The sequence below is a fragment of the Paramormyrops kingsleyae genome, chromosome 25, assembly GCF_048594095.1.
Source record: "Paramormyrops kingsleyae isolate MSU_618 chromosome 25, PKINGS_0.4, whole genome shotgun sequence".
Taxonomy (NCBI): domain Eukaryota; kingdom Metazoa; phylum Chordata; class Actinopteri; order Osteoglossiformes; family Mormyridae; genus Paramormyrops; species Paramormyrops kingsleyae.
Genome location: NC_132821.1, coordinates 2,637,714 through 2,772,556, shown reverse-complemented (window position 1 = coordinate 2,772,556; position 134,843 = coordinate 2,637,714). Strand labels below are relative to the sequence as shown.

The 134,843-nt window shown below is 46.6% G+C and overlaps 35 non-coding genes across 35 annotated transcripts; all 35 read right to left on the bottom strand.

Annotated features, from left to right (window-relative positions):
- Positions 1–68,932: 68,932 nt before the first annotated feature.
- Positions 68,933–69,003, bottom strand: trnag-gcc (transfer RNA glycine (anticodon GCC)). The gene has a single exon. It is a non-coding gene; the product is annotated as a tRNA-Gly (tRNA).
- Positions 69,004–69,881: 878 nt separating this feature from the next.
- Positions 69,882–69,952, bottom strand: trnag-gcc (transfer RNA glycine (anticodon GCC)). The gene has a single exon. It is a non-coding gene; the product is annotated as a tRNA-Gly (tRNA).
- An 878-nt stretch (positions 69,953–70,830) lies between these two features.
- On the bottom strand, positions 70,831–70,901 carry trnag-gcc (transfer RNA glycine (anticodon GCC)). Its single transcript has one exon. It is a non-coding gene; the product is annotated as a tRNA-Gly (tRNA).
- Positions 70,902–71,779: 878 nt separating this feature from the next.
- trnag-gcc (transfer RNA glycine (anticodon GCC)) lies at positions 71,780–71,850 on the bottom strand. Its single transcript has one exon. It is a non-coding gene; the product is annotated as a tRNA-Gly (tRNA).
- An 878-nt stretch (positions 71,851–72,728) lies between these two features.
- On the bottom strand, positions 72,729–72,799 carry trnag-gcc (transfer RNA glycine (anticodon GCC)). The gene has a single exon. It is a non-coding gene; the product is annotated as a tRNA-Gly (tRNA).
- Positions 72,800–73,677: 878 nt separating this feature from the next.
- trnag-gcc (transfer RNA glycine (anticodon GCC)) lies at positions 73,678–73,748 on the bottom strand. The gene has a single exon. It is a non-coding gene; the product is annotated as a tRNA-Gly (tRNA).
- An 878-nt stretch (positions 73,749–74,626) lies between these two features.
- On the bottom strand, positions 74,627–74,697 carry trnag-gcc (transfer RNA glycine (anticodon GCC)). The gene has a single exon. It is a non-coding gene; the product is annotated as a tRNA-Gly (tRNA).
- An 888-nt stretch (positions 74,698–75,585) lies between these two features.
- trnag-gcc (transfer RNA glycine (anticodon GCC)) lies at positions 75,586–75,656 on the bottom strand. The gene has a single exon. It is a non-coding gene; the product is annotated as a tRNA-Gly (tRNA).
- Positions 75,657–76,534: 878 nt separating this feature from the next.
- On the bottom strand, positions 76,535–76,605 carry trnag-gcc (transfer RNA glycine (anticodon GCC)). The gene has a single exon. It is a non-coding gene; the product is annotated as a tRNA-Gly (tRNA).
- Positions 76,606–77,483: 878 nt separating this feature from the next.
- trnag-gcc (transfer RNA glycine (anticodon GCC)) lies at positions 77,484–77,554 on the bottom strand. Its single transcript has one exon. It is a non-coding gene; the product is annotated as a tRNA-Gly (tRNA).
- An 878-nt stretch (positions 77,555–78,432) lies between these two features.
- trnag-gcc (transfer RNA glycine (anticodon GCC)) lies at positions 78,433–78,503 on the bottom strand. The gene has a single exon. It is a non-coding gene; the product is annotated as a tRNA-Gly (tRNA).
- Positions 78,504–81,278: 2,775 nt separating this feature from the next.
- trnag-gcc (transfer RNA glycine (anticodon GCC)) lies at positions 81,279–81,349 on the bottom strand. The gene has a single exon. It is a non-coding gene; the product is annotated as a tRNA-Gly (tRNA).
- An 878-nt stretch (positions 81,350–82,227) lies between these two features.
- Positions 82,228–82,298, bottom strand: trnag-gcc (transfer RNA glycine (anticodon GCC)). Its single transcript has one exon. It is a non-coding gene; the product is annotated as a tRNA-Gly (tRNA).
- An 878-nt stretch (positions 82,299–83,176) lies between these two features.
- Positions 83,177–83,247, bottom strand: trnag-gcc (transfer RNA glycine (anticodon GCC)). Its single transcript has one exon. It is a non-coding gene; the product is annotated as a tRNA-Gly (tRNA).
- Positions 83,248–86,022: 2,775 nt separating this feature from the next.
- trnag-gcc (transfer RNA glycine (anticodon GCC)) lies at positions 86,023–86,093 on the bottom strand. The gene has a single exon. It is a non-coding gene; the product is annotated as a tRNA-Gly (tRNA).
- An 878-nt stretch (positions 86,094–86,971) lies between these two features.
- On the bottom strand, positions 86,972–87,042 carry trnag-gcc (transfer RNA glycine (anticodon GCC)). Its single transcript has one exon. It is a non-coding gene; the product is annotated as a tRNA-Gly (tRNA).
- An 878-nt stretch (positions 87,043–87,920) lies between these two features.
- On the bottom strand, positions 87,921–87,991 carry trnag-gcc (transfer RNA glycine (anticodon GCC)). The gene has a single exon. It is a non-coding gene; the product is annotated as a tRNA-Gly (tRNA).
- Positions 87,992–88,869: 878 nt separating this feature from the next.
- On the bottom strand, positions 88,870–88,940 carry trnag-gcc (transfer RNA glycine (anticodon GCC)). Its single transcript has one exon. It is a non-coding gene; the product is annotated as a tRNA-Gly (tRNA).
- An 878-nt stretch (positions 88,941–89,818) lies between these two features.
- Positions 89,819–89,889, bottom strand: trnag-gcc (transfer RNA glycine (anticodon GCC)). The gene has a single exon. It is a non-coding gene; the product is annotated as a tRNA-Gly (tRNA).
- An 878-nt stretch (positions 89,890–90,767) lies between these two features.
- Positions 90,768–90,838, bottom strand: trnag-gcc (transfer RNA glycine (anticodon GCC)). Its single transcript has one exon. It is a non-coding gene; the product is annotated as a tRNA-Gly (tRNA).
- An 878-nt stretch (positions 90,839–91,716) lies between these two features.
- Positions 91,717–91,787, bottom strand: trnag-gcc (transfer RNA glycine (anticodon GCC)). Its single transcript has one exon. It is a non-coding gene; the product is annotated as a tRNA-Gly (tRNA).
- An 878-nt stretch (positions 91,788–92,665) lies between these two features.
- Positions 92,666–92,736, bottom strand: trnag-gcc (transfer RNA glycine (anticodon GCC)). The gene has a single exon. It is a non-coding gene; the product is annotated as a tRNA-Gly (tRNA).
- An 878-nt stretch (positions 92,737–93,614) lies between these two features.
- Positions 93,615–93,685, bottom strand: trnag-gcc (transfer RNA glycine (anticodon GCC)). The gene has a single exon. It is a non-coding gene; the product is annotated as a tRNA-Gly (tRNA).
- Positions 93,686–94,563: 878 nt separating this feature from the next.
- On the bottom strand, positions 94,564–94,634 carry trnag-gcc (transfer RNA glycine (anticodon GCC)). The gene has a single exon. It is a non-coding gene; the product is annotated as a tRNA-Gly (tRNA).
- An 878-nt stretch (positions 94,635–95,512) lies between these two features.
- Positions 95,513–95,583, bottom strand: trnag-gcc (transfer RNA glycine (anticodon GCC)). The gene has a single exon. It is a non-coding gene; the product is annotated as a tRNA-Gly (tRNA).
- An 878-nt stretch (positions 95,584–96,461) lies between these two features.
- On the bottom strand, positions 96,462–96,532 carry trnag-gcc (transfer RNA glycine (anticodon GCC)). Its single transcript has one exon. It is a non-coding gene; the product is annotated as a tRNA-Gly (tRNA).
- Positions 96,533–97,410: 878 nt separating this feature from the next.
- Positions 97,411–97,481, bottom strand: trnag-gcc (transfer RNA glycine (anticodon GCC)). Its single transcript has one exon. It is a non-coding gene; the product is annotated as a tRNA-Gly (tRNA).
- Positions 97,482–98,359: 878 nt separating this feature from the next.
- trnag-gcc (transfer RNA glycine (anticodon GCC)) lies at positions 98,360–98,430 on the bottom strand. Its single transcript has one exon. It is a non-coding gene; the product is annotated as a tRNA-Gly (tRNA).
- An 878-nt stretch (positions 98,431–99,308) lies between these two features.
- Positions 99,309–99,379, bottom strand: trnag-gcc (transfer RNA glycine (anticodon GCC)). Its single transcript has one exon. It is a non-coding gene; the product is annotated as a tRNA-Gly (tRNA).
- An 878-nt stretch (positions 99,380–100,257) lies between these two features.
- Positions 100,258–100,328, bottom strand: trnag-gcc (transfer RNA glycine (anticodon GCC)). Its single transcript has one exon. It is a non-coding gene; the product is annotated as a tRNA-Gly (tRNA).
- Positions 100,329–102,155: 1,827 nt separating this feature from the next.
- Positions 102,156–102,226, bottom strand: trnag-gcc (transfer RNA glycine (anticodon GCC)). The gene has a single exon. It is a non-coding gene; the product is annotated as a tRNA-Gly (tRNA).
- An 878-nt stretch (positions 102,227–103,104) lies between these two features.
- On the bottom strand, positions 103,105–103,175 carry trnag-gcc (transfer RNA glycine (anticodon GCC)). The gene has a single exon. It is a non-coding gene; the product is annotated as a tRNA-Gly (tRNA).
- An 878-nt stretch (positions 103,176–104,053) lies between these two features.
- On the bottom strand, positions 104,054–104,124 carry trnag-gcc (transfer RNA glycine (anticodon GCC)). Its single transcript has one exon. It is a non-coding gene; the product is annotated as a tRNA-Gly (tRNA).
- A 1,827-nt stretch (positions 104,125–105,951) lies between these two features.
- On the bottom strand, positions 105,952–106,022 carry trnag-gcc (transfer RNA glycine (anticodon GCC)). The gene has a single exon. It is a non-coding gene; the product is annotated as a tRNA-Gly (tRNA).
- Positions 106,023–106,900: 878 nt separating this feature from the next.
- On the bottom strand, positions 106,901–106,971 carry trnag-gcc (transfer RNA glycine (anticodon GCC)). The gene has a single exon. It is a non-coding gene; the product is annotated as a tRNA-Gly (tRNA).
- Between the last annotated feature and the right edge of the window lie 27,872 nt (positions 106,972–134,843).

Genomic DNA, 134,843 nt, shown 5'->3' with positions numbered 1-134,843 from the left:
CAAGCTGCATCAGAATTGTCAGCTAAGAGAAATGCATGCATCCTCCATGTCTTTTGCTCACCATGACACAGAAGAATGTGGCACAACTGTATTCTTATAATCATGTCTGACACTTTCATTTTGTTTGCCTCTAATCTGCAAGCACTCGCACCATCGCTGCCTTTCAGTGTCTACGCCGGACGCAAATGCTACGGTCCCAACAAGTCTGCTGATGGTCCTGGCAGACAAGCATTATAGGAGCCAAATGAGGGAGCCACTGCTGATGGCTTGAAATGATGTCAGGTTCACAATGCCATGCATTGTTGCTTGCACCCATGCTTGGATAATGTGAGAAAGTGCACAGACACAAGGATGGGCAACAAGATGGTCAGACATGTTAAGCCAAGATGCCTCTGTGTAGTTTTTACGGAGGGGCTCTGAAACGACCCAGCCCGAGGGCTCTGCTTGCCAGGAGTTGAGGGGAAATATCGAGACATAAGGCTGAATTAGGTGGAGTTTGGCGCTGAGTGTACGTACAGGTTTTAAAACACCACTAGTGCATTGGCCGGGAATCGAACCCGGGCCTCCCGCGTGGCAGGCGAGAATTCTACCACTGAACCACCAATGCAAGTACTCCGGGAAGGTTTTTCATCGAAAGCTCGAAAATATTCCTTAAGCAAACACGCAGCGATGACAGGTCATTTCACACAACTCTCAAGATCAGCTGAACTGAAAAATTGAAATGCTTTGAGCGCAAGAACTGTGGGCTCTTCTAATGGAAGTACTGCTTCAGGGAACTTGACTCCTTCATGAACTTTTCCAATATCTCCCCCGCAAAAAGCTCATTCCATCAGAAAGTGGTAAATAACACCAAAAGCCAGCATGTCTTTGCAAATGCGGGTTGGATTTATTTTCAGGAACTTCTATACTCTTTGAGCCAATTCTATATGAAAACGTATACTCTGCCAGTCAAGCTGCATCAGAATTGTCAGCTAAGAGAAATGCATGCATCCTCCATGTCTTTTGCTCACCATGACACAGAAGAATGTGGCACAACTGTATTCTTATAATCATGTCTGACACTTTCATTTTGTTTGCCTCTAATCTGCAAGCACTCGCACCATCGCTGCCTTTCAGTGTCTACGCCGGACGCAAATGCTACGGTCCCAACAAGTCTGCTGATGGTCCTGGCAGACAAGCATTATAGGAGCCAAATGAGGGAGCCACTGCTGATGGCTTGAAATGATGTCAGGTTCACAATGCCATGCATTGTTGCTTGCACCCATGCTTGGATAATGTGAGAAAGTGCACAGACACAAGGATGGGCAACAAGATGGTCAGACATGTTAAGCCAAGATGCCTCTGTGTAGTTTTTACGGAGGGGCTGTGAAACGACCCAGCCCGAGGGCTCTGCTTGCCAGGAGTTGAGGGGAAATATCGAGACATAAGGCTGAATTAGGTGGAGTTTGGCGCTGAGTGTACGTACAGGTTTTAAAACACCACTAGTGCATTGGCCGGGAATCGAACCCGGGCCTCCCGCGTGGCAGGCGAGAATTCTACCACTGAACCACCAATGCAAGTACTCCGGGAAGGTTTTTCATCGAAAGCTCGAAAATATTCCTTAAGCAAACACGCAGCGATGACAGGTCATTTCACACAACTCTCAAGATCAGCTGAACTGAAAAATTGAAATGCTTTGAGCGCAAGAACTGTGGGCTCTTCTAATGGAAGTACTGCTTCAGGGAACTTGACTCCTTCATGAACTTTTCCAATATCTCCCCCGCAAAAAGCTCATTCCATCAGAAAGTGGTAAATAACACCAAAAGCCAGCATGTCTTTGCAAATGCGGGTTGGATTTATTTTCAGGAACTTCTATGCTCTTTGAGCCAATTCTATATGAAAACGTATACTCTGCCAGTCAAGCTGCATCAGAATTGTCAGCTAAGAGAAATGCATGCATCCTCCATGTCTTTTGCTCACCATGACACAGAAGAATGTGGCACAACTGTATTCTTATAATCATGTCTGACACTTTCATTTTGTTTGCCTCTAATCTGCAAGCACTCGCACCATCGCTGCCTTTCAGTGTCTACGCCGGACGCAAATGCTACGGTCCCAACAAGTCTGCTGATGGTCCTGGCAGACAAGCATTATAGGAGCCAAATGAGGGAGCCACTGCTGATGGCTTGAAATGATGTCAGGTTCACAATGCCATGCATTGTTGCTTGCACCCATGCTTGGATAATGTGAGAAAGTGCACAGACACAAGGATGGGCAACAAGATGGTCAGACATGTTAAGCCAAGATGCCTCTGTGTAGTTTTTACGGAGGGGCTGTGAATCGACCCAGCCCGAGGGCTCTGCTTGCCAGGAGTTGAGGGGAAATATCGAGACATAAGGCTGAATTAGGTGGAGTTTGGCGCTGAGTGTACGTACAGGTTTTAAAACACCACTAGTGCATTGGCCGGGAATCGAACCCGGGCCTCCCGCGTGGCAGGCGAGAATTCTACCACTGAACCACCAATGCAAGTACTCCGGGAAGGTTTTTCATCGAAAGCTCGAAAATATTCCTTAAGCAAACACGCAGCGATGACAGGTCATTTCACACAACTCTCAAGATCAGCTGAACTGAAAAATTGAAATGCTTTGAGCGCAAGAACTGTGGGCTCTTCTAATGGAAGTACTGCTTCAGGGAACTTGACTCCTTCATGAACTTTTCCAATATCTCCCCCGCAAAAAGCTCATTCCATCAGAAAGTGGTAAATAACACCAAAAGCCAGCATGTCTTTGCAAATGCGGGTTGGATTTATTTTCAGGAACTTCTATGCTCTTTGAGCCAATTCTATATGAAAACGTATACTCTGCCAGTCAAGCTGCATCAGAATTGTCAGCTAAGAGAAATGCATGCATCCTCCATGTCTTTTGCTCACCATGACACAGAAGAATGTGGCACAACTGTATTCTTATAATCATGTCTGACACTTTCATTTTGTTTGCCTCTAATCTGCAAGCACTCGCACCATCGCTGCCTTTCAGTGTCTACGCCGGACGCAAATGCTACGGTCCCAACAAGTCTGCTGATGGTCCTGGCAGACAAGCATTATAGGAGCCAAATGAGGGAGCCACTGCTGATGGCTTGAAATGATGTCAGGTTCACAATGCCATGCATTGTTGCTTGCACCCATGCTTGGATAATGTGAGAAAGTGCACAGACACAAGGATGGGCAACAAGATGGTCAGACATGTTAAGCCAAGATGCCTCTGTGTAGTTTTTACGGAGGGGCTGTGAATCGACCCAGCCCGAGGGCTCTGCTTGCCAGGAGTTGAGGGGAAATATCGAGACATAAGGCTGAATTAGGGGGAGTTTGGCGCTGAGTGTACGTACAGGTTTTAAAACACCACTAGTGCATTGGCCGGGAATCGAACCCGGGCCTCCCGCGTGGCAGGCGAGAATTCTACCACTGAACCACCAATGCAAGTACTCCGGGAAGGTTTTTCATCGAAAGCTCGAAAATATTCCTTAAGCAAACACGCAGCGATGACAGGTCATTTCACACAACTCTCAAGATCAGCTGAACTGAAAAATTGAAATGCTTTGAGCGCAAGAACTGTGGGCTCTTCTAATGGAAGTACTGCTTCAGGGAACTTGACTCCTTCATGAACTTTTCCAATATCTCCCCCGCAAAAAGCTCATTCCATCAGAAAGTGGTAAATAACACCAAAAGCCAGCATGTCTTTGCAAATGCGGGTTGGATTTATTTTCAGGAACTTCTATGCTCTTTGAGCCAATTCTATATGAAAACGTATACTCTGCCAGTCAAGCTGCATCAGAATTGTCAGCTAAGAGAAATGCATGCATCCTCCATGTCTTTTGCTCACCATGACACAGAAGAATGTGGCACAACTGTATTCTTATAATCATGTCTGACACTTTCATTTTGTTTGCCTCTAATCTGCAAGCACTCGCACCATCGCTGCCTTTCAGTGTCTACGCCGGACGCAAATGCTACGGTCCCAACAAGTCTGCTGATGGTCCTGGCAGACAAGCATTATAGGAGCCAAATGAGGGAGCCACTGCTGATGGCTTGAAATGATGTCAGGTTCACAATGCCATGCATTGTTGCTTGCACCCATGCTTGGATAATGTGAGAAAGTGCACAGACACAAGGATGGGCAACAAGATGGTCAGACATGTTAAGCCAAGATGCCTCTGTGTAGTTTTTACGGAGGGGCTGTGAATCGACCCAGCCCGAGGGCTCTGCTTGCCAGGAGTTGAGGGGAAATATCGAGTTGAGAGCCTCAATAAGGCTGAATTAGGGGGAGTTTGGCGCTGAGTGTACGTACAGGTTTTAAAACACCACTAGTGCATTGGCCGGGAATCGAACCCGGGCCTCCCGCGTGGCAGGCGAGAATTCTACCACTGAACCACCAATGCAAGTACTCCGGGAAGGTTTTTCATCGAAAGCTCGAAAATATTCCTTAAGCAAACACGCAGCGATGACAGGTCATTTCACACAACTCTCAAGATCAGCTGAACTGAAAAATTGAAATGCTTTGAGCGCAAGAACTGTGGGCTCTTCTAATGGAAGTACTGCTTCAGGGAACTTGACTCCTTCATGAACTTTTCCAATATCTCCCCCGCAAAAAGCTCATTCCATCAGAAAGTGGTAAATAACACCAAAAGCCAGCATGTCTTTGCAAATGCGGGTTGGATTTATTTTCAGGAACTTCTATGCTCTTTGAGCCAATTCTATATGAAAACGTATACTCTGCCAGTCAAGCTGCATCAGAATTGTCAGCTAAGAGAAATGCATGCATCCTCCATGTCTTTTGCTCACCATGACACAGAAGAATGTGGCACAACTGTATTCTTATAATCATGTCTGACACTTTCATTTTGTTTGCCTCTAATCTGCAAGCACTCGCACCATCGCTGCCTTTCAGTGTCTACGCCGGACGCAAATGCTACGGTCCCAACAAGTCTGCTGATGGTCCTGGCAGACAAGCATTATAGGAGCCAAATGAGGGAGCCACTGCTGATGGCTTGAAATGATGTCAGGTTCACAATGCCATGCATTGTTGCTTGCACCCATGCTTGGATAATGTGAGAAAGTGCACAGACACAAGGATGGGCAACAAGATGGTCAGACATGTTAAGCCAAGATGCCTCTGTGTAGTTTTTATGGAGGGGCTGTGAATCGACCCAGCCCGAGGGCTCTGCTTGCCAGGAGTTGAGGGGAAATATCGAGTTGAGAGCCTCAATAAGGCTGAATTAGGGGGAGTTTGGCGCTGAGTGTACGTACAGGTTTTAAAACACCACTAGTGCATTGGCCGGGAATCGAACCCGGGCCTCCCGCGTGGCAGGCGAGAATTCTACCACTGAACCACCAATGCAAGTACTCCGGGAAGGTTTTTCATCGAAAGCTCGAAAATATTCCTTAAGCAAACACGCAGCGATGACAGGTCATTTCACACAGCTCTCAAGATCAGCTGAACTGAAAAATTGAAATGCTTTGAGCGCAAGAACTGTGGGCTCTTCTAATGGAAGTACTGCTTCAGGGAACTTGACTCCTTCATGAACTTTTCCAATATCTCCCCCGCAAAAAGCTCATTCCATCAGAAAGTGGTAAATAACACCAAAAGCCAGCATGTCTTTGCAAATGCGGGATGGATTTATTTTCAGGAACTTCTATGCTCTTTGAGCCAATTCTATATGAAAACGTATACTCTGCCAGTCAAGCTGCATCAGAATTGTCAGCTAAGAGAAATGCATGCATCCTCCATGTCTTTTGCTCACCATGACACAGAAGAATGTGGCACAACTGTATTCTTATAAGCATGTCTGACACTTTCATTTTGTTTGCCTCTAATCTGCAAGCACTCGCACCATCGCTGCCTTTCAGTGTCTACGCCGGACGCAAATGCTACGGTCCCAACAAGTCTGCTGATGGTCCTGGCAGACAAGCATTATAGGAGCCAAATGAGGGAGCCACTGCTGATGGCTTGAAATGATGTCAGGTTCACAATGCCATGCATTGTTGCTTGCACCCATGCTTGGATAATGTGAGAAAGTGCACAGACACAAGGATGGGCAACAAGATGGTCAGACATGTTAAGCCAAGATGCCTCTGTGTAGTTTTTACGGAGGGGCTGTGAATCGACCCAGCCCGAGGGCTCTGCTTGCCAGGAGTTGAGGGGAAATATCGAGACATAAGGCTGAATTAGGGGGAGTTTGGCGCTGAGTGTACGTACAGGTTTTAAAACACCACTAGTGCATTGGCCGGGAATCGAACCCGGGCCTCCCGCGTGGCAGGCGAGAATTCTACCACTGAACCACCAATGCAAGTACTCCGGGAAGGTTTTTCATCGAAAGCTCGAAAATATTCCTTAAGCAAACACGCAGCGATGACAGGTCATTTCACACAACTCTCAAGATCAGCTGAACTGAAAAATTGAAATGCTTTGAGCGCAAGAACTGTGGGCTCTTCTAATGGAAGTACTGCTTCAGGGAACTTGACTCCTTCATGAACTTTTCCAATATCTCCCCCGCAAAAAGCTCATTCCATCAGAAAGTGGTAAATAACACCAAAAGCCAGCATGTCTTTGCAAATGCGGGTTGGATTTATTTTCAGGAACTTCTATGCTCTTTGAGCCAATTCTATATGAAAACGTATACTCTGCCAGTCAAGCTGCATCAGAATTGTCAGCTAAGAGAAATGCATGCATCCTCCATGTCTTTTGCTCACCATGACACAGAAGAATGTGGCACATCTGTATTCTTATAATCATGTCTGACACTTTCATTTTGTTTGCCTCTAATCTGCAAGCACTCGCACCATCGCTGCCTTTCAGTGTCTACGCCGGACGCAAATGCTACGGTCCCAACAAGTCTGCTGATGGTCCTGGCAGACAAGCATTATAGGAGCCAAATGAGGGAGCCACTGCTGATGGCTTGAAATGATGTCAGGTTCACAATGCCATGCATTGTTGCTTGCACCCATGCTTGGATAATGTGAGAAAGTGCACAGACACAAGGATGGGCAACAAGATGGTCAGACATGTTAAGCCAAGATGCCTCTGTGTAGTTTTTACGGAGGGGCTGTGAATCGACCCAGCCCGAGGGCTCTGCTTGCCAGGAGTTGAGGGGAAATATCGAGACATAAGGCTGAATTAGGGGGAGTTTGGCGCTGAGTGTACGTACAGGTTTTAAAACACCACTAGTGCATTGGCCGGGAATCGAACCCGGGCCTCCCGCGTGGCAGGCGAGAATTCTACCACTGAACCACCAATGCAAGTACTCCGGGAAGGTTTTTCATCGAAAGCTCGAAAATATTCCTTAAGCAAACACGCAGCGATGACAGGTCATTTCACACAACTCTCAAGATCAGCTGAACTGAAAAATTGAAATGCTTTGAGCGCAAGAACTGTGGGCTCTTCTAATGGAAGTACTGCTTCAGGGAACTTGACTCCTTCATGAACTTTTCCAATATCTCCCCCGCAAAAAGCTCATTCCATCAGAAAGTGGTAAATAACACCAAAAGCCAGCATGTCTTTGCAAATGCGGGTTGGATTTATTTTCAGGAACTTCTATGCTCTTTGAGCCAATTCTATATGAAAACGTATACTCTGCCAGTCAAGCTGCATCAGAATTGTCAGCTAAGAGAAATGCATGCATCCTCCATGTCTTTTGCTCACCATGACACAGAAGAATGTGGCACAACTGTATTCTTATAATCATGTCTGACACTTTCATTTTGTTTGCCTCTAATCTGCAAGCACTCGCACCATCGCTGCCTTTCAGTGTCTACGCCGGACGCAAATGCTACGGTCCCAACAAGTCTGCTGATGGTCCTGGCAGACAAGCATTATAGGAGCCAAATGAGGGAGCCACTGCTGATGGCTTGAAATGATGTCAGGTTCACAATGCCATGCATTGTTGCTTGCACCCATGCTTGGATAATGTGAGAAAGTGCACAGACACAAGGATGGGCAACAAGATGGTCAGACATGTTAAGCCAAGATGCCTCTGTGTAGTTTTTACGGAGGGGCTGTGAATCGACCCAGCCCGAGGGCTCTGCTTGCCAGGAGTTGAGGGGAAATATCGAGACATAAGGCTGAATTAGGGGGAGTTTGGCGCTGAGTGTACGTACAGGTTTTAAAACACCACTAGTGCATTGGCCGGGAATCGAACCCGGGCCTCCCGCGTGGCAGGCGAGAATTCTACCACTGAACCACCAATGCAAGTACTCCGGGAAGGTTTTTCATCGAAAGCTCGAAAATATTCCTTAAGCAAACACGCAGCGATGACAGGTCATTTCACACAACTCTCAAGATCAGCTGAACTGAAAAATTGAAATGCTTTGAGCGCAAGAACTGTGGGCTCTTCTAATGGAAGTACTGCTTCAGGGAACTTGACTCCTTCATGAACTTTTCCAATATCTCCCCCGCAAAAAGCTCATTCCATCAGAAAGTGGTAAATAACACCAAAAGCCAGCATGTCTTTGCAAATGCGGGTTGGATTTATTTTCAGGAACTTCTATGCTCTTTGAGCCAATTCTATATGAAAACGTATACTCTGCCAGTCAAGCTGCATCAGAATTGTCAGCTAAGAGAAATGCATGCATCCTCCATGTCTTTTGCTCACCATGACACAGAAGAATGTGGCACAACTGTATTCTTATAATCATGTCTGACACTTTCATTTTGTTTGCCTCTAATCTGCAAGCACTCGCACCATCGCTGCCTTTCAGTGTCTACGCCGGACGCAAATGCTACGGTCCCAACAAGTCTGCTGATGGTCCTGGCAGACAAGCATTATAGGAGCCAAATGAGGGAGCCACTGCTGATGGCTTGAAATGATGTCAGGTTCACAATGCCATGCATTGTTGCTTGCACCCATGCTTGGATAATGTGAGAAAGTGCACAGACACAAGGATGGGCAACAAGATGGTCAGACATGTTAAGCCAAGATGCCTCTGTGTAGTTTTTACGGAGGGGCTGTGAATCGACCCAGCCCGAGGGCTCTGCTTGCCAGGAGTTGAGGGGAAATATCGAGACATAAGGCTGAATTAGGTGGAGTTTGGCGCTGAGTGTACGTACAGGTTTTAAAACACCACTAGTGCATTGGCCGGGAATCGAACCCGGGCCTCCCGCGTGGCAGGCGAGAATTCTACCACTGAACCACCAATGCAAGTACTCCGGGAAGGTTTTTCATCGAAAGCTCGAAAATATTCCTTAAGCAAACACGCAGCGATGACAGGTCATTTCACACAACTCTCAAGATCAGCTGAACTGAAAAATTGAAATGCTTTGAGCGCAAGAACTGTGGGCTCTTCTAATGGAAGTACTGCTTCAGGGAACTTGACTCCTTCATGAACTTTTCCAATATCTCCCCCGCAAAAAGCTCATTCCATCAGAAAGTGGTAAATAACACCAAAAGCCAGCATGTCTTTGCAAATGCGGGTTGGATTTATTTTCAGGAACTTCTATGCTCTTTGAGCCAATTCTATATGAAAACGTATACTCTGCCAGTCAAGCTGCATCAGAATTGTCAGCTAAGAGAAATGCATGCATCCTCCATGTCTTTTGCTCACCATGACACAGAAGAATGTGGCACAACTGTATTCTTATAATCATGTCTGACACTTTCATTTTGTTTGCCTCTAATCTGCAAGCACTCGCACCATCGCTGCCTTTCAGTGTCTACGCCGGACGCAAATGCTACGGTCCCAACAAGTCTGCTGATGGTCCTGGCAGACAAGCATTATAGGAGCCAAATGAGGGAGCCACTGCTGATGGCTTGAAATGATGTCAGGTTCACAATGCCATGCATTGTTGCTTGCACCCATGCTTGGATAATGTGAGAAAGTGCACAGACACAAGGATGGGCAACAAGATGGTCAGACATGTTAAGCCAAGATGCCTCTGTGTAGTTTTTACGGAGGGGCTGTGAATCGACCCAGCCCGAGGGCTCTGCTTGCCAGGAGTTGAGGGGAAATATCGAGACATAAGGCTGAATTAGGGGGAGTTTGGCGCTGAGTGTACGTACAGGTTTTAAAACACCACTAGTGCATTGGCCGGGAATCGAACCCGGGCCTCCCGCGTGGCAGGCGAGAATTCTACCACTGAACCACCAATGCAAGTACTCCGGGAAGGTTTTTCATCGAAAGCTCGAAAATATTCCTTAAGCAAACACGCAGCGATGACAGGTCATTTCACACAACTCTCAAGATCAGCTGAACTGAAAAATTGAAATGCTTTGAGCGCAAGAACTGTGGGCTCTTCTAATGGAAGTACTGCTTCAGGGAACTTGACTCCTTCATGAACTTTTCCAATATCTCCCCCGCAAAAAGCTCATTCCATCAGAAAGTGGTAAATAACACCAAAAGCCAGCATGTCTTTGCAAATGCGGGTTGGATTTATTTTCAGGAACTTCTATGCTCTTTGAGCCAATTCTATATGAAAACGTATACTCTGCCAGTCAAGCTGCATCAGAATTGTCAGCTAAGAGAAATGCATGCATCCTCCATGTCTTTTGCTCACCATGACACAGAAGAATGTGGCACAACTGTATTCTTATAATCATGTCTGACACTTTCATTTTGTTTGCCTCTAATCTGCAAGCACTCGCACCATCGCTGCCTTTCAGTGTCTACGCCGGACGCAAATGCTACGGTCCCAACAAGTCTGCTGATGGTCCTGGCAGACAAGCATTATAGGAGCCAAATGAGGGAGCCACTGCTGATGGCTTGAAATGATGTCAGGTTCACAATGCCATGCATTGTTGCTTGCACCCATGCTTGGATAATGTGAGAAAGTGCACAGACACAAGGATGGGCAACAAGATGGTCAGACATGTTAAGCCAAGATGCCTCTGTGTAGTTTTTACGGAGGGGCTGTGAATCGACCCAGCCCGAGGGCTCTGCTTGCCAGGAGTTGAGGGGAAATATCGAGTTGAGAGCCTCAATAAGGCTGAATTAGGGGGAGTTTGGCGCTGAGTGTACGTACAGGTTTTAAAACACCACTAGTGCATTGGCCGGGAATCGAACCCGGGCCTCCCGCGTGGCAGGCGAGAATTCTACCACTGAACCACCAATGCAAGTACTCCGGGAAGGTTTTTCATCGAAAGCTCGAAAATATTCCTTAAGCAAACACGCAGCGATGACAGGTCATTTCACACAACTCTCAAGATCAGCTGAACTGAAAAATTGAAATGCTTTGAGCGCAAGAACTGTGGGCTCTTCTAATGGAAGTACTGCTTCAGGGAACTTGACTCCTTCATGAACTTTTCCAATATCTCCCCCGCAAAAAGCTCATTCCATCAGAAAGTGGTAAATAACACCAAAAGCCAGCATGTCTTTGCAAATGCGGGTTGGATTTATTTTCAGGAACTTCTATGCTCTTTGAGCCAATTCTATATGAAAACGTATACTCTGCCAGTCAAGCTGCATCAGAATTGTCAGCTAAGAGAAATGCATGCATCCTCCATGTCTTTTGCTCACCATGACACAGAAGAATGTGGCACAACTGTATTCTTATAATCATGTCTGACACTTTCATTTTGTTTGCCTCTAATCTGCAAGCACTCGCACCATCGCTGCCTTTCAGTGTCTACGCCGGACGCAAATGCTACGGTCCCAACAAGTCTGCTGATGGTCCTGGCAGACAAGCATTATAGGAGCCAAATGAGGGAGCCACTGCTGATGGCTTGAAATGATGTCAGGTTCACAATGCCATGCATTGTTGCTTGCACCCATGCTTGGATAATGTGAGAAAGTGCACAGACACAAGGATGGGCAACAAGATGGTCAGACATGTTAAGCCAAGATGCCTCTGTGTAGTTTTTACGGAGGGGCTGTGAATCGACCCAGCCCGAGGGCTCTGCTTGCCAGGAGTTGAGGGGAAATATCGAGACATAAGGCTGAATTAGGTGGAGTTTGGCGCTGAGTGTACGTACAGGTTTTAAAACACCACTAGTGCATTGGCCGGGAATCGAACCCGGGCCTCCCGCGTGGCAGGCGAGAATTCTACCACTGAACCACCAATGCAAGTACTCCGGGAAGGTTTTTCATCGAAAGCTCGAAAATATTCGTTAAGCAAACACGCAGCGATGACAGGTCATTTCACACAACTCTCAAGATCAGCTGAACTGAAAAATTGAAATGCTTTGAGCGCAAGAACTGTGGGCTCTTCTAATGGAAGTACTGCTTCAGGGAACTTGACTCCTTCATGAACTTTTCCAATATCTCCCCCGCAAAAAGCTCATTCCATCAGAAAGTGGTAAATAACACCAAAAGCCAGCATGTCTTTGCAAATGCGGGTTGGATTTATTTTCAGGAACTTCTATGCTCTTTGAGCCAATTCTATATGAAAACGTATACTCTGCCAGTCAAGCTGCATCAGAATTGTCAGCTAAGAGAAATGCATGCATCCTCCATGTCTTTTGCTCACCATGACACAGAAGAATGTGGCACAACTGTATTCTTATAATCATGTCTGACACTTTCATTTTGTTTGCCTCTAATCTGCAAGCACTCGCACCATCGCTGCCTTTCAGTGTCTACGCCGGACGCAAATGCTACGGTCCCAACAAGTCTGCTGATGGTCCTGGCAGACAAGCATTATAGGAGCCAAATGAGGGAGCCACTGCTGATGGCTTGAAATGATGTCAGGTTCACAATGCCATGCATTGTTGCTTGCACCCATGCTTGGATAATGTGAGAAAGTGCACAGACACAAGGATGGGCAACAAGATGGTCAGACATGTTAAGCCAAGATGCCTCTGTGTAGTTTTTACGGAGGGGCTGTGAATCGACCCAGCCCGAGGGCTCTGCTTGCCAGGAGTTGAGGGGAAATATCGAGACATAAGGCTGAATTAGCTGGAGTTTGGCGCTGAGTGTACGTACAGGTTTTAAAACACCACTAGTGCATTGGCCGGGAATCGAACCCGGGCCTCCCGCGTGGCAGGCGAGAATTCTACCACTGAACCACCAATGCAAGTACTCCGGGAAGGTTTTTCATCGAAAGCTCGAAAATATTCCTTAAGCAAACACGCAGCGATGACAGGTCATTTCACACAACTCTCAAGATCAGCTGAACTGAAAAATTGAAATGCTTTGAGCGCAAGAACTGTGGGCTCTTCTAATGGAAGTACTGCTTCAGGGAACTTGACTCCTTCATGAACTTTTCCAATATCTCCCCCGCAAAAAGCTCATTCCATCAGAAAGTGGTAAATAACACCAAAAGCCAGCATGTCTTTGCAAATGCGGGTTGGATTTATTTTCAGGAACTTCTATGCTCTTTGAGCCAATTCTATATGAAAACGTATACTCTGCCAGTCAAGCTGCATCAGAATTGTCAGCTAAGAGAAATGCATGCATCCTCCATGTCTTTTGCTCACCATGACACAGAAGAATGTGGCACAACTGTATTCTTATAATCATGTCTGACACTTTCATTTTGTTTGCCTCTAATCTGCAAGCACTCGCACCATCGCTGCCTTTCAGTGTCTACGCCGGACGCAAATGCTACGGTCCCAACAAGTCTGCTGATGGTCCTGGCAGACAAGCATTATAGGAGCCAAATGAGGGAGCCACTGCTGATGGCTTGAAATGATGTCAGGTTCACAATGCCATGCATTGTTGCTTGCACCCATGCTTGGATAATGTGAGAAAGTGCACAGACACAAGGATGGGCAACAAGATGGTCAGACATGTTAAGCCAAGATGCCTCTGTGTAGTTTTTACGGAGGGGCTGTGAATCGACCCAGCCCGAGGGCTCTGCTTGCCAGGACTTGAGGGGAAATATCGAGACATAAGGCTGAATTAGGTGGAGTTTGGCGCTGAGTGTACGTACAGGTTTTAAAACACCACTAGTGCATTGGCCGGGAATCGAACCCGGGCCTCCCGCGTGGCAGGCGAGAATTCTACCACTGAACCACCAATGCAAGTACTCCGGGAACGTTTTTCATCGAAAGCTCGAAAATATTCCTTAAGCAAACACGCAGCGATGACAGGTCATTTCACACAACTCTCAAGATCAGCTGAACTGAAAAATTGAAATGCTTTGAGCGCAAGAACTGTGGGCTCTTCTAATGGAAGTACTGCTTCAGGGAACTTGACTCCTTCATGAACTTTTCCAATATCTCCCCCGCAAAAAGCTCATTCCATCAGAAAGTGGTAAATAACACCAAAAGCCAGCATGTCTTTGCAAATGCGGGTTGGATTTATTTTCAGGAACTTCTATGCTCTTTGAGCCAATTCTATATGAAAACGTATACTCTGCCAGTCAAGCTGCATCAGAATTGTCAGCTAAGAGAAATGCATGCATCCTCCATGTCTTTTGCTCACCATGACACAGAAGAATGTGGCACAACTGTATTCTTATAATCATGTCTGACACTTTCATTTTGTTTGCCTCTAATCTGCAAGCACTCGCACCATCGCTGCCTTTCAGTGTCTACGCCGGACGCAAATGCTACGGTCCCAACAAGTCTGCTGATGGTCCTGGCAGACAAGCATTATAGGAGCCAAATGAGGGAGCCACTGCTGATGGCTTGAAATGATGTCAGGTTCACAATGCCATGCATTGTTGCTTGCACCCATGCTTGGATAATGTGAGAAAGTGCACAGACACAAGGATGGGCAACAAGATGGTCAGACATGTTAAGCCAAGATGCCTCTGTGTAGTTTTTACGGAGGGGCTGTGAATCGACCCAGCCCGAGGGCTCTGCTTGCCAGGAGTTGATGGGAAATATCGAGACATAAGGCTGAATTAGCTGGAGTTCGGCGCTGAGTGTACGTACAGGTTTTAAAACACCACTAGTGCATTGGCCGGGAATCGAACCCGGGCCTCCCGCGTGGCAGGCGAGAATTCTACCACTGAACCACCAATGCAAGTACTCCGGGAAGGTTTTTCATCGAAAGCTCGAAAATATTCCTTAAGCAAACACGCAGCGATGACAGGTCATTTCACACAACTCTCAAGATCAGCTGAACTGAAAAATTGAAATGCTTTGAGCGCAAGAACTGTGGGCTCTTCTAATGGAAGTACTGCTTCAGGGAACTTGACTCCTTCATGAACTTTTCCAATATCTCCCCCGCAAAAAGCTCATTCCATCAGAAAGTGGTAAATAACACCAAAAGCCAGCATGTCTTTGCAAATGTGGGTTGGATTTATTTTCAGGAACTTCTATGCTCTTTGAGCCAATTCTATATGAAAACGTATACTCTGCCAGTCAAGCTGCATCAGAATTGTCAGCTAAGAGAAATGCATGCATCCTCCATGTCTTTTGCTCACCATGACACAGAAGAATGTGGCACAACTGTATTCTTATAATCATGTCTGACACTTTCATTTTGTTTGCCTCTAATCTGCAAGCACTCGCACCATCGCTGCCTTTCAGTGTCTACGCCGGACGCAAATGCTACGGTCCCAACAAGTCTGCTGATGGTCCTGGCAGACAAGCATTATAGGAGCCAAATGAGGGAGCCACTGCTGATGGCTTGAAATGATGTCAGGTTCACAATGCCATGCATTGTTGCTTGCACCCATGCTTGGATAATGTGAGAAAGTGCACAGACACAAGGATGGGCAACAAGATGGTCAGACATGTTAAGCCAAGATGCCTCTGTGTAGTTTTTACGGAGGGGCTGTGAATCGACCCAGCCCGAGGGCTCTGCTTGCCAGGAGTTGAGGGGAAATATCGAGACATAAGGCTGAATTAGGTGGAGTTTGGCGCTGAGTGTACGTACAGGTTTTAAAACACCACTAGTGCATTGGCCGGGAATCGAACCCGGGCCTCCCGCGTGGCAGGCGAGAATTCTACCACTGAACCACCAATGCAAGTACTCCGGGAAGGTTTTTCATCGAAAGCTCGAAAATATTCGTTAAGCAAACACGCAGCGATGACAGGTCATTTCACACAACTCTCAAGATCAGCTGAACTGAAAAATTGAAATGCTTTGAGCGCAAGAACTGTGGGCTCTTCTAATGGAAGTACTGCTTCAGGGAACTTGACTCCTTCATGAACTTTTCCAATATCTCCCCCGCAAAAAGCTCATTCCATCAGAAAGTGGTAAATAACACCAAAAGCCAGCATGTCTTTGCAAATGCGGGTTGGATTTATTTTCAGGAACTTCTATACTCTTTGAGCCAATTCTATATGAAAACGTATACTCTGCCAGTCAAGCTGCATCAGAATTGTCAGCTAAGAGAAATGCATGCATCCTCCATGTCTTTTGCTCACCATGACACAGAAGAATGTGGCACAACTGTATTCTTATAATCATGTCTGACACTTTCATTTTGTTTGCCTCTAATCTGCAAGCACTCGCACCATCGCTGCCTTTCAGTGTCTACGCCGGACGCAAATGCTACGGTCCCAACAAGTCTGCTGATGGTCCTGGCAGACAAGCATTATAGGAGCCAAATGAGGGAGCCACTGCTGATGGCTTGAAATGATGTCAGGTTCACAATGCCATGCATTGTTGCTTGCACCCATGCTTGGATAATGTGAGAAAGTGCACAGACACAAGGATGGGCAACAAGATGGTCAGACATGTTAAGCCAAGATGCCTCTGTGTAGTTTTTACGGAGGGGCTGTGAAACGACCCAGCCCGAGGGCTCTGCTTGCCAGGAGTTGAGGGGAAATATCGAGACATAAGGCTGAATTAGGTGGAGTTTGGCGCTGAGTGTACGTACAGGTTTTAAAACACCACTAGTGCATTGGCCGGGAATCGAACCCGGGCCTCCCGCGTGGCAGGCGAGAATTCTACCACTGAACCACCAATGCAAGTACTCCGGGAAGGTTTTTCATCGAAAGCTCGAAAATATTCCTTAAGCAAACACGCAGCGATGACAGGTCATTTCACACAACTCTCAAGATCAGCTGAACTGAAAAATTGAAATGCTTTGAGCGCAAGAACTGTGGGCTCTTCTAATGGAAGTACTGCTTCAGGGAACTTGACTCCTTCATGAACTTTTCCAATATCTCCCCCGCAAAAAGCTCATTCCATCAGAAAGTGGTAAATAACACCAAAAGCCAGCATGTCTTTGCAAATGCGGGTTGGATTTATTTTCAGGAACTTCTATGCTCTTTGAGCCAATTCTATATGAAAACGTATACTCTGCCAGTCAAGCTGCATCAGAATTGTCAGCTAAGAGAAATGCATGCATCCTCCATGTCTTTTGCTCACCATGACACAGAAGAATGTGGCACAACTGTATTCTTATAATCATGTCTGACACTTTCATTTTGTTTGCCTCTAATCTGCAAGCACTCGCACCATCGCTGCCTTTCAGTGTCTACGCCGGACGCAAATGCTACGGTCCCAACAAGTCTGCTGATGGTCCTGGCAGACAAGCATTATAGGAGCCAAATGAGGGAGCCACTGCTGATGGCTTGAAATGATGTCAGGTTCACAATGCCATGCATTGTTGCTTGCACCCATGCTTGGATAATGTGAGAAAGTGCACAGACACAAGGATGGGCAACAAGATGGTCAGACATGTTAAGCCAAGATGCCTCTGTGTAGTTTTTACGGAGGGGCTGTGAAACGACCCAGCCCGAGGGCTCTGCTTGCCAGGAGTTGAGGGGAAATATCGAGACATAAGGCTGAATTAGGTGGAGTTTGGCGCTGAGTGTACGTACAGGTTTTAAAACACCACTAGTGCATTGGCCGGGAATCGAACCCGGGCCTCCCGCGTGGCAGGCGAGAATTCTACCACTGAACCACCAATGCAAGTACTCCGGGAAGGTTTTTCATCGAAAGCTCGAAAATATTCCTTAAGCAAACACGCAGCGATGACAGGTCATTTCACACAACTCTCAAGATCAGCTGAACTGAAAAATTGAAATGCTTTGAGCGCAAGAACTGTGGGCTCTTCTAATGGAAGTACTGCTTCAGGGAACTTGACTCCTTCATGAACTTTTCCAATATCTCCCCCGCAAAAAGCTCATTCCATCAGAAAGTGGTAAATAACACCAAAAGCCAGCATGTCTTTGCAAATGCGGGTTGGATTTATTTTCAGGAACTTCTATGCTCTTTGAGCCAATTCTATATGAAAACGTATACTCTGCCAGTCAAGCTGCATCAGAATTGTCAGCTAAGAGAAATGCATGCATCCTCCATGTCTTTTGCTCACCATGACACAGAAGAATGTGGCACAACTGTATTCTTATAATCATGTCTGACACTTTCATTTTGTTTGCCTCTAATCTGCAAGCACTCGCACCATCGCTGCCTTTCAGTGTCTACGCCGGACGCAAATGCTACGGTCCCAACAAGTCTGCTGATGGTCCTGGCAGACAAGCATTATAGGAGCCAAATGAGGGAGCCACTGCTGATGGCTTGAAATGATGTCAGGTTCACAATGCCATGCATTGTTGCTTGCACCCATGCTTGGATAATGTGAGAAAGTGCACAGACACAAGGATGGGCAACAAGATGGTCAGACATGTTAAGCCAAGATGCCTCTGTGTAGTTTTTACGGAGGGGCTGTGAATCGACCCAGCCCGAGGGCTCTGCTTGCCTGGAGTTGAGGGGAAATATCGAGACATAAGGCTGAATTAGGTGGAGTTTGGCGCTGAGTGTACGTACAGGTTTTAAAACACCACTAGTGCATTGGCCGGGAATCGAACCCGGGCCTCCCGCGTGGCAGGCGAGAATTCTACCACTGAACCACCAATGCAAGTACTCCGGGAAGGTTTTTCATCGAAAGCTCGAAAATATTCGTTAAGCAAACACGCAGCGATGACAGGTCATTTCACACAACTCTCAAGATCAGCTGAACTGAAAAATTGAAATGCTTTGAGCGCAAGAACTGTGGGCTCTTCTAATGGAAGTACTGCTTCAGGGAACTTGACTCCTTCATGAACTTTTCCAATATCTCCCCCGCAAAAAGCTCATTCCATCAGAAAGTGGTAAATAACACCAAAAGCCAGCATGTCTTTGCAAATGCGGGTTGGATTTATTTTCAGGAACTTCTATACTCTTTGAGCCAATTCTATATGAAAACGTATACTCTGCCAGTCAAGCTGCATCAGAATTGTCAGCTAAGAGAAATGCATGCATCCTCCATGTCTTTTGCTCACCATGACACAGAAGAATGTGGCACAACTGTATTCTTATAATCATGTCTGACACTTTCATTTTGTTTGCCTCTAATCTGCAAGCACTCGCACCATCGCTGCCTTTCAGTGTCTACGCCGGACGCAAATGCTACGGTCCCAACAAGTCTGCTGATGGTCCTGGCAGACAAGCATTATAGGAGCCAAATGAGGGAGCCACTGCTGATGGCTTGAAATGATGTCAGGTTCACAATGCCATGCATTGTTGCTTGCACCCATGCTTGGATAATGTGAGAAAGTGCACAGACACAAGGATGGGCAACAAGATGGTCAGACATGTTAAGCCAAGATGCCTCTGTGTAGTTTTTACGGAGGGGCTCTGAAACGACCCAGCCCGAGGGCTCTGCTTGCCAGGAGTTGAGGGGAAATATCGAGACATAAGGCTGAATTAGGTGGAGTTTGGCGCTGAGTGTACGTACAGGTTTTAAAACACCACTAGTGCATTGGCCGGGAATCGAACCCGGGCCTCCCGCGTGGCAGGCGAGAATTCTACCACTGAACCACCAATGCAAGTACTCCGGGAAGGTTTTTCATCGAAAGCTCGAAAATATTCCTTAAGCAAACACGCAGCGATGACAGGTCATTTCACACAACTCTCAAGATCAGCTGAACTGAAAAATTGAAATGCTTTGAGCGCAAGAACTGTGGGCTCTTCTAATGGAAGTACTGCTTCAGGGAACTTGACTCCTTCATGAACTTTTCCAATATCTCCCCCGCAAAAAGCTCATTCCATCAGAAAGTGGTAAATAACACCAAAAGCCAGCATGTCTTTGCAAATGCGGGTTGGATTTATTTTCAGGAACTTCTATGCTCTTTGAGCCAATTCTATATGAAAACGTATACTCTGCCAGTCAAGCTGCATCAGAATTGTCAGCTAAGAGAAATGCATGCATCCTCCATGTCTTTTGCTCACCATGACACAGAAGAATGTGGCACAACTGTATTCTTATAATCATGTCTGACACTTTCATTTTGTTTGCCTCTAATCTGCAAGCACTCGCACCATCGCTGCCTTTCAGTGTCTACGCCGGACGCAAATGCTACGGTCCCAACAAGTCTGCTGATGGTCCTGGCAGACAAGCATTATAGGAGCCAAATGAGGGAGCCACTGCTGATGGCTTGAAATGATGTCAGGTTCACAATGCCATGCATTGTTGCTTGCACCCATGCTTGGATAATGTGAGAAAGTGCACAGACACAAGGATGGGCAACAAGATGGTCAGACATGTTAAGCCAAGATGCCTCTGTGTAGTTTTTACGGAGGGGCTGTGAATCGACCCAGCCCGAGGGCTCTGCTTGCCTGGAGTTGAGGGGAAATATCGAGACATAAGGCTGAATTAGGTGGAGTTTGGCGCTGAGTGTACGTACAGGTTTTAAAACACCACTAGTGCATTGGCCGGGAATCGAACCCGGGCCTCCCGCGTGGCAGGCGAGAATTCTACCACTGAACCACCAATGCAAGTACTCCGGGAAGGTTTTTCATCGAAAGCTCGAAAATATTCGTTAAGCAAACACGCAGCGATGACAGGTCATTTCACACAACTCTCAAGATCAGCTGAACTGAAAAATTGAAATGCTTTGAGCGCAAGAACTGTGGGCTCTTCTAATGGAAGTACTGCTTCAGGGAACTTGACTCCTTCATGAACTTTTCCAATATCTCCCCCGCAAAAAGCTCATTCCATCAGAAAGTGGTAAATAACACCAAAAGCCAGCATGTCTTTGCAAATGCGGGTTGGATTTATTTTCAGGAACTTCTATACTCTTTGAGCCAATTCTATATGAAAACGTATACTCTGCCAGTCAAGCTGCATCAGAATTGTCAGCTAAGAGAAATGCATGCATCCTCCATGTCTTTTGCTCACCATGACACAGAAGAATGTGGCACAACTGTATTCTTATAATCATGTCTGACACTTTCATTTTGTTTGCCTCTAATCTGCAAGCACTCGCACCATCGCTGCCTTTCAGTGTCTACGCCGGACGCAAATGCTACGGTCCCAACAAGTCTGCTGATGGTCCTGGCAGACAAGCATTATAGGAGCCAAATGAGGGAGCCACTGCTGATGGCTTGAAATGATGTCAGGTTCACAATGCCATGCATTGTTGCTTGCACCCATGCTTGGATAATGTGAGAAAGTGCACAGACACAAGGATGGGCAACAAGATGGTCAGACATGTTAAGCCAAGATGCCTCTGTGTAGTTTTTACGGAGGGGCTGTGAAACGACCCAGCCCGAGGGCTCTGCTTGCCAGGAGTTGAGGGGAAATATCGAGACATAAGGCTGAATTAGGTGGAGTTTGGCGCTGAGTGTACGTACAGGTTTTAAAACACCACTAGTGCATTGGCCGGGAATCGAACCCGGGCCTCCCGCGTGGCAGGCGAGAATTCTACCACTGAACCACCAATGCAAGTACTCCGGGAAGGTTTTTCATCGAAAGCTCGAAAATATTCCTTAAGCAAACACGCAGCGATGACAGGTCATTTCACACAACTCTCAAGATCAGCTGAACTGAAAAATTGAAATGCTTTGAGCGCAAGAACTGTGGGCTCTTCTAATGGAAGTACTGCTTCAGGGAACTTGACTCCTTCATGAACTTTTCCAATATCTCCCCCGCAAAAAGCTCATTCCATCAGAAAGTGGTAAATAACACCAAAAGCCAGCATGTCTTTGCAAATGCGGGTTGGATTTATTTTCAGGAACTTCTATGCTCTTTGAGCCAATTCTATATGAAAACGTATACTCTGCCAGTCAAGCTGCATCAGAATTGTCAGCTAAGAGAAATGCATGCATCCTCCATGTCTTTTGCTCACCATGACACAGAAGAATGTGGCACAACTGTATTCTTATAATCATGTCTGACACTTTCATTTTGTTTGCCTCTAATCTGCAAGCACTCGCACCATCGCTGCCTTTCAGTGTCTACGCCGGACGCAAATGCTACGGTCCCAACAAGTCTGCTGATGGTCCTGGCAGACAAGCATTATAGGAGCCAAATGAGGGAGCCACTGCTGATGGCTTGAAATGATGTCAGGTTCACAATGCCATGCATTGTTGCTTGCACCCATGCTTGGATAATGTGAGAAAGTGCACAGACACAAGGATGGGCAACAAGATGGTCAGACATGTTAAGCCAAGATGCCTCTGTGTAGTTTTTACGGAGGGGCTGTGAAACGACCCAGCCCGAGGGCTCTGCTTGCCAGGAGTTGAGGGGAAATATCGAGACATAAGGCTGAATTAGGTGGAGTTTGGCGCTGAGTGTACGTACAGGTTTTAAAACACCACTAGTGCATTGGCCGGGAATCGAACCCGGGCCTCCCGCGTGGCAGGCGAGAATTCTACCACTGAACCACCAATGCAAGTACTCCGGGAAGGTTTTTCATCGAAAGCTCGAAAATATTCCTTAAGCAAACACGCAGCGATGACAGGTCATTTCACACAACTCTCAAGATCAGCTGAACTGAAAAATTGAAATGCTTTGAGCGCAAGAACTGTGGGCTCTTCTAATGGAAGTACTGCTTCAGGGAACTTGACTCCTTCATGAACTTTTCCAATATCTCCCCCGCAAAAAGCTCATTCCATCAGAAAGTGGTAAATAACACCAAAAGCCAGCATGTCTTTGCAAATGCGGGTTGGATTTATTTTCAGGAACTTCTATGCTCTTTGAGCCAATTCTATATGAAAACGTATACTCTGCCAGTCAAGCTGCATCAGAATTGTCAGCTAAGAGAAATGCATGCATCCTCCATGTCTTTTGCTCACCATGACACAGAAGAATGTGGCACAACTGTATTCTTATAATCATGTCTGACACTTTCATTTTGTTTGCCTCTAATCTGCAAGCACTCGCACCATCGCTGCCTTTCAGTGTCTACGCCGGACGCAAATGCTACGGTCCCAACAAGTCTGCTGATGGTCCTGGCAGACAAGCATTATAGGAGCCAAATGAGGGAGCCACTGCTGATGGCTTGAAATGATGTCAGGTTCACAATGCCATGCATTGTTGCTTGCACCCATGCTTGGATAATGTGAGAAAGTGCACAGACACAAGGATGGGCAACAAGATGGTCAGACATGTTAAGCCAAGATGCCTCTGTGTAGTTTTTACGGAGGGGCTGTGAAACGACCCAGCCCGAGGGCTCTGCTTGCCAGGAGTTGAGGGGAAATATCGAGACATAAGGCTGAATTAGGTGGAGTTTGGCGCTGAGTGTACGTACAGGTTTTAAAACACCACTAGTGCATTGGCCGGGAATCGAACCCGGGCCTCCCGCGTGGCAGGCGAGAATTCTACCACTGAACCACCAATGCAAGTACTCCGGGAAGGTTTTTCATCGAAAGCTCGAAAATATTCCTTAAGCAAACACGCAGCGATGACAGGTCATTTCACACAACTCTCAAGATCAGCTGAACTGAAAAATTGAAATGCTTTGAGCGCAAGAACTGTGGGCTCTTCTAATGGAAGTACTGCTTCAGGGAACTTGACTCCTTCATGAACTTTTCCAATATCTCCCCCGCAAAAAGCTCATTCCATCAGAAAGTGGTAAATAACACCAAAAGCCAGCATGTCTTTGCAAATGCGGGTTGGATTTATTTTCAGGAACTTCTATGCTCTTTGAGCCAATTCTATATGAAAACGTATACTCTGCCAGTCAAGCTGCATCAGAATTGTCAGCTAAGAGAAATGCATGCATCCTCCATGTCTTTTGCTCACCATGACACAGAAGAATGTGGCACAACTGTATTCTTATAATCATGTCTGACACTTTCATTTTGTTTGCCTCTAATCTGCAAGCACTCGCACCATCGCTGCCTTTCAGTGTCTACGCCGGACGCAAATGCTACGGTCCCAACAAGTCTGCTGATGGTCCTGGCAGACAAGCATTATAGGAGCCAAATGAGGGAGCCACTGCTGATGGCTTGAAATGATGTCAGGTTCACAATGCCATGCATTGTTGCTTGCACCCATGCTTGGATAATGTGAGAAAGTGCACAGACACAAGGATGGGCAACAAGATGGTCAGACATGTTAAGCCAAGATGCCTCTGTGTAGTTTTTACGGAGGGGCTGTGAATCGACCCAGCCCGAGGGCTCTGCTTGCCTGGAGTTGAGGGGAAATATCGAGACATAAGGCTGAATTAGGTGGAGTTTGGCGCTGAGTGTACGTACAGGTTTTAAAACACCACTAGTGCATTGGCCGGGAATCGAACCCGGGCCTCCCGCGTGGCAGGCGAGAATTCTACCACTGAACCACCAATGCAAGTACTCCGGGAAGGTTTTTCATCGAAAGCTCGAAAATATTCGTTAAGCAAACACGCAGCGATGACAGGTCATTTCACACAACTCTCAAGATCAGCTGAACTGAAAAATTGAAATGCTTTGAGCGCAAGAACTGTGGGCTCTTCTAATGGAAGTACTGCTTCAGGGAACTTGACTCCTTCATGAACTTTTCCAATATCTCCCCCGCAAAAAGCTCATTCCATCAGAAAGTGGTAAATAACACCAAAAGCCAGCATGTCTTTGCAAATGCGGGTTGGATTTATTTTCAGGAACTTCTATACTCTTTGAGCCAATTCTATATGAAAACGTATACTCTGCCAGTCAAGCTGCATCAGAATTGTCAGCTAAGAGAAATGCATGCATCCTCCATGTCTTTTGCTCACCATGACACAGAAGAATGTGGCACAACTGTATTCTTATAATCATGTCTGACACTTTCATTTTGTTTGCCTCTAATCTGCAAGCACTCGCACCATCGCTGCCTTTCAGTGTCTACGCCGGACGCAAATGCTACGGTCCCAACAAGTCTGCTGATGGTCCTGGCAGACAAGCATTATAGGAGCCAAATGAGGGAGCCACTGCTGATGGCTTGAAATGATGTCAGGTTCACAATGCCATGCATTGTTGCTTGCACCCATGCTTGGATAATGTGAGAAAGTGCACAGACACAAGGATGGGCAACAAGATGGTCAGACATGTTAAGCCAAGATGCCTCTGTGTAGTTTTTACGGAGGGGCTCTGAAACGACCCAGCCCGAGGGCTCTGCTTGCCAGGAGTTGAGGGGAAATATCGAGACATAAGGCTGAATTAGGTGGAGTTTGGCGCTGAGTGTACGTACAGGTTTTAAAACACCACTAGTGCATTGGCCGGGAATCGAACCCGGGCCTCCCGCGTGGCAGGCGAGAATTCTACCACTGAACCACCAATGCAAGTACTCCGGGAAGGTTTTTCATCGAAAGCTCGAAAATATTCCTTAAGCAAACACGCAGCGATGACAGGTCATTTCACACAACTCTCAAGATCAGCTGAACTGAAAAATTGAAATGCTTTGAGCGCAAGAACTGTGGGCTCTTCTAATGGAAGTACTGCTTCAGGGAACTTGACTCCTTCATGAACTTTTCCAATATCTCCCCCGCAAAAAGCTCATTCCATCAGAAAGTGGTAAATAACACCAAAAGCCAGCATGTCTTTGCAAATGCGGGTTGGATTTATTTTCAGGAACTTCTATGCTCTTTGAGCCAATTCTATATGAAAACGTATACTCTGCCAGTCAAGCTGCATCAGAATTGTCAGCTAAGAGAAATGCATGCATCCTCCATGTCTTTTGCTCACCATGACACAGAAGAATGTGGCACAACTGTATTCTTATAATCATGTCTGACACTTTCATTTTGTTTGCCTCTAATCTGCAAGCACTCGCACCATCGCTGCCTTTCAGTGTCTACGCCGGACGCAAATGCTACGGTCCCAACAAGTCTGCTGATGGTCCTGGCAGACAAGCATTATAGGAGCCAAATGAGGGAGCCACTGCTGATGGCTTGAAATGATGTCAGGTTCACAATGCCATGCATTGTTGCTTGCACCCATGCTTGGATAATGTGAGAAAGTGCACAGACACAAGGATGGGCAACAAGATGGTCAGACATGTTAAGCCAAGATGCCTCTGTGTAGTTTTTACGGAGGGGCTGTGAATCGACCCAGCCCGAGGGCTCTGCTTGCCTGGAGTTGAGGGGAAATATCGAGACATAAGGCTGAATTAGGTGGAGTTTGGCGCTGAGTGTACGTACAGGTTTTAAAACACCACTAGTGCATTGGCCGGGAATCGAACCCGGGCCTCCCGCGTGGCAGGCGAGAATTCTACCACTGAACCACCAATGCAAGTACTCCGGGAAGGTTTTTCATCGAAAGCTCGAAAATATTCGTTAAGCAAACACGCAGCGATGACAGGTCATTTCACACAACTCTCAAGATCAGCTGAACTGAAAAATTGAAATGCTTTGAGCGCAAGAACTGTGGGCTCTTCTAATGGAAGTACTGCTTCAGGGAACTTGACTCCTTCATGAACTTTTCCAATATCTCCCCCGCAAAAAGCTCATTCCATCAGAAAGTGGTAAATAACACCAAAAGCCAGCATGTCTTTGCAAATGCGGGTTGGATTTATTTTCAGGAACTTCTATACTCTTTGAGCCAATTCTATATGAAAACGTATACTCTGCCAGTCAAGCTGCATCAGAATTGTCAGCTAAGAGAAATGCATGCATCCTCCATGTCTTTTGCTCACCATGACACAGAAGAATGTGGCACAACTGTATTCTTATAATCATGTCTGACACTTTCATTTTGTTTGCCTCTAATCTGCAAGCACTCGCACCATCGCTGCCTTTCAGTGTCTACGCCGGACGCAAATGCTACGGTCCCAACAAGTCTGCTGATGGTCCTGGCAGACAAGCATTATAGGAGCCAAATGAGGGAGCCACTGCTGATGGCTTGAAATGATGTCAGGTTCACAATGCCATGCATTGTTGCTTGCACCCATGCTTGGATAATGTGAGAAAGTGCACAGACACAAGGATGGGCAACAAGATGGTCAGACATGTTAAGCCAAGATGCCTCTGTGTAGTTTTTACGGAGGGGCTCTGAAACGACCCAGCCCGAGGGCTCTGCTTGCCAGGAGTTGAGGGGAAATATCGAGACATAAGGCTGAATTAGGTGGAGTTTGGCGCTGAGTGTACGTACAGGTTTTAAAACACCACTAGTGCATTGGCCGGGAATCGAACCCGGGCCTCCCGCGTGGCAGGCGAGAATTCTACCACTGAACCACCAATGCAAGTACTCCGGGAAGGTTTTTCATCGAAAGCTCGAAAATATTCCTTAAGCAAACACGCAGCGATGACAGGTCATTTCACACAACTCTCAAGATCAGCTGAACTGAAAAATTGAAATGCTTTGAGCGCAAGAACTGTGGGCTCTTCTAATGGAAGTACTGCTTCAGGGAACTTGACTCCTTCATGAACTTTTCCAATATCTCCCCCGCAAAAAGCTCATTCCATCAGAAAGTGGTAAATAACACCAAAAGCCAGCATGTCTTTGCAAATGCGGGTTGGATTTATTTTCAGGAACTTCTATACTCTTTGAGCCAATTCTATATGAAAACGTATACTCTGCCAGTCAAGCTGCATCAGAATTGTCAGCTAAGAGAAATGCATGCATCCTCCATGTCTTTTGCTCACCATGACACAGAAGAATGTGGCACAACTGTATTCTTATAATCATGTCTGACACTTTCATTTTGTTTGCCTCTAATCTGCAAGCACTCGCACCATCGCTGCCTTTCAGTGTCTACGCCGGACGCAAATGCTACGGTCCCAACAAGTCTGCTGATGGTCCTGGCAGACAAGCATTATAGGAGCCAAATGAGGGAGCCACTGCTGATGGCTTGAAATGATGTCAGGTTCACAATGCCATGCATTGTTGCTTGCACCCATGCTTGGATAATGTGAGAAAGTGCACAGACACAAGGATGGGCAACAAGATGGTCAGACATGTTAAGCCAAGATGCCTCTGTGTAGTTTTTACGGAGGGGCTCTGAAACGACCCAGCCCGAGGGCTCTGCTTGCCAGGAGTTGAGGGGAAATATCGAGACATAAGGCTGAATTAGGTGGAGTTTGGCGCTGAGTGTACGTACAGGTTTTAAAACACCACTAGTGCATTGGCCGGGAATCGAACCCGGGCCTCCCGCGTGGCAGGCGAGAATTCTACCACTGAACCACCAATGCAAGTACTCCGGGAAGGTTTTTCATCGAAAGCTCGAAAATATTCCTTAAGCAAACACGCAGCGATGACAGGTCATTTCACACAACTCTCAAGATCAGCTGAACTGAAAAATTGAAATGCTTTGAGCGCAAGAACTGTGGGCTCTTCTAATGGAAGTACTGCTTCAGGGAACTTGACTCCTTCATGAACTTTTCCAATATCTCCCCCGCAAAAAGCTCATTCCATCAGAAAGTGGTAAATAACACCAAAAGCCAGCATGTCTTTGCAAATGCGGGTTGGATTTATTTTCAGGAACTTCTATACTCTTTGAGCCAATTCTATATGAAAACGTATACTCTGCCAGTCAAGCTGCATCAGAATTGTCAGCTAAGAGAAATGCATGCATCCTCCATGTCTTTTGCTCACCATGACACAGAAGAATGTGGCACAACTGTATTCTTATAATCATGTCTGACACTTTCATTTTGTTTGCCTCTAATCTGCAAGCACTCGCACCATCGCTGCCTTTCAGTGTCTACGCCGGACGCAAATGCTACGGTCCCAACAAGTCTGCTGATGGTCCTGGCAGACAAGCATTATAGGAGCCAAATGAGGGAGCCACTGCTGATGGCTTGAAATGATGTCAGGTTCACAATGCCATGCATTGTTGCTTGCACCCATGCTTGGATAATGTGAGAAAGTGCACAGACACAAGGATGGGCAACAAGATGGTCAGACATGTTAAGCCAAGATGCCTCTGTGTAGTTTTTACGGAGGGGCTCTGAAACGACCCAGCCCGAGGGCTCTGCTTGCCAGGAGTTGAGGGGAAATATCGAGACATAAGGCTGAATTAGGTGGAGTTTGGCGCTGAGTGTACGTACAGGTTTTAAAACACCACTAGTGCATTGGCCGGGAATCGAACCCGGGCCTCCCGCGTGGCAGGCGAGAATTCTACCACTGAACCACCAATGCAAGTACTCCGGGAAGGTTTTTCATCGAAAGCTCGAAAATATTCCTTAAGCAAACACGCAGCGATGACAGGTCATTTCACACAACTCTCAAGATCAGCTGAACTGAAAAATTGAAATGCTTTGAGCGCAAGAACTGTGGGCTCTTCTAATGGAAGTACTGCTTCAGGGAACTTGACTCCTTCATGAACTTTTCCAATATCTCCCCCGCAAAAAGCTCATTCCATCAGAAAGTGGTAAATAACACCAAAAGCCAGCATGTCTTTGCAAATGCGGGTTGGATTTATTTTCAGGAACTTCTATACTCTTTGAGCCAATTCTATATGAAAACGTATACTCTGCCAGTCAAGCTGCATCAGAATTGTCAGCTAAGAGAAATGCATGCATCCTCCATGTCTTTTGCTCACCATGACACAGAAGAATGTGGCACAACTGTATTCTTATAATCATGTCTGACACTTTCATTTTGTTTGCCTCTAATCTGCAAGCACTCGCACCATCGCTGCCTTTCAGTGTCTACGCCGGACGCAAATGCTACGGTCCCAACAAGTCTGCTGATGGTCCTGGCAGACAAGCATTATAGGAGCCAAATGAGGGAGCCACTGCTGATGGCTTGAAATGATGTCAGGTTCACAATGCCATGCATTGTTGCTTGCACCCATGCTTGGATAATGTGAGAAAGTGCACAGACACAAGGATGGGCAACAAGATGGTCAGACATGTTAAGCCAAGATGCCTCTGTGTAGTTTTTACGGAGGGGCTGTGAAACGACCCAGCCCGAGGGCTCTGCTTGCCAGGAGTTGAGGGGAAATATCGAGACATAAGGCTGAATTAGGTGGAGTTTGGCGCTGAGTGTACGTACAGGTTTTAAAACACCACTAGTGCATTGGCCGGGAATCGAACCCGGGCCTCCCGCGTGGCAGGCGAGAATTCTACCACTGAACCACCAATGCAAGTACTCCGGGAAGGTTTTTCATCGAAAGCTCGAAAATATTCCTTAAGCAAACACGCAGCGATGACAGGTCATTTCACACAACTCTCAAGATCAGCTGAACTGAAAAATTGAAATGCTTTGAGCGCAAGAACTGTGGGCTCTTCTAATGGAAGTACTGCTTCAGGGAACTTGACTCCTTCATGAACTTTTCCAATATCTCCCCCGCAAAAAGCTCATTCCATCAGAAAGTGGTAAATAACACCAAAAGCCAGCATGTCTTTGCAAATGCGGGTTGGATTTATTTTCAGGAACTTCTATGCTCTTTGAGCCAATTCTATATGAAAACGTATACTCTGCCAGTCAAGCTGCATCAGAATTGTCAGCTAAGAGAAATGCATGCATCCTCCATGTCTTTTGCTCACCATGACACAGAAGAATGTGGCACAACTGTATTCTTATAATCATGTCTGACACTTTCATTTTGTTTGCCTCTAATCTGCAAGCACTCGCACCATCGCTGCCTTTCAGTGTCTACGCCGGACGCAAATGCTACGGTCCCAACAAGTCTGCTGATGGTCCTGGCAGACAAGCATTATAGGAGCCAAATGAGGGAGCCACTGCTGATGGCTTGAAATGATGTCAGGTTCACAATGCCATGCATTGTTGCTTGCACCCATGCTTGGATAATGTGAGAAAGTGCACAGACACAAGGATGGGCAACAAGATGGTCAGACATGTTAAGCCAAGATGCCTCTGTGTAGTTTTTACGGAGGGGCTGTGAATCGACCCAGCCCGAGGGCTCTGCTTGCCAGGAGTTGAGGGGAAATATCGAGACATAAGGCTGAATTAGGTGGAGTTTGGCGCTGAGTGTACGTACAGGTTTTAAAACACCACTAGTGCATTGGCCGGGAATCGAACCCGGGCCTCCCGCGTGGCAGGCGAGAATTCTACCACTGAACCACCAATGCAAGTACTCCGGGAAGGTTTTTCATCGAAAGCTCGAAAATATTCCTTAAGCAAACACGCAGCGATGACAGGTCATTTCACACAACTCTCAAGATCAGCTGAACTGAAAAATTGAAATGCTTTGAGCGCAAGAACTGTGGGCTCTTCTAATGGAAGTACTGCTTCAGGGAACTTGACTCCTTCATGAACTTTTCCAATATCTCCCCCGCAAAAAGCTCATTCCATCAGAAAGTGGTAAATAACACCAAAAGCCAGCATGTCTTTGCAAATGCGGGTTGGATTTATTTTCAGGAACTTCTATGCTCTTTGAGCCAATTCTATATGAAAACGTATACTCTGCCAGTCAAGCTGCATCAGAATTGTCAGCTAAGAGAAATGCATGCATCCTCCATGTCTTTTGCTCACCATGACACAGAAGAATGTGGCACAACTGTATTCTTATAATCATGTCTGACACTTTCATTTTGTTTGCCTCTAATCTGCAAGCACTCGCACCATCGCTGCCTTTCAGTGTCTACGCCGGACGCAAATGCTACGGTCCCAACAAGTCTGCTGATGGTCCTGGCAGACAAGCATTATAGGAGCCAAATGAGGGAGCCACTGCTGATGGCTTGAAATGATGTCAGGTTCACAATGCCATGCATTGTTGCTTGCACCCATGCTTGGATAATGTGAGAAAGTGCACAGACACAAGGATGGGCAACAAGATGGTCAGACATGTTAAGCCAAGATGCCTCTGTGTAGTTTTTATGGAGGGGCTGTGAATCGACCCAGCCCGAGGGCTCTGCTTGCCAGGAGTTGAGGGGAAATATCGAGTTGAGAGCCTCAATAAGGCTGAATTAGGGGGAGTTTGGCGCTGAGTGTACGTACAGGTTTTAAAACACCACTAGTGCATTGGCCGGGAATCGAACCCGGGCCTCCCGCGTGGCAGGCGAGAATTCTACCACTGAACCACCAATGCAAGTACTCCGGGAAGGTTTTTCATCGAAAGCTCGAAAATATTCCTTAAGCAAACACGCAGCGATGACAGGTCATTTCACACAACTCTCAAGATCAGCTGAACTGAAAAATTGAAATGCTTTGAGCGCAAGAACTGTGGGCTCTTCTAATGGAAGTACTGCTTCAGGGAACTTGACTCCTTCATGAACTTTTCCAATATCTCCCCCGCAAAAAGCTCATTCCATCAGAAAGTGGTAAATAACACCAAAAGCCAGCATGTCTTTGCAAATGCGGGATGGATTTATTTTCAGGAACTTCTATGCTCTTTGAGCCAATTCTATATGAAAACGTATACTCTGCCAGTCAAGCTGCATCAGAATTGTCAGCTAAGAGAAATGCATGCATCCTCCATGTCTTTTGCTCACCATGACACAGAAGAATGTGGCACAACTGTATTCTTATAAGCATGTCTGACACTTTCATTTTGTTTGCCTCTAATCTGCAAGCACTCGCACCATCGCTGCCTTTGAGTGTCTACGCCGGACGCAAATGCTACGGTCCCAACAAGTCTGCTGATGGTCCTGGCAGACAAGCATTATAGGAGCCAAATGAGGGAGCCACTGCTGATGGCTTGAAATGATGTCAGGTTCACAATGCCATGCATTGTTGCTTGCACCCATGCTTGGATAATGTGAGAAAGTGCACAGACACAAGGATGGGCAACAAGATGGTCAGACATGTTAAGCCAAGATGCCTCTGTGTAGTTTTTACGGAGGGGCTGTGAATCGACCCAGCCCGAGGGCTCTGCTTGCCAGGAGTTGAGGGGAAATATCGAGACATAAGGCTGAATTAGGGGGAGTTTGGCGCTGAGTGTACGTACAGGTTTTAAAACACCACTAGTGCATTGGCCGGGAATCGAACCCGGGCCTCCCGCGTGGCAGGCGAGAATTCTACCACTGAACCACCAATGCAAGTACTCCGGGAAGGTTTTTCATCGAAAGCTCGAAAATATTCCTTAAGCAAACACGCAGCGATGACAGGTCATTTCACACAACTCTCAAGATCAGCTGAACTGAAAAATTGAAATGCTTTGAGCGCAAGAACTGTGGGCTCTTCTAATGGAAGTACTGCTTCAGGGAACTTGACTCCTTCATGAACTTTTCCAATATCTCCCCCGCAAAAAGCTCATTCCATCAGAAAGTGGTAAATAACACCAAAAGCCAGCATGTCTTTGCAAATGCGGGTTGGATTTATTTTCAGGAACTTCTATGCTCTTTGAGCCAATTCTATATGAAAACGTATACTCTGCCAGTCAAGCTGCATCAGAATTGTCAGCTAAGAGAAATGCATGCATCCTCCATGTCTTTTGCTCACCATGACACAGAAGAATGTGGCACATCTGTATTCTTATAATCATGTCTGACACTTTCATTTTGTTTGCCTCTAATCTGCAAGCACTCGCACCATCGCTGCCTTTCAGTGTCTACGCCGGACGCAAATGCTACGGTCCCAACAAGTCTGCTGATGGTCCTGGCAGACAAGCATTATAGGAGCCAAATGAGGGAGCCACTGCTGATGGCTTGAAATGATGTCAGGTTCACAATGCCATGCATTGTTGCTTGCACCCATGCTTGGATAATGTGAGAAAGTGCACAGACACAAGGATGGGCAACAAGATGGTCAGACATGTTAAGCCAAGATGCCTCTGTGTAGTTTTTACGGAGGGGCTGTGAATCGACCCAGCCCGAGGGCTCTGCTTGCCAGGAGTTGAGGGGAAATATCGAGACATAAGGCTGAATTAGGGGGAGTTTGGCGCTGAGTGTACGTACAGGTTTTAAAACACCACTAGTGCATTGGCCGGGAATCGAACCCGGGCCTCCCGCGTGGCAGGCGAGAATTCTACCACTGAACCACCAATGCAAGTACTCCGGGAAGGTTTTTCATCGAAAGCTCGAAAATATTCCTTAAGCAAACACGCAGCGATGACAGGTCATTTCACACAACTCTCAAGATCAGCTGAACTGAAAAATTGAAATGCTTTGAGCGCAAGAACTGTGGGCTCTTCTAATGGAAGTACTGCTTCAGGGAACTTGACTCCTTCATGAACTTTTCCAATATCTCCCCCGCAAAAAGCTCATTCCATCAGAAAGTGGTAAATAACACCAAAAGCCAGCATGTCTTTGCAAATGCGGGTTGGATTTATTTTCAGGAACTTCTATGCTCTTTGAGCCAATTCTATATGAAAACGTATACTCTGCCAGTCAAGCTGCATCAGAATTGTCAGCTAAGAGAAATGCATGCATCCTCCATGTCTTTTGCTCACCATGACACAGAAGAATGTGGCACAACTGTATTCTTATAATCATGTCTGACACTTTCATTTTGTTTGCCTCTAATCTGCAAGCACTCGCACCATCGCTGCCTTTCAGTGTCTACGCCGGACGCAAATGCTACGGTCCCAACAAGTCTGCTGATGGTCCTGGCAGACAAGCATTATAGGAGCCAAATGAGGGAGCCACTGCTGATGGCTTGAAATGATGTCAGGTTCACAATGCCATGCATTGTTGCTTGCACCCATGCTTGGATAATGTGAGAAAGTGCACAGACACAAGGATGGGCAACAAGATGGTCAGACATGTTAAGCCAAGATGCCTCTGTGTAGTTTTTACGGAGGGGCTGTGAATCGACCCAGCCCGAGGGCTCTGCTTGCCAGGAGTTGAGGGGAAATATCGAGACATAAGGCTGAATTAGGGGGAGTTTGGCGCTGAGTGTACGTACAGGTTTTAAAACACCACTAGTGCATTGGCCGGGAATCGAACCCGGGCCTCCCGCGTGGCAGGCGAGAATTCTACCACTGAACCACCAATGCAAGTACTCCGGGAAGGTTTTTCATCGAAAGCTCGAAAATATTCCTTAAGCAAACACGCAGCGATGACAGGTCATTTCACACAACTCTCAAGATCAGCTGAACTGAAAAATTGAAATGCTTTGAGCGCAAGAACTGTGGGCTCTTCTAATGGAAGTACTGCTTCAGGGAACTTGACTCCTTCATGAACTTTTCCAATATCTCCCCCGCAAAAAGCTCATTCCATCAGAAAGTGGTAAATAACACCAAAAGCCAGCATGTCTTTGCAAATGCGGGTTGGATTTATTTTCAGGAACTTCTATGCTCTTTGAGCCAATTCTATATGAAAACGTATACTCTGCCAGTCAAGCTGCATCAGAATTGTCAGCTAAGAGAAATGCATGCATCCTCCATGTCTTTTGCTCACCATGACACAGAAGAATGTGGCACAACTGTATTCTTATAATCATGTCTGACACTTTCATTTTGTTTGCCTCTAATCTGCAAGCACTCGCACCATCGCTGCCTTTCAGTGTCTACGCCGGACGCAAATGCTACGGTCCCAACAAGTCTGCTGATGGTCCTGGCAGACAAGCATTATAGGAGCCAAATGAGGGAGCCACTGCTGATGGCTTGAAATGATGTCAGGTTCACAATGCCATGCATTGTTGCTTGCACCCATGCTTGGATAATGTGAGAAAGTGCACAGACACAAGGATGGGCAACAAGATGGTCAGACATGTTAAGCCAAGATGCCTCTGTGTAGTTTTTACGGAGGGGCTGTGAATCGACCCAGCCCGAGGGCTCTGCTTGCCAGGAGTTGAGGGGAAATATCGAGACATAAGGCTGAATTAGGTGGAGTTTGGCGCTGAGTGTACGTACAGGTTTTAAAACACCACTAGTGCATTGGCCGGGAATCGAACCCGGGCCCCCGCGTGGCAGGCGAGAATTCTACCACTGAACCACCAATGCAAGTACTCCGGGAAGGTTTTTCATCGAAAGCTCGAAAATATTCCTTAAGCAAACACGCAGCGATGACAGGTCATTTCACACAACTCTCAAGATCAGCTGAACTGAAAAATTGAAATGCTTTGAGCGCAAGAACTGTGGGCTCTTCTAATGGAAGTACTGCTTCAGGGAACTTGACTCCTTCATGAACTTTTCCAATATCTCCCCCGCAAAAAGCTCATTCCATCAGAAAGTGGTAAATAACACCAAAAGCCAGCATGTCTTTGCAAATGCGGGTTGGATTTATTTTCAGGAACTTCTATGCTCTTTGAGCCAATTCTATATGAAAACGTATACTCTGCCAGTCAAGCTGCATCAGAATTGTCAGCTAAGAGAAATGCATGCATCCTCCATGTCTTTTGCTCACCATGACACAGAAGAATGTGGCACAACTGTATTCTTATAATCATGTCTGACACTTTCATTTTGTTTGCCTCTAATCTGCAAGCACTCGCACCATCGCTGCCTTTCAGTGTCTACGCCGGACGCAAATGCTACGGTCCCAACAAGTCTGCTGATGGTCCTGGCAGACAAGCATTATAGGAGCCAAATGAGGGAGCCACTGCTGATGGCTTGAAATGATGTCAGGTTCACAATGCCATGCATTGTTGCTTGCACCCATGCTTGGATAATGTGAGAAAGTGCACAGACACAAGGATGGGCAACAAGATGGTCAGACATGTTAAGCCAAGATGCCTCTGTGTAGTTTTTACGGAGGGGCTCTGAAACGACCCAGCCCGAGGGCTCTGCTTGCCAGGAGTTGAGGGGAAATATCGAGACATAAGGCTGAATTAGGTGGAGTTTGGCGCTGAGTGTACGTACAGGTTTTAAAACACCACTAGTGCATTGGCCGGGAATCGAACCCGGGCCTCCCGCGTGGCAGGCGAGAATTCTACCACTGAACCACCAATGCAAGTACTCCGGGAAGGTTTTTCATCGAAAGCTCGAAAATATTCCTTAAGCAAACACGCAGCGATGACAGGTCATTTCACACAACTCTCAAGATCAGCTGAACTGAAAAATTGAAATGCTTTGAGCGCAAGAACTGTGGGCTCTTCTAATGGAAGTACTGCTTCAGGGAACTTGACTCCTTCATGAACTTTTCCAATATCTCCCCCGCAAAAAGCTCATTCCATCAGAAAGTGGTAAATAACACCAAAAGCCAGCATGTCTTTGCAAATGCGGGTTGGATTTATTTTCAGGAACTTCTATACTCTTTGAGCCAATTCTATATGAAAACGTATACTCTGCCAGTCAAGCTGCATCAGAATTGTCAGCTAAGAGAAATGCATGCATCCTCCATGTCTTTTGCTCACCATGACACAGAAGAATGTGGCACAACTGTATTCTTATAATCATGTCTGACACTTTCATTTTGTTTGCCTCTAATCTGCAAGCACTCGCACCATCGCTGCCTTTCAGTGTCTACGCCGGACGCAAATGCTACGGTCCCAACAAGTCTGCTGATGGTCCTGGCAGACAAGCATTATAGGAGCCAAATGAGGGAGCCACTGCTGATGGCTTGAAATGATGTCAGGTTCACAATGCCATGCATTGTTGCTTGCACCCATGCTTGGATAATGTGAGAAAGTGCACAGACACAAGGATGGGCAACAAGATGGTCAGACATGTTAAGCCAAGATGCCTCTGTGTAGTTTTTACGGAGGGGCTCTGAAACGACCCAGCCCGAGGGCTCTGCTTGCCAGGAGTTGAGGGGAAATATCGAGACATAAGGCTGAATTAGGTGGAGTTTGGCGCTGAGTGTACGTACAGGTTTTAAAACACCACTAGTGCATTGGCCGGGAATCGAACCCGGGCCTCCCGCGTGGCAGGCGAGAATTCTACCACTGAACCACCAATGCAAGTACTCCGGGAAGGTTTTTCATCGAAAGCTCGAAAATATTCCTTAAGCAAACACGCAGCGATGACAGGTCATTTCACACAACTCTCAAGATCAGCTGAACTGAAAAATTGAAATGCTTTGAGCGCAAGAACTGTGGGCTCTTCTAATGGAAGTACTGCTTCAGGGAACTTGACTCCTTCATGAACTTTTCCAATATCTCCCCCGCAAAAAGCTCATTCCATCAGAAAGTGGTAAATAACACCAAAAGCCAGCATGTCTTTGCAAATGCGGGTTGGATTTATTTTCAGGAACTTCTATACTCTTTGAGCCAATTCTATATGAAAACGTATACTCTGCCAGTCAAGCTGCATCAGAATTGTCAGCTAAGAGAAATGCATGCATCCTCCATGTCTTTTGCTCACCATGACACAGAAGAATGTGGCACAACTGTATTCTTATAATCATGTCTGACACTTTCATTTTGTTTGCCTCTAATCTGCAAGCACTCGCACCATCGCTGCCTTTCAGTGTCTACGCCGGACGCAAATGCTACGGTCCCAACAAGTCTGCTGATGGTCCTGGCAGACAAGCATTATAGGAGCCAAATGAGGGAGCCACTGCTGATGGCTTGAAATGATGTCAGGTTCACAATGCCATGCATTGTTGCTTGCACCCATGCTTGGATAATGTGAGAAAGTGCACAGACACAAGGATGGGCAACAAGATGGTCAGACATGTTAAGCCAAGATGCCTCTGTGTAGTTTTTACGGAGGGGCTGTGAAACGACCCAGCCCGAGGGCTCTGCTTGCCAGGAGTTGAGGGGAAATATCGAGACATAAGGCTGAATTAGGTGGAGTTTGGCGCTGAGTGTACGTACAGGTTTTAAAACACCACTAGTGCATTGGCCGGGAATCGAACCCGGGCCTCCCGCGTGGCAGGCGAGAATTCTACCACTGAACCACCAATGCAAGTACTCCGGGAAGGTTTTTCATCGAAAGCTCGAAAATATTCCTTAAGCAAACACGCAGCGATGACAGGTCATTTCACACAACTCTCAAGATCAGCTGAACTGAAAAATTGAAATGCTTTGAGCGCAAGAACTGTGGGCTCTTCTAATGGAAGTACTGCTTCAGGGAACTTGACTCCTTCATGAACTTTTCCAATATCTCCCCCGCAAAAAGCTCATTCCATCAGAAAGTGGTAAATAACACCAAAAGCCAGCATGTCTTTGCAAATGCGGGTTGGATTTATTTTCAGGAACTTCTATGCTCTTTGAGCCAATTCTATATGAAAACGTATACTCTGCCAGTCAAGCTGCATCAGAATTGTCAGCTAAGAGAAATGCATGCATCCTCCATGTCTTTTGCTCACCATGACACAGAAGAATGTGGCACAACTGTATTCTTATAATCATGTCTGACACTTTCATTTTGTTTGCCTCTAATCTGCAAGCACTCGCACCATCGCTGCCTTTCAGTGTCTACGCCGGACGCAAATGCTACGGTCCCAACAAGTCTGCTGATGGTCCTGGCAGACAAGCATTATAGGAGCCAAATGAGGGAGCCACTGCTGATGGCTTGAAATGATGTCAGGTTCACAATGCCATGCATTGTTGCTTGCACCCATGCTTGGATAATGTGAGAAAGTGCACAGACACAAGGATGGGCAACAAGATGGTCAGACATGTTAAGCCAAGATGCCTCTGTGTAGTTTTTACGGAGGGGCTGTGAATCGACCCAGCCCGAGGGCTCTGCTTGCCAGGAGTTGAGGGGAAATATCGAGACATAAGGCTGAATTAGGTGGAGTTTGGCGCTGAGTGTACGTACAGGTTTTAAAACACCACTAGTGCATTGGCCGGGAATCGAACCCGGGCCTCCCGCGTGGCAGGCGAGAATTCTACCACTGAACCACCAATGCAAGTACTCCGGGAAGGTTTTTCATCGAAAGCTCGAAAATATTCCTTAAGCAAACACGCAGCGATGACAGGTCATTTCACACAACTCTCAAGATCAGCTGAACTGAAAAATTGAAATGCTTTGAGCGCAAGAACTGTGGGCTCTTCTAATGGAAGTACTGCTTCAGGGAACTTGACTCCTTCATGAACTTTTCCAATATCTCCCCCGCAAAAAGCTCATTCCATCAGAAAGTGGTAAATAACACCAAAAGCCAGCATGTCTTTGCAAATGCGGGTTGGATTTATTTTCAGGAACTTCTATGCTCTTTGAGCCAATTCTATATGAAAACGTATACTCTGCCAGTCAAGCTGCATCAGAATTGTCAGCTAAGAGAAATGCATGCATCCTCCATGTCTTTTGCTCACCATGACACAGAAGAATGTGGCACATCTGTATTCTTATAATCATGTCTGACACTTTCATTTTGTTTGCCTCTAATCTGCAAGCACTCGCACCATCGCTGCCTTTCAGTGTCTACGCCGGACGCAAATGCTACGGTCCCAACAAGTCTGCTGATGGTCCTGGCAGACAAGCATTATAGGAGCCAAATGAGGGAGCCACTGCTGATGGCTTGAAATGATGTCAGGTTCACAATGCCATGCATTGTTGCTTGCACCCATGCTTGGATAATGTGAGAAAGTGCACAGACACAAGGATGGGCAACAAGATGGTCAGACATGTTAAGCCAAGATGCCTCTGTGTAGTTTTTACGGAGGGGCTGTGAATCGACCCAGCCCGAGGGCTCTGCTTGCCAGGAGTTGAGGGGAAATATCGAGACATAAGGCTGAATTAGGGGGAGTTTGGCGCTGAGTGTACGTACAGGTTTTAAAACACCACTAGTGCATTGGCCGGGAATCGAACCCGGGCCTCCCGCGTGGCAGGCGAGAATTCTACCACTGAACCACCAATGCAAGTACTCCGGGAAGGTTTTTCATCGAAAGCTCGAAAATATTCCTTAAGCAAACACGCAGCGATGACAGGTCATTTCACACAACTCTCAAGATCAGCTGAACTGAAAAATTGAAATGCTTTGAGCGCAAGAACTGTGGGCTCTTCTAATGGAAGTACTGCTTCAGGGAACTTGACTCCTTCATGAACTTTTCCAATATCTCCCCCGCAAAAAGCTCATTCCATCAGAAAGTGGTAAATAACACCAAAAGCCAGCATGTCTTTGCAAATGCGGGTTGGATTTATTTTCAGGAACTTCTATGCTCTTTGAGCCAATTCTATATGAAAACGTATACTCTGCCAGTCAAGCTGCATCAGAATTGTCAGCTAAGAGAAATGCATGCATCCTCCATGTCTTTTGCTCACCATGACACAGAAGAATGTGGCACAACTGTATTCTTATAATCATGTCTGACACTTTCATTTTGTTTGCCTCTAATCTGCAAGCACTCGCACCATCGCTGCCTTTCAGTGTCTACGCCGGACGCAAATGCTACGGTCCCAACAAGTCTGCTGATGGTCCTGGCAGACAAGCATTATAGGAGCCAAATGAGGGAGCCACTGCTGATGGCTTGAAATGATGTCAGGTTCACAATGCCATGCATTGTTGCTTGCACCCATGCTTGGATAATGTGAGAAAGTGCACAGACACAAGGATGGGCAACAAGATGGTCAGACATGTTAAGCCAAGATGCCTCTGTGTAGTTTTTACGGAGGGGCTGTGAATCGACCCAGCCCGAGGGCTCTGCTTGCCAGGAGTTGAGGGGAAATATCGAGACATAAGGCTGAATTAGGGGGAGTTTGGCGCTGAGTGTACGTACAGGTTTTAAAACACCACTAGTGCATTGGCCGGGAATCGAACCCGGGCCTCCCGCGTGGCAGGCGAGAATTCTACCACTGAACCACCAATGCAAGTACTCCGGGAAGGTTTTTCATCGAAAGCTCGAAAATATTCCTTAAGCAAACACGCAGCGATGACAGGTCATTTCACACAACTCTCAAGATCAGCTGAACTGAAAAATTGAAATGCTTTGAGCGCAAGAACTGTGGGCTCTTCTAATGGAAGTACTGCTTCAGGGAACTTGACTCCTTCATGAACTTTTCCAATATCTCCCCCGCAAAAAGCTCATTCCATCAGAAAGTGGTAAATAACACCAAAAGCCAGCATGTCTTTGCAAATGCGGGTTGGATTTATTTTCAGGAACTTCTATGCTCTTTGAGCCAATTCTATATGAAAACGTATACTCTGCCAGTCAAGCTGCATCAGAATTGTCAGCTAAGAGAAATGCATGCATCCTCCATGTCTTTTGCTCACCATGACACAGAAGAATGTGGCACAACTGTATTCTTATAATCATGTCTGACACTTTCATTTTGTTTGCCTCTAATCTGCAAGCACTCGCACCATCGCTGCCTTTCAGTGTCTACGCCGGACGCAAATGCTACGGTCCCAACAAGTCTGCTGATGGTCCTGGCAGACAAGCATTATAGGAGCCAAATGAGGGAGCCACTGCTGATGGCTTGAAATGATGTCAGGTTCACAATGCCATGCATTGTTGCTTGCACCCATGCTTGGATAATGTGAGAAAGTGCACAGACACAAGGATGGGCAACAAGATGGTCAGACATGTTAAGCCAAGATGCCTCTGTGTAGTTTTTACGGAGGGGCTGTGAATCGACCCAGCCCGAGGGCTCTGCTTGCCAGGAGTTGAGGGGAAATATCGAGACATAAGGCTGAATTAGGTGGAGTTTGGCGCTGAGTGTACGTACAGGTTTTAAAACACCACTAGTGCATTGGCCGGGAATCGAACCCGGGCCCCCGCGTGGCAGGCGAGAATTCTACCACTGAACCACCAATGCAAGTACTCCGGGAAGGTTTTTCATCGAAAGCTCGAAAATATTCCTTAAGCAAACACGCAGCGATGACAGGTCATTTCACACAACTCTCAAGATCAGCTGAACTGAAAAATTGAAATGCTTTGAGCGCAAGAACTGTGGGCTCTTCTAATGGAAGTACTGCTTCAGGGAACTTGACTCCTTCATGAACTTTTCCAATATCTCCCCCGCAAAAAGCTCATTCCATCAGAAAGTGGTAAATAACACCAAAAGCCAGCATGTCTTTGCAAATGCGGGTTGGATTTATTTTCAGGAACTTCTATGCTCTTTGAGCCAATTCTATATGAAAACGTATACTCTGCCAGTCAAGCTGCATCAGAATTGTCAGCTAAGAGAAATGCATGCATCCTCCATGTCTTTTGCTCACCATGACACAGAAGAATGTGGCACAACTGTATTCTTATAATCATGTCTGACACTTTCATTTTGTTTGCCTCTAATCTGCAAGCACTCGCACCATCGCTGCCTTTCAGTGTCTACGCCGGACGCAAATGCTACGGTCCCAACAAGTCTGCTGATGGTCCTGGCAGACAAGCATTATAGGAGCCAAATGAGGGAGCCACTGCTGATGGCTTGAAATGATGTCAGGTTCACAATGCCATGCATTGTTGCTTGCACCCATGCTTGGATAATGTGAGAAAGTGCACAGACACAAGGATGGGCAACAAGATGGTCAGACATGTTAAGCCAAGATGCCTCTGTGTAGTTTTTACGGAGGGGCTCTGAAACGACCCAGCCCGAGGGCTCTGCTTGCCAGGAGTTGAGGGGAAATATCGAGACATAAGGCTGAATTAGGTGGAGTTTGGCGCTGAGTGTACGTACAGGTTTTAAAACACCACTAGTGCATTGGCCGGGAATCGAACCCGGGCCTCCCGCGTGGCAGGCGAGAATTCTACCACTGAACCACCAATGCAAGTACTCCGGGAAGGTTTTTCATCGAAAGCTCGAAAATATTCCTTAAGCAAACACGCAGCGATGACAGGTCATTTCACACAACTCTCAAGATCAGCTGAACTGAAAAATTGAAATGCTTTGAGCGCAAGAACTGTGGGCTCTTCTAATGGAAGTACTGCTTCAGGGAACTTGACTCCTTCATGAACTTTTCCAATATCTCCCCCGCAAAAAGCTCATTCCATCAGAAAGTGGTAAATAACACCAAAAGCCAGCATGTCTTTGCAAATGCGGGTTGGATTTATTTTCAGGAACTTCTATACTCTTTGAGCCAATTCTATATGAAAACGTATACTCTGCCAGTCAAGCTGCATCAGAATTGTCAGCTAAGAGAAATGCATGCATCCTCCATGTCTTTTGCTCACCATGACACAGAAGAATGTGGCACAACTGTATTCTTATAATCATGTCTGACACTTTCATTTTGTTTGCCTCTAATCTGCAAGCACTCGCACCATCGCTGCCTTTCAGTGTCTACGCCGGACGCAAATGCTACGGTCCCAACAAGTCTGCTGATGGTCCTGGCAGACAAGCATTATAGGAGCCAAATGAGGGAGCCACTGCTGATGGCTTGAAATGATGTCAGGTTCACAATGCCATGCATTGTTGCTTGCACCCATGCTTGGATAATGTGAGAAAGTGCACAGACACAAGGATGGGCAACAAGATGGTCAGACATGTTAAGCCAAGATGCCTCTGTGTAGTTTTTACGGAGGGGCTCTGAAACGACCCAGCCCGAGGGCTCTGCTTGCCAGGAGTTGAGGGGAAATATCGAGACATAAGGCTGAATTAGGTGGAGTTTGGCGCTGAGTGTACGTACAGGTTTTAAAACACCACTAGTGCATTGGCCGGGAATCGAACCCGGGCCTCCCGCGTGGCAGGCGAGAATTCTACCACTGAACCACCAATGCAAGTACTCCGGGAAGGTTTTTCATCGAAAGCTCGAAAATATTCCTTAAGCAAACACGCAGCGATGACAGGTCATTTCACACAACTCTCAAGATCAGCTGAACTGAAAAATTGAAATGCTTTGAGCGCAAGAACTGTGGGCTCTTCTAATGGAAGTACTGCTTCAGGGAACTTGACTCCTTCATGAACTTTTCCAATATCTCCCCCGCAAAAAGCTCATTCCATCAGAAAGTGGTAAATAACACCAAAAGCCAGCATGTCTTTGCAAATGCGGGTTGGATTTATTTTCAGGAACTTCTATACTCTTTGAGCCAATTCTATATGAAAACGTATACTCTGCCAGTCAAGCTGCATCAGAATTGTCAGCTAAGAGAAATGCATGCATCCTCCATGTCTTTTGCTCACCATGACACAGAAGAATGTGGCACAACTGTATTCTTATAATCATGTCTGACACTTTCATTTTGTTTGCCTCTAATCTGCAAGCACTCGCACCATCGCTGCCTTTCAGTGTCTACGCCGGACGCAAATGCTACGGTCCCAACAAGTCTGCTGATGGTCCTGGCAGACAAGCATTATAGGAGCCAAATGAGGGAGCCACTGCTGATGGCTTGAAATGATGTCAGGTTCACAATGCCATGCATTGTTGCTTGCACCCATGCTTGGATAATGTGAGAAAGTGCACAGACACAAGGATGGGCAACAAGATGGTCAGACATGTTAAGCCAAGATGCCTCTGTGTAGTTTTTACGGAGGGGCTGTGAAACGACCCAGCCCGAGGGCTCTGCTTGCCAGGAGTTGAGGGGAAATATCGAGACATAAGGCTGAATTAGGTGGAGTTTGGCGCTGAGTGTACGTACAGGTTTTAAAACACCACTAGTGCATTGGCCGGGAATCGAACCCGGGCCTCCCGCGTGGCAGGCGAGAATTCTACCACTGAACCACCAATGCAAGTACTCCGGGAAGGTTTTTCATCGAAAGCTCGAAAATATTCCTTAAGCAAACACGCAGCGATGACAGGTCATTTCACACAACTCTCAAGATCAGCTGAACTGAAAAATTGAAATGCTTTGAGCGCAAGAACTGTGGGCTCTTCTAATGGAAGTACTGCTTCAGGGAACTTGACTCCTTCATGAACTTTTCCAATATCTCCCCCGCAAAAAGCTCATTCCATCAGAAAGTGGTAAATAACACCAAAAGCCAGCATGTCTTTGCAAATGCGGGTTGGATTTATTTTCAGGAACTTCTATGCTCTTTGAGCCAATTCTATATGAAAACGTATACTCTGCCAGTCAAGCTGCATCAGAATTGTCAGCTAAGAGAAATGCATGCATCCTCCATGTCTTTTGCTCACCATGACACAGAAGAATGTGGCACAACTGTATTCTTATAATCATGTCTGACACTTTCATTTTGTTTGCCTCTAATCTGCAAGCACTCGCACCATCGCTGCCTTTCAGTGTCTACGCCGGACGCAAATGCTACGGTCCCAACAAGTCTGCTGATGGTCCTGGCAGACAAGCATTATAGGAGCCAAATGAGGGAGCCACTGCTGATGGCTTGAAATGATGTCAGGTTCACAATGCCATGCATTGTTGCTTGCACCCATGCTTGGATAATGTGAGAAAGTGCACAGACACAAGGATGGGCAACAAGATGGTCAGACATGTTAAGCCAAGATGCCTCTGTGTAGTTTTTACGGAGGGGCTGTGAATCGACCCAGCCCGAGGGCTCTGCTTGCCAGGAGTTGAGGGGAAATATCGAGACATAAGGCTGAATTAGGTGGAGTTTGGCGCTGAGTGTACGTACAGGTTTTAAAACACCACTAGTGCATTGGCCGGGAATCGAACCCGGGCCTCCCGCGTGGCAGGCGAGAATTCTACCACTGAACCACCAATGCAAGTACTCCGGGAAGGTTTTTCATCGAAAGCTCGAAAATATTCCTTAAGCAAACACGCAGCGATGACAGGTCATTTCACACAACTCTCAAGATCAGCTGAACTGAAAAATTGAAATGCTTTGAGCGCAAGAACTGTGGGCTCTTCTAATGGAAGTACTGCTTCAGGGAACTTGACTCCTTCATGAACTTTTCCAATATCTCCCCCGCAAAAAGCTCATTCCATCAGAAAGTGGTAAATAACACCAAAAGCCAGCATGTCTTTGCAAATGCGGGTTGGATTTATTTTCAGGAACTTCTATGCTCTTTGAGCCAATTCTATATGAAAACGTATACTCTGCCAGTCAAGCTGCATCAGAATTGTCAGCTAAGAGAAATGCATGCATCCTCCATGTCTTTTGCTCACCATGACACAGAAGAATGTGGCACAACTGTATTCTTATAATCATGTCTGACACTTTCATTTTGTTTGCCTCTAATCTGCAAGCACTCGCACCATCGCTGCCTTTCAGTGTCTACGCCGGACGCAAATGCTACGGTCCCAACAAGTCTGCTGATGGTCCTGGCAGACAAGCATTATAGGAGCCAAATGAGGGAGCCACTGCTGATGGCTTGAAATGATGTCAGGTTCACAATGCCATGCATTGTTGCTTGCACCCATGCTTGGATAATGTGAGAAAGTGCACAGACACAAGGATGGGCAACAAGATGGTCAGACATGTTAAGCCAAGATGCCTCTGTGTAGTTTTTACGGAGGGGCTGTGAATCGACCCAGCCCGAGGGCTCTGCTTGCCAGGAGTTGAGGGGAAATATCGAGACATAAGGCTGAATTAGGGGGAGTTTGGCGCTGAGTGTACGTACAGGTTTTAAAACACCACTAGTGCATTGGCCGGGAATCGAACCCGGGCCTCCCGCGTGGCAGGCGAGAATTCTACCACTGAACCACCAATGCAAGTACTCCGGGAAGGTTTTTCATCGAAAGCTCGAAAATATTCCTTAAGCAAACACGCAGCGATGACAGGTCATTTCACACAACTCTCAAGATCAGCTGAACTGAAAAATTGAAATGCTTTGAGCGCAAGAACTGTGGGCTCTTCTAATGGAAGTACTGCTTCAGGGAACTTGACTCCTTCATGAACTTTTCCAATATCTCCCCCGCAAAAAGCTCATTCCATCAGAAAGTGGTAAATAACACCAAAAGCCAGCATGTCTTTGCAAATGCGGGTTGGATTTATTTTCAGGAACTTCTATGCTCTTTGAGCCAATTCTATATGAAAACGTATACTCTGCCAGTCAAGCTGCATCAGAATTGTCAGCTAAGAGAAATGCATGCATCCTCCATGTCTTTTGCTCACCATGACACAGAAGAATGTGGCACAACTGTATTCTTATAATCATGTCTGACACTTTCATTTTGTTTGCCTCTAATCTGCAAGCACTCGCACCATCGCTGCCTTTCAGTGTCTACGCCGGACGCAAATGCTACGGTCCCAACAAGTCTGCTGATGGTCCTGGCAGACAAGCATTATAGGAGCCAAATGAGGGAGCCACTGCTGATGGCTTGAAATGATGTCAGGTTCACAATGCCATGCATTGTTGCTTGCACCCATGCTTGGATAATGTGAGAAAGTGCACAGACACAAGGATGGGCAACAAGATGGTCAGACATGTTAAGCCAAGATGCCTCTGTGTAGTTTTTACGGAGGGGCTGTGAATCGACCCAGCCCGAGGGCTCTGCTTGCCAGGAGTTGAGGGGAAATATCGAGTTGAGAGCCTCAATAAGGCTGAATTAGGGGGAGTTTGGCGCTGAGTGTACGTACAGGTTTTAAAACACCACTAGTGCATTGGCCGGGAATCGAACCCGGGCCTCCCGCGTGGCAGGCGAGAATTCTACCACTGAACCACCAATGCAAGTACTCCGGGAAGGTTTTTCATCGAAAGCTCGAAAATATTCCTTAAGCAAACACGCAGCGATGACAGGTCATTTCACACAACTCTCAAGATCAGCTGAACTGAAAAATTGAAATGCTTTGAGCGCAAGAACTGTGGGCTCTTCTAATGGAAGTACTGCTTCAGGGAACTTGACTCCTTCATGAACTTTTCCAATATCTCCCCCGCAAAAAGCTCATTCCATCAGAAAGTGGTAAATAACACCAAAAGCCAGCATGTCTTTGCAAATGCGGGTTGGATTTATTTTCAGGAACTTCTATGCTCTTTGAGCCAATTCTATATGAAAACGTATACTCTGCCAGTCAAGCTGCATCAGAATTGTCAGCTAAGAGAAATGCATGCATCCTCCATGTCTTTTGCTCACCATGACACAGAAGAATGTGGCACAACTGTATTCTTATAATCATGTCTGACACTTTCATTTTGTTTGCCTCTAATCTGCAAGCACTCGCACCATCGCTGCCTTTCAGTGTCTACGCCGGACGCAAATGCTACGGTCCCAACAAGTCTGCTGATGGTCCTGGCAGACAAGCATTATAGGAGCCAAATGAGGGAGCCACTGCTGATGGCTTGAAATGATGTCAGGTTCACAATGCCATGCATTGTTGCTTGCACCCATGCTTGGATAATGTGAGAAAGTGCACAGACACAAGGATGGGCAACAAGATGGTCAGACATGTTAAGCCAAGATGCCTCTGTGTAGTTTTTATGGAGGGGCTGTGAATCGACCCAGCCCGAGGGCTCTGCTTGCCAGGAGTTGAGGGGAAATATCGAGTTGAGAGCCTCAATAAGGCTGAATTAGGGGGAGTTTGGCGCTGAGTGTACGTACAGGTTTTAAAACACCACTAGTGCATTGGCCGGGAATCGAACCCGGGCCTCCCGCGTGGCAGGCGAGAATTCTACCACTGAACCACCAATGCAAGTACTCCGGGAAGGTTTTTCATCGAAAGCTCGAAAATATTCCTTAAGCAAACACGCAGCGATGACAGGTCATTTCACACAGCTCTCAAGATCAGCTGAACTGAAAAATTGAAATGCTTTGAGCGCAAGAACTGTGGGCTCTTCTAATGGAAGTACTGCTTCAGGGAACTTGACTCCTTCATGAACTTTTCCAATATCTCCCCCGCAAAAAGCTCATTCCATCAGAAAGTGGTAAATAACACCAAAAGCCAGCATGTCTTTGCAAATGCGGGATGGATTTATTTTCAGGAACTTCTATGCTCTTTGAGCCAATTCTATATGAAAACGTATACTCTGCCAGTCAAGCTGCATCAGAATTGTCAGCTAAGAGAAATGCATGCATCCTCCATGTCTTTTGCTCACCATGACACAGAAGAATGTGGCACAACTGTATTCTTATAAGCATGTCTGACACTTTCATTTTGTTTGCCTCTAATCTGCAAGCACTCGCACCATCGCTGCCTTTCAGTGTCTACGCCGGACGCAAATGCTACGGTCCCAACAAGTCTGCTGATGGTCCTGGCAGACAAGCATTATAGGAGCCAAATGAGGGAGCCACTGCTGATGGCTTGAAATGATGTCAGGTTCACAATGCCATGCATTGTTGCTTGCACCCATGCTTGGATAATGTGAGAAAGTGCACAGACACAAGGATGGGCAACAAGATGGTCAGACATGTTAAGCCAAGATGCCTCTGTGTAGTTTTTACGGAGGGGCTGTGAATCGACCCAGCCCGAGGGCTCTGCTTGCCAGGAGTTGAGGGGAAATATCGAGACATAAGGCTGAATTAGGGGGAGTTTGGCGCTGAGTGTACGTACAGGTTTTAAAACACCACTAGTGCATTGGCCGGGAATCGAACCCGGGCCTCCCGCGTGGCAGGCGAGAATTCTACCACTGAACCACCAATGCAAGTACTCCGGGAAGGTTTTTCATCGAAAGCTCGAAAATATTCCTTAAGCAAACACGCAGCGATGACAGGTCATTTCACACAACTCTCAAGATCAGCTGAACTGAAAAATTGAAATGCTTTGAGCGCAAGAACTGTGGGCTCTTCTAATGGAAGTACTGCTTCAGGGAACTTGACTCCTTCATGAACTTTTCCAATATCTCCCCCGCAAAAAGCTCATTCCATCAGAAAGTGGTAAATAACACCAAAAGCCAGCATGTCTTTGCAAATGCGGGTTGGATTTATTTTCAGGAACTTCTATGCTCTTTGAGCCAATTCTATATGAAAACGTATACTCTGCCAGTCAAGCTGCATCAGAATTGTCAGCTAAGAGAAATGCATGCATCCTCCATGTCTTTTGCTCACCATGACACAGAAGAATGTGGCACATCTGTATTCTTATAATCATGTCTGACACTTTCATTTTGTTTGCCTCTAATCTGCAAGCACTCGCACCATCGCTGCCTTTCAGTGTCTACGCCGGACGCAAATGCTACGGTCCCAACAAGTCTGCTGATGGTCCTGGCAGACAAGCATTATAGGAGCCAAATGAGGGAGCCACTGCTGATGGCTTGAAATGATGTCAGGTTCACAATGCCATGCATTGTTGCTTGCACCCATGCTTGGATAATGTGAGAAAGTGCACAGACACAAGGATGGGCAACAAGATGGTCAGACATGTTAAGCCAAGATGCCTCTGTGTAGTTTTTACGGAGGGGCTGTGAATCGACCCAGCCCGAGGGCTCTGCTTGCCAGGAGTTGAGGGGAAATATCGAGACATAAGGCTGAATTAGGGGGAGTTTGGCGCTGAGTGTACGTACAGGTTTTAAAACACCACTAGTGCATTGGCCGGGAATCGAACCCGGGCCTCCCGCGTGGCAGGCGAGAATTCTACCACTGAACCACCAATGCAAGTACTCCGGGAAGGTTTTTCATCGAAAGCTCGAAAATATTCCTTAAGCAAACACGCAGCGATGACAGGTCATTTCACACAACTCTCAAGATCAGCTGAACTGAAAAATTGAAATGCTTTGAGCGCAAGAACTGTGGGCTCTTCTAATGGAAGTACTGCTTCAGGGAACTTGACTCCTTCATGAACTTTTCCAATATCTCCCCCGCAAAAAGCTCATTCCATCAGAAAGTGGTAAATAACACCAAAAGCCAGCATGTCTTTGCAAATGCGGGTTGGATTTATTTTCAGGAACTTCTATGCTCTTTGAGCCAATTCTATATGAAAACGTATACTCTGCCAGTCAAGCTGCATCAGAATTGTCAGCTAAGAGAAATGCATGCATCCTCCATGTCTTTTGCTCACCATGACACAGAAGAATGTGGCACAACTGTATTCTTATAATCATGTCTGACACTTTCATTTTGTTTGCCTCTAATCTGCAAGCACTCGCACCATCGCTGCCTTTCAGTGTCTACGCCGGACGCAAATGCTACGGTCCCAACAAGTCTGCTGATGGTCCTGGCAGACAAGCATTATAGGAGCCAAATGAGGGAGCCACTGCTGATGGCTTGAAATGATGTCAGGTTCACAATGCCATGCATTGTTGCTTGCACCCATGCTTGGATAATGTGAGAAAGTGCACAGACACAAGGATGGGCAACAAGATGGTCAGACATGTTAAGCCAAGATGCCTCTGTGTAGTTTTTACGGAGGGGCTGTGAATCGACCCAGCCCGAGGGCTCTGCTTGCCAGGAGTTGAGGGGAAATATCGAGACATAAGGCTGAATTAGGGGGAGTTTGGCGCTGAGTGTACGTACAGGTTTTAAAACACCACTAGTGCATTGGCCGGGAATCGAACCCGGGCCTCCCGCGTGGCAGGCGAGAATTCTACCACTGAACCACCAATGCAAGTACTCCGGGAAGGTTTTTCATCGAAAGCTCGAAAATATTCCTTAAGCAAACACGCAGCGATGACAGGTCATTTCACACAACTCTCAAGATCAGCTGAACTGAAAAATTGAAATGCTTTGAGCGCAAGAACTGTGGGCTCTTCTAATGGAAGTACTGCTTCAGGGAACTTGACTCCTTCATGAACTTTTCCAATATCTCCCCCGCAAAAAGCTCATTCCATCAGAAAGTGGTAAATAACACCAAAAGCCAGCATGTCTTTGCAAATGCGGGTTGGATTTATTTTCAGGAACTTCTATGCTCTTTGAGCCAATTCTATATGAAAACGTATACTCTGCCAGTCAAGCTGCATCAGAATTGTCAGCTAAGAGAAATGCATGCATCCTCCATGTCTTTTGCTCACCATGACACAGAAGAATGTGGCACAACTGTATTCTTATAATCATGTCTGACACTTTCATTTTGTTTGCCTCTAATCTGCAAGCACTCGCACCATCGCTGCCTTTCAGTGTCTACGCCGGACGCAAATGCTACGGTCCCAACAAGTCTGCTGATGGTCCTGGCAGACAAGCATTATAGGAGCCAAATGAGGGAGCCACTGCTGATGGCTTGAAATGATGTCAGGTTCACAATGCCATGCATTGTTGCTTGCACCCATGCTTGGATAATGTGAGAAAGTGCACAGACACAAGGATGGGCAACAAGATGGTCAGACATGTTAAGCCAAGATGCCTCTGTGTAGTTTTTACGGAGGGGCTGTGAATCGACCCAGCCCGAGGGCTCTGCTTGCCAGGAGTTGAGGGGAAATATCGAGACATAAGGCTGAATTAGGTGGAGTTTGGCGCTGAGTGTACGTACAGGTTTTAAAACACCACTAGTGCATTGGCCGGGAATCGAACCCGGGCCTCCCGCGTGGCAGGCGAGAATTCTACCACTGAACCACCAATGCAAGTACTCCGGGAAGGTTTTTCATCGAAAGCTCGAAAATATTCCTTAAGCAAACACGCAGCGATGACAGGTCATTTCACACAACTCTCAAGATCAGCTGAACTGAAAAATTGAAATGCTTTGAGCGCAAGAACTGTGGGCTCTTCTAATGGAAGTACTGCTTCAGGGAACTTGACTCCTTCATGAACTTTTCCAATATCTCCCCCGCAAAAAGCTCATTCCATCAGAAAGTGGTAAATAACACCAAAAGCCAGCATGTCTTTGCAAATGCGGGTTGGATTTATTTTCAGGAACTTCTATGCTCTTTGAGCCAATTCTATATGAAAACGTATACTCTGCCAGTCAAGCTGCATCAGAATTGTCAGCTAAGAGAAATGCATGCATCCTCCATGTCTTTTGCTCACCATGACACAGAAGAATGTGGCACAACTGTATTCTTATAATCATGTCTGACACTTTCATTTTGTTTGCCTCTAATCTGCAAGCACTCGCACCATCGCTGCCTTTCAGTGTCTACGCCGGACGCAAATGCTACGGTCCCAACAAGTCTGCTGATGGTCCTGGCAGACAAGCATTATAGGAGCCAAATGAGGGAGCCACTGCTGATGGCTTGAAATGATGTCAGGTTCACAATGCCATGCATTGTTGCTTGCACCCATGCTTGGATAATGTGAGAAAGTGCACAGACACAAGGATGGGCAACAAGATGGTCAGACATGTTAAGCCAAGATGCCTCTGTGTAGTTTTTACGGAGGGGCTGTGAATCGACCCAGCCCGAGGGCTCTGCTTGCCAGGAGTTGAGGGGAAATATCGAGACATAAGGCTGAATTAGGGGGAGTTTGGCGCTGAGTGTACGTACAGGTTTTAAAACACCACTAGTGCATTGGCCGGGAATCGAACCCGGGCCTCCCGCGTGGCAGGCGAGAATTCTACCACTGAACCACCAATGCAAGTACTCCGGGAAGGTTTTTCATCGAAAGCTCGAAAATATTCCTTAAGCAAACACGCAGCGATGACAGGTCATTTCACACAACTCTCAAGATCAGCTGAACTGAAAAATTGAAATGCTTTGAGCGCAAGAACTGTGGGCTCTTCTAATGGAAGTACTGCTTCAGGGAACTTGACTCCTTCATGAACTTTTCCAATATCTCCCCCGCAAAAAGCTCATTCCATCAGAAAGTGGTAAATAACACCAAAAGCCAGCATGTCTTTGCAAATGCGGGTTGGATTTATTTTCAGGAACTTCTATGCTCTTTGAGCCAATTCTATATGAAAACGTATACTCTGCCAGTCAAGCTGCATCAGAATTGTCAGCTAAGAGAAATGCATGCATCCTCCATGTCTTTTGCTCACCATGACACAGAAGAATGTGGCACAACTGTATTCTTATAATCATGTCTGACACTTTCATTTTGTTTGCCTCTAATCTGCAAGCACTCGCACCATCGCTGCCTTTCAGTGTCTACGCCGGACGCAAATGCTACGGTCCCAACAAGTCTGCTGATGGTCCTGGCAGACAAGCATTATAGGAGCCAAATGAGGGAGCCACTGCTGATGGCTTGAAATGATGTCAGGTTCACAATGCCATGCATTGTTGCTTGCACCCATGCTTGGATAATGTGAGAAAGTGCACAGACACAAGGATGGGCAACAAGATGGTCAGACATGTTAAGCCAAGATGCCTCTGTGTAGTTTTTACGGAGGGGCTGTGAATCGACCCAGCCCGAGGGCTCTGCTTGCCAGGAGTTGAGGGGAAATATCGAGTTGAGAGCCTCAATAAGGCTGAATTAGGGGGAGTTTGGCGCTGAGTGTACGTACAGGTTTTAAAACACCACTAGTGCATTGGCCGGGAATCGAACCCGGGCCTCCCGCGTGGCAGGCGAGAATTCTACCACTGAACCACCAATGCAAGTACTCCGGGAAGGTTTTTCATCGAAAGCTCGAAAATATTCCTTAAGCAAACACGCAGCGATGACAGGTCATTTCACACAACTCTCAAGATCAGCTGAACTGAAAAATTGAAATGCTTTGAGCGCAAGAACTGTGGGCTCTTCTAATGGAAGTACTGCTTCAGGGAACTTGACTCCTTCATGAACTTTTCCAATATCTCCCCCGCAAAAAGCTCATTCCATCAGAAAGTGGTAAATAACACCAAAAGCCAGCATGTCTTTGCAAATGCGGGTTGGATTTATTTTCAGGAACTTCTATGCTCTTTGAGCCAATTCTATATGAAAACGTATACTCTGCCAGTCAAGCTGCATCAGAATTGTCAGCTAAGAGAAATGCATGCATCCTCCATGTCTTTTGCTCACCATGACACAGAAGAATGTGGCACAACTGTATTCTTATAATCATGTCTGACACTTTCATTTTGTTTGCCTCTAATCTGCAAGCACTCGCACCATCGCTGCCTTTCAGTGTCTACGCCGGACGCAAATGCTACGGTCCCAACAAGTCTGCTGATGGTCCTGGCAGACAAGCATTATAGGAGCCAAATGAGGGAGCCACTGCTGATGGCTTGAAATGATGTCAGGTTCACAATGCCATGCATTGTTGCTTGCACCCATGCTTGGATAATGTGAGAAAGTGCACAGACACAAGGATGGGCAACAAGATGGTCAGACATGTTAAGCCAAGATGCCTCTGTGTAGTTTTTACGGAGGGGCTGTGAATCGACCCAGCCCGAGGGCTCTGCTTGCCAGGAGTTGAGGGGAAATATCGAGACATAAGGCTGAATTAGGTGGAGTTTGGCGCTGAGTGTACGTACAGGTTTTAAAACACCACTAGTGCATTGGCCGGGAATCGAACCCGGGCCTCCCGCGTGGCAGGCGAGAATTCTACCACTGAACCACCAATGCAAGTACTCCGGGAAGGTTTTTCATCGAAAGCTCGAAAATATTCGTTAAGCAAACACGCAGCGATGACAGGTCATTTCACACAACTCTCAAGATCAGCTGAACTGAAAAATTGAAATGCTTTGAGCGCAAGAACTGTGGGCTCTTCTAATGGAAGTACTGCTTCAGGGAACTTGACTCCTTCATGAACTTTTCCAATATCTCCCCCGCAAAAAGCTCATTCCATCAGAAAGTGGTAAATAACACCAAAAGCCAGCATGTCTTTGCAAATGCGGGTTGGATTTATTTTCAGGAACTTCTATGCTCTTTGAGCCAATTCTATATGAAAACGTATACTCTGCCAGTCAAGCTGCATCAGAATTGTCAGCTAAGAGAAATGCATGCATCCTCCATGTCTTTTGCTCACCATGACACAGAAGAATGTGGCACAACTGTATTCTTATAATCATGTCTGACACTTTCATTTTGTTTGCCTCTAATCTGCAAGCACTCGCACCATCGCTGCCTTTCAGTGTCTACGCCGGACGCAAATGCTACGGTCCCAACAAGTCTGCTGATGGTCCTGGCAGACAAGCATTATAGGAGCCAAATGAGGGAGCCACTGCTGATGGCTTGAAATGATGTCAGGTTCACAATGCCATGCATTGTTGCTTGCACCCATGCTTGGATAATGTGAGAAAGTGCACAGACACAAGGATGGGCAACAAGATGGTCAGACATGTTAAGCCAAGATGCCTCTGTGTAGTTTTTACGGAGGGGCTGTGAATCGACCCAGCCCGAGGGCTCTGCTTGCCAGGAGTTGAGGGGAAATATCGAGACATAAGGCTGAATTAGCTGGAGTTTGGCGCTGAGTGTACGTACAGGTTTTAAAACACCACTAGTGCATTGGCCGGGAATCGAACCCGGGCCTCCCGCGTGGCAGGCGAGAATTCTACCACTGAACCACCAATGCAAGTACTCCGGGAAGGTTTTTCATCGAAAGCTCGAAAATATTCCTTAAGCAAACACGCAGCGATGACAGGTCATTTCACACAACTCTCAAGATCAGCTGAACTGAAAAATTGAAATGCTTTGAGCGCAAGAACTGTGGGCTCTTCTAATGGAAGTACTGCTTCAGGGAACTTGACTCCTTCATGAACTTTTCCAATATCTCCCCCGCAAAAAGCTCATTCCATCAGAAAGTGGTAAATAACACCAAAAGCCAGCATGTCTTTGCAAATGCGGGTTGGATTTATTTTCAGGAACTTCTATGCTCTTTGAGCCAATTCTATATGAAAACGTATACTCTGCCAGTCAAGCTGCATCAGAATTGTCAGCTAAGAGAAATGCATGCATCCTCCATGTCTTTTGCTCACCATGACACAGAAGAATGTGGCACAACTGTATTCTTATAATCATGTCTGACACTTTCATTTTGTTTGCCTCTAATCTGCAAGCACTCGCACCATCGCTGCCTTTCAGTGTCTACGCCGGACGCAAATGCTACGGTCCCAACAAGTCTGCTGATGGTCCTGGCAGACAAGCATTATAGGAGCCAAATGAGGGAGCCACTGCTGATGGCTTGAAATGATGTCAGGTTCACAATGCCATGCATTGTTGCTTGCACCCATGCTTGGATAATGTGAGAAAGTGCACAGACACAAGGATGGGCAACAAGATGGTCAGACATGTTAAGCCAAGATGCCTCTGTGTAGTTTTTACGGAGGGGCTGTGAATCGACCCAGCCCGAGGGCTCTGCTTGCCAGGACTTGAGGGGAAATATCGAGACATAAGGCTGAATTAGGTGGAGTTTGGCGCTGAGTGTACGTACAGGTTTTAAAACACCACTAGTGCATTGGCCGGGAATCGAACCCGGGCCTCCCGCGTGGCAGGCGAGAATTCTACCACTGAACCACCAATGCAAGTACTCCGGGAACGTTTTTCATCGAAAGCTCGAAAATATTCCTTAAGCAAACACGCAGCGATGACAGGTCATTTCACACAACTCTCAAGATCAGCTGAACTGAAAAATTGAAATGCTTTGAGCGCAAGAACTGTGGGCTCTTCTAATGGAAGTACTGCTTCAGGGAACTTGACTCCTTCATGAACTTTTCCAATATCTCCCCCGCAAAAAGCTCATTCCATCAGAAAGTGGTAAATAACACCAAAAGCCAGCATGTCTTTGCAAATGCGGGTTGGATTTATTTTCAGGAACTTCTATGCTCTTTGAGCCAATTCTATATGAAAACGTATACTCTGCCAGTCAAGCTGCATCAGAATTGTCAGCTAAGAGAAATGCATGCATCCTCCATGTCTTTTGCTCACCATGACACAGAAGAATGTGGCACAACTGTATTCTTATAATCATGTCTGACACTTTCATTTTGTTTGCCTCTAATCTGCAAGCACTCGCACCATCGCTGCCTTTCAGTGTCTACGCCGGACGCAAATGCTACGGTCCCAACAAGTCTGCTGATGGTCCTGGCAGACAAGCATTATAGGAGCCAAATGAGGGAGCCACTGCTGATGGCTTGAAATGATGTCAGGTTCACAATGCCATGCATTGTTGCTTGCACCCATGCTTGGATAATGTGAGAAAGTGCACAGACACAAGGATGGGCAACAAGATGGTCAGACATGTTAAGCCAAGATGCCTCTGTGTAGTTTTTACGGAGGGGCTGTGAATCGACCCAGCCCGAGGGCTCTGCTTGCCAGGAGTTGATGGGAAATATCGAGACATAAGGCTGAATTAGCTGGAGTTCGGCGCTGAGTGTACGTACAGGTTTTAAAACACCACTAGTGCATTGGCCGGGAATCGAACCCGGGCCTCCCGCGTGGCAGGCGAGAATTCTACCACTGAACCACCAATGCAAGTACTCCGGGAAGGTTTTTCATCGAAAGCTCGAAAATATTCCTTAAGCAAACACGCAGCGATGACAGGTCATTTCACACAACTCTCAAGATCAGCTGAACTGAAAAATTGAAATGCTTTGAGCGCAAGAACTGTGGGCTCTTCTAATGGAAGTACTGCTTCAGGGAACTTGACTCCTTCATGAACTTTTCCAATATCTCCCCCGCAAAAAGCTCATTCCATCAGAAAGTGGTAAATAACACCAAAAGCCAGCATGTCTTTGCAAATGTGGGTTGGATTTATTTTCAGGAACTTCTATGCTCTTTGAGCCAATTCTATATGAAAACGTATACTCTGCCAGTCAAGCTGCATCAGAATTGTCAGCTAAGAGAAATGCATGCATCCTCCATGTCTTTTGCTCACCATGACACAGAAGAATGTGGCACAACTGTATTCTTATAATCATGTCTGACACTTTCATTTTGTTTGCCTCTAATCTGCAAGCACTCGCACCATCGCTGCCTTTCAGTGTCTACGCCGGACGCAAATGCTACGGTCCCAACAAGTCTGCTGATGGTCCTGGCAGACAAGCATTATAGGAGCCAAATGAGGGAGCCACTGCTGATGGCTTGAAATGATGTCAGGTTCACAATGCCATGCATTGTTGCTTGCACCCATGCTTGGATAATGTGAGAAAGTGCACAGACACAAGGATGGGCAACAAGATGGTCAGACATGTTAAGCCAAGATGCCTCTGTGTAGTTTTTACGGAGGGGCTGTGAATCGACCCAGCCCGAGGGCTCTGCTTGCCAGGAGTTGAGGGGAAATATCGAGACATAAGGCTGAATTAGGTGGAGTTTGGCGCTGAGTGTACGTACAGGTTTTAAAACACCACTAGTGCATTGGCCGGGAATCGAACCCGGGCCTCCCGCGTGGCAGGCGAGAATTCTACCACTGAACCACCAATGCAAGTACTCCGGGAAGGTTTTTCATCGAAAGCTCGAAAATATTCGTTAAGCAAACACGCAGCGATGACAGGTCATTTCACACAACTCTCAAGATCAGCTGAACTGAAAAATTGAAATGCTTTGAGCGCAAGAACTGTGGGCTCTTCTAATGGAAGTACTGCTTCAGGGAACTTGACTCCTTCATGAACTTTTCCAATATCTCCCCCGCAAAAAGCTCATTCCATCAGAAAGTGGTAAATAACACCAAAAGCCAGCATGTCTTTGCAAATGCGGGTTGGATTTATTTTCAGGAACTTCTATACTCTTTGAGCCAATTCTATATGAAAACGTATACTCTGCCAGTCAAGCTGCATCAGAATTGTCAGCTAAGAGAAATGCATGCATCCTCCATGTCTTTTGCTCACCATGACACAGAAGAATGTGGCACAACTGTATTCTTATAATCATGTCTGACACTTTCATTTTGTTTGCCTCTAATCTGCAAGCACTCGCACCATCGCTGCCTTTCAGTGTCTACGCCGGACGCAAATGCTACGGTCCCAACAAGTCTGCTGATGGTCCTGGCAGACAAGCATTATAGGAGCCAAATGAGGGAGCCACTGCTGATGGCTTGAAATGATGTCAGGTTCACAATGCCATGCATTGTTGCTTGCACCCATGCTTGGATAATGTGAGAAAGTGCACAGACACAAGGATGGGCAACAAGATGGTCAGACATGTTAAGCCAAGATGCCTCTGTGTAGTTTTTACGGAGGGGCTGTGAAACGACCCAGCCCGAGGGCTCTGCTTGCCAGGAGTTGAGGGGAAATATCGAGACATAAGGCTGAATTAGGTGGAGTTTGGCGCTGAGTGTACGTACAGGTTTTAAAACACCACTAGTGCATTGGCCGGGAATCGAACCCGGGCCTCCCGCGTGGCAGGCGAGAATTCTACCACTGAACCACCAATGCAAGTACTCCGGGAAGGTTTTTCATCGAAAGCTCGAAAATATTCCTTAAGCAAACACGCAGCGATGACAGGTCATTTCACACAACTCTCAAGATCAGCTGAACTGAAAAATTGAAATGCTTTGAGCGCAAGAACTGTGGGCTCTTCTAATGGAAGTACTGCTTCAGGGAACTTGACTCCTTCATGAACTTTTCCAATATCTCCCCCGCAAAAAGCTCATTCCATCAGAAAGTGGTAAATAACACCAAAAGCCAGCATGTCTTTGCAAATGCGGGTTGGATTTATTTTCAGGAACTTCTATGCTCTTTGAGCCAATTCTATATGAAAACGTATACTCTGCCAGTCAAGCTGCATCAGAATTGTCAGCTAAGAGAAATGCATGCATCCTCCATGTCTTTTGCTCACCATGACACAGAAGAATGTGGCACAACTGTATTCTTATAATCATGTCTGACACTTTCATTTTGTTTGCCTCTAATCTGCAAGCACTCGCACCATCGCTGCCTTTCAGTGTCTACGCCGGACGCAAATGCTACGGTCCCAACAAGTCTGCTGATGGTCCTGGCAGACAAGCATTATAGGAGCCAAATGAGGGAGCCACTGCTGATGGCTTGAAATGATGTCAGGTTCACAATGCCATGCATTGTTGCTTGCACCCATGCTTGGATAATGTGAGAAAGTGCACAGACACAAGGATGGGCAACAAGATGGTCAGACATGTTAAGCCAAGATGCCTCTGTGTAGTTTTTACGGAGGGGCTGTGAAACGACCCAGCCCGAGGGCTCTGCTTGCCAGGAGTTGAGGGGAAATATCGAGACATAAGGCTGAATTAGGTGGAGTTTGGCGCTGAGTGTACGTACAGGTTTTAAAACACCACTAGTGCATTGGCCGGGAATCGAACCCGGGCCTCCCGCGTGGCAGGCGAGAATTCTACCACTGAACCACCAATGCAAGTACTCCGGGAAGGTTTTTCATCGAAAGCTCGAAAATATTCCTTAAGCAAACACGCAGCGATGACAGGTCATTTCACACAACTCTCAAGATCAGCTGAACTGAAAAATTGAAATGCTTTGAGCGCAAGAACTGTGGGCTCTTCTAATGGAAGTACTGCTTCAGGGAACTTGACTCCTTCATGAACTTTTCCAATATCTCCCCCGCAAAAAGCTCATTCCATCAGAAAGTGGTAAATAACACCAAAAGCCAGCATGTCTTTGCAAATGCGGGTTGGATTTATTTTCAGGAACTTCTATGCTCTTTGAGCCAATTCTATATGAAAACGTATACTCTGCCAGTCAAGCTGCATCAGAATTGTCAGCTAAGAGAAATGCATGCATCCTCCATGTCTTTTGCTCACCATGACACAGAAGAATGTGGCACAACTGTATTCTTATAATCATGTCTGACACTTTCATTTTGTTTGCCTCTAATCTGCAAGCACTCGCACCATCGCTGCCTTTCAGTGTCTACGCCGGACGCAAATGCTACGGTCCCAACAAGTCTGCTGATGGTCCTGGCAGACAAGCATTATAGGAGCCAAATGAGGGAGCCACTGCTGATGGCTTGAAATGATGTCAGGTTCACAATGCCATGCATTGTTGCTTGCACCCATGCTTGGATAATGTGAGAAAGTGCACAGACACAAGGATGGGCAACAAGATGGTCAGACATGTTAAGCCAAGATGCCTCTGTGTAGTTTTTACGGAGGGGCTGTGAATCGACCCAGCCCGAGGGCTCTGCTTGCCTGGAGTTGAGGGGAAATATCGAGACATAAGGCTGAATTAGGTGGAGTTTGGCGCTGAGTGTACGTACAGGTTTTAAAACACCACTAGTGCATTGGCCGGGAATCGAACCCGGGCCTCCCGCGTGGCAGGCGAGAATTCTACCACTGAACCACCAATGCAAGTACTCCGGGAAGGTTTTTCATCGAAAGCTCGAAAATATTCGTTAAGCAAACACGCAGCGATGACAGGTCATTTCACACAACTCTCAAGATCAGCTGAACTGAAAAATTGAAATGCTTTGAGCGCAAGAACTGTGGGCTCTTCTAATGGAAGTACTGCTTCAGGGAACTTGACTCCTTCATGAACTTTTCCAATATCTCCCCCGCAAAAAGCTCATTCCATCAGAAAGTGGTAAATAACACCAAAAGCCAGCATGTCTTTGCAAATGCGGGTTGGATTTATTTTCAGGAACTTCTATACTCTTTGAGCCAATTCTATATGAAAACGTATACTCTGCCAGTCAAGCTGCATCAGAATTGTCAGCTAAGAGAAATGCATGCATCCTCCATGTCTTTTGCTCACCATGACACAGAAGAATGTGGCACAACTGTATTCTTATAATCATGTCTGACACTTTCATTTTGTTTGCCTCTAATCTGCAAGCACTCGCACCATCGCTGCCTTTCAGTGTCTACGCCGGACGCAAATGCTACGGTCCCAACAAGTCTGCTGATGGTCCTGGCAGACAAGCATTATAGGAGCCAAATGAGGGAGCCACTGCTGATGGCTTGAAATGATGTCAGGTTCACAATGCCATGCATTGTTGCTTGCACCCATGCTTGGATAATGTGAGAAAGTGCACAGACACAAGGATGGGCAACAAGATGGTCAGACATGTTAAGCCAAGATGCCTCTGTGTAGTTTTTACGGAGGGGCTGTGAAACGACCCAGCCCGAGGGCTCTGCTTGCCAGGAGTTGAGGGGAAATATCGAGACATAAGGCTGAATTAGGTGGAGTTTGGCGCTGAGTGTACGTACAGGTTTTAAAACACCACTAGTGCATTGGCCGGGAATCGAACCCGGGCCTCCCGCGTGGCAGGCGAGAATTCTACCACTGAACCACCAATGCAAGTACTCCGGGAAGGTTTTTCATCGAAAGCTCGAAAATATTCCTTAAGCAAACACGCAGCGATGACAGGTCATTTCACACAACTCTCAAGATCAGCTGAACTGAAAAATTGAAATGCTTTGAGCGCAAGAACTGTGGGCTCTTCTAATGGAAGTACTGCTTCAGGGAACTTGACTCCTTCATGAACTTTTCCAATATCTCCCCCGCAAAAAGCTCATTCCATCAGAAAGTGGTAAATAACACCAAAAGCCAGCATGTCTTTGCAAATGCGGGTTGGATTTATTTTCAGGAACTTCTATGCTCTTTGAGCCAATTCTATATGAAAACGTATACTCTGCCAGTCAAGCTGCATCAGAATTGTCAGCTAAGAGAAATGCATGCATCCTCCATGTCTTTTGCTCACCATGACACAGAAGAATGTGGCACAACTGTATTCTTATAATCATGTCTGACACTTTCATTTTGTTTGCCTCTAATCTGCAAGCACTCGCACCATCGCTGCCTTTCAGTGTCTACGCCGGACGCAAATGCTACGGTCCCAACAAGTCTGCTGATGGTCCTGGCAGACAAGCATTATAGGAGCCAAATGAGGGAGCCACTGCTGATGGCTTGAAATGATGTCAGGTTCACAATGCCATGCATTGTTGCTTGCACCCATGCTTGGATAATGTGAGAAAGTGCACAGACACAAGGATGGGCAACAAGATGGTCAGACATGTTAAGCCAAGATGCCTCTGTGTAGTTTTTACGGAGGGGCTGTGAATCGACCCAGCCCGAGGGCTCTGCTTGCCTGGAGTTGAGGGGAAATATCGAGACATAAGGCTGAATTAGGTGGAGTTTGGCGCTGAGTGTACGTACAGGTTTTAAAACACCACTAGTGCATTGGCCGGGAATCGAACCCGGGCCTCCCGCGTGGCAGGCGAGAATTCTACCACTGAACCACCAATGCAAGTACTCCGGGAAGGTTTTTCATCGAAAGCTCGAAAATATTCGTTAAGCAAACACGCAGCGATGACAGGTCATTTCACACAACTCTCAAGATCAGCTGAACTGAAAAATTGAAATGCTTTGAGCGCAAGAACTGTGGGCTCTTCTAATGGAAGTACTGCTTCAGGGAACTTGACTCCTTCATGAACTTTTCCAATATCTCCCCCGCAAAAAGCTCATTCCATCAGAAAGTGGTAAATAACACCAAAAGCCAGCATGTCTTTGCAAATGCGGGTTGGATTTATTTTCAGGAACTTCTATACTCTTTGAGCCAATTCTATATGAAAACGTATACTCTGCCAGTCAAGCTGCATCAGAATTGTCAGCTAAGAGAAATGCATGCATCCTCCATGTCTTTTGCTCACCATGACACAGAAGAATGTGGCACAACTGTATTCTTATAATCATGTCTGACACTTTCATTTTGTTTGCCTCTAATCTGCAAGCACTCGCACCATCGCTGCCTTTCAGTGTCTACGCCGGACGCAAATGCTACGGTCCCAACAAGTCTGCTGATGGTCCTGGCAGACAAGCATTATAGGAGCCAAATGAGGGAGCCACTGCTGATGGCTTGAAATGATGTCAGGTTCACAATGCCATGCATTGTTGCTTGCACCCATGCTTGGATAATGTGAGAAAGTGCACAGACACAAGGATGGGCAACAAGATGGTCAGACATGTTAAGCCAAGATGCCTCTGTGTAGTTTTTACGGAGGGGCTGTGAAACGACCCAGCCCGAGGGCTCTGCTTGCCAGGAGTTGAGGGGAAATATCGAGACATAAGGCTGAATTAGGTGGAGTTTGGCGCTGAGTGTACGTACAGGTTTTAAAACACCACTAGTGCATTGGCCGGGAATCGAACCCGGGCCTCCCGCGTGGCAGGCGAGAATTCTACCACTGAACCACCAATGCAAGTACTCCGGGAAGGTTTTTCATCGAAAGCTCGAAAATATTCCTTAAGCAAACACGCAGCGATGACAGGTCATTTCACACAACTCTCAAGATCAGCTGAACTGAAAAATTGAAATGCTTTGAGCGCAAGAACTGTGGGCTCTTCTAATGGAAGTACTGCTTCAGGGAACTTGACTCCTTCATGAACTTTTCCAATATCTCCCCCGCAAAAAGCTCATTCCATCAGAAAGTGGTAAATAACACCAAAAGCCAGCATGTCTTTGCAAATGCGGGTTGGATTTATTTTCAGGAACTTCTATGCTCTTTGAGCCAATTCTATATGAAAACGTATACTCTGCCAGTCAAGCTGCATCAGAATTGTCAGCTAAGAGAAATGCATGCATCCTCCATGTCTTTTGCTCACCATGACACAGAAGAATGTGGCACAACTGTATTCTTATAATCATGTCTGACACTTTCATTTTGTTTGCCTCTAATCTGCAAGCACTCGCACCATCGCTGCCTTTCAGTGTCTACGCCGGACGCAAATGCTACGGTCCCAACAAGTCTGCTGATGGTCCTGGCAGACAAGCATTATAGGAGCCAAATGAGGGAGCCACTGCTGATGGCTTGAAATGATGTCAGGTTCACAATGCCATGCATTGTTGCTTGCACCCATGCTTGGATAATGTGAGAAAGTGCACAGACACAAGGATGGGCAACAAGATGGTCAGACATGTTAAGCCAAGATGCCTCTGTGTAGTTTTTACGGAGGGGCTGTGAAACGACCCAGCCCGAGGGCTCTGCTTGCCAGGAGTTGAGGGGAAATATCGAGACATAAGGCTGAATTAGGTGGAGTTTGGCGCTGAGTGTACGTACAGGTTTTAAAACACCACTAGTGCATTGGCCGGGAATCGAACCCGGGCCTCCCGCGTGGCAGGCGAGAATTCTACCACTGAACCACCAATGCAAGTACTCCGGGAAGGTTTTTCATCGAAAGCTCGAAAATATTCCTTAAGCAAACACGCAGCGATGACAGGTCATTTCACACAACTCTCAAGATCAGCTGAACTGAAAAATTGAAATGCTTTGAGCGCAAGAACTGTGGGCTCTTCTAATGGAAGTACTGCTTCAGGGAACTTGACTCCTTCATGAACTTTTCCAATATCTCCCCCGCAAAAAGCTCATTCCATCAGAAAGTGGTAAATAACACCAAAAGCCAGCATGTCTTTGCAAATGCGGGTTGGATTTATTTTCAGGAACTTCTATGCTCTTTGAGCCAATTCTATATGAAAACGTATACTCTGCCAGTCAAGCTGCATCAGAATTGTCAGCTAAGAGAAATGCATGCATCCTCCATGTCTTTTGCTCACCATGACACAGAAGAATGTGGCACAACTGTATTCTTATAATCATGTCTGACACTTTCATTTTGTTTGCCTCTAATCTGCAAGCACTCGCACCATCGCTGCCTTTCAGTGTCTACGCCGGACGCAAATGCTACGGTCCCAACAAGTCTGCTGATGGTCCTGGCAGACAAGCATTATAGGAGCCAAATGAGGGAGCCACTGCTGATGGCTTGAAATGATGTCAGGTTCACAATGCCATGCATTGTTGCTTGCACCCATGCTTGGATAATGTGAGAAAGTGCACAGACACAAGGATGGGCAACAAGATGGTCAGACATGTTAAGCCAAGATGCCTCTGTGTAGTTTTTACGGAGGGGCTGTGAAACGACCCAGCCCGAGGGCTCTGCTTGCCAGGAGTTGAGGGGAAATATCGAGACATAAGGCTGAATTAGGTGGAGTTTGGCGCTGAGTGTACGTACAGGTTTTAAAACACCACTAGTGCATTGGCCGGGAATCGAACCCGGGCCTCCCGCGTGGCAGGCGAGAATTCTACCACTGAACCACCAATGCAAGTACTCCGGGAAGGTTTTTCATCGAAAGCTCGAAAATATTCCTTAAGCAAACACGCAGCGATGACAGGTCATTTCACACAACTCTCAAGATCAGCTGAACTGAAAAATTGAAATGCTTTGAGCGCAAGAACTGTGGGCTCTTCTAATGGAAGTACTGCTTCAGGGAACTTGACTCCTTCATGAACTTTTCCAATATCTCCCCCGCAAAAAGCTCATTCCATCAGAAAGTGGTAAATAACACCAAAAGCCAGCATGTCTTTGCAAATGCGGGTTGGATTTATTTTCAGGAACTTCTATGCTCTTTGAGCCAATTCTATATGAAAACGTATACTCTGCCAGTCAAGCTGCATCAGAATTGTCAGCTAAGAGAAATGCATGCATCCTCCATGTCTTTTGCTCACCATGACACAGAAGAATGTGGCACAACTGTATTCTTATAATCATGTCTGACACTTTCATTTTGTTTGCCTCTAATCTGCAAGCACTCGCACCATCGCTGCCTTTCAGTGTCTACGCCGGACGCAAATGCTACGGTCCCAACAAGTCTGCTGATGGTCCTGGCAGACAAGCATTATAGGAGCCAAATGAGGGAGCCACTGCTGATGGCTTGAAATGATGTCAGGTTCACAATGCCATGCATTGTTGCTTGCACCCATGCTTGGATAATGTGAGAAAGTGCACAGACACAAGGATGGGCAACAAGATGGTCAGACATGTTAAGCCAAGATGCCTCTGTGTAGTTTTTACGGAGGGGCTGTGAATCGACCCAGCCCGAGGGCTCTGCTTGCCTGGAGTTGAGGGGAAATATCGAGACATAAGGCTGAATTAGGTGGAGTTTGGCGCTGAGTGTACGTACAGGTTTTAAAACACCACTAGTGCATTGGCCGGGAATCGAACCCGGGCCTCCCGCGTGGCAGGCGAGAATTCTACCACTGAACCACCAATGCAAGTACTCCGGGAAGGTTTTTCATCGAAAGCTCGAAAATATTCGTTAAGCAAACACGCAGCGATGACAGGTCATTTCACACAACTCTCAAGATCAGCTGAACTGAAAAATTGAAATGCTTTGAGCGCAAGAACTGTGGGCTCTTCTAATGGAAGTACTGCTTCAGGGAACTTGACTCCTTCATGAACTTTTCCAATATCTCCCCCGCAAAAAGCTCATTCCATCAGAAAGTGGTAAATAACACCAAAAGCCAGCATGTCTTTGCAAATGCGGGTTGGATTTATTTTCAGGAACTTCTATGCTCTTTGAGCCAATTCTATATGAAAACGTATACTCTGCCAGTCAAGCTGCATCAGAATTGTCAGCTAAGAGAAATGCATGCATCCTCCATGTCTTTTGCTCACCATGACACAGAAGAATGTGGCACAACTGTATTCTTATAATCATGTCTGACACTTTCATTTTGTTTGCCTCTAATCTGCAAGCACTCGCACCATCGCTGCCTTTCAGTGTCTACGCCGGACGCAAATGCTACGGTCCCAACAAGTCTGCTGATGGTCCTGGCAGACAAGCATTATAGGAGCCAAATGAGGGAGCCACTGCTGATGGCTTGAAATGATGTCAGGTTCACAATGCCATGCATTGTTGCTTGCACCCATGCTTGGATAATGTGAGAAAGTGCACAGACACAAGGATGGGCAACAAGATGGTCAGACATGTTAAGCCAAGATGCCTCTGTGTAGTTTTTACGGAGGGGCTGTGAATCGACCCAGCCCGAGGGCTCTGCTTGCCTGGAGTTGAGGGGAAATATCGAGACATAAGGCTGAATTAGGTGGAGTTTGGCGCTGAGTGTACGTACAGGTTTTAAAACACCACTAGTGCATTGGCCGGGAATCGAACCCGGGCCTCCCGCGTGGCAGGCGAGAATTCTACCACTGAACCACCAATGCAAGTACTCCGGGAAGGTTTTTCATCGAAAGCTCGAAAATATTCGTTAAGCAAACACGCAGCGATGACAGGTCATTTCACACAACTCTCAAGATCAGCTGAACTGAAAAATTGAAATGCTTTGAGCGCAAGAACTGTGGGCTCTTCTAATGGAAGTACTGCTTCAGGGAACTTGACTCCTTCATGAACTTTTCCAATATCTCCCCCGCAAAAAGCTCATTCCATCAGAAAGTGGTAAATAACACCAAAAGCCAGCATGTCTTTGCAAATGCGGGTTGGATTTATTTTCAGGAACTTCTATACTCTTTGAGCCAATTCTATATGAAAACGTATACTCTGCCAGTCAAGCTGCATCAGAATTGTCAGCTAAGAGAAATGCATGCATCCTCCATGTCTTTTGCTCACCATGACACAGAAGAATGTGGCACAACTGTATTCTTATAATCATGTCTGACACTTTCATTTTGTTTGCCTCTAATCTGCAAGCACTCGCACCATCGCTGCCTTTCAGTGTCTACGCCGGACGCAAATGCTACGGTCCCAACAAGTCTGCTGATGGTCCTGGCAGACAAGCATTATAGGAGCCAAATGAGGGAGCCACTGCTGATGGCTTGAAATGATGTCAGGTTCACAATGCCATGCATTGTTGCTTGCACCCATGCTTGGATAATGTGAGAAAGTGCACAGACACAAGGATGGGCAACAAGATGGTCAGACATGTTAAGCCAAGATGCCTCTGTGTAGTTTTTACGGAGGGGCTCTGAAACGACCCAGCCCGAGGGCTCTGCTTGCCAGGAGTTGAGGGGAAATATCGAGACATAAGGCTGAATTAGGTGGAGTTTGGCGCTGAGTGTACGTACAGGTTTTAAAACACCACTAGTGCATTGGCCGGGAATCGAACCCGGGCCTCCCGCGTGGCAGGCGAGAATTCTACCACTGAACCACCAATGCAAGTACTCCGGGAAGGTTTTTCATCGAAAGCTCGAAAATATTCCTTAAGCAAACACGCAGCGATGACAGGTCATTTCACACAACTCTCAAGATCAGCTGAACTGAAAAATTGAAATGCTTTGAGCGCAAGAACTGTGGGCTCTTCTAATGGAAGTACTGCTTCAGGGAACTTGACTCCTTCATGAACTTTTCCAATATCTCCCCCGCAAAAAGCTCATTCCATCAGAAAGTGGTAAATAACACCAAAAGCCAGCATGTCTTTGCAAATGCGGGTTGGATTTATTTTCAGGAACTTCTATACTCCTTGAGCCAATTCTATATGAAAACGTATACTCTGCCAGTCAAGCTGCATCAGAATTGTCAGCTAAGAGAAATGCATGCATCCTCCATGTCTTTTGCTCACCATGACACAGAAGAATGTGGCACAACTGTATTCTTATAATCATGTCTGACACTTTCATTTTGTTTGCCTCTAATCTGCAAGCACTCGCACCATCGCTGCCTTTCAGTGTCTACGCCGGACGCAAATGCTACGGTCCCAACAAGTCTGCTGATGGTCCTGGCAGACAAGCATTATAGGAGCCAAATGAGGGAGCCACTGCTGATGGCTTGAAATGATGTCAGGTTCACAATGCCATGCATTGTTGCTTGCACCCATGCTTGGATAATGTGAGAAAGTGCACAGACACAAGGATGGGCAACAAGATGGTCAGACATGTTAAGCCAAGATGCCTCTGTGTAGTTTTTACGGAGGGGCTCTGAAACGACCCAGCCCGAGGGCTCTGCTTGCCAGGAGTTGAGGGGAAATATCGAGACATAAGGCTGAATTAGGTGGAGTTTGGCGCTGAGTGTACGTACAGGTTTTAAAACACCACTAGTGCATTGGCCGGGAATCGAACCCGGGCCTCCCGCGTGGCAGGCGAGAATTCTACCACTGAACCACCAATGCAAGTACTCCGGGAAGGTTTTTCATCGAAAGCTCGAAAATATTCCTTAAGCAAACACGCAGCGATGACAGGTCATTTCACACAACTCTCAAGATCAGCTGAACTGAAAAATTGAAATGCTTTGAGCGCAAGAACTGTGGGCTCTTCTAATGGAAGTACTGCTTCAGGGAACTTGACTCCTTCATGAACTTTTCCAATATCTCCCCCGCAAAAAGCTCATTCCATCAGAAAGTGGTAAATAACACCAAAAGCCAGCATGTCTTTGCAAATGCGGGTTGGATTTATTTTCAGGAACTTCTATACTCTTTGAGCCAATTCTATATGAAAACGTATACTCTGCCAGTCAAGCTGCATCAGAATTGTCAGCTAAGAGAAATGCATGCATCCTCCATGTCTTTTGCTCACCATGACACAGAAGAATGTGGCACAACTGTATTCTTATAATCATGTCTGACACTTTCATTTTGTTTGCCTCTAATCTGCAAGCACTCGCACCATCGCTGCCTTTCAGTGTCTACGCCGGACGCAAATGCTACGGTCCCAACAAGTCTGCTGATGGTCCTGGCAGACAAGCATTATAGGAGCCAAATGAGGGAGCCACTGCTGATGGCTTGAAATGATGTCAGGTTCACAATGCCATGCATTGTTGCTTGCACCCATGCTTGGATAATGTGAGAAAGTGCACAGACACAAGGATGGGCAACAAGATGGTCAGACATGTTAAGCCAAGATGCCTCTGTGTAGTTTTTACGGAGGGGCTCTGAAACGACCCAGCCCGAGGGCTCTGCTTGCCAGGAGTTGAGGGGAAATATCGAGACATAAGGCTGAATTAGGTGGAGTTTGGCGCTGAGTGTACGTACAGGTTTTAAAACACCACTAGTGCATTGGCCGGGAATCGAACCCGGGCCTCCCGCGTGGCAGGCGAGAATTCTACCACTGAACCACCAATGCAAGTACTCCGGGAAGGTTTTTCATCGAAAGCTCGAAAATATTCCTTAAGCAAACACGCAGCGATGACAGGTCATTTCACACAACTCTCAAGATCAGCTGAACTGAAAAATTGAAATGCTTTGAGCGCAAGAACTGTGGGCTCTTCTAATGGAAGTACTGCTTCAGGGAACTTGACTCCTTCATGAACTTTTCCAATATCTCCCCCGCAAAAAGCTCATTCCATCAGAAAGTGGTAAATAACACCAAAAGCCAGCATGTCTTTGCAAATGCGGGTTGGATTTATTTTCAGGAACTTCTATACTCTTTGAGCCAATTCTATATGAAAACGTATACTCTGCCAGTCAAGCTGCATCAGAATTGTCAGCTAAGAGAAATGCATGCATCCTCCATGTCTTTTGCTCACCATGACACAGAAGAATGTGGCACAACTGTATTCTTATAATCATGTCTGACACTTTCATTTTGTTTGCCTCTAATCTGCAAGCACTCGCACCATCGCTGCCTTTCAGTGTCTACGCCGGACGCAAATGCTACGGTCCCAACAAGTCTGCTGATGGTCCTGGCAGACAAGCATTATAGGAGCCAAATGAGGGAGCCACTGCTGATGGCTTGAAATGATGTCAGGTTCACAATGCCATGCATTGTTGCTTGCACCCATGCTTGGATAATGTGAGAAAGTGCACAGACACAAGGATGGGCAACAAGATGGTCAGACATGTTAAGCCAAGATGCCTCTGTGTAGTTTTTACGGAGGGGCTCTGAAACGACCCAGCCCGAGGGCTCTGCTTGCCAGGAGTTGAGGGGAAATATCGAGACATAAGGCTGAATTAGGTGGAGTTTGGCGCTGAGTGTACGTACAGGTTTTAAAACACCACTAGTGCATTGGCCGGGAATCGAACCCGGGCCTCCCGCGTGGCAGGCGAGAATTCTACCACTGAACCACCAATGCAAGTACTCCGGGAAGGTTTTTCATCGAAAGCTCGAAAATATTCCTTAAGCAAACACGCAGCGATGACAGGTCATTTCACACAACTCTCAAGATCAGCTGAACTGAAAAATTGAAATGCTTTGAGCGCAAGAACTGTGGGCTCTTCTAATGGAAGTACTGCTTCAGGGAACTTGACTCCTTCATGAACTTTTCCAATATCTCCCCCGCAAAAAGCTCATTCCATCAGAAAGTGGTAAATAACACCAAAAGCCAGCATGTCTTTGCAAATGCGGGTTGGATTTATTTTCAGGAACTTCTATGCTCTTTGAGCCAATTCTATATGAAAACGTATACTCTGCCAGTCAAGCTGCATCAGAATTGTCAGCTAAGAGAAATGCATGCATCCTCCATGTCTTTTGCTCACCATGACACAGAAGAATGTGGCACAACTGTATTCTTATAATCATGTCTGACACTTTCATTTTGTTTGCCTCTAATCTGCAAGCACTCGCACCATCGCTGCCTTTCAGTGTCTACGCCGGACGCAAATGCTACGGTCCCAACAAGTCTGCTGATGGTCCTGGCAGACAAGCATTATAGGAGCCAAATGAGGGAGCCACTGCTGATGGCTTGAAATGATGTCAGGTTCACAATGCCATGCATTGTTGCTTGCACCCATGCTTGGATAATGTGAGAAAGTGCACAGACACAAGGATGGGCAACAAGATGGTCAGACATGTTAAGCCAAGATGCCTCTGTGTAGTTTTTACGGAGGGGCTGTGAATCGACCCAGCCCGAGGGCTCTGCTTGCCAGGAGTTGAGGGGAAATATCGAGACATAAGGCTGAATTAGGTGGAGTTTGGCGCTGAGTGTACGTACAGGTTTTAAAACACCACTAGTGCATTGGCCGGGAATCGAACCCGGGCCTCCCGCGTGGCAGGCGAGAATTCTACCACTGAACCACCAATGCAAGTACTCCGGGAAGGTTTTTCATCGAAAGCTCGAAAATATTCCTTAAGCAAACACGCAGCGATGACAGGTCATTTCACACAACTCTCAAGATCAGCTGAACTGAAAAATTGAAATGCTTTGAGCGCAAGAACTGTGGGCTCTTCTAATGGAAGTACTGCTTCAGGGAACTTGACTCCTTCATGAACTTTTCCAATATCTCCCCCGCAAAAAGCTCATTCCATCAGAAAGTGGTAAATAACACCAAAAGCCAGCATGTCTTTGCAAATGCGGGTTGGATTTATTTTCAGGAACTTCTATGCTCTTTGAGCCAATTCTATATGAAAACGTATACTCTGCCAGTCAAGCTGCATCAGAATTGTCAGCTAAGAGAAATGCATGCATCCTCCATGTCTTTTGCTCACCATGACACAGAAGAATGTGGCACAACTGTATTCTTATAATCATGTCTGACACTTTCATTTTGTTTGCCTCTAATCTGCAAGCACTCGCACCATCGCTGCCTTTCAGTGTCTACGCCGGACGCAAATGCTACGGTCCCAACAAGTCTGCTGATGGTCCTGGCAGACAAGCATTATAGGAGCCAAATGAGGGAGCCACTGCTGATGGCTTGAAATGATGTCAGGTTCACAATGCCATGCATTGTTGCTTGCACCCATGCTTGGATAATGTGAGAAAGTGCACAGACACAAGGATGGGCAACAAGATGGTCAGACATGTTAAGCCAAGATGCCTCTGTGTAGTTTTTACGGAGGGGCTGTGAATCGACCCAGCCCGAGGGCTCTGCTTGCCAGGAGTTGAGGGGAAATATCGAGACATAAGGCTGAATTAGGGGGAGTTTGGCGCTGAGTGTACGTACAGGTTTTAAAACACCACTAGTGCATTGGCCGGGAATCGAACCCGGGCCTCCCGCGTGGCAGGCGAGAATTCTACCACTGAACCACCAATGCAAGTACTCCGGGAAGGTTTTTCATCGAAAGCTCGAAAATATTCCTTAAGCAAACACGCAGCGATGACAGGTCATTTCACACAACTCTCAAGATCAGCTGAACTGAAAAATTGAAATGCTTTGAGCGCAAGAACTGTGGGCTCTTCTAATGGAAGTACTGCTTCAGGGAACTTGACTCCTTCATGAACTTTTCCAATATCTCCCCCGCAAAAAGCTCATTCCATCAGAAAGTGGTAAATAACACCAAAAGCCAGCATGTCTTTGCAAATGCGGGTTGGATTTATTTTCAGGAACTTCTATGCTCTTTGAGCCAATTCTATATGAAAACGTATACTCTGCCAGTCAAGCTGCATCAGAATTGTCAGCTAAGAGAAATGCATGCATCCTCCATGTCTTTTGCTCACCATGACACAGAAGAATGTGGCACAACTGTATTCTTATAATCATGTCTGACACTTTCATTTTGTTTGCCTCTAATCTGCAAGCACTCGCACCATCGCTGCCTTTCAGTGTCTACGCCGGACGCAAATGCTACGGTCCCAACAAGTCTGCTGATGGTCCTGGCAGACAAGCATTATAGGAGCCAAATGAGGGAGCCACTGCTGATGGCTTGAAATGATGTCAGGTTCACAATGCCATGCATTGTTGCTTGCACCCATGCTTGGATAATGTGAGAAAGTGCACAGACACAAGGATGGGCAACAAGATGGTCAGACATGTTAAGCCAAGATGCCTCTGTGTAGTTTTTACGGAGGGGCTGTGAATCGACCCAGCCCGAGGGCTCTGCTTGCCAGGAGTTGAGGGGAAATATCGAGTTGAGAGCCTCAATAAGGCTGAATTAGGGGGAGTTTGGCGCTGAGTGTACGTACAGGTTTTAAAACACCACTAGTGCATTGGCCGGGAATCGAACCCGGGCCTCCCGCGTGGCAGGCGAGAATTCTACCACTGAACCACCAATGCAAGTACTCCGGGAAGGTTTTTCATCGAAAGCTCGAAAATATTCCTTAAGCAAACACGCAGCGATGACAGGTCATTTCACACAACTCTCAAGATCAGCTGAACTGAAAAATTGAAATGCTTTGAGCGCAAGAACTGTGGGCTCTTCTAATGGAAGTACTGCTTCAGGGAACTTGACTCCTTCATGAACTTTTCCAATATCTCCCCCGCAAAAAGCTCATTCCATCAGAAAGTGGTAAATAACACCAAAAGCCAGCATGTCTTTGCAAATGCGGGATGGATTTATTTTCAGGAACTTCTATGCTCTTTGAGCCAATTCTATATGAAAACGTATACTCTGCCAGTCAAGCTGCATCAGAATTGTCAGCTAAGAGAAATGCATGCATCCTCCATGTCTTTTGCTCACCATGACACAGAAGAATGTGGCACAACTGTATTCTTATAAGCATGTCTGACACTTTCATTTTGTTTGCCTCTAATCTGCAAGCACTCGCACCATCGCTGCCTTTGAGTGTCTACGCCGGACGCAAATGCTACGGTCCCAACAAGTCTGCTGATGGTCCTGGCAGACAAGCATTATAGGAGCCAAATGAGGGAGCCACTGCTGATGGCTTGAAATGATGTCAGGTTCACAATGCCATGCATTGTTGCTTGCACCCATGCTTGGATAATGTGAGAAAGTGCACAGACACAAGGATGGGCAACAAGATGGTCAGACATGTTAAGCCAAGATGCCTCTGTGTAGTTTTTACGGAGGGGCTGTGAATCGACCCAGCCCGAGGGCTCTGCTTGCCAGGAGTTGAGGGGAAATATCGAGACATAAGGCTGAATTAGGGGGAGTTTGGCGCTGAGTGTACGTACAGGTTTTAAAACACCACTAGTGCATTGGCCGGGAATCGAACCCGGGCCTCCCGCGTGGCAGGCGAGAATTCTACCACTGAACCACCAATGCAAGTACTCCGGGAAGGTTTTTCATCGAAAGCTCGAAAATATTCCTTAAGCAAACACGCAGCGATGACAGGTCATTTCACACAACTCTCAAGATCAGCTGAACTGAAAAATTGAAATGCTTTGAGCGCAAGAACTGTGGGCTCTTCTAATGGAAGTACTGCTTCAGGGAACTTGACTCCTTCATGAACTTTTCCAATATCTCCCCCGCAAAAAGCTCATTCCATCAGAAAGTGGTAAATAACACCAAAAGCCAGCATGTCTTTGCAAATGCGGGTTGGATTTATTTTCAGGAACTTCTATGCTCTTTGAGCCAATTCTATATGAAAACGTATACTCTGCCAGTCAAGCTGCATCAGAATTGTCAGCTAAGAGAAATGCATGCATCCTCCATGTCTTTTGCTCACCATGACACAGAAGAATGTGGCACATCTGTATTCTTATAATCATGTCTGACACTTTCATTTTGTTTGCCTCTAATCTGCAAGCACTCGCACCATCGCTGCCTTTCAGTGTCTACGCCGGACGCAAATGCTACGGTCCCAACAAGTCTGCTGATGGTCCTGGCAGACAAGCATTATAGGAGCCAAATGAGGGAGCCACTGCTGATGGCTTGAAATGATGTCAGGTTCACAATGCCATGCATTGTTGCTTGCACCCATGCTTGGATAATGTGAGAAAGTGCACAGACACAAGGATGGGCAACAAGATGGTCAGACATGTTAAGCCAAGATGCCTCTGTGTAGTTTTTACGGAGGGGCTGTGAATCGACCCAGCCCGAGGGCTCTGCTTGCCAGGAGTTGAGGGGAAATATCGAGACATAAGGCTGAATTAGGGGGAGTTTGGCGCTGAGTGTACGTACAGGTTTTAAAACACCACTAGTGCATTGGCCGGGAATCGAACCCGGGCCTCCCGCGTGGCAGGCGAGAATTCTACCACTGAACCACCAATGCAAGTACTCCGGGAAGGTTTTTCATCGAAAGCTCGAAAATATTCCTTAAGCAAACACGCAGCGATGACAGGTCATTTCACACAACTCTCAAGATCAGCTGAACTGAAAAATTGAAATGCTTTGAGCGCAAGAACTGTGGGCTCTTCTAATGGAAGTACTGCTTCAGGGAACTTGACTCCTTCATGAACTTTTCCAATATCTCCCCCGCAAAAAGCTCATTCCATCAGAAAGTGGTAAATAACACCAAAAGCCAGCATGTCTTTGCAAATGCGGGTTGGATTTATTTTCAGGAACTTCTATGCTCTTTGAGCCAATTCTATATGAAAACGTATACTCTGCCAGTCAAGCTGCATCAGAATTGTCAGCTAAGAGAAATGCATGCATCCTCCATGTCTTTTGCTCACCATGACACAGAAGAATGTGGCACAACTGTATTCTTATAATCATGTCTGACACTTTCATTTTGTTTGCCTCTAATCTGCAAGCACTCGCACCATCGCTGCCTTTCAGTGTCTACGCCGGACGCAAATGCTACGGTCCCAACAAGTCTGCTGATGGTCCTGGCAGACAAGCATTATAGGAGCCAAATGAGGGAGCCACTGCTGATGGCTTGAAATGATGTCAGGTTCACAATGCCATGCATTGTTGCTTGCACCCATGCTTGGATAATGTGAGAAAGTGCACAGACACAAGGATGGGCAACAAGATGGTCAGACATGTTAAGCCAAGATGCCTCTGTGTAGTTTTTACGGAGGGGCTGTGAATCGACCCAGCCCGAGGGCTCTGCTTGCCAGGAGTTGAGGGGAAATATCGAGACATAAGGCTGAATTAGGGGGAGTTTGGCGCTGAGTGTACGTACAGGTTTTAAAACACCACTAGTGCATTGGCCGGGAATCGAACCCGGGCCTCCCGCGTGGCAGGCGAGAATTCTACCACTGAACCACCAATGCAAGTACTCCGGGAAGGTTTTTCATCGAAAGCTCGAAAATATTCCTTAAGCAAACACGCAGCGATGACAGGTCATTTCACACAACTCTCAAGATCAGCTGAACTGAAAAATTGAAATGCTTTGAGCGCAAGAACTGTGGGCTCTTCTAATGGAAGTACTGCTTCAGGGAACTTGACTCCTTCATGAACTTTTCCAATATCTCCCCCGCAAAAAGCTCATTCCATCAGAAAGTGGTAAATAACACCAAAAGCCAGCATGTCTTTGCAAATGCGGGTTGGATTTATTTTCAGGAACTTCTATGCTCTTTGAGCCAATTCTATATGAAAACGTATACTCTGCCAGTCAAGCTGCATCAGAATTGTCAGCTAAGAGAAATGCATGCATCCTCCATGTCTTTTGCTCACCATGACACAGAAGAATGTGGCACAACTGTATTCTTATAATCATGTCTGACACTTTCATTTTGTTTGCCTCTAATCTGCAAGCACTCGCACCATCGCTGCCTTTCAGTGTCTACGCCGGACGCAAATGCTACGGTCCCAACAAGTCTGCTGATGGTCCTGGCAGACAAGCATTATAGGAGCCAAATGAGGGAGCCACTGCTGATGGCTTGAAATGATGTCAGGTTCACAATGCCATGCATTGTTGCTTGCACCCATGCTTGGATAATGTGAGAAAGTGCACAGACACAAGGATGGGCAACAAGATGGTCAGACATGTTAAGCCAAGATGCCTCTGTGTAGTTTTTACGGAGGGGCTGTGAATCGACCCAGCCCGAGGGCTCTGCTTGCCAGGAGTTGAGGGGAAATATCGAGACATAAGGCTGAATTAGGTGGAGTTTGGCGCTGAGTGTACGTACAGGTTTTAAAACACCACTAGTGCATTGGCCGGGAATCGAACCCGGGCCCCCGCGTGGCAGGCGAGAATTCTACCACTGAACCACCAATGCAAGTACTCCGGGAAGGTTTTTCATCGAAAGCTCGAAAATATTCCTTAAGCAAACACGCAGCGATGACAGGTCATTTCACACAACTCTCAAGATCAGCTGAACTGAAAAATTGAAATGCTTTGAGCGCAAGAACTGTGGGCTCTTCTAATGGAAGTACTGCTTCAGGGAACTTGACTCCTTCATGAACTTTTCCAATATCTCCCCCGCAAAAAGCTCATTCCATCAGAAAGTGGTAAATAACACCAAAAGCCAGCATGTCTTTGCAAATGCGGGTTGGATTTATTTTCAGGAACTTCTATGCTCTTTGAGCCAATTCTATATGAAAACGTATACTCTGCCAGTCAAGCTGCATCAGAATTGTCAGCTAAGAGAAATGCATGCATCCTCCATGTCTTTTGCTCACCATGACACAGAAGAATGTGGCACAACTGTATTCTTATAATCATGTCTGACACTTTCATTTTGTTTGCCTCTAATCTGCAAGCACTCGCACCATCGCTGCCTTTCAGTGTCTACGCCGGACGCAAATGCTACGGTCCCAACAAGTCTGCTGATGGTCCTGGCAGACAAGCATTATAGGAGCCAAATGAGGGAGCCACTGCTGATGGCTTGAAATGATGTCAGGTTCACAATGCCATGCATTGTTGCTTGCACCCATGCTTGGATAATGTGAGAAAGTGCACAGACACAAGGATGGGCAACAAGATGGTCAGACATGTTAAGCCAAGATGCCTCTGTGTAGTTTTTACGGAGGGGCTGTGAATCGACCCAGCCCGAGGGCTCTGCTTGCCAGGAGTTGAGGGGAAATATCGAGACATAAGGCTGAATTAGCTGGAGTTTGGCGCTGAGTGTACGTACAGGTTTTAAAACACCACTAGTGCATTGGCCGGGAATCGAACCCGGGCCTCCCGCGTGGCGGGCGAGAATTCTACCACTGAACCACCAATGCAAGTACTCCGGGAAGGTTTTTCATCGAAAGCTCGAAAATATTCCTTAAGCAAACACGCAGCGATGACAGGTCATTTCACACAACTCTCAAGATCAGCTGAACTGAAAAATTGAAATGCTTTGAGCGCAAGAACTGTGGGCTCTTCTAATGGAAGTACTGCTTCAGGGAACTTGACTCCTTCATGAACTTTTCCAATATCTCCCCCGCAAAAAGCTCATTCCATCAGAAAGTGGTAAATAACACCAAAAGCCAGCATGTCTTTGCAAATGCGGGTTGGATTTATTTTCAGGAACTTCTATGCTCTTTGAGCCAATTCTATATGAAAACGTATACTCTGCCAGTCAAGCTGCATCAGAATTGTCAGCTAAGAGAAATGCATGCATCCTCCATGTCTTTTGCTCACCATGACACAGAAGAATGTGGCACAACTGTATTCTTATAATCATGTCTGACACTTTCATTTTGTTTGCCTCTAATCTGCAAGCACTCGCACCATCGCTGCCTTTCAGTGTCTACGCCGGACGCAAATGCTACGGTCCCAACAAGTCTGCTGATGGTCCTGGCAGACAAGCATTATAGGAGCCAAATGAGGGAGCCACTGCTGATGGCTTGAAATGATGTCAGGTTCACAATGCCATGCATTGTTGCTTGCACCCATGCTTGGATAATGTGAGAAAGTGCACAGACACAAGGATGGGCAACAAGATGGTCAGACATGTTAAGCCAAGATGCCTCTGTGTAGTTTTTACGGAGGGGCTGTGAATCGACCCAGCCCGAGGGCTCTGCTTGCCAGGAGTTGAGGGGAAATATCGAGACATAAGGCTGAATTAGCTGGAGTTTGGCGCTGAGTGTACGTACAGGTTTTAAAACACCACTAGTGCATTGGCCGGGAATCGAACCCGGGCCTCCCGCGTGGCAGGCGAGAATTCTACCACTGAACCACCAATGCAAGTACTCCGGGAAGGTTTTTCATCGAAAGCTCGAAAATATTCCTTAAGCAAACACGCAGCGATGACAGGTCATTTCACACAACTCTCAAGATCAGCTGAACTGAAAAATTGAAATGCTTTGAGCGCAAGAACTGTGGGCTCTTCTAATGGAAGTACTGCTTCAGGGAACTTGACTCCTTCATGAACTTTTCCAATATCTCCCCCGCAAAAAGCTCATTCCATCAGAAAGTGGTAAATAACACCAAAAGCCAGCATGTCTTTGCAAATGCGGGTTGGATTTATTTTCAGGAACTTCTATGCTCTTTGAGCCAATTCTATATGAAAACGTATACTCTGCCAGTCAAGCTGCATCAGAATTGTCAGCTAAGAGAAATGCATGCATCCTCCATGTCTTTTGCTCACCATGACACAGAAGAATGTGGCACAACTGTATTCTTATAATCATGTCTGACACTTTCATTTTGTTTGCCTCTAATCTGCAAGCACTCGCACCATCGCTGCCTTTCAGTGTCTACGCCGGACGCAAATGCTACGGTCCCAACAAGTCTGCTGATGGTCCTGGCAGACAAGCATTATAGGAGCCAAATGAGGGAGCCACTGCTGATGGCTTGAAATGATGTCAGGTTCACAATGCCATGCATTGTTGCTTGCACCCATGCTTGGATAATGTGAGAAAGTGCACAGACACAAGGATGGGCAACAAGATGGTCAGACATGTTAAGCCAAGATGCCTCTGTGTAGTTTTTACGGAGGGGCTGTGAATCGACCCAGCCCGAGGGCTCTGCTTGCCAGGACTTGAGGGGAAATATCGAGACATAAGGCTGAATTAGGTGGAGTTTGGCGCTGAGTGTACGTACAGGTTTTAAAACACCACTAGTGCATTGGCCGGGAATCGAACCCGGGCCTCCCGCGTGGCAGGCGAGAATTCTACCACTGAACCACCAATGCAAGTACTCCGGGAAGGTTTTTCATCGAAAGCTCGAAAATATTCCTTAAGCAAACACGCAGCGATGACAGGTCATTTCACACAACTCTCAAGATCAGCTGAACTGAAAAATTGAAATGCTTTGAGCGCAAGAACTGTGGGCTCTTCTAATGGAAGTACTGCTTCAGGGAACTTGACTCCTTCATGAACTTTTCCAATATCTCCCCCGCAAAAAGCTCATTCCATCAGAAAGTGGTAAATAACACCAAAAGCCAGCATGTCTTTGCAAATGCGGGTTGGATTTATTTTCAGGAACTTCTATGCTCTTTGAGCCAATTCTATATGAAAACGTATACTCTGCCAGTCAAGCTGCATCAGAATTGTCAGCTAAGAGAAATGCATGCATCCTCCATGTCTTTTGCTCACCATGACACAGAAGAATGTGGCACAACTGTATTCTTATAATCATGTCTGACACTTTCATTTTGTTTGCCTCTAATCTGCAAGCACTCGCACCATCGCTGCCTTTCAGTGTCTACGCCGGACGCAAATGCTACGGTCCCAACAAGTCTGCTGATGGTCCTGGCAGACAAGCATTATAGGAGCCAAATGAGGGAGCCACTGCTGATGGCTTGAAATGATGTCAGGTTCACAATGCCATGCATTGTTGCTTGCACCCATGCTTGGATAATGTGAGAAAGTGCACAGACACAAGGATGGGCAACAAGATGGTCAGACATGTTAAGCCAAGATGCCTCTGTGTAGTTTTTACGGAGGGGCTGTGAATCGACCCAGCCCGAGGGCTCTGCTTGCCAGGAGTTGAGGGGAAATATCGAGACATAAGGCTGAATTAGGGGGAGTTTGGCGCTGAGTGTACGTACAGGTTTTAAAACACCACTAGTGCATTGGCCGGGAATCGAACCCGGGCCTCCCGCGTGGCAGGCGAGAATTCTACCACTGAACCACCAATGCAAGTACTCCGGGAAGGTTTTTCATCGAAAGCTCGAAAATATTCCTTAAGCAAACACGCAGCGATGACAGGTCATTTCACACAACTCTCAAGATCAGCTGAACTGAAAAATTGAAATGCTTTGAGCGCAAGAACTGTGGGCTCTTCTAATGGAAGTACTGCTTCAGGGAACTTGACTCCTTCATGAACTTTTCCAATATCTCCCCCGCAAAAAGCTCATTCCATCAGAAAGTGGTAAATAACACCAAAAGCCAGCATGTCTTTGCAAATGCGGGTTGGATTTATTTTCAGGAACTTCTATGCTCTTTGAGCCAATTCTATATGAAAACGTATACTCTGCCAGTCAAGCTGCATCAGAATTGTCAGCTAAGAGAAATGCATGCATCCTCCATGTCTTTTGCTCACCATGACACAGAAGAATGTGGCACAACTGTATTCTTATAATCATGTCTGACACTTTCATTTTGTTTGCCTCTAATCTGCAAGCACTCGCACCATCGCTGCCTTTCAGTGTCTACGCCGGACGCAAATGCTACGGTCCCAACAAGTCTGCTGATGGTCCTGGCAGACAAGCATTATAGGAGCCAAATGAGGGAGCCACTGCTGATGGCTTGAAATGATGTCAGGTTCACAATGCCATGCATTGTTGCTTGCACCCATGCTTGGATAATGTGAGAAAGTGCACAGACACAAGGATGGGCAACAAGATGGTCAGACATGTTAAGCCAAGATGCCTCTGTGTAGTTTTTACGGAGGGGCTGTGAATCGACCCAGCCCGAGGGCTCTGCTTGCCAGGAGTTGAGGGGAAATATCGAGACATAAGGCTGAATTAGGTGGAGTTTGGCGCTGAGTGTACGTACAGGTTTTAAAACACCACTAGTGCATTGGCCGGGAATCGAACCCGGGCCCCCGCGTGGCAGGCGAGAATTCTACCACTGAACCACCAATGCAAGTACTCCGGGAAGGTTTTTCATCGAAAGCTCGAAAATATTCCTTAAGCAAACACGCAGCGATGACAGGTCATTTCACACAACTCTCAAGATCAGCTGAACTGAAAAATTGAAATGCTTTGAGCGCAAGAACTGTGGGCTCTTCTAATGGAAGTACTGCTTCAGGGAACTTGACTCCTTCATGAACTTTTCCAATATCTCCCCCGCAAAAAGCTCATTCCATCAGAAAGTGGTAAATAACACCAAAAGCCAGCATGTCTTTGCAAATGCGGGTTGGATTTATTTTCAGGAACTTCTATGCTCTTTGAGCCAATTCTATATGAAAACGTATACTCTGCCAGTCAAGCTGCATCAGAATTGTCAGCTAAGAGAAATGCATGCATCCTCCATGTCTTTTGCTCACCATGACACAGAAGAATGTGGCACAACTGTATTCTTATAATCATGTCTGACACTTTCATTTTGTTTGCCTCTAATCTGCAAGCACTCGCACCATCGCTGCCTTTCAGTGTCTACGCCGGACGCAAATGCTACGGTCCCAACAAGTCTGCTGATGGTCCTGGCAGACAAGCATTATAGGAGCCAAATGAGGGAGCCACTGCTGATGGCTTGAAATGATGTCAGGTTCACAATGCCATGCATTGTTGCTTGCACCCATGCTTGGATAATGTGAGAAAGTGCACAGACACAAGGATGGGCAACAAGATGGTCAGACATGTTAAGCCAAGATGCCTCTGTGTAGTTTTTACGGAGGGGCTGTGAATCGACCCAGCCCGAGGGCTCTGCTTGCCAGGAGTTGAGGGGAAATATCGAGACATAAGGCTGAATTAGCTGGAGTTTGGCGCTGAGTGTACGTACAGGTTTTAAAACACCACTAGTGCATTGGCCGGGAATCGAACCCGGGCCTCCCGCGTGGCGGGCGAGAATTCTACCACTGAACCACCAATGCAAGTACTCCGGGAAGGTTTTTCATCGAAAGCTCGAAAATATTCCTTAAGCAAACACGCAGCGATGACAGGTCATTTCACACAACTCTCAAGATCAGCTGAACTGAAAAATTGAAATGCTTTGAGCGCAAGAACTGTGGGCTCTTCTAATGGAAGTACTGCTTCAGGGAACTTGACTCCTTCATGAACTTTTCCAATATCTCCCCCGCAAAAAGCTCATTCCATCAGAAAGTGGTAAATAACACCAAAAGCCAGCATGTCTTTGCAAATGCGGGTTGGATTTATTTTCAGGAACTTCTATGCTCTTTGAGCCAATTCTATATGAAAACGTATACTCTGCCAGTCAAGCTGCATCAGAATTGTCAGCTAAGAGAAATGCATGCATCCTCCATGTCTTTTGCTCACCATGACACAGAAGAATGTGGCACAACTGTATTCTTATAATCATGTCTGACACTTTCATTTTGTTTGCCTCTAATCTGCAAGCACTCGCACCATCGCTGCCTTTCAGTGTCTACGCCGGACGCAAATGCTACGGTCCCAACAAGTCTGCTGATGGTCCTGGCAGACAAGCATTATAGGAGCCAAATGAGGGAGCCACTGCTGATGGCTTGAAATGATGTCAGGTTCACAATGCCATGCATTGTTGCTTGCACCCATGCTTGGATAATGTGAGAAAGTGCACAGACACAAGGATGGGCAACAAGATGGTCAGACATGTTAAGCCAAGATGCCTCTGTGTAGTTTTTACGGAGGGGCTGTGAATCGACCCAGCCCGAGGGCTCTGCTTGCCAGGAGTTGAGGGGAAATATCGAGACATAAGGCTGAATTAGCTGGAGTTTGGCGCTGAGTGTACGTACAGGTTTTAAAACACCACTAGTGCATTGGCCGGGAATCGAACCCGGGCCTCCCGCGTGGCAGGCGAGAATTCTACCACTGAACCACCAATGCAAGTACTCCGGGAAGGTTTTTCATCGAAAGCTCGAAAATATTCCTTAAGCAAACACGCAGCGATGACAGGTCATTTCACACAACTCTCAAGATCAGCTGAACTGAAAAATTGAAATGCTTTGAGCGCAAGAACTGTGGGCTCTTCTAATGGAAGTACTGCTTCAGGGAACTTGACTCCTTCATGAACTTTTCCAATATCTCCCCCGCAAAAAGCTCATTCCATCAGAAAGTGGTAAATAACACCAAAAGCCAGCATGTCTTTGCAAATGCGGGTTGGATTTATTTTCAGGAACTTCTATGCTCTTTGAGCCAATTCTATATGAAAACGTATACTCTGCCAGTCAAGCTGCATCAGAATTGTCAGCTAAGAGAAATGCATGCATCCTCCATGTCTTTTGCTCACCATGACACAGAAGAATGTGGCACAACTGTATTCTTATAATCATGTCTGACACTTTCATTTTGTTTGCCTCTAATCTGCAAGCACTCGCACCATCGCTGCCTTTCAGTGTCTACGCCGGACGCAAATGCTACGGTCCCAACAAGTCTGCTGATGGTCCTGGCAGACAAGCATTATAGGAGCCAAATGAGGGAGCCACTGCTGATGGCTTGAAATGATGTCAGGTTCACAATGCCATGCATTGTTGCTTGCACCCATGCTTGGATAATGTGAGAAAGTGCACAGACACAAGGATGGGCAACAAGATGGTCAGACATGTTAAGCCAAGATGCCTCTGTGTAGTTTTTACGGAGGGGCTGTGAATCGACCCAGCCCGAGGGCTCTGCTTGCCAGGACTTGAGGGGAAATATCGAGACATAAGGCTGAATTAGGTGGAGTTTGGCGCTGAGTGTACGTACAGGTTTTAAAACACCACTAGTGCATTGGCCGGGAATCGAACCCGGGCCTCCCGCGTGGCAGGCGAGAATTCTACCACTGAACCACCAATGCAAGTACTCCGGGAAGGTTTTTCATCGAAAGCTCGAAAATATTCCTTAAGCAAACACGCAGCGATGACAGGTCATTTCACACAACTCTCAAGATCAGCTGAACTGAAAAATTGAAATGCTTTGAGCGCAAGAACTGTGGGCTCTTCTAATGGAAGTACTGCTTCAGGGAACTTGACTCCTTCATGAACTTTTCCAATATCTCCCCCGCAAAAAGCTCATTCCATCAGAAAGTGGTAAATAACACCAAAAGCCAGCATGTCTTTGCAAATGCGGGTTGGATTTATTTTCAGGAACTTCTATGCTCTTTGAGCCAATTCTATATGAAAACGTATACTCTGCCAGTCAAGCTGCATCAGAATTGTCAGCTAAGAGAAATGCATGCATCCTCCATGTCTTTTGCTCACCATGACACAGAAGAATGTGGCACAACTGTATTCTTATAATCATGTCTGACACTTTCATTTTGTTTGCCTCTAATCTGCAAGCACTCGCACCATCGCTGCCTTTCAGTGTCTACGCCGGACGCAAATGCTACGGTCCCAACAAGTCTGCTGATGGTCCTGGCAGACAAGCATTATAGGAGCCAAATGAGGGAGCCACTGTTGATGGCTTGAAATGATGTCAGGTTCACAATGCCATGCATTGTTGCTTGCACCCATGCTTGGATAATGTGAGAAAGTGCACAGACACAAGGATGGGCAACAAGATGGTCAGACATGTTAAGCCAAGATGCCTCTGTGTAGTTTTTACGGAGGGGCTGTGAATCGACCCAGCCCGAGGGCTCTGCTTGCCAGGAGTTGATGGGAAATATCGAGACATAAGGCTGAATTAGCTGGAGTTCGGCGCTGAGTGTACGTACAGGTTTTAAAACACCACTAGTGCATTGGCCGGGAATCGAACCCGGGCCTCCCGCGTGGCAGGCGAGAATTCTACCACTGAACCACCAATGCAAGTACTCCGGGAAGGTTTTTCATCGAAAGCTCGAAAATATTCCTTAAGCAAACACGCAGCGATGACAGGTCATTTCACACAACTCTCAAGATCAGCTGAACTGAAAAATTGAAATGCTTTGAGCGCAAGAACTGTGGGCTCTTCTAATGGAAGTACTGCTTCAGGGAACTTGACTCCTTCATGAACTTTTCCAATATCTCCCCCGCAAAAAGCTCATTCCATCAGAAAGTGGTAAATAACACCAAAAGCCAGCATGTCTTTGCAAATGTGGGTTGGATTTATTTTCAGGAACTTCTATGCTCTTTGAGCCAATTCTATATGAAAACGTATACTCTGCCAGTCAAGCTGCATCAGAATTGTCAGCTAAGAGAAATGCATGCATCCTCCATGTCTTTTGCTCACCATGACACAGAAGAATGTGGCACAACTGTATTCTTATAATCATGTCTGACACTTTCATTTTGTTTGCCTCTAATCTGCAAGCACTCGCACCATCGCTGCCTTTCAGTGTCTACGCCGGACGCAAATGCTACGGTCCCAACAAGTCTGCTGATGGTCCTGGCAGACAAGCATTATAGGAGCCAAATGAGGGAGCCACTGCTGATGGCTTGAAATGATGTCAGGTTCACAATGCCATGCATTGTTGCTTGCACCCATGCTTGGATAATGTGAGAAAGTGCACAGACACAAGGATGGGCAACAAGATGGTCAGACATGTTAAGCCAAGATGCCTCTGTGTAGTTTTTACGGAGGGGCTGTGAATCGACCCAGCCCGAGGGCTCTGCTTGCCAGGAGTTGAGGGGAAATATCGAGACATAAGGCTGAATTAGGGGGAGTTTGGCGCTGAGTGTACGTACAGGTTTTAAAACACCACTAGTGCATTGGCCGGGAATCGAACCCGGGCCTCCCGCGTGGCAGGCGAGAATTCTACCACTGAACCACCAATGCAAGTACTCCGGGAAGGTTTTTCATCGAAAGCTCGAAAATATTCCTTAAGCAAACACGCAGCGATGACAGGTCATTTCACACAACTCTCAAGATCAGCTGAACTGAAAAATTGAAATGCTTTGAGCGCAAGAACTGTGGGCTCTTCTAATGGAAGTACTGCTTCAGGGAACTTGACTCCTTCATGAACTTTTCCAATATCTCCCCCGCAAAAAGCTCATTCCATCAGAAAGTGGTAAATAACACCAAAAGCCAGCATGTCTTTGCAAATGCGGGTTGGATTTATTTTCAGGAACTTCTATGCTCTTTGAGCCAATTCTATATGAAAACGTATACTCTGCCAGTCAAGCTGCATCAGAATTGTCAGCTAAGAGAAATGCATGCATCCTCCATGTCTTTTGCTCACCATGACACAGAAGAATGTGGCACAACTGTATTCTTATAATCATGTCTGACACTTTCATTTTGTTTGCCTCTAATCTGCAAGCACTCGCACCATCGCTGCCTTTCAGTGTCTACGCCGGACGCAAATGCTACGGTCCCAACAAGTCTGCTGATGGTCCTGGCAGACAAGCATTATAGGAGCCAAATGAGGGAGCCACTGCTGATGGCTTGAAATGATGTCAGGTTCACAATGCCATGCATTGTTGCTTGCACCCATGCTTGGATAATGTGAGAAAGTGCACAGACACAAGGATGGGCAACAAGATGGTCAGACATGTTAAGCCAAGATGCCTCTGTGTAGTTTTTACGGAGGGGCTGTGAATCGACCCAGCCCGAGGGCTCTGCTTGCCAGGAGTTGAGGGGAAATATCGAGACATAAGGCTGAATTAGGGGGAGTTTGGCGCTGAGTGTACGTACAGGTTTTAAAACACCACTAGTGCATTGGCCGGGAATCGAACCCGGGCCTCCCGCGTGGCAGGCGAGAATTCTACCACTGAACCACCAATGCAAGTACTCCGGGAAGGTTTTTCATCGAAAGCTCGAAAATATTCCTTAAGCAAACACGCAGCGATGACAGGTCATTTCACACAACTCTCAAGATCAGCTGAACTGAAAAATTGAAATGCTTTGAGCGCAAGAACTGTGGGCTCTTCTAATGGAAGTACTGCTTCAGGGAACTTGACTCCTTCATGAACTTTTCCAATATCTCCCCCGCAAAAAGCTCATTCCATCAGAAAGTGGTAAATAACACCAAAAGCCAGCATGTCTTTGCAAATGCGGGTTGGATTTATTTTCAGGAACTTCTATGCTCTTTGAGCCAATTCTATATGAAAACGTATACTCTGCCAGTCAAGCTGCATCAGAATTGTCAGCTAAGAGAAATGCATGCATCCTCCATGTCTTTTGCTCACCATGACACAGAAGAATGTGGCACAACTGTATTCTTATAATCATGTCTGACACTTTCATTTTGTTTGCCTCTAATCTGCAAGCACTCGCACCATCGCTGCCTTTCAGTGTCTACGCCGGACGCAAATGCTACGGTCCCAACAAGTCTGCTGATGGTCCTGGCAGACAAGCATTATAGGAGCCAAATGAGGGAGCCACTGTTGATGGCTTGAAATGATGTCAGGTTCACAATGCCATGCATTGTTGCTTGCACCCATGCTTGGATAATGTGAGAAAGTGCACAGACACAAGGATGGGCAACAAGATGGTCAGACATGTTAAGCCAAGATGCCTCTGTGTAGTTTTTACGGAGGGGCTGTGAATCGACCCAGCCCGAGGGCTCTGCTTGCCAGGAGTTGATGGGAAATATCGAGACATAAGGCTGAATTAGCTGGAGTTCGGCGCTGAGTGTACGTACAGGTTTTAAAACACCACTAGTGCATTGGCCGGGAATCGAACCCGGGCCTCCCGCGTGGCAGGCGAGAATTCTACCACTGAACCACCAATGCAAGTACTCCGGGAAGGTTTTTCATCGAAAGCTCGAAAATATTCCTTAAGCAAACACGCAGCGATGACAGGTCATTTCACACAACTCTCAAGATCAGCTGAACTGAAAAATTGAAATGCTTTGAGCGCAAGAACTGTGGGCTCTTCTAATGGAAGTACTGCTTCAGGGAACTTGACTCCTTCATGAACTTTTCCAATATCTCCCCCGCAAAAAGCTCATTCCATCAGAAAGTGGTAAATAACACCAAAAGCCAGCATGTCTTTGCAAATGTGGGTTGGATTTATTTTCAGGAACTTCTATGCTCTTTGAGCCAATTCTATATGAAAACGTATACTCTGCCAGTCAAGCTGCATCAGAATTGTCAGCTAAGAGAAATGCATGCATCCTCCATGTCTTTTGCTCACCATGACACAGAAGAATGTGGCACAACTGTATTCTTATAATCATGTCTGACACTTTCATTTTGTTTGCCTCTAATCTGCAAGCACTCGCACCATCGCTGCCTTTCAGTGTCTACGCCGGACGCAAATGCTACGGTCCCAACAAGTCTGCTGATGGTCCTGGCAGACAAGCATTATAGGAGCCAAATGAGGGAGCCACTGCTGATGGCTTGAAATGATGTCAGGTTCACAATGCCATGCATTGTTGCTTGCACCCATGCTTGGATAATGTGAGAAAGTGCACAGACACAAGGATGGGCAACAAGATGGTCAGACATGTTAAGCCAAGATGCCTCTGTGTAGTTTTTACGGAGGGGCTGTGAATCGACCCAGCCCGAGGGCTCTGCTTGCCAGGAGTTGAGGGGAAATATCGAGACATAAGGCTGAATTAGGGGGAGTTTGGCGCTGAGTGTACGTACAGGTTTTAAAACACCACTAGTGCATTGGCCGGGAATCGAACCCGGGCCTCCCGCGTGGCAGGCGAGAATTCTACCACTGAACCACCAATGCAAGTACTCCGGGAAGGTTTTTCATCGAAAGCTCGAAAATATTCCTTAAGCAAACACGCAGCGATGACAGGTCATTTCACACAACTCTCAAGATCAGCTGAACTGAAAAATTGAAATGCTTTGAGCGCAAGAACTGTGGGCTCTTCTAATGGAAGTACTGCTTCAGGGAACTTGACTCCTTCATGAACTTTTCCAATATCTCCCCCGCAAAAAGCTCATTCCATCAGAAAGTGGTAAATAACACCAAAAGCCAGCATGTCTTTGCAAATGCGGGTTGGATTTATTTTCAGGAACTTCTATGCTCTTTGAGCCAATTCTATATGAAAACGTATACTCTGCCAGTCAAGCTGCATCAGAATTGTCAGCTAAGAGAAATGCATGCATCCTCCATGTCTTTTGCTCACCATGACACAGAAGAATGTGGCACAACTGTATTCTTATAATCATGTCTGACACTTTCATTTTGTTTGCCTCTAATCTGCAAGCACTCGCACCATCGCTGCCTTTCAGTGTCTACGCCGGACGCAAATGCTACGGTCCCAACAAGTCTGCTGATGGTCCTGGCAGACAAGCATTATAGGAGCCAAATGAGGGAGCCACTGCTGATGGCTTGAAATGATGTCAGGTTCACAATGCCATGCATTGTTGCTTGCACCCATGCTTGGATAATGTGAGAAAGTGCACAGACACAAGGATGGGCAACAAGATGGTCAGACATGTTAAGCCAAGATGCCTCTGTGTAGTTTTTACGGAGGGGCTGTGAAACGACCCAGCCCGAGGGCTCTGCTTGCCAGGAGTTGAGGGGAAATATCGAGACATAAGGCTGAATTAGGTGGAGTTTGGCGCTGAGTGTACGTACAGGTTTTAAAACACCACTAGTGCATTGGCCGGGAATCGAACCCGGGCCTCCCGCGTGGCAGGCGAGAATTCTACCACTGAACCACCAATGCAAGTACTCCGGGAAGGTTTTTCATCGAAAGCTCGAAAATATTCCTTAAGCAAACACGCAGCGATGACAGGTCATTTCACACAACTCTCAAGATCAGCTGAACTGAAAAATTGAAATGCTTTGAGCGCAAGAACTGTGGGCTCTTCTAATGGAAGTACTGCTTCAGGGAACTTGACTCCTTCATGAACTTTTCCAATATCTCCCCCGCAAAAAGCTCATTCCATCAGAAAGTGGTAAATAACACCAAAAGCCAGCATGTCTTTGCAAATGCGGGTTGGATTTATTTTCAGGAACTTCTATGCTCTTTGAGCCAATTCTATATGAAAACGTATACTCTGCCAGTCAAGCTGCATCAGAATTGTCAGCTAAGAGAAATGCATGCATCCTCCATGTCTTTTGCTCACCATGACACAGAAGAATGTGGCACAACTGTATTCTTATAATCATGTCTGACACTTTCATTTTGTTTGCCTCTAATCTGCAAGCACTCGCACCATCGCTGCCTTTCAGTGTCTACGCCGGACGCAAATGCTACGGTCCCAACAAGTCTGCTGATGGTCCTGGCAGACAAGCATTATAGGAGCCAAATGAGGGAGCCACTGCTGATGGCTTGAAATGATGTCAGGTTCACAATGCCATGCATTGTTGCTTGCACCCATGCTTGGATAATGTGAGAAAGTGCACAGACACAAGGATGGGCAACAAGATGGTCAGACATGTTAAGCCAAGATGCCTCTGTGTAGTTTTTACGGAGGGGCTGTGAATCGACCCAGCCCGAGGGCTCTGCTTGCCTGGAGTTGAGGGGAAATATCGAGACATAAGGCTGAATTAGGTGGAGTTTGGCGCTGAGTGTACGTACAGGTTTTAAAACACCACTAGTGCATTGGCCGGGAATCGAACCCGGGCCTCCCGCGTGGCAGGCGAGAATTCTACCACTGAACCACCAATGCAAGTACTCCGGGAAGGTTTTTCATCGAAAGCTCGAAAATATTCGTTAAGCAAACACGCAGCGATGACAGGTCATTTCACACAACTCTCAAGATCAGCTGAACTGAAAAATTGAAATGCTTTGAGCGCAAGAACTGTGGGCTCTTCTAATGGAAGTACTGCTTCAGGGAACTTGACTCCTTCATGAACTTTTCCAATATCTCCCCCGCAAAAAGCTCATTCCATCAGAAAGTGGTAAATAACACCAAAAGCCAGCATGTCTTTGCAAATGCGGGTTGGATTTATTTTCAGGAACTTCTATACTCTTTGAGCCAATTCTATATGAAAACGTATACTCTGCCAGTCAAGCTGCATCAGAATTGTCAGCTAAGAGAAATGCATGCATCCTCCATGTCTTTTGCTCACCATGACACAGAAGAATGTGGCACAACTGTATTCTTATAATCATGTCTGACACTTTCATTTTGTTTGCCTCTAATCTGCAAGCACTCGCACCATCGCTGCCTTTCAGTGTCTACGCCGGACGCAAATGCTACGGTCCCAACAAGTCTGCTGATGGTCCTGGCAGACAAGCATTATAGGAGCCAAATGAGGGAGCCACTGCTGATGGCTTGAAATGATGTCAGGTTCACAATGCCATGCATTGTTGCTTGCACCCATGCTTGGATAATGTGAGAAAGTGCACAGACACAAGGATGGGCAACAAGATGGTCAGACATGTTAAGCCAAGATGCCTCTGTGTAGTTTTTACGGAGGGGCTCTGAAACGACCCAGCCCGAGGGCTCTGCTTGCCAGGAGTTGAGGGGAAATATCGACACATAAGGCTGAATTAGGTGGAGTTTGGCGCTGAGTGTACGTACAGGTTTTAAAACACCACTAGTGCATTGGCCGGGAATCGAACCCGGGCCTCCCGCGTGGCAGGCGAGAATTCTACCACTGAACCACCAATGCAAGTACTCCGGGAAGGTTTTTCATCGAAAGCTCGAAAATATTCCTTAAGCAAACACGCAGCGATGACAGGTCATTTCACACAACTCTCAAGATCAGCTGAACTGAAAAATTGAAATGCTTTGAGCGCAAGAACTGTGGGCTCTTCTAATGGAAGTACTGCTTCAGGGAACTTGACTCCTTCATGAACTTTTCCAATATCTCCCCCGCAAAAAGCTCATTCCATCAGAAAGTGGTAAATAACACCAAAAGCCAGCATGTCTTTGCAAATGCGGGTTGGATTTATTTTCAGGAACTTCTATACTCTTTGAGCCAATTCTATATGAAAACGTATACTCTGCCAGTCAAGCTGCATCAGAATTGTCAGCTAAGAGAAATGCATGCATCCTCCATGTCTTTTGCTCACCATGACACAGAAGAATGTGGCACAACTGTATTCTTATAATCATGTCTGACACTTTCATTTTGTTTGCCTCTAATCTGCAAGCACTCGCACCATCGCTGCCTTTCAGTGTCTACGCCGGACGCAAATGCTACGGTCCCAACAAGTCTGCTGATGGTCCTGGCAGACAAGCATTATAGGAGCCAAATGAGGGAGCCACTGCTGATGGCTTGAAATGATGTCAGGTTCACAATGCCATGCATTGTTGCTTGCACCCATGCTTGGATAATGTGAGAAAGTGCACAGACACAAGGATGGGCAACAAGATGGTCAGACATGTTAAGCCAAGATGCCTCTGTGTAGTTTTTACGGAGGGGCTCTGAAACGACCCAGCCCGAGGGCTCTGCTTGCCAGGAGTTGAGGGGAAATATCGAGACATAAGGCTGAATTAGGTGGAGTTTGGCGCTGAGTGTACGTACAGGTTTTAAAACACCACTAGTGCATTGGCCGGGAATCGAACCCGGGCCTCCCGCGTGGCAGGCGAGAATTCTACCACTGAACCACCAATGCAAGTACTCCGGGAAGGTTTTTCATCGAAAGCTCGAAAATATTCCTTAAGCAAACACGCAGCGATGACAGGTCATTTCACACAACTCTCAAGATCAGCTGAACTGAAAAATTGAAATGCTTTGAGCGCAAGAACTGTGGGCTCTTCTAATGGAAGTACTGCTTCAGGGAACTTGACTCCTTCATGAACTTTTCCAATATCTCCCCCGCAAAAAGCTCATTCCATCAGAAAGTGGTAAATAACACCAAAAGCCAGCATGTCTTTGCAAATGCGGGTTGGATTTATTTTCAGGAACTTCTATACTCTTTGAGCCAATTCTATATGAAAACGTATACTCTGCCAGTCAAGCTGCATCAGAATTGTCAGCTAAGAGAAATGCATGCATCCTCCATGTCTTTTGCTCACCATGACACAGAAGAATGTGGCACAACTGTATTCTTATAATCATGTCTGACACTTTCATTTTGTTTGCCTCTAATCTGCAAGCACTCGCACCATCGCTGCCTTTCAGTGTCTACGCCGGACGCAAATGCTACGGTCCCAACAAGTCTGCTGATGGTCCTGGCAGACAAGCATTATAGGAGCCAAATGAGGGAGCCACTGCTGATGGCTTGAAATGATGTCAGGTTCACAATGCCATGCATTGTTGCTTGCACCCATGCTTGGATAATGTGAGAAAGTGCACAGACACAAGGATGGGCAACAAGATGGTCAGACATGTTAAGCCAAGATGCCTCTGTGTAGTTTTTACGGAGGGGCTGTGAAACGACCCAGCCCGAGGGCTCTGCTTGCCAGGAGTTGAGGGGAAATATCGAGACATAAGGCTGAATTAGGTGGAGTTTGGCGCTGAGTGTACGTACAGGTTTTAAAACACCACTAGTGCATTGGCCGGGAATCGAACCCGGGCCTCCCGCGTGGCAGGCGAGAATTCTACCACTGAACCACCAATGCAAGTACTCCGGGAAGGTTTTTCATCGAAAGCTCGAAAATATTCCTTAAGCAAACACGCAGCGATGACAGGTCATTTCACACAACTCTCAAGATCAGCTGAACTGAAAAATTGAAATGCTTTGAGCGCAAGAACTGTGGGCTCTTCTAATGGAAGTACTGCTTCAGGGAACTTGACTCCTTCATGAACTTTTCCAATATCTCCCCCGCAAAAAGCTCATTCCATCAGAAAGTGGTAAATAACACCAAAAGCCAGCATGTCTTTGCAAATGCGGGTTGGATTTATTTTCAGGAACTTCTATGCTCTTTGAGCCAATTCTATATGAAAACGTATACTCTGCCAGTCAAGCTGCATCAGAATTGTCAGCTAAGAGAAATGCATGCATCCTCCATGTCTTTTGCTCACCATGACACAGAAGAATGTGGCACAACTGTATTCTTATAATCATGTCTGACACTTTCATTTTGTTTGCCTCTAATCTGCAAGCACTCGCACCATCGCTGCCTTTCAGTGTCTACGCCGGACGCAAATGCTACGGTCCCAACAAGTCTGCTGATGGTCCTGGCAGACAAGCATTATAGGAGCCAAATGAGGGAGCCACTGCTGATGGCTTGAAATGATGTCAGGTTCACAATGCCATGCATTGTTGCTTGCACCCATGCTTGGATAATGTGAGAAAGTGCACAGACACAAGGATGGGCAACAAGATGGTCAGACATGTTAAGCCAAGATGCCTCTGTGTAGTTTTTACGGAGGGGCTGTGAATCGACCCAGCCCGAGGGCTCTGCTTGCCAGGAGTTGAGGGGAAATATCGAGACATAAGGCTGAATTAGGTGGAGTTTGGCGCTGAGTGTACGTACAGGTTTTAAAACACCACTAGTGCATTGGCCGGGAATCGAACCCGGGCCTCCCGCGTGGCAGGCGAGAATTCTACCACTGAACCACCAATGCAAGTACTCCGGGAAGGTTTTTCATCGAAAGCTCGAAAATATTCCTTAAGCAAACACGCAGCGATGACAGGTCATTTCACACAACTCTCAAGATCAGCTGAACTGAAAAATTGAAATGCTTTGAGCGCAAGAACTGTGGGCTCTTCTAATGGAAGTACTGCTTCAGGGAACTTGACTCCTTCATGAACTTTTCCAATATCTCCCCCGCAAAAAGCTCATTCCATCAGAAAGTGGTAAATAACACCAAAAGCCAGCATGTCTTTGCAAATGCGGGTTGGATTTATTTTCAGGAACTTCTATGCTCTTTGAGCCAATTCTATATGAAAACGTATACTCTGCCAGTCAAGCTGCATCAGAATTGTCAGCTAAGAGAAATGCATGCATCCTCCATGTCTTTTGCTCACCATGACACAGAAGAATGTGGCACAACTGTATTCTTATAATCATGTCTGACACTTTCATTTTGTTTGCCTCTAATCTGCAAGCACTCGCACCATCGCTGCCTTTCAGTGTCTACGCCGGACGCAAATGCTACGGTCCCAACAAGTCTGCTGATGGTCCTGGCAGACAAGCATTATAGGAGCCAAATGAGGGAGCCACTGCTGATGGCTTGAAATGATGTCAGGTTCACAATGCCATGCATTGTTGCTTGCACCCATGCTTGGATAATGTGAGAAAGTGCACAGACACAAGGATGGGCAACAAGATGGTCAGACATGTTAAGCCAAGATGCCTCTGTGTAGTTTTTACGGAGGGGCTGTGAATCGACCCAGCCCGAGGGCTCTGCTTGCCAGGAGTTGAGGGGAAATATCGAGACATAAGGCTGAATTAGGGGGAGTTTGGCGCTGAGTGTACGTACAGGTTTTAAAACACCACTAGTGCATTGGCCGGGAATCGAACCCGGGCCTCCCGCGTGGCAGGCGAGAATTCTACCACTGAACCACCAATGCAAGTACTCCGGGAAGGTTTTTCATCGAAAGCTCGAAAATATTCCTTAAGCAAACACGCAGCGATGACAGGTCATTTCACACAACTCTCAAGATCAGCTGAACTGAAAAATTGAAATGCTTTGAGCGCAAGAACTGTGGGCTCTTCTAATGGAAGTACTGCTTCAGGGAACTTGACTCCTTCATGAACTTTTCCAATATCTCCCCCGCAAAAAGCTCATTCCATCAGAAAGTGGTAAATAACACCAAAAGCCAGCATGTCTTTGCAAATGCGGGTTGGATTTATTTTCAGGAACTTCTATGCTCTTTGAGCCAATTCTATATGAAAACGTATACTCTGCCAGTCAAGCTGCATCAGAATTGTCAGCTAAGAGAAATGCATGCATCCTCCATGTCTTTTGCTCACCATGACACAGAAGAATGTGGCACAACTGTATTCTTATAATCATGTCTGACACTTTCATTTTGTTTGCCTCTAATCTGCAAGCACTCGCACCATCGCTGCCTTTCAGTGTCTACGCCGGACGCAAATGCTACGGTCCCAACAAGTCTGCTGATGGTCCTGGCAGACAAGCATTATAGGAGCCAAATGAGGGAGCCACTGCTGATGGCTTGAAATGATGTCAGGTTCACAATGCCATGCATTGTTGCTTGCACCCATGCTTGGATAATGTGAGAAAGTGCACAGACACAAGGATGGGCAACAAGATGGTCAGACATGTTAAGCCAAGATGCCTCTGTGTAGTTTTTACGGAGGGGCTGTGAATCGACCCAGCCCGAGGGCTCTGCTTGCCAGGAGTTGAGGGGAAATATCGAGACATAAGGCTGAATTAGGGGGAGTTTGGCGCTGAGTGTACGTACAGGTTTTAAAACACCACTAGTGCATTGGCCGGGAATCGAACCCGGGCCTCCCGCGTGGCAGGCGAGAATTCTACCACTGAACCACCAATGCAAGTACTCCGGGAAGGTTTTTCATCGAAAGCTCGAAAATATTCCTTAAGCAAACACGCAGCGATGACAGGTCATTTCACACAACTCTCAAGATCAGCTGAACTGAAAAATTGAAATGCTTTGAGCGCAAGAACTGTGGGCTCTTCTAATGGAAGTACTGCTTCAGGGAACTTGACTCCTTCATGAACTTTTCCAATATCTCCCCCGCAAAAAGCTCATTCCATCAGAAAGTGGTAAATAACACCAAAAGCCAGCATGTCTTTGCAAATGCGGGTTGGATTTATTTTCAGGAACTTCTATGCTCTTTGAGCCAATTCTATATGAAAACGTATACTCTGCCAGTCAAGCTGCATCAGAATTGTCAGCTAAGAGAAATGCATGCATCCTCCATGTCTTTTGCTCACCATGACACAGAAGAATGTGGCACAACTGTATTCTTATAATCATGTCTGACACTTTCATTTTGTTTGCCTCTAATCTGCAAGCACTCGCACCATCGCTGCCTTTCAGTGTCTACGCCGGACGCAAATGCTACGGTCCCAACAAGTCTGCTGATGGTCCTGGCAGACAAGCATTATAGGAGCCAAATGAGGGAGCCACTGCTGATGGCTTGAAATGATGTCAGGTTCACAATGCCATGCATTGTTGCTTGCACCCATGCTTGGATAATGTGAGAAAGTGCACAGACACAAGGATGGGCAACAAGATGGTCAGACATGTTAAGCCAAGATGCCTCTGTGTAGTTTTTACGGAGGGGCTGTGAAACGACCCAGCCCGAGGGCTCTGCTTGCCAGGAGTTGAGGGGAAATATCGAGACATAAGGCTGAATTAGGTGGAGTTTGGCGCTGAGTGTACGTACAGGTTTTAAAACACCACTAGTGCATTGGCCGGGAATCGAACCCGGGCCTCCCGCGTGGCAGGCGAGAATTCTACCACTGAACCACCAATGCAAGTACTCCGGGAAGGTTTTTCATCGAAAGCTCGAAAATATTCCTTAAGCAAACACGCAGCGATGACAGGTCATTTCACACAACTCTCAAGATCAGCTGAACTGAAAAATTGAAATGCTTTGAGCGCAAGAACTGTGGGCTCTTCTAATGGAAGTACTGCTTCAGGGAACTTGACTCCTTCATGAACTTTTCCAATATCTCCCCCGCAAAAAGCTCATTCCATCAGAAAGTGGTAAATAACACCAAAAGCCAGCATGTCTTTGCAAATGCGGGTTGGATTTATTTTCAGGAACTTCTATGCTCTTTGAGCCAATTCTATATGAAAACGTATACTCTGCCAGTCAAGCTGCATCAGAATTGTCAGCTAAGAGAAATGCATGCATCCTCCATGTCTTTTGCTCACCATGACACAGAAGAATGTGGCACAACTGTATTCTTATAATCATGTCTGACACTTTCATTTTGTTTGCCTCTAATCTGCAAGCACTCGCACCATCGCTGCCTTTCAGTGTCTACGCCGGACGCAAATGCTACGGTCCCAACAAGTCTGATGATGGTCCTGGCAAACAAGCATTATAGGAGCCAAATGAGGGAGCCACTGCTGATGGCTTGAAATGATGTCAGGTTCACAATGCCATGCATTGTTGCTTGCACCCATGCTTGGATAATGTGAGAAAGTGCACAGACACAAGGATGGGCAACAAGATGGTCAGACATGTTAAGCCAAGATGCCTCTGTGTAGTTTTTACGGAGGGGCTGTGAAACGACCCAGCCCGAGGGCTCTGCTTGCCAGGAGTTGAGGGGAAATATCGACACATAAGGCTGAATTAGGTGGATTTTGGCGCTGAGTGTACGTACAGGTTTTAAAACACCACTAGTGCATTGGCCGGGAATCGAACCCGGGCCTCCCGCGTGGCAGGCGAGAATTCTACCACTGAACCACTAATGCAAGTACTCCGGGAAGGTTTTTCATCGAAAGCTCGAAAATATTCCTTAAGCAAACACGCAGCGATGACAGGTCATTTCACACAACTCTCAAGATCAGCTGAACTGAAAAATTGAAATGCTTTGAGCGCAAGAACTGTGGGCTCTTCTAATGGAAGTACTGCTTCAGGGAACTTGACTCCTTCATGAACTTTTCCAATATCTCCCCCGCAAAAAGCTCATTCCATCAGAAAGTGGTAAATAACACCAAAAGCCAGCATGTCTTTGCAAATGCGGGTTGGATTTATTTTCAGGAACTTCTATGCTCTTTGAGCCAATTCTATATGAAAACGTATACTCTGCCAGTCAAGCTGCATCAGAATTGTCAGCTAAGAGAAATGCATGCATCCTCCATGTCTTTTGCTCACCATGACACAGAAGAATGTGGCACAACTGTATTCTTATAATCATGTCTGACACTTTCATTTTGTTTGCCTCTAATCTGCAAGCACTCGCACCATCGCTGCCTTTCAGTGTCTACGCCGGACGCAAATGCTACGGTCCCAACAAGTCTGCTGATGGTCCTGGCAGACAAGCATTATAGGAGCCAAATGAGGGAGCCACTGCTGATGGCTTGAAATGATGTCAGGTTCACAATGCCATGCATTGTTGCTTGCACCCATGCTTGGATAATGTGAGAAAGTGCACAGACACAAGGATGGGCAACAAGATGGTCAGACATGTTAAGCCAAGATGCCTCTGTGTAGTTTTTACGGAGGGGCTGTGAATCGACCCAGCCCGAGGGCTCTGCTTGCCAGGAGTTGAGGGGAAATATCGAGACATAAGGCTGAATTAGGGGGAGTTTGGCGCTGAGTGTACGTACAGGTTTTAAAACACCACTAGTGCATTGGCCGGGAATCGAACCCGGGCCTCCCGCGTGGCAGGCGAGAATTCTACCACTGAACCACCAATGCAAGTACTCCGGGAAGGTTTTTCATCGAAAGCTCGAAAATATTCCTTAAGCAAACACGCAGCGATGACAGGTCATTTCACACAACTCTCAAGATCAGCTGAACTGAAAAATTGAAATGCTTTGAGCGCAAGAACTGTGGGCTCTTCTAATGGAAGTACTGCTTCAGGGAACTTGACTCCTTCATGAACTTTTCCAATATCTCCCCCGCAAAAAGCTCATTCCATCAGAAAGTGGTAAATAACACCAAAAGCCAGCATGTCTTTGCAAATGCGGGTTGGATTTATTTTCAGGAACTTCTATGCTCTTTGAGCCAATTCTATATGAAAACGTATACTCTGCCAGTCAAGCTGCATCAGAATTGTCAGCTAAGAGAAATGCATGCATCCTCCATGTCTTTTGCTCACCATGACACAGAAGAATGTGGCACAACTGTATTCTTATAATCATGTCTGACACTTTCATTTTGTTTGCCTCTAATCTGCAAGCACTCGCACCATCGCTGCCTTTCAGTGTCTACGCCGGACGCAAATGCTACGGTCCCAACAAGTCTGCTGATGGTCCTGGCAGACAAGCATTATAGGAGCCAAATGAGGGAGCCACTGCTGATGGCTTGAAATGATGTCAGGTTCACAATGCCATGCATTGTTGCTTGCACCCATGCTTGGATAATGTGAGAAAGTGCACAGACACAAGGATGGGCAACAAGATGGTCAGACATGTTAAGCCAAGATGCCTCTGTGTAGTTTTTACGGAGGGGCTGTGAATCGACCCAGCCCGAGGGCTCTGCTTGCCAGGAGTTGAGGGGAAATATCGAGACATAAGGCTGAATTAGGGGGAGTTTGGCGCTGAGTGTACGTACAGGTTTTAAAACACCACTAGTGCATTGGCCGGGAATCGAACCCGGGCCTCCCGCGTGGCAGGCGAGAATTCTACCACTGAACCACCAATGCAAGTACTCCGGGAAGGTTTTTCATCGAAAGCTCGAAAATATTCCTTAAGCAAACACGCAGCGATGACAGGTCATTTCACACAACTCTCAAGATCAGCTGAACTGAAAAATTGAAATGCTTTGAGCGCAAGAACTGTGGGCTCTTCTAATGGAAGTACTGCTTCAGGGAACTTGACTCCTTCATGAACTTTTCCAATATCTCCCCCGCAAAAAGCTCATTCCATCAGAAAGTGGTAAATAACACCAAAAGCCAGCATGTCTTTGCAAATGCGGGTTGGATTTATTTTCAGGAACTTCTATGCTCTTTGAGCCAATTCTATATGAAAACGTATACTCTGCCAGTCAAGCTGCATCAGAATTGTCAGCTAAGAGAAATGCATGCATCCTCCATGTCTTTTGCTCACCATGACACAGAAGAATGTGGCACAACTGTATTCTTATAATCATGTCTGACACTTTCATTTTGTTTGCCTCTAATCTGCAAGCACTCGCACCATCGCTGCCTTTCAGTGTCTACGCCGGACGCAAATGCTACGGTCCCAACAAGTCTGCTGATGGTCCTGGCAGACAAGCATTATAGGAGCCAAATGAGGGAGCCACTGCTGATGGCTTGAAATGATGTCAGGTTCACAATGCCATGCATTGTTGCTTGCACCCATGCTTGGATAATGTGAGAAAGTGCACAGACACAAGGATGGGCAACAAGATGGTCAGACATGTTAAGCCAAGATGCCTCTGTGTAGTTTTTACGGAGGGGCTGTGAAACGACCCAGCCCGAGGGCTCTGCTTGCCAGGAGTTGAGGGGAAATATCGAGACATAAGGCTGAATTAGGTGGAGTTTGGCGCTGAGTGTACGTACAGGTTTTAAAACACCACTAGTGCATTGGCCGGGAATCGAACCCGGGCCTCCCGCGTGGCAGGCGAGAATTCTACCACTGAACCACCAATGCAAGTACTCCGGGAAGGTTTTTCATCGAAAGCTCGAAAATATTCCTTAAGCAAACACGCAGCGATGACAGGTCATTTCACACAACTCTCAAGATCAGCTGAACTGAAAAATTGAAATGCTTTGAGCGCAAGAACTGTGGGCTCTTCTAATGGAAGTACTGCTTCAGGGAACTTGACTCCTTCATGAACTTTTCCAATATCTCCCCCGCAAAAAGCTCATTCCATCAGAAAGTGGTAAATAACACCAAAAGCCAGCATGTCTTTGCAAATGCGGGTTGGATTTATTTTCAGGAACTTCTATGCTCTTTGAGCCAATTCTATATGAAAACGTATACTCTGCCAGTCAAGCTGCATCAGAATTGTCAGCTAAGAGAAATGCATGCATCCTCCATGTCTTTTGCTCACCATGACACAGAAGAATGTGGCACAACTGTATTCTTATAATCATGTCTGACACTTTCATTTTGTTTGCCTCTAATCTGCAAGCACTCGCACCATCGCTGCCTTTCAGTGTCTACGCCGGACGCAAATGCTACGGTCCCAACAAGTCTGCTGATGGTCCTGGCAGACAAGCATTATAGGAGCCAAATGAGGGAGCCACTGCTGATGGCTTGAAATGATGTCAGGTTCACAATGCCATGCATTGTTGCTTGCACCCATGCTTGGATAATGTGAGAAAGTGCACAGACACAAGGATGGGCAACAAGATGGTCAGACATGTTAAGCCAAGATGCCTCTGTGTAGTTTTTACGGAGGGGCTGTGAAACGACCCAGCCCGAGGGCTCTGCTTGCCAGGAGTTGAGGGGAAATATCGAGACATAAGGCTGAATTAGGTGGAGTTTGGCGCTGAGTGTACGTACAGGTTTTAAAACACCACTAGTGCATTGGCCGGGAATCGAACCCAGGCCTCCCGCGTGGCAGGCGAGAATTCTACCACTGAACCACCAATGCAAGTACTCCGAGAAGGTTTTTCATCGAAAGCTCGAAAATATTCCTTAAGCAAACACGCAGCGATGACAGGTCATTTCACACAACTCTCAAGATCAGCTGAACTGAAAAATTGAAATGCTTTGAGCGCAAGAACTGTGGGCTCTTCTAATGGAAGTACTGCTTCAGGGAACTTGACTCCTTCATGAACTTTTCCAATATCTCCCCCGCAAAAAGCTCATTCCATCAGAAAGTGGTAAATAACACCAAAAGCCAGCATGTCTTTGCAAATGCGGGTTGGATTTATTTTCAGGAACTTCTATGCTCTTTGAGCCAATTCTATATGAAAACGTATACTCTGCCAGTCAAGCTGCATCAGAATTGTCAGCTAAGAGAAATGCATGCATCCTCCATGTCTTTTGCTCACCATGACACAGAAGAATGTGGCACAACTGTATTCTTATAATCATGTCTGACACTTTCATTTTGTTTGCCTCTAATCTGCAAGCACTCGCACCATCGCTGCCTTTCAGTGTCTACGCCGGACGCAAATGCTACGGTCCCAACAAGTCTGATGATGGTCCTGGCAAACAAGCATTATAGGAGCCAAATGAGGGAGCCACTGCTGATGGCTTGAAATGATGTCAGGTTCACAATGCCATGCATTGTTGCTTGCACCCATGCTTGGATAATGTGAGAAAGTGCACAGACACAAGGATGGGCAACAAGATGGTCAGACATGTTAAGCCAAGATGCCTCTGTGTAGTTTTTACGGAGGGGCTGTGAAACGACCCAGCCCGAGGGCTCTGCTTGCCAGGAGTTGAGGGGAAATATCGACACATAAGGCTGAATTAGGTGGATTTTGGCGCTGAGTGTACGTACAGGTTTTAAAACACCACTAGTGCATTGGCCGGGAATCGAACCCGGGCCTCCCGCGTGGCAGGCGAGAATTCTACCACTGAACCACCAATGCAAGTACTCCGGGAAGGTTTTTCATCGAAAGCTCGAAAATATTCCTTAAGCAAACACGCAGCGATGACAGGTCATTTCACACAACTCTCAAGATCAGCTGAACTGAAAAATTGAAATGCTTTGAGCGCAAGAACTGTGGGCTCTTCTAATGGAAGTACTGCTTCAGGGAACTTGACTCCTTCATGAACTTTTCCAATATCTCCCCCGCAAAAAGCTCATTCCATCAGAAAGTGGTAAATAACACCAAAAGCCAGCATGTCTTTGCAAATGCGGGTTGGATTTATTTTCAGGAACTTCTATGCTCTTTGAGCCAATTCTATATGAAAACGTATACTCTGCCAGTCAAGCTGCATCAGAATTGTCAGCTAAGAGAAATGCATGCATCCTCCATGTCTTTTGCTCACCATGACACAGAAGAATGTGGCACAACTGTATTCTTATAATCATGTCTGACACTTTCATTTTGTTTGCCTCTAATCTGCAAGCACTCGCACCATCGCTGCCTTTCAGTGTCTACGCCGGACGCAAATGCTACGGTCCCAACAAGTCTGCTGATGGTCCTGGCAGACAAGCATTATAGGAGCCAAATGAGGGAGCCACTGCTGATGGCTTGAAATGATGTCAGGTTCACAATGCCATGCATTGTTGCTTGCACCCATGCTTGGATAATGTGAGAAAGTGCACAGACACAAGGATGGGCAACAAGATGGTCAGACATGTTAAGCCAAGATGCCTCTGTGTAGTTTTTACGGAGGGGCTGTGAAACGACCCAGCCCGAGGGCTCTGCTTGCCAGGAGTTGAGGGGAAATATCGAGACATAAGGCTGAATTAGGTGGAGTTTGGCGCTGAGTGTACGTACAGGTTTTAAAACACCACTAGTGCATTGGCCGGGAATCGAACCCGGGCCTCCCGCGTGGCAGGCGAGAATTCTACCACTGAACCACCAATGCAAGTACTCCGAGAAGGTTTTTCATCGAAAGCTCGAAAATATTCCTTAAGCAAACACGCAGCGATGACAGGTCATTTCACACAACTCTCAAGATCAGCTGAACTGAAAAATTGAAATGCTTTGAGCGCAAGAACTGTGGGCTCTTCTAATGGAAGTACTGCTTCAGGGAACTTGACTCCTTCATGAACTTTTCCAATATCTCCCCCGCAAAAAGCTCATTCCATCAGAAAGTGGTAAATAACACCAAAAGCCAGCATGTCTTTGCAAATGCGGGTTGGATTTATTTTCAGGAACTTCTATGCTCTTTGAGCCAATTCTATATGAAAACGTATACTCTGCCAGTCAAGCTGCATCAGAATTGTCAGCTAAGAGAAATGCATGCATCCTCCATGTCTTTTGCTCACCATGACACAGAAGAATGTGGCACAACTGTATTCTTATAATCATGTCTGACACTTTCATTTTGTTTGCCTCTAATCTGCAAGCACTCGCACCATCGCTGCCTTTCAGTGTCTACGCCGGACGCAAATGCTACGGTCCCAACAAGTCTGCTGATGGTCCTGGCAGACAAGCATTATAGGAGCCAAATGAGGGAGCCACTGCTGATGGCTTGAAATGATGTCAGGTTCACAATGCCATGCATTGTTGCTTGCACCCATGCTTGGATAATGTGAGAAAGTGCACAGACACAAGGATGGGCAACAAGATGGTCAGACATGTTAAGCCAAGATGCCTCTGTGTAGTTTTTACGGAGGGGCTGTGAATCGACCCAGCCCGAGGGCTCTGCTTGCCAGGAGTTGATGGGAAATATCGAGACATAAGGCTGAATTAGCTGGAGTTCGGCGCTGAGTGTACGTACAGGTTTTAAAACACCACTAGTGCATTGGCCGGGAATCGAACCCGGGCCTCCCGCGAGGCAGGCGAGAATTATACCACTGAACCACCAATGCAAGTACTCCGGGAAGGTTTTTCATCGAAAGCTCGAAAATATTCCTTAAGCAAACACGCAGCGATGACAGGTCATTTCACACAACTCTCAAGATCAGCTGAACTGAAAAATTGAAATGCTTTGAGCGCAAGAACTGTGGGCTCTTCTAATGGAAGTACTGCTTCAGGGAACTTGACTCCTTCATGAACTTTTCCAATATCTCCCCCGCAAAAAGCTCATTCCATCAGAAAGTGGTAAATAACACCAAAAGCCAGCATGTCTTTGCAAATGCGGGTTGGATTTATTTTCAGGAACTTCTATGCTCTTTGAGCCAATTCTATATGAAAACGTATACTCTGCCAGTCAAGCTGCATCAGAATTGTCAGCTAAGAGAAATGCATGCATCCTCCATGTCTTTTGCTCACCATGACACAGAAGAATGTGGCACAACTGTATTCTTATAATCATGTCTGACACTTTCATTTTGTTTGCCTCTAATCTGCAAGCACTCGCACCATCGCTGCCTTTCAGTGTCTACGCCGGACGCAAATGCTACGGTCCCAACAAGTCTGCTGATGGTCCTGGCAGACAAGCATTATAGGAGCCAAATGAGGGAGCCACTGCTGATGGCTTGAAATGATGTCAGGTTCACAATGCCATGCATTGTTGCTTGCACCCATGCTTGGATAATGTGAGAAAGTGCACAGACACAAGGATGGGCAACAAGATGGTCAGACATGTTAAGCCAAGATGCCTCTGTGTAGTTTTTACGGAGGGGCTGTGAATCGACCCAGCCCGAGGGCTCTGCTTGCCAGGAGTTGATGGGAAATATCGAGACATAAGGCTGAATTAGCTGGAGTTCGGCGCTGAGTGTACGTACAGGTTTTAAAACACCACTAGTGCATTGGCCGGGAATCGAACCCGGGCCTCCCGCGAGGCAGGCGAGAATTATACCACTGAACCACCAATGCAAGTACTCCGGGAAGGTTTTTCATCGAAAGCTCGAAAATATTCCTTAAGCAAACACGCAGCGATGACAGGTCATTTCACACAACTCTCAAGATCAGCTGAACTGAAAAATTGAAATGCTTTGAGCGCAAGAACTGTGGGCTCTTCTAATGGAAGTACTGCTTCAGGGAACTTGACTCCTTCATGAACTTTTCCAATATCTCCCCCGCAAAAAGCTCATTCCATCAGAAAGTGGTAAATAACACCAAAAGCCAGCATGTCTTTGCAAATGCGGGTTGGATTTATTTTCAGGAACTTCTATGCTCTTTGAGCCAATTCTATATGAAAACGTATACTCTGCCAGTCAAGCTGCATCAGAATTGTCAGCTAAGAGAAATGCATGCATCCTCCATGTCTTTTGCTCACCATGACACAGAAGAATGTGGCACAACTGTATTCTTATAATCATGTCTGACACTTTCATTTTGTTTGCCTCTAATCTGCAAGCACTCGCACCATCGCTGCCTTTCAGTGTCTACGCCGGACGCAAATGCTACGGTCCCAACAAGTCTGCTGATGGTCCTGGCAGACAAGCATTATAGGAGCCAAATGAGGGAGCCACTGCTGATGGCTTGAAATGATGTCAGGTTCACAATGCCATGCATTGTTGCTTGCACCCATGCTTGGATAATGTGAGAAAGTGCACAGACACAAGGATGGGCAACAAGATGGTCAGACATGTTAAGCCAAGATGCCTCTGTGTAGTTTTTACGGAGGGGCTGTGAAACGACCCAGCCCGAGGGCTCTGCTTGCCAGGAGTTGAGGGGAAATATCGAGACATAAGGCTGAATTAGGTGGAGTTTGGCGCTGAGTGTACGTACAGGTTTTAAAAAACCACTTGTATAGTAGGGTGGCCCTAAAAGATTAATTTCATAACTTTCTATCTCTCCACCCTTAAAGTTGTTCCATTTCATAAGAAAAGTAACTGTGCAAATTTTTGTTGCAATACATGAACATTTAGAGGTGGCTCCTGCCAGCTGAAGTTCTAAAAAAAAAAATGCATTTTTTTGCAAAAATCGGTAGGAGTATCTATACTCTATAGGGGTGTCAACTCAATGACATATTTACTGCATTTTACTTATTTAGCACTTGGTTGCTGACATATCTATTATATCTATGCAAATATAATCTTTATGTTTTATTATAAAGCCTATGTTTAATGATGATATGCACTTTAATTATTCCTTCACTTAGATCAGATTATCAGATCTACCGCAGCTGACAATGTAGTAATTTGAGTATAATTAGCACTGCAGATATTGCTACTATGGAAACAAGAGCGAGTAGCAATGTGTATCTGATAGAATCGTATATACCAGATATTACAGGTTCTAAGCTACCATCTTACCGCCAAGGCTTCGGGCACTTTTTGCATTTACACAAAGTGCAGCATATGACAGTTCGTGATGCCAGTCGTCAGGCAATTAAAGCAGTCTCTGAATTCTGGAACAAGGCAGGAATTCCTACAAAACCGGAGCATTGATCAATTGAGAAGTTGGAATCTGTCTTTGCTGAATGGAAAGGTCTTCAGAAGTATAAGTCCAGGATCTCGGAGGCTCACAAAAACAAGGAACATGAGTTCACAGATCGGCTTAATGACCTTTTTGACATAGCCATGAGTGTCATCACCATTCCAGAAGACAAAGAATTTTTGCTTCGTCAGAGAAAAAGGACGACCAGGGTCGTTAGGCGCACTTGATAAGGTTTATGCGGGCAAAGTTCAGACAGCTGAAGATCATCGCAGACGATCGTAAAATGAAGTCCGATTTGGATATTGAAGCAGGTACAAGCCAGGCTATTTTGGCTTCCGACACTGATGATGACCTGGAACCGAATGAAAGCAGTGACGAATCTGACCATAAATTTGCACACACTGAAGAGGTAGGAGCTGTTGGTGGTGGTGGTGCTGCTGCTTCGAAAAGGGCTAAAATTAACATAATGACACCAGGTTTAATGTCGGCTTTAGACCGAACGAAGACGTCGTCAAGAAATGCTACATTTCTGCTAAATGAGACTGCATTAAGTCTTGGCCATGAAGTTGACACCTTAAACATCAATCGAAACTCGATTCATCGAGCACAGGCATCCGCACACTTAAAAGCAGAATTTTCTACTGGTGTGTCACTCACAGTTCACTGGGACTCCAGTCACTCACAGTTCACTGGTGTCACTCACAGTTCACTGGTAAACTGTTGGAAGATCTTACCAATCACAAGCTAGTCGACAGGTTGCCCATTCTCATCTCAGCAGTTGGAGTCGAGCAGCTGCTAGGTGTTCCGAAGCTGGCATCGGGAACAGGTGAATCACAGGCAGCAGCCGTAGTGCAGTCTCTGAAGGAGTGGGGCATTGCTGATAATGTGGCAGTTCTGTGCTTTGACACAACTGCATCAAATACCGGCCGTCGTCAGGGCGCCTGTGTACTCATTGAGCAGTTACTACAAAAATATCCGCTGTATGTTGCTTGTCGCCATCATATAATGGAGTTGGTTATTGGATCAGCTTTTGATGAAGTAATGCATGCGTCTCCTGGGCCAGAGATACTTCTGTTCAAGAGGTTCAAAGAGCAGTGGCGGTTTATTGACCCTGATAACTTTCAGCCAGCGGTGACAGACTCTTACGTGGAAAATCTGGTAGCCACCAGTCGTGATGATTCAATATCATTTGCAACAAAACATCTTGAAGTACACCAGCCACGAGACGACTACCAGGAGTGTCTGTAGTTAAGCTTGATTTTCCTTGGTAGCTCACCTAAAAGAGGCATTCACTTTCAGGCTCCAGGAGCAATGCACCAGGCCAGGTGGCTGGCAAAGGTTCTGTATTCCATTAAAATATGCCTATTTCGTGAATAGTTCAAAATGACAGCTGCAGAGTGGAAAGGAATACGCGATATCGCAGCATTTTCTGCGTTCCTGTGTAGAGGGCACAGAGTAACTTTGTGTATTGAGAATATGGGAATGAGAACAAGAGCTGGAGAAAATCCAACTTCAAGAATTAGCTCATAAGCTAACGGAGCGAAGAGTACTGTTCTTTGGCCTGGACCGACGAACTGTAGAGTCCACGGTACTGTACCTGTTTTCCCATTTTTCTTGTGTTGTTTTGCTCTGTTAGGAGTGAAGCGGCCGTTGAGTATTTTTTGTTTGGTCTCACCGAACCCGAGCCACGTTTCAGGCCTGCACCGAGAGTGTGTTTTTTTTTTTTGGGAGTGTAGCATCTTGGCTAACTTTGTGTCGCAGATACGAATTGTCGCATTATATTGTAAACTGTGTGTGTATTGTACGTTTAGTTAGCTGGTAAATGTATTTTATTTCTAGTTTCTTTTAAATTAAGAAGAGTAGTAAATCCTTCTCGTTTATATTCCGACTGTGGTTGTGCAGTTCACTGGGGAAGCGGGAAGGGTGGATTACACTCGATTCTCGGAAATGGTGATCAGTGAGAGCGGATCCGTTAAACTTATTATTTAAAAACCGGAACAAAAAGAGAACCCGGGAAGGCACCCTTATATCACCCAGGGTAGAAGGGCGTAGGGGTGCTACACAAAATGGAGGCACCGCTGGGATGCGTTTTCACTGTTTCACCTGTTGAGAATTAGAGTATTTATTACTGAGTGTATTTGTTTCTGTGATTTCAAAGCACAAAGATGGCTTTTATAGGTAGCCCTAGTTTGCAGAGTGAGCTGGTGGCTTGGTGCACTGAAGCTCAAATTGATAAAGGCAATGCGTTGATGTTGATTGGTGTTCCTGCTGAAGCCGAGGTTGATTACATTGAGGATGCAGCTCAACGTATAAAAGCCTTGGGTAGAGTACGGGTGAGGGATACTAAAGTAGGCCCGACTGCAGCAAGCTTGTTGGTGCTGTGTGTGTCGCGAGAAAATAGATTTGAGTCGTATTCCCGCTGAGCTATTGCCCAGGGAGGGTGAAGAAGCTTGGAAAGTATTGGTTGTTAGGGACACTGAGCCTGCCCCTGATAGCTTTACTGTACAGCTTAATAAACTCCTCCAGGCTGAGGGCAAGTCTATGACGGATGTACAAGCGTTGTTTTCCCCTTTTCCAGTCAGTTCTCCTGAATCGGTTATTCGCGTGGTGGGAGAGTTGTTGGAAAAAACGGCCAAGTCTCCCAGTGAAGGCCCAGCTTACAGGCGTTTACGTGTTTTTTCTGGGGTTGTTCCTACTCCAGTTGGAGAAGAAAATATGGAGAATTGGATGGAACAGGCTAGATTGATGATTGCTGAATGTGATTGTACTGGAAAAGAAAAACGTAAGCGTATTGTTGAAAGTTTAAAGGGTCCTGCCCTAGAGATTGTGAAGGCAGTCCGATTGTCTGACAGTGATGCTAGTGCTGCAAAGTATCTCGACGCACTAGAAAGTGTGTTTGGAACGTCTGAGTCTGGTGAAGATTTATATTTTGCCTTCAGACTTCTTCGTCAGAATTCTGGGGAACCTTTGTCTGAGTTTCTTCGTCGTATAGAGAAGTCTCTTACTAAAGTAGTTCAGAAAGGTGGTTTACCGTCTGCACAGGTAGACAGAACCAGAGTTGAGCAGCTTATTAGAGGAGCTGTTGAGTCTGACATGATGTCACTTCAGTTAAGACTAAGAGAAAGGAAAGAATCACCTCCTACCTTTTTGAGTCTTTTGAAGGAGATACGTGAGGAAGAGGAGAATGAGGCAGTAAGGCGAAAACTGAATGTTACCGCTAAGCCTGTATTACCCCAAGCATCGTTACAGCCTAGTTTAAATGAGATCCAACAGTTGAGGGCGGAAGTTAAACAGCTGAGGGCCAAACTAAAAGAGCCCTGTACACTCTCTGCAGAGCCCAAAGCTGTGGAGCTAGGAGTAAAGGTTTCCTCCAAGAGCGATGAGTTTGTTTTCAATCCTGAAGTACAAAATTTAAAGAAGCAAGTTAAGCAACTGCGACAGCAGTTGAAGGTAATGAGAGTAGAGCATAGTTTTCTCCCGGACCGAAAGCTACCCCAGCCGCCTGCTAGGCGTTCTGCTAAAAGAAATTAATCGTATGAGAGCAGTGATTATTTCTGCTATCGATGCGGTGAGGATGGACACATTGCAAGCAAGTGTCATGCTCCCGAAAACCCTTCTCAGGTGATCCAGAAGCTTCTTTATTCACTGAGGAGAGCTAAGGGAAAAACCAATGAACCAAGTAAAAAGCAAGCGACTGGTGGGGATGCTTGTTTTGCCAGAAAAGGTCATGTTAGTGCAGCGGCACCAAGAACTCTTCCTAAGGGTTTAGTTGGCCCTGCATCAACTATGTTAGTTAAGATAAATGGTCAATCCTGTAATGCCTTGTTGGACAGTGGATCCCAAGTAACCATAATATTTGATAAGTGGTATGAGAGATACTTACCGAAAGTTCCCATTCTCCCTATCACCGGTTTGTCGATATGGGGTTTGAGTTCGTCCAGTTACCCATACATGGGCTATGTTGTTGTCGATGTGGAGCTTCCAGATACACTTACCAGAGTGTATGAAACTACGTCAGTCCTCGCTTTGGTTTGTCCTGAGCCCAGTGGCCCAAACCATGTTCCTGTTATTATTGGGACAAATGCCAGTTGGTTCCATCGTTTGGCTATATGCCAAGGCGTAGGTGGTTCCGAGAAGGTACGCTCCCTAAGAATTGTGCCTGAAAGTCCAGAAGTAAAACTTTCACGAGAAATGGCTTTAGATGAATCCATTGGTAATGCCTGGTGGAAGGGTCCCGGCCCTTTGTCCATTCCTGCTAGAGGGGAAAGACTGGTTAGCTGTAGAGTTGAATGCCAGAAACCATGGAAAAGAGAAATTGTTATGGTAGAGACACCATCGTCCTTGACCCTACCTGCTGGAGTGCTTGTGCAGCCTATGGTGATCCCGTCTTCCATATGGAATGCCGACCGCTTCAGAGTGCTGTTGAAAAATGAAACGCTAAAAGAAGCTACTTTATTAGCTGGGACAGTCGTTGCTCATGTCTATCCCACTGACACAGTCACTATAGCTGAGAGACCGGATACCTCCTCGAAGGTCCTGGATGGATCATTGATTGACTTTGGTGAATCTCCCATTCCGGAAGGCTGGAAGAGGAGATTGCGCCAGAAATTGTCTGAAAGAGGTGATGTATTCTCACTGACGGAGTGGGATGTCGGATTAGCTACAGGTGTGGAGCACCATATTAGATTAAATGACTCCCGACCTTTCAGAGAGAGATCCAGACGAATAGCCCAAGCAGATATAGATGACGTACGCCGCCATCTGAAGGATTTGTTGGCAGCCGGCATTATTAAGGAGTCTAGAAGTCCTTATGCCTCGCCAATAGTAATTGTCAGGAAGAAAACAGGAAGCGTGCGGATGTGTGTTGATTATCGCACCCTGAACAATAGAACAGTTCCTGATCAATACACCACCCCATGAATAGACGATGCTCTAGATTGTCTCTCGGGCAGCCAGTGGTTTTCTGTATTGGACCTGCGAAGTGGGTACTACCAGATTCCCATGTCTGATGAAGACAAAGAGAAGACTGCATTCATATGTCCGCTAGGGTTTTATCAGTTCGAACGCATGCCGCAGGGCATCACCGGAGCTCCAGCAACCTTCCAAAGGTTAATGGAAAAGGCAGTAGGAGACATGCATCTGCTCCAGGTCATTGTTTATCTGGATGACATTATTGTTTTTGGTCGTACACTTGAAGAACATGAGGAAAGACTCTTAAAAGTTCTTGACAGATTGAAAGAATATGGTCTTAAGGTGTCCCTGGATAAATGTCAGCTTTGCCAGCCGCAAGTAAAGTATGTGGGGCATATTGTGTCTGCTGCAGGGATATCCACAGATCCCGAGAAAGTTAGTGCTGTGAGGGAGTGGAAGATGCCCACTGACCTGAGATCTTTAAGATCATTTTTGGGATTTTGCGGCTATTATCGCCGATTCATTAAGAACTATTCTGCCATAGTTCGACCTCTGACAGAACTCACAAAAGGATACCCGCCAGTTCGGAAGGGACGAAAGGTTAAACAAGACCAGAAGCACTATTTCAGAGAAGCAGAGCCTTTTGGTGAGCGCTGGGACGCAGAGTGTACCAAGGCATTTCGTAACATCATTGATTGCCTGACTCATGCCCCAGTGTTAGCATTTGCTGATCCATGGAAACCATATGTGCTCCATGTAGATGCTAGTTTGAATGGGATAGGTGCTGACCTTAATCAAGAATATCCGGAAGGGTTGAGGCCCGTTGCTTTTGCGAGCCGTAAGCTAAGTTCCTCAGAGAGGCGCTACCCCATTCACCAACTGGAATTTTTAGCCTTAAAATGGGCAGTGGTAGATAAGTATCACGATTACCTTTATGGGGCCAAATTTACAGTGAGAACGGATAATAATCCACTCACCTATGTTCTCACTAGTGCCAAATTAAATGCAACCGGGCATAGATGGTTGTCCGCTCTTGCTACTTACGATTTTAATATCCAGTATCGTCCTGGGCGGCAGAATATTGATGCTGATTTGTTGTCCCGTCATTTGCCTGACACTGCCCTGTCAGCTGACTGGACAGAGATATCTTCCCCAGGAGTTAAAGCTGTTTGCCAAATTTCAATTTCCAAGGGGTTAACAGGAACAGGTAGACGACTCATAGACCACTTAGGAGTTGCCCCTGACACTGTTTTGAGGACCTATGCATGTCCAATCCAGTTAGGAATGAGTCCCTTGGAACAGTTGAGCTACCGTGAGTTGAGGGAAGCTCAAGATCGTGACCCAGTCATTAATCCAGTAAAAAGAGCCGTAGAGACTGCTCAGTTGCAGAAACTGGCTAGAAACCAAGACCCAAATGTAGTGTTATTACAACGGCAGGGGCCTAAAATGTTTGTGAAGAACCATCTGTTGTACCGTTTAGCTAAGAGACAGACGGGGGAAGAGTTGCAACAGTTTGTTTTGCCGGAGAAGTACCGCCATATGGTCATGAGGTCTTTGCATGATGACTCTGGACATCTTGGTGTGGAACAGACGACAGAGCTCCTGAAAGCTAGATTTTATTGGCCTCGAATTACAACCGAGATTGAGTACTATGTGAAAAATTGTGGGAGATGTATCACTAGAAAATCTCTTCCACAAAGATCTGCTCCTCTGGGTCAGATGAAGAGTAGTGGACCTTTAGATTTGGTGTGTATTGATTTTTTGTGTATTGAACCAGATTCCAAAGGCATTGCCAATGTGTTGATCGTGACTGATCATTTCACTCGGTATGCCCAAGCTTTTCCTTGTCGAGATCAAAAGGCACTGACGGTCGCTAAGACCCTTTTTGAAAAGTTTTTCGTGCATTATGGATTACCGTCCCGTATCCATTCGGATCAGGGCAGAGACTTTGAAAGTCGTCTCATAAAAGATCTTTTAGGGATGCTAGGAATCCGCAAGTCTAGAACATCACCATATCATCCGCAAGGGGATGCACAGCCCGAAAGATTCAATCGGACGTTGTTGTCCATGTTAGGGACGTTGGATCCTGCCAAAAAGTCCCAATGGAGTCAGAATGTCAGTCGCTTGGTCCATGCATATAACTGTAGCAACAGGCTATTCGCCATACTTGCTTATGTTTGGCAGGGAAGCGCGTTTGCCAGTTGATATCTGTTTTGGTCCTACTTTTGATGAGAAAGAAGAGGTGAAATATCAACAGTATGTGGAACACATGAAAAGAGATCTGCAGAATGCATACCGTTTGGCAGCTGCAGCCTCAGACAAAAACCATGAGAGGAATAAAGAGCGTTATGACCAGAGAGTAAGATTTCATGCTCTGGAAAAAGGAGACAGAGTGTTAGTCAGGAATCTTGGTCTGACTGGGAAACATAAACTGCAGGATAGATGGAATTCTGTTCCATATGTTGTTTTGGAAAAACTACCAGATCTGCCAGTATACCGACTTAAACCAGAACAGGGTATGGGAGGTATGCGAACCCTTCATAGAGATCACTTACTACCTGTGGGGGAGTCTGTGCGGTTCTCGATCACAGAGGAGGTTAGACCCAGTTGTCCCCGAGCTGTGACTAGAGCACAGACTAAGCAGAGACGGGTAAGAAGGGAAAACCAGAATAGAGGAACCCGAGTTATTGAACCAGAGAGAGGGGTGGAATCTTCATCAGATGAGGAGTATGATAGATTATATCCATGCACCCCGAAGCCCATGAGAGAGATGGTCATACCTCAGTTCGCTGAAACACCTAGGAGTAGCAGTGTTGTGTGAAAACCCTGGTGAAACTCCTATGCCAGAGGAACTGAGGAATGCCGTTGAGAGTCCTGTAGATCCTTTTGTAGTCACAGAAATTGAAAGGGGAGATAGTCCTCCTACCAGTAATGTGGTTAAGGATAGGGAATTGGTCGGTGAAGGGCGTCCTAGACGACAGACAAAACCAGTAAACAGACTTACTTATGATGAGATAGGGAAGCCCGTGGACAGGCCACTTACTGTGTTCAGTACGGGTATGTGTGTTCGTGTAAATAGTCCTTTGTTTAATAAGCGAAGGTGTGAGACTGTGTGGTGTCACCCTTTAGCTCAGTGTTCCAGATGTGTAGTTGAACATCCTTACCTAGAGAAGTGAATCTACCTCATGTACAGATAGTATAACATGGGGACATGTTACTCTTTTAGAAAGGGGAGGATGTAACGCAGTGTGATAATGCCTTATATTCATATCAAGAAACTTGGTCTACATATGTGGTATTTGTCGGTGGAAATGGACACACTTGCCTTGTTTGATTCACGGGTAACAGCCAAGAAATTGATGGTAGCAGCCATGGCAAAGCAAGCACCTGATCATCCTCCCAAGCGTCCTCGTGTTGAAAGTGATGTGTTTTTACAGCCTGGAGATGGCGCACTTGACCAATTCTGCACAGTCAACTCAAAGACATTCTTCCAAATTCTTCAGCTGTGTACATCATTTCTGTCAAAAGACCTATGTCAGTGGAATGACGACAAGGACTATCAAAATGCTCTGCAAGTGGTTCGAGCACTAGCTGTCATCAATGATCGAGCAGAAAGAGGTGTAGCCCTTATTGAGGATTTTAACAAACACTTGACCAGGGGAGAAGAGCAGCTCCAGTTTCTATTACAGGTTGTAAGTGAACATCGTCGCCAATTCCCTGACTGCAGGAAGTCGACTCTTCTGAAGAAGAACTGACTGGGTTTGACTATTACAGGAATAGTACTAGTGACTAGACTACAAAGTGCAGATGGGAACAAACTGCAAATGCTAAGAATGGCATAATGTAGCAGTTCAGACACTGTTTGTTGTTTACTGAAACCTTACATTGTTTTACAAGCAGCAGCAGTACAGTATTGCTAATAGACAAATTTAATGCCAGCAAATTTAGTTTTCTGATGTTAGAAGGTGTTTAACACTGTCACTGTTGACTGTTGACCAATGAGCATTAGTGAACTTTTGCTTTCAGTAATGCATTTGTCTTTACTCTTTATTGAATATGCCTATTTTGTCTCATTTTCTTTCCAAATAAATGCAACAGGGCATAGAATGTGAAGGAGGATCGATTTCGGTATAAAAATTTAATGTTGCAACTGCGAGGGCCACCCCTAAATGTTTTCAGATTTGGAAAAAACTTTACACATAATATTTTCTCAACTAACTGAACAACTTGAAGGGTGGAGAAGCAAACTTTTCGAACATTAATTTTTTACCTACATAAGAAGGGCCACCCTAACGACCACAATATTATAATTTTACAATATTATGTCAGCGCCATAGAGTGGCGACGTGTTGAATGCTGCTCCTCGCAGATTTGTCTGTTTTGCGTATATTGTCTGTTTGTAATGTCTAGGTTGCAGCCAGCGAGTAGTTTAATCCAGTACGATAGACAAAATTGGCGAACAATATGGAAAAACGGCTGTTTTAGACCCTGAGATGACTTCGCTACTCACCCGCGAGCCCATCGGTCGACGCGACCCAGCTGGAGGCACCCGAAGGACGTGTGAGCGGAGACGGAGCCGAAGGGCTGGGGCTCAAGTCAGACAAACGCCACGGACTACGATCACCGATGCCAAGCATTTCCTGCCAAACATCCAGTCCTTGGACAACAAAGTGTACGACCTCAGAGGAAGACTTCTATTCCATAGAGAGCTGAGGAACTGTTGTGTCCTCTGTTTCACGGAGACGTGGCTGACTGAGAGCATTCCAGACCAAGCAGTGCAACCGGAGGGGTTCACAATCCATCGGGCTGATCGGACAGAGATGTCGGGTAAGAAAGGCGGGGGTGGCGTGTGCTTTCTCGTCAACAACTTGTGGTGTACGAATGTGGAAATTATTTCACGTAACTGCACTCTGGACATCGAGTACTTGCTGATAAAGTGCCGGCCGTTCTATTTGCCGAGAGAGTTCGGCGCGGTGTTTCTGACGGTGGTATATATCCCACCGCAAGGGAATACACAGCGCGCTCTGAGTGAACTCTACCAGCTGATCACCAGCCATGAGGATGCGCAGCCGAACGGACTGTTCATTGTCTCTGGGGACTTTAACAAGGCGAATTTTAAGAGTGTGTACGCGAAATATCACCAACATGTCTCCGGCCTCACTCGGGGAAACAACACGCTCGACCACTGCTACACAGAACATCGGGGTGCATATCGCTCTCTACCTCGGGTGCACCTGGGCACCTCCGATCACAGCGCGGTGCTGTTACTGCCTGTTTACAAGCAGAAACTAAAGCGCGAGGAGCCGGTGACACGCACAGTGCAGCGCTGGACACGGGAGGGAGAGGAGAAACTTCAGGACTGCTTTGACTGTGTGGACTGGGACATGTTCAGACCACTCATCCTCTGACCAGGACGAGTACATCACTGCGGTCACTGATTTCATTAAGACCTGCGTGGAGGAATGTATTCCCACTAAAACTGTACGGACATTCCCCAACCAGAAACCCTGGGTTAACGCTACCATCCGCTGAAAGCTCCGCGAGCGCACGCGTACTTTCCAGTCCGGAGATACAGACCTGTACAAAAAATGCAGATACGATCTCCGGAAAGCCATCAGGAGCGTGAAACGGGAGTGCAGAAGCAAAGTGGACTCCCAGTTTAACTGCACACGTGACGCGTGTCAGATGTGGAGGGGGATTCATACGCTGACGGACTATAAACCACGAGCACACACACTCATTTCCACCAGCCCATCACTCCCAAACGAACCGAATGCATTCTATGCACGCTTTGAGCTCACTAACTCTTATCCTCCAGAGCATGCTCCGGCAGATCTGCATGACGGCACTCCCACCGTGTCTGTTGCGGACGTGAAGAAGAGCTTTAACAGAGTAAACATCCACAAAGCTTTTAACACCTCCCTGGAGAGCTCAACTGTCCCCATCTGCTTCAAAAACACCACCATTGTCCCTGTTCCCAAGAAGAACAAAGCCAGCTGCCTTAATGACTTTCGGCCTGTTGCACTAACCTCCATTACAATGAAGTGCTTTGAAAGGCTGGTAATGGGGCACATCTTGAGCTCCATTCCGACCAGTCTGGACCCCCTTCAATTTGCATATCGTCACAATAGATTCACTGAGGACGCCATTTCACTCACCATTCATACCACCCTGGTTCACCTGGACAATAAGAACTGCTATGCCAGACTGTTGTTTGTGGATTTCAGCTCTGCATTCAACACAGTTATCCCTTCCAAGCTGATCCAGAAGCTGCGGGCGCTGGGATTCAGTGCTACTCTGTGCAACTGGGTTCTGGACTTTCTCACCAACAGACCGCAGCATGTGAGGATCGGCAAAAACACCTCCACCACAATGATCCTCAACACTGGCACGCCACAGGGAAGCGTTCTGAGCCCAATGCTGTACTCCCTGTTTACACACGACTGTGTGTCCAGACACAGCTCCAACACCATCATCAAGTTTGCTGATGATACCACCTTTGTGGGCCTAATCAGCAACGACGACGAGACGGCCTACAGAGAGGAGGTGAGACGCTTGGCAGAGTGGTGTCAGGAGAACAACCTCTCTCTCAACGTCAGCAAAACCAAGGAGATGGTTTTAGATTTTAGGAGGCAGGATGCAGCTCATCCCCCTATCCACATCGGAGGAGGTGCTATGGAAAGGGTCAGCAGCTTCAGGCTCCTTGGGGTCACCCTCAGTGCCAACCTCAAGTCCTCAGTATATACAGTACAGCAGCGGTCACTAAAAATGCCCACCAACGACTTCACTTCCTCAGACGCCTAAAGAAGGCTGGGGTGTCCACCTCTGTCCTCACCAGCTTCTACAGGTGCGCTGTGGAGTCCATCCTCACAGGGAGTGTTGCGTCTTGGTACGGCAGCTGCACTGCCCAGGACAAGAAAGCTCTGCAGAGGGTGGTGAAAACAGCTCAGAGGATCACAGGCACACCACTCCCTGCAATAACGGACACTTATAGCACGCGCTGTCTGAGGAAAACTAAGAGCATCCTGAAAGACCCCAGCCACCCTGCACTGGCACTTTTTTCTTTCCTGCCATCAGGCAAGAGACTCAGGACAATTCACACACGCACAACACGATTCAGGAACAGTTTTTACCACAGTGCCGTCAGGCTATTCAACACACAGTAACTGTGGTTCTCTCTCTATATGCAATAAATCTGTTCTTCACACTATGTGTAATACTGGAACACAAAACAACGTATACTGCATTGTCACTTTACACTTTACTATGCAACTTACTTCACATTATGCACTGACACTTTACATTATGCACTTTGTCTTCTATGTCTTCTGTGTATCATGTCTTATGTTCTGTCTGCGAGGGAGGGGTTTTCAAGTAAGAATTTCATTGTGCTCTGTATGCTGTACTTTGTACATATGACAATAAACTTCAACAAAGTCGATCATCGAACTGCGGCCTAGGGTGTCCTGGTGCCAAGTGCTTGAACATGGTGCTCATCATGGACAATCCGTGACGAGCACAGAAGTCCAATAATAAAACAGCACTCGGGTTCCGATCAGGGGGGCCGTTCCTCCCAATCACGCCCCTCCAGGTCTCACTGTCATTGCCCACGTGAGCATTGAAGTCCCCCAGCCGAACAAGAGAGTCCCCAGTAGGAGCGCTCTCCAACACCCCTTCCAAGGACTCCAAAAAGGGTGGGTATTCTGAACTGCCGTTTGGCGCATAAGCGCAAACAACAGTCAGGACCCGTCCCCCCACCCGAAGGCGAAGGGAGGCTACCCTCTCGTCCACTGCGGTAAACCCCAATGTACAGGCGCCCAGCCAGGGGGCAATAAGTATGCCCACCCCAGCTCAGCGCCTCTCCCTGTGAGCAACTCCAGAGTGGAAGAGGCTCCAACCCCCTTCGAGGAGACTGGTTCCAGAGCCCAGGCCATGCGTCGAGGTGAGCCCGACTACATCTAGTCGGAACTTCACAGCCTCGCGCACCAGCTCAGGCTCCTTCCCCACCAGAGAGGTGACATTCCATGTTCACACACGTACCGAGGAGCCTGTTTCAGTCCTGGCAGGAGACCAACACGTGAGTCCCGAGAAAGTGCCAGGTGATGTGCGCTCTATCCCACGGCTGAGCTCCGGTCAGTACTGGGATCTCCCCCTTCCTTTATACTAAATTGGGCACTGTGTGCGGGCAGGGAATGAGCTGGCCAGGCTCACCCCTCCCCTCAGGCAATGCGCTCTTAATTCTCCAATTTTGTCCGGGTAGGCTGCTTGTGATTTCAATCAAAAATAATAAGACAAGTGTCCTTGAAGAACACTTCCCCTCTTTCCTGAAGACGAGATAAGTGTCCTGCAAACTGATCAGTGGTGTGTAGAGGTCAACCGATATGGGTTTTTCAATAGCTGATGCCGATATTTAGGAGTGTTACTTCCTCCGCTTCAGTAATTCCCGGCGGCAGCGTAACAGCTCATTAATTCATGTTCGTGCAAAAGATGAGATGGACAAAGTTGCCGATACATGCCGTTTTTTTACCCTTTTCGTTTTGTCAGATTCACGGTGCAAACAGCTCCCGGGTGGACTGACTTAAGTGGACATAAAGCACAAACAGAATAAGAACCTCTTTTCCGTTTCGCCTGCACAGCACACACACAGAGATTGATCGACACACTGCACCCACGTCACTCGACTACGTTTTTCCACATTGCATCTCGCTTTGGACTACAACTCCCGTAAATAGCCATCTTAAAGCGGCAACTCCTATTTCCCTTCTCCCGCAACACTACCCCCACTCTGGATGGTGATTAACTTAACACCACTCCAGTACCATAACATGACTGATACAAAATATATCACACACATTAACAAGGGTATTACCATACATTCACAGTGTTAACAGAAGGCAGAATTACATTCAACACAATGTCTACCCATATTTTTCTCATTTCTCTATTCTGTTTATCAACAGTACATAGGCAGCTCCATTGTCAAAACATACAGTCCATTCAAGCAACTCGGTTCAATGGAGGCATTGACCAACATGTTCCAACCCCATGTGACGGGGTAAACAGTCCATAAGGTGGAAGGATAGCACGGTGCTGGGAGGGGTTAAAGAGTAGCTTTGAAAAGGGGGGACCTTCACTGAAGCAATAGCAATTCAGTCCCAACTTGACTACTCTTGACGCTCAGTCCAGCGAAGTCCAGCGAAGTGACTGACTGGCTTCTCCACTACTGGCCTGCATAAGGGAATGAGGTTAATAACAACCATTGCATACCAGCGAAACAATCAGGCTTAATTAGGTATACACTTGGCTTGTTTCCTTAACAACAAAGTGGTAAACAACAAAATCCACCCGGGTTACAAAAAGAAACATATGTAAACGAATATTTCCCACAACAAGACATACATCAGTCTATTTTTTTATTTTTTTTAACAACAGTGGAACAATAACAAATTGTCAACAATGCGTTCTTCCCCCTTTTTTTTTTAAGTCATCCATCAATTAGTCCAGTCTCCAAACCTCCTTGGAGGTCTACTGGCTTGTTGCGGCCTACCCCTCATTTGGCCATTAACAGTCCCTGTTAAATCTTGTTGCGACGTGCTACCTTCTCTCCACTGAGCATTCTCTGTTTCCTGATCTTTCATTGGCACACTAGTGTCATCCATGAGAAGCATACTGTCTGGCCCACCGGAATTTCCGGTTTCCTCCGAGAAGAGACTAGACAGATCCATATCAAGTTCAGCTCCATCGGCCTCCAGGTTTGGGGCAGGAACTTCCTCAGGTTGCCAAACCTCTGAGTCTTTAAACACCCAGCTGTTCTCCAGGGGTTGCCGAGAATGGTAAGGTTTGAGTTTGTCATGGTGAACGACTTTTACTTTGGTCCTCGGGTTTCTCTGGATCCGGTACACTAAATCATCTAGATGTCCCAGGATAAAGTAAGGACCATCGTAGTTGGGGAGAAACTTCCTGATTTTGTTTTTCACTCGCTTTGTTCCCTTGACAAGGTACCACACCGCATCACTGACCTTGTAGCATGTCCTGGCTGCTCTCGTCGTACTGCTTTTTAGCACACTCCACTGATTGGCCTAGCGCGTCCCTTGCAACCTGATGTGCCAACTCCAGCCTTTCTCTCATCTGCACCACATATTGCGGGATTGATTGAGTCAGTGTGTCGTTGGGGGGCTTTCCTGCGACCAGGTCAATAGGCTCTGTTATCTCTCGCCGAAAGAGCATCATGTTTGGAGTAAATCCAGTCGAACTGTGCTTGGTTGCTCGGTAAGCCATCACAGCGTAGGGAACCATAAGGTCCCATTCCCAATGACATCGCTCAGAGGTCGTAGCTAGGATTTTCTGTAGAGTGGCATTAAATCTCTCGACCTGGCCATCTGACTGCGGCCGGAACAGGTCTTATCAATTTCGAGCAGTTCACACATTGTTTGGAAGACCTCACATTCGAAATTGGTGCCCTGGTCACTATGAAGGGTAAGTGGTGCCCCATAATGGCAGACCCATTCAGAGACTATAATCTCTGCCACAGTAACAGCCTGGTCGTTGGGCAGGGGGTACGCTTCCACCCATTTGGTGAAGTAATCTTGTACTACGAGAATGTAACGATTGCAGCGTTCTGTTTCATTCATGGGGCCCATCAGATCAACAGCAATCCTTTCCATGGGGGCACCCACTCGCACGGTACCCATGGGTGCTTGAGGCCTCTTTAACTCCCTGGGGTCTGAGGCTTCTTTTCCACTTTCGGGGTAGTCTGACATGCCTTGACATTTTAAAATATTTCACCTCTCTAAAAAACATTCATCCCAGTGTTACATTTGCTTTTATTCAGCACAAACTCAGCACCAATAATCTGAGACCTCTTAGAATGTTAGTATTCTATTTTTTGTTAAAATCAACTTTAAACATATACTTTTCAAAAACCTATTTTCAGACATGCTGAGAAATTGTAAAAAATCACATTATAGACATTTCTAGGTAAGACTTTTGAGCTCTGAAGCTTATAGACACAGGGGTTGGCTACACATAGGTGAAAGAGACATTATGATATTTTATGTGGTTTGATTACTAAAGTGTTAGCACTTTAGAGTGACACTCTTTTTCTCAAAGTCAGTGGCCTTCACAATGAATATTGATGAGATAGGTGTCCTCACACCTGTAGTAGTTTGCATACTGTCAATGGCCCATCAGTCTGGAATGTCACTGCACCCCACACCCATCACTTTGGAAAGGCAGTTTGAAATGCAAGAAAAATAGCAACAATAAAATCCCTTTCACAGTTTATTGATAGATGGAATGAAAAATGAAAAACTGTGACTATATAAATATAGAAAGCGATAAATATGATGCAGTGACTATTATTGACGCTCTGGGGACGAGGGCATCATCGACCGCGTATCTTTCTCGTGTATTTCAGTTTATATCTCGCTGAAATCATTATGTAGAATCATGAAAAAAACACTGACTAAATCCGTTATCTGTCTTCAATTCACAACTTCTATTGTCGGAAGTATTAAGGTTTTTAAAATTAGGTTAAATAGGCAAAAAAGCAAATCGTGTCATCTTTCTTTGTTTTACTTGCATCGGGAGCGTGTAGGACCGCTCTCAGCTGAAGATCGCTATTCACGTTCTAAATACGCTGCGTTTGAATCGGCAACCACATGATTGCAGGCACACAGGCTTAGCCCACTGAGCCATGAACACAGGTATGAGCTTCGCTGCTGAAAGTGGCAACACTGTGTTGGAGTCTAACTCCGCCGGGTCCGTTGATGAGAAGAGATTCACTGCACACTCGAGGAGTAGTTGCAAGTCACCAGTTTATTGTCTCTTCTGATTGCAATCAGGGAGCGCCCATCTCACATATCAGCATGTACAGCAAGAAGGTTAAGCTCAAACCACATGTATCGGCTCTGTCCCTTTATAGGCCTTCTGGGGTGTCAACTCCCCTTTCTCCTCGGTACTTTCCCAAGTACGTGACTACAACATGTTCTGACCTTTGTTCTACTCAGCTGGTATATGTTTTAATATAAATGTTCTGACGTTATGCTCTAGTTTGCCAGCAAGCCCATTAGCCAGCAGGTTCATATTCCCCGCCTTTGTCTAGCACTTCATTAAAATAAGCTTCGGTTAAATGATGAGTTCCTGTTTTGTGCACACTATCTATTCTTAATGATCTGCAGCTGCATGGATGAGATCTTTCCATCATGCAGGCCCAGTATCAATTCCCCTTTCTGCTATCTACTATATTTTGGAAGCTGTTTTGTTAGAGATTAGTGGCTGCATATATGTTTTTTATTAGAAATTAGTAACTGCATAGACGTACTTAATCATTAACCCCTCAACTGGCGCAAAGCTTCAGCGGCACAGACGTATCCGTGTGCTATATTGTAGCCGATCAGTGTAAACACTACCCAGACGTGCTCTTGTTTATTTTGGTCACAATGGGCGTATTCACATATTTCTTCACCCAATACTAACTGTCGGATTATCATGTTAGTGATAGCGCGATTTGCAAGTGCCGCTTCGAGACGCAGACACTTAAGTCAGTCACTCTTGTTCTTTCTATTCGTATCACGAAGCTCTAAAAATATATTTAGGGACTGCCGACCCCAGGGAGTTAATGGTCGGGCCTTTGCAGCACAGCTGGTGCAGGTGCGACACCAAGGTGAAACATCTTCTCGCATTTTGTACCAGTAATACCTGGTCTGCAGCCGGTATAGCATTCGCTCCACCCCGAAATGTCCACCCACTGGCCCCTCGTGCATCTGGTGCATGACACTTTTCTGGAAAACTTGTGGCAGGATAATCCGGGGGTAAAACTCAGGGCCCTCATTTAGGTAGTAACGTCGCACTAGAATGTCATTCTTCAAGTAAAGTCTTTGCCACTGACTCCAGTAAGCTTTCGTTGCTGGGCCGCAGGGTGACACATCTTCCCAGGAGAGTCATTCCTCGCTTTCCATTATCCACCTCTTGATGGGAGCAATATCAGGATCAGCTGCTTGAGCAGCACACAGTTCTTCTTTAGTCCACCCGGAGAATGAAGAAGTACTGGTGGTGATAGCAAGTTGTACTACCCCCACTTGACAAGACTCCGGGGAAACGGCTACAGGTACGTTATCTACGAGTTCATCGTTGAAGTCACACTGGACTGCCTGGTGGCAGAGCTGAGGGCTACTCCAGATGGGATTAAGGTTGCAGGGGCAAGTTGAACGGAATGGCCTCCGAGAAAGCATATCAGCATTTTCATGACCGCGCCCAGGGCGATGAACAACTTTGAAGTCATACTCCCCAAGCTTCTCGAGCCACCTGGCCAACTGTCCCTCTGGTTCTCTCACCCTTATTAGCCACTGCAGGCTACTATGATCTGTGCGTACGGTGAAGGATCTGCCCAGCAGGTACTGACGGAAACGTGTTGTGAACTCCACTACTGCTAAAAGATCTCTCCGTGTGGTGCAGTAATTCTGTTCAGTTGGTGTCAGACTCCGGCTCCCCAACCCGATCTCACGAATTTTCGTGCAGCCATCACGACATAAAATCTATTTAAACGAGCTGTGATCACGTTTTCGGCTTTTTTTACGTGCTGGGGTAACGTTTCCCCTCCCTATGTGTTTTAATGGGCAGTGCCTAACACCGCCACTATGAGCGCTAACTGGTGACTAAGGGACGGGAAAGTCATGCATGGCCAGAATCATATTTTGTTTTTTGTGATCTGATAACGCTTTCGATAACGTGTGACGCGACCTTGCAAAACAGCACAAATTTACGAGGTATTAAATTTTAGATTTTTTTTTAACTAAAAATTGTCCATTTGTGTTTTAAAGTTTATCTGCCAAATTTCTCGCAAATTATTTTAAATGTGGATTAGCTCATTCCTTCATTCATAGATGATCTCTGTGATGCTGATGTCATATTCGGTGGTCGAGCGATGTCTTAAACAGTTTGCGCGCTGAAGTACATGTTGGCTGCTTACACTCAGAAAAGCTAAGTCATAGTCATCATGGGTAAGTGCAAATTTGCACATAAGTGGTTAGAGGACCCAGCGTTTAAGGACTATGGAAGAAAATTAATGACAAAAGTCGTTGATGAAAAAAAACACGTTGAATTACACTTATAGAATAAAAACGCATTGCATTAATGACGCTTTAAATTTTTGGGGACTGTAATTTAATATGTGCATACATTTAAACATTGAACATTTCAACTGAAAACATTTCAATTGTAATTTCATTGCCTAAATATTCAGTACAAAAATATTCGGCTTCCAAAATTCAGTTCCAAAAGATACATATTTTAAAGTGCATGTTTATAATTCAACCACATGAATTCAGTTAATTTAATTTCGCCTCAAAATAAATTTCAAAAGAACAAATTCAGTTGAAAATATTCCATGTGTTTTATTCGCATCTTTATTATTCAAGCAGTAACATTCAGTCCTCTTATTTCTGCTTTACAATATTCAGTCCCGTTATTTTCGCTGTTTCAAATACGCTGCCACAATTTCAGTGGTTTAAAATACGATCCAAAATTCAACCCTCTACATCCGGGACTAGCAGGATGAGCCATAGATTGCCGATAGAGTTCTCTTCGGGAACCGCGATCAAAATGGAGCAAGTGATCAGTACAAGTACTGAATGACTTGGCAGCAGATTTTTGTTGATTGTGTTATTTATGTTTCTTGTCGTTTATTGGTCAATACAATAACTTATTGCAACCCCAAGTAGTAGGTTTTTATGTAAGTAATTCGCTAGCTGCATTAATTATCACCAAACTTATCTTGCTAACGTAAGATGCCTGCAGGCAACTACAAGGTTTACACACCAAGAGTTTAAATCAGCGTGATAAATTTATGATAATGACAGTCAGCGCTCTCTTTTCGCATATACGATGCACAACTCATAAATCAGGAATGCATGGATGAGAGCAGTTAGTCAACTGGTGCAAATCGACAAACTCATTGAAGAATGAGGAGGGCAAGAAAAAGCCAAACAATTAAGGCACTTGCCATGAATAGCCTAGTGGATAAAGATATGGACTTGTGACTGAAGAAGTTAAATGCAAGATGTTTTCAAAATCCATCCATCCATCCATCATCTGCCGCATGTCCGGGGTTCGGGTCGCGGGGGCAGCAGCTTCAGGAGAGGCACCCAGACCTCCCTCTCCCCAGCTACCTCCACCAGCTCCTCGGGGGGGACACCGAGGCGTTCCCAGGCCAGCCAAGAGATATAATCCCTCCAGCGAGTCCTGGGCCTGCCCTGGGGCCTCCTCCCTGTAGGACATGCACGGAAAACCTCTCCGGGTAGCCGGCCCAGGAGGCATCCGCACCAGATGTCCAAACCACCTCAACTGGCTCCTTTCGACGTGAAGAAGCAGCGGTTCTACTCTGAGGCCCTCCCGGATATCCGAACTATCCCTAAGGGAGAGCCCAGACACCATGCGGAGAAACCTCATTTCGGCCGCTTGTATTCACGATCTCGTTCTTTCGGTCATTACCCATAGCTCATGACCATAGGTGAGGGTAGGGACAAAGATGGACCAATAGATCGAGAGCTTGGCTTTTTGGCTCAGTTCTTTCTTAGCCACGATGGACCGGTTAAGCGCCTGCAGAACTGTAGACTCCGCTCCAATTCGTCTATCCAGCTCCCGATCTCACCTACCCTCACTCGTGAACAAGACCCCGAGATACTTAAACTCCTCCACTTGAGGCAGTACGTCTTCCCCAACCCGAAGAGGGCAAACCACCCGTTTCCGGCTGAGAACCATGGTCTCGGACTTGGAGGTGCTAATTCTCATTCCCTGCCGCTTCGCACTCGGCTGCGAACCACCCCAGTGCATGCTGGAGATCCCCAGCAGATGAAGCCAACAGGACGACATCGTCTGCAAAAAGCAGCGAGGCAATCCTGAGGTCATCAAACTGCACACCCTCAACACCCTGGCTGCGCCTAGAAATCCTGTCCATAAATATTATAAACAGGACCGATGACAAAGGGCAGCCCTGGCGGAGCCCAAAACGCACCGGGAACACGTCCGACTTATTACCGGCAATGCGGACCAAGCTTCTGCTCCGTTCGTACAGGGACCGAATCACCCACAACAGCGGACCCCGGACCCCATACTCTCGAAGCACCCCCCACAGAGCACCTCGGGGAACCCGGTCGTAAGCCTTTTCCAAATCCACAAAACACATGTAGACTGGATAGGCAAACTCCCAGGCCCCCTCCAGTACCCTTGCAAGGGTATAAAGCTGGTCCAGCGTTCCATGACCAGGACGAAAACCGCATTGTTCCTCCTGAATCCGAGATTCGACTATCGATCTCACCCTCCTCTCCAGTACCCCGGAATAGACTTTCCCAGGGAGGCTGAGAAGTGTGATCCCCCTGTAGTTGATACACACCCTCTGGCCCCCTTTCTTTAAATAAGGGGACCACCACCCCGTTCTGCCAATCCCGTCCCTGACCTCCACGCACTGTTGAGAAGGCGTGTCAGCCACGAAAGCCCCACAACATCCAGAGCCTTCAGGTACTCCGGGGGAATCTCGTCCATCCCCGGGGCCCGGCCACCACGGAGCTCTTTAACCACCCTGGCCACCTCAGCCCCAGTGATGTGCAAGCCCCCCCCCAGCACCCTCGGGCTCTGTGCCCTCAGATGTCTCAAAGGCAGTGTGCGTAGATATATTTGAGGCAGGGTTGAGGAGGTCCTCAAAGTACTCCTTCCACCTCCGGGTGATGTCCCCAGGTGAGGTCAATAGCACCACCCCCCCACTATAAATAGTAGGAACCAGGAGCTGCTTCCCCCTCCTGATACTCCGGATGGTTTGCCAGAACCTTTTTGAGGCCGACCGAAAGTAACTTTCCATGGCCTCACCGAACTCCTCCCACGCCCGGGTTTTTTCATCTGCGACCGCCCGAGCTGCGTTCCGCCTAGCCCGCCGGTACCCGTCAACTGCCTCCGGAGACCCCCGGGCTAATAATTCCTGGTAAGCCTCCTTCTTCAGCTTCACGGCTCCCCTCACCTCTGGTGTCCACCATCGGGTACGGGGGTTACCGCCACGACTGGCACCGACCACCCTGCAGCCACAGCTCTGTATGGCCGCTTCCACAATGGAGGTCCGGAACAGGGTCCATTCAGACTCAATGTCCCCAACCTCCCCCGGCATGCAGTTGTAATTCTGCCGGAGGCACGAGTTAAAGCTCCAGCGAACAGGAGCCTCTGCCAGACGTTCCCAGCATACCCTCACTATGCGCTTGGGTCTACCAGGTCTGACCGGCTTCCTCCCCTGCCACCTGAGCCAACTCATCACCAGGTGGTGATTAGTTGACAGCTCTGCCCCTCTCTTTACCCGAGTGTCCAAGACGGAAGGCCGCAGATCAGATGATACGATTATAAAATCGATCATCGACCTGTAGCCCCGGGCATGTTCGTACCATGTCCACTTATGGACACCCTTATGCTCGAACATGGTGTTCGTTATGGACAAACCATGCATTGCACAGAAGTCCAATAACAGAACACCATTCGGGTTCAGATCAGGGAGGCCGTTCCTCCCAATCACCCCCTTCCAGGTCACACTGTCATTGCCCACGTGAGCGTTGAAGTCCCCCAGCAAAACGATGGAATCCCCCCGCGGCACACCAAATAGCATACCGCTAAGGGAATCCAAGAAGGCCGGGTACTCCGAACTGACATTCGGCGCATAAGCGCAGATGACAGTCAGAGACCTATCCCCGACCCGAAGGCGCAGAGAGACAGCCCTCTCGTTCACCAGGGTAAACTCCGTTGTTAATGCACCGAGCTGTGGGGCCACCAATAGCCCCACCCCAGCCCGGCGTCGATCACCCGCCGCAACTCCAGAGTAAAAGAGCGTCCAGCCCCTCTCCAGGAGATTGGTTCCAGAACCCAAGCCATGTGTTGAGGTGAGCCCGACTATATCTAGTCGATACCTCTCAACCTCACGCACAAGCTCAGGCTCCTTCCCCACCAGAGAGGTGACATTCCATGTCCCGAAAGCCAGTTTTGTCAGCCGGGGATCGGACCGACAGGGCCTCCCTTGGCCGCCACCCGATCCACAAAGCACCGAACCCCTGACATTCCCCCTGAGGGTGGTGGGCCCACCTGGGGACAGTCCCGCGTGCCTCTTTCAGGCTATGCCTGGCCGGGCCCCATGGGCCAAGGCCCGGCCACCAGGCGCTCGCCAACGGGCCCCTCCCCCAGGCCTGGCTCCAGGGTAGGGCCCCGGTGACCCTAGTCCGGGCGAGGGAAACGGGACTTTGCTATTAAACTTGTTCATGGGGTTCTTTTGGATTGCTCTTTGTCTGGCCCCTCCCCTGGGACCTTTTTGCCTTGGGAGACCCTACCAAGGGCTATTGCCCCGGACAACATAGCCCCCAGGTTCACGGAGGCACGCAAACCCCTCCACCACGATAAGGTGGCAATCCAAGGAGGAGTTTTCAAAACCACAGTCACTAAATTTATTCTGTTGACCCATGTTCCCTATTTAAATTCTGTTGTACAGGTCAAAATTGTGTAACATTATAAATCTTTAAATCAGTTTGAAACTTGTTTAAAAATGGTTGCAACTCAATGCCGTGCGGGTTTTAAAAAATATTGAGAAAGTATTAAAAAAGGTATTAAAAAGTGTTAAATTTAACCTCTGGATTTCTGTATATACCCTGAGGTTGAGCCTGGGCGAAGGACAGTTCCGCCTTATGTGACCGATGCCTCGGCATTTGTAACAGACAATCTCTTCCCAATTGACCTTATTCCTCTTGCTGAATTTTTGCAGGTGATGTTTGAATTCTGTTTTTGAATTTTTCTGTCTCCACTCATGGTTCAACGGCACTGAACTTTCCTCGTCACTCCCACTCTGGTCTGGACATTCACGTACTGCTGCTGCTCTAGTCTTTCGTTCCATTGGTCTTACGGCAGATTGCATGAGTTGTGTTACACTAGTGGCTGTTCGACGTGTGGTTTCATACCTGTGTGCCAGGGTACGTGGTCGTTCCTCCAGCAGTCTTTGCATGATGTCCGCATCTCCCATGGCATTAGTGAACACCTCGATGCTAATAGAGTCTTGTTCCTTCTCAGAGCTATCTGCATAAGCAATGGAGACTTTTTCGTAAACATCGTCTCTTAGCACATGGAGTGGCTCGCTTGCCCTGCGGACCCTCTGTCTCAGCTCTATTCCAATGGCAGCAGCGTGTTCAGATGAAGGACCGTATGCAGCCTCCACTTCCTCTACTATGCGGGTATAATCCCAACGGCTGGACCTGGGGTTCTTGTGGATTACTGCACCTGCTGCGCCTACTAGACAAAACCTCATCTGCACAGTCATTGTCCTTTCAGACCAGTGGTTAGGTTTGGCACAATCCTCAAAGCGGTTCAGGAACTCTCTCCATGAAGTAGAACCATCAAACTGACCCGGTTGCAGTGTGGGGATCCTTTCTCTGTGATCACTGCATTGATCTGACGACAGGTCACAGAACATCCGACGTGGTTTCCTTCCACGTTGTCTGGACCTAGTAAGCTCCGGGAAACAACACTCATCAACACTGGAATAGA